The 143,069-nt window shown below is 46.3% G+C and overlaps 2 protein-coding genes and 1 pseudogene across 2 annotated transcripts in view; 2 read left to right on the plus strand and 1 right to left on the minus strand.

Moving 5' to 3' along the window:
* The first annotated feature begins 38,298 nt into the window (after window positions 1-38,298).
* LOC119403643 (ornithine decarboxylase-like) lies at window positions 38,299-117,922 on the plus strand (annotated as a pseudogene).
* On the minus strand, window positions 95,550-98,285 carry LOC125759429 (zinc finger MYM-type protein 1-like). The gene has a single exon (XM_049418191.1). It carries the CDS (start codon window positions 98,179-98,181, stop codon window positions 95,911-95,913), a length of 2,271 nt encoding a protein of 756 aa, XP_049274148.1. The 5' UTR covers window positions 98,182-98,285; the 3' UTR covers window positions 95,550-95,910.
* Window positions 117,923-138,873: 20,951 nt separating the features above from the next.
* LOC119387424 (uncharacterized) overlaps window positions 138,874-143,069 on the plus strand; it is a 5,615-nt gene continuing 1,419 nt past the window's right edge. The window contains exon 1 of the mRNA XM_049412078.1: window positions 138,874-138,999. Within this exon, the coding sequence (XP_049268035.1) occupies window positions 138,960-138,999 (40 nt within the window). The 5' untranslated portion in view covers window positions 138,874-138,959. The remainder of the gene's footprint in view (window positions 139,000-143,069) is intronic.

A 143,069-nucleotide genomic window follows, 5' to 3' on the forward strand; every position in this document is an offset into this window, starting at 1 on the left:
TCAGCGTGAAGCACTTATTCAATGCATGTGCAATGCCATTAAGCAATCTACACGAGCAATATGCCCCGCAATTACGAAGATCCAGCGTGTCCCTGGATAACCAACATTATACTGGAAACATTAAATCAGAAAGACTCTTTTTACCCAAAATGGAAACGCAATGAATTGAATTCATATTACAGGGAGACCTTTAAGTACTCTAAATATCTCACCCAGTATGATCAGAAAATCGAAAAAGCAGTACAGCACGAACCTTACTAAGAACGAAAGTGGTAACACAAAAAAGATATGGGAAATCGCAAAGAAGTTATAGGCCAAATACAGAGCATTCAACCGGTTAAACCGTCGACGCAAGTAGCTAATGATTTTAATTAATATTCTGCTAACATAGGAACAAATTTGGCTAATCAGATCTTATCTTCTAAGCCCGCACCTGCCCTACCTAGGAAAAGTGACACTGACTTTCATTTAAGAAATAATCCACGACGAACTCAAATTAACGATAAATAAAATGACTTTAAAGAAAGCAGCTGGTCATGATGGTATATCCACTAGAATATTAAAAGACAACACTAAGATTATCTGCAGTCCCATATGCCATATATTCAATCTAGCGTTTGCCACCAGCTCGTATCCAGATATATTGAAAACAGCCAAAGTCGTCCCTGTGTTCAAGTCCGGAGATTCCAATCAACCAGAGATTATAGGCCTACATCTGTTCTGAGTGTGATAAACACAGTTTTTGAAAGCTGATTTGCAAAACAAATTGCTTATAGGAATATTTTAGATATTAAAAAGCTTTGATACAGTTTCTCACTCTATGCTATTGCAAAAACTAGAAAGTTAAGGTATCGCAAACAACTTCCTCAAATTTTTTTCCAACTACCTATTCTCACGGAAACACATGGTGGTAATGGGCGATTATTACTCAGCATACAGCACAGTCACTAGCGGAGTCCCACAGGGATCCGTGCTCGGCCCAGTGTTATTCTCATTGTACATTAATGACCTCCCTGCTGCTCTCCATAGCTCGAACGCTCAAATGTATGCAGATGACACAGCCTTATTATTCACACGAGACACACTCTCTGCACTGCAAATAGATGTGATGGCTGAATTAGCAAGAATTTCCTCGTGGCTTGTAAAAAACAAATTAGCTTTGAACAGCAATAAAACAAAATATGTAGTTTTTCGATCGAGGAGAAATAACGTAGACACCAATCAAATAAATATTAGCTTAAATAACAGCCTCGATTAAATATCTGGGCGTCATATTTGACCAACATGTACATTGGGAAGAGCATTGTCAGAACGTGTGAAAGAAGGTCGCGTACGGGTGCTACCACCTCGTAAAAGCAGCACAGTATTTCCCTCCAGAAATAATGAAATCCCTTTACTACGCGTTTTCTCATAGCCATATTGGCTGCTGTTTAGATTCATGGGGCATGACTTACAAGACATACATACAACCTTTACGAAAATTACAGAATAGGACAATGAAAATAATTAGTAAACCAAACAGCAGCAATAATATAGCTCGTGACATTTTCCAAACTCAGCATGTGTTATCGGTAAAGGCTCTACGCAATCACAAAATATCAATTTCAGTTAACATTATGTGTACCAACTTTCCTGTTCCTCGTGATGTCTTTTCTTTTCCAACACGCAGTACGAGACACGCTCTAAAAGGCAATCTGAATGTACCCAAGTGCTATAATGTGTACGGCGAAAGAGTAATTGAATTGAATCGGATAAAAATCTGCAATACCTTACCCCTAGAGGTTAAAACCGCACGCAACTTCAAGCAGTCTAGTAAATATTTTTATTGCGATAGCAATTATATGGACAGTCTCGGCTGGATTTTGCCGTCCCCGTCGCCGCCGTCATGCACCGTATATGTAAAAGAATGCATATATATATATATATATAAGTCCCAACGAAAAATAATTCAGAGAAATGCTTCCGAGGCGCGGAATCGAACCCGCAACCTCTCGCTCCGCAGCGTGTGGCGCTAGCCATTACGCCGCAAAGAGCAGATCCTTCACGTAGCTAACGGCCAGCGTTATATACACACCCTTTACCGCTGGCAGGGACTCAGAGACGGCAGGCGCTTGTAAGCGTTTCTTCATTGCCAGCGAGACGCCGCGAGGAGCGCAACGGGCGTAGGGAGCCTTCAGCGCATCTATCACGGGCCGTTTTCTGCTATAGCATTCACTGCTTCGCCCTTGCAGCGAAACTGTGACTCTTTTATTGAAAACCAGGATATCTAACGAAACTACACTGATAAACTAGGGGTACATTATGAAAAGCTTTGTTTATGAGGATAATATGGTTTGTTTTAATTATGATATGGTTTTGAATACCGTTCTGTTAAACTCTGTAACTGACCTGCCTGATTTTTAACACTGGACCGGAAACTAGCCTTCCTTGGCTGTCGGTCCAGATAATTGTATAAGTGTTTTTGTGTGAAGAAAAATAAAGCACTTCGCTTCACTTCACTTCAAAGACATGAAAACTTATCTGCACATGCCCATGCAATAGGCTACCCTATCAATCCGGCACGCGTGGTGGTCTACATGAGAGATAACTATTCAGACACTTGATTTCTTCTTTGTGCAGGTTAATCGATGGTTGGCTCAAGCATGCGCTACCACTATTATAGACATGTGCGCCGGACCCAAAATTACCGGCGGCGGCGCGTGAACGGCGCGGGTCAATCGGATCGGCGGCGGCGCGGCGCGGGGGGGGGGGGGGGGGTGAGGGGATGGTAGCTTGGAAAGATGTTCGGGAGAGAACTTTGTTCTTTGAATTTTGAAAAAAAAAATCTTTCACCGAAAGGGCGAGGCAGTGAATGCGATAGCAACATGTCGTAATGTTGTAAAAACTGAAGGTTAGCAGGTAACTGTTTTTGATCCCATATCGCGTAACTCTACAAAACGCTGGTGTATGGAAATACGGCCATTCCCGGTAGAGAAGCGGTTTTCGAACAGTTTGTCGTATGAGTAGTCACCGCAGGAAGCGTTGAGATCACAGCGCACACAAGGGCATACGAGCTGTTTGCTGATGTCTGCCAAGAGATCGCGCGCGCCAGCGCCCACGACCGCGCCCTTATATGTATACAGTCAAAGTTCACAGTTGCTGCTCGAGCCACGTAGCAACCCTTGCGCCGGTTGTCTCTTCATGCTTCTTCGTCGAGCGAAAGACGGGCGGGGCGTTTCTTTTCTGGCCGAGGAGCAAGCGACGGCAGGCCTCGCACGCAGGATGATGTTATCGCATGCGCCCTCCGTGCGACGGAGATGGGCAGCTTGTTTCATCTCTGCTTCAGCCGTGTTCCTCACCAGCGCTCGTGAGCTTTTACTCGCGACTACAGCATACGATGCGCGGAGCAATGTTATCAATTTGGACTTAATTCGGAACATGACGGAGACGGTGAAAATATGTCCAGAGTGTCCGTATAATATTTGTCGCAATCAATATAATACTAATATCTGGGTTTAAACATCCCAAAACCACGATATGATTATGAGAGACGCCGTAGTGGAGGGCTCCGGAAATTTAGACCACCTGGGGTTCTTTAACGTGCACCTAAATCGAAGTACACGGGCCTCAAACATTTTCGCCTCCATCGAAAATGCAGCCGCCGCGGCCAAAATTCGATCCCGCGACCTTCGGGTCAGCAGTCGAACGCCATAACCACTAGACCACCGTGGCGGGGGCGCCATCAGTATAGAAAAACCATGAAAGCGGGCTCGCCTTTTTTTTCTGCAGAGCTGCATCGTTTTCGCTGTAAAAAGTTCGTCCGTTGGAAGAATCACATAATCCGGCGCCTTTTCTAGTGGTTTCGTTCTCGCCTTCACTGCCCTTCTTACAGGCGACATCCCCTCGCCACGTTCATATTTCTTCATAAAGCACGCGTACAATGCCAGCGCTAGGCGTTGAGCCTATCATGGTTTCCCACTGTCGGCTACACCCTGTTATCTCCGCTTGCGCAATCGGAAATGCACAAAATGGAGCGAACTCAGTTGATCGCGCTCGACAGTCATGCAAGGCAAGGAAGAAGGGATATGTAACTGCAAGTAAAATCAGGGTGGAAGACAAGTCATATTTCTCGCATATGGACCAATCAAGTATATGTGTCCTTATGATTGCAGGTGAATCACCGCTCTGGCGTCGCGCAGTGTGCCAAAAAGACGACAAACGCCAAGAAAGAATAACGCGCTCGATTTTGTATGTCCAGACGCTATAGAGGGGCCTTTTTTAAACAAATACGGCGTGCAAACACGGACACAAGAGAGTAGTCAAGAAACCACAAACGCCGCTAACAACTGAAAAATTGAACAGCGGCGAAAAAGAAGGCGGAAAAAATAGTTATCTGCGAATCCCCAGGCAAGAGGCGATACCTATCAATCATGTGCGCGCGATGGTCTACGTGAGAGATAACTGTTCCCTCTTTACTCTTGTGTCCGTGTTTGCAAGGGATGTCTTTTTAAAATGAATACCCACCAACTAGCTCAGCTATCTGTTATTCAAAGTTTTTCATTGCGTTTGCTTCCATATTTTGTTATCGATTCACTCGAGTAAAAATGAAAGAAAAAAAAGGTGTACTAAAGCATCGATATGTATTACTTATCTATTTTATTTATCTAGGCGCAGTGTGCTAGGTCCACGGCTCCACGAATATGCTATCCATCGAGTCGGTCGTGGAACCTTAAGGCTGGGAATGTAAATGCGCTGAATGAAGCCACAGACGAGAAACGTAACAAGGGACAGGACTAGTGGTCTTTACGTTTCTCGTCTGGCTTCATTCAGCGCATTTATATTGCTATGCCGTACCAACTAGCCCAAATTGAAGCCTTGCTTTAACGCTGGAGTACGCGGCATCGTTGAGGTCAGGCTACTCGTGAGACTCTGAAGGAGAGAAAGGTGCGACAAGTTTCGGGTAGCTATTCTCGATGTGTCCATCTAAAGATGTCCACACATATCCGCAGAGCGCTTTCAGTTACTCTAAAAAGCGGCCAGCCGGATATCACCTCGCTCTTGACCACGCCGACGCACGAACACGCCCAGCTCGTTCCCAGTGTAAGAAAAATATGAACGAAATGTACAGAAAGAAGAACTTGTCACGTCTGAACTTGCATATGAATGTGTCCCAGATGTTTGAGAACGATGCAGGGAATGCGTACCGACCTTCACAGGTGCGTTAGACGGGCGTGCGCATAAAACCTAATTCGACGGCTAAGGCGATCAGAGTTTATGCACGGGCTCCGAGATGTGCTCCCAAAAGCGGATCTCGGGGGCTGCGTTCGTTGCGTTCAAGCGCATTCCGTCCCTCTCATTCGTATCGAGAGTGGTGAAAGCTTCGTCACGTTAGAGTGTACTAGAACAGGGGAGTGCTCGGAACAAGCTTCGAAAAGTGAAGCCTAAGCAGGGTCAATCCGCTTGTAGCGCTGCGATCGGTAGTCTGCAATGAGTCGTCGTTTAAGAGTGGTGGTGCCAAAGTGGTGCAGGGGTAGAATGCCCGCTTCCCACTCAAAAGGCCCGGATTCGAATCGCAGCTGTAGATAGTGCGTTTTTACTCTTAGTGTCACCTTTTATAGCTGTACTGGTTTTCCTTTGTTTCTTAAAACAACTTCAGTTGCTACGTGTTGGCTTAAAAAGAACGCATAATGTGAAGTAAAATAGAAGAAATTTGACAGTGAGTGCAGTTTTTGCAGCGCCACCGCCCGGGATTGAACAAAAACGTAACGTATGGCCTCCGGGACTTTCGCGAATACGAGACTTGAAACGACATTTCACATTTTACGTTACTTTTTGCAGCAATAGATAGCAACAGAACCTAGTTTTAAGAAACAAAGGAAAACCAACACAGCTATATAAGGTCACACTAAGAATAAAAAACCCACCATCTACAGCTGCGATTCGAACCCGGGCCTTTTGAGTGGGAAGCGGGCATTCTACCCTTGCACTACTTTGGCGGAGCCGCGCGCAACTCTTAAACGAAGACACATTGCAGACTATCGATCGCAGCGCCGCAGGTGGATTGACCCTGTTTGGGCGTCACTTTCTATACATTGGTGCTGCGGCCGTTCTGAGCACTCCCCTGTTCTAGTACACTCTAGTCACGTCAAAATTACGTTGCAGAAGAAGAAACGGAAACAGAGGGCGCGCTGCTCGCCGAGCTCCCGCCGATCAGCGGCGGCTAAAATGAACAGTCCATTACGTGGAAACATCTAGAACGCCCTGTGAAGAGACGCATTTTATGTCCAGATTCCCCGTTCATGTTAAAAGAAAAGACAAACGGCGGCGCGCCGCAATTATTGGGCGGCGGCGGCGGCGTGGCGCGGCGGCGCACATGTCTACACTATTATAGATATGCCAGGCCTAAACCATTAAACGCGTTTCTTCATTCCTGTGCCGGTACAAAATCGTGTATTCATCGAATTTTGGTGTGCACTTACACTCCCGACAATGTAAAGATAGATGGTAAGGTGAGCCTCCGGCTAGCGATCTCTTATGTTCCATTAATCTCTGGTTAACACAGCGACTCGTTAGCCCTACATGAAACCGGTCGCAACTAAACGGAATCTTATACACCACACACGTACGGCAATCAGCAAATTTGTTGGTACGTTTCACGAAAAAAATGTCAGTCCGCTTTTCACCCGCTTATTCTTTCTCTCTACAGCGGCGCGTATCTTACCTAGCTTATTTGCTGCTGTAAAAACAACATTAACGCCGTATCTACCCCCCATTTTTCTTTAGCCTGTGAGATGCACTGTGAATGTAAGGAATACCGACTACGCGCTTTTAAAGACGATAGTCTTTCTTGGGGAACTTAAACGCAGAAATTTTGGTCTCTCTTTCTGTTTGTCGGCACGTCACTCGATTCAGCCACCCGGCAAAAGTTGAACCACTTGCCCAAGGGCCAGCCATCTTGAACGGCTGACATAGGTTCATACTTGTGTACATTGTTGATCAAAAAGCAAACATTACGCATATCTGAGGCGCAACGTCACTAGGTAAGTATTAGGTGGTGTGTTCCTTTAATAGAAAATACATACATACGTAATTCTAGAGACCCTAGTTTCTTAAGCTGCGCTGAAAATGCGACTGCGCTGAAACTGGCCTTCCTCCGTGCCCTCTGCACGAGCTCATTGTTGTGTTTTGGTTTCGGTTCAATATTGCACTGTACGAATGCCATGGGGCGCCACTCTGGCATTCCTGCTTTACCCAGGCGACGTGTAAATAAAAGAGTGTGTGGAGAGTACCCGTTGAGTGCGGACGTTTTCTTCTGCTTCGGCGCTTCGCGCCAAACCGCGTGTTCGGGCTGGCTGGCGTCCCCGCCGGTCGCGTTGGTCACCGCCAGTCTCCGCCTGCTGCTGCGCCGGGACAACCAGCCCGCAACACAGCACTAATTGTTTGCCGACGTATTGCCAGATGGCGTCCATATCTCACGCAGCGCCTCTTCTATCGTCTTTTAGACGACATTTGCGGCGAAGCACGCATATACGCGGCCAATTTTTTTTTATGGCTTTCTGCAACCATGCTCGGACTTAACAAAACGGACTTCTTTAAGCGTTCAGCTACAGTGGCCACTGCCACGCGAGGATAACCTACACCTAAACGACGCGTAGCCTGTGCGTTACAGCTGGCACTCATTTTGTGCTCACACGACTTAGTGAGAGAAGACCTAAGGCATGACATGGCTATACCGTTTTTTTTTTACAATCTTAGAATGTTTCGACGAGAAGTTTAACAGCGGTTTAGAAGATCTAGGAGAATATTGCGAGCAAACGTGGTTTTTCTGAAACCTTAAGGAAATGTCTCAAATTTGTATTCCATCATTCTGAGGCAATTGTTTCGAGGAAGCGATTTTTCGGCCCTTTTACATCTACAATTGTAATGTAGCGTCACCCGATACTAAGGCTTTTATTTGCCACTAAACAGGGCACGGCAGCATTCCGGGGCATGAGGACCAATAATCCTCTGGTCTTTCTCGTGCAGCTGATCGCATCCTCGCTTCTCATACCAGCCAGGTATGGTGGAACACGTCACGAGGCCCAACTTATCTGGCCACACTTAGATATCGACTACGATAGCCATGCGCCAGTTACAATACCCTTCTTGGAACACCACCCACCGGCCACAGCAACATCGAGCGCTTTTGAGTGCCCGAGCTTCACCCAAGCGGCGAAACCGGCACTGAACTGCTCAAAAATAGCTGACGGTTTTCAGTGGGCCAAAGGCCACGGCAGCATTCAGGGCATGCGGACGAATAATCCTCTGGTCTTTCTCACGCAGGTGAGGAAGCGTTTCGACAAATGTTTTCACTCTAACGAGCTGTGCTTCAAAACTTTTTTGCAGTCTAGTTGGTTCATACTTGTAAACTCGACTTGCTGCGCAACCAGCAGGAATGAAGGAGGGAGACAGGAAAGAGCGCTCTTTCCTGTCTCCCTCCTTCATTCCTGCTGGTTGCGCAGCAAGTCGAGTTTACGAGCTGTGCTTAGTTGTGCTGCGTGCCCGAAGCTGCTGTGTTCGATGGTTTGCGACGTTGTATGTATAGTTAAACTATTACTGCTTGCCGCTGACATTGAGAGCAACGCGGGACCCGATATGGCCCAGTTTTCTAAAACGCTACAGCTCACTGTTGACAATATAAAGGAAATAAAAGAGGAATGGTTGTCCGCGATTGATAAAAAACTGGAAAAATGACTGCGCTTGTGGACACTTTGTCGAGCTGTTCAAATGAAGTCACAAAATTGCAAAAGGTTGTGTAGTCGTTCGAACTAAAGGTGGATGACCTGGAAAACCGTTCCACAAGAAGTAACCTGCTTATCTTTGGTGTACAAGAAAATGCTGACGAAACTAGTCAACATCACGAGACATGTGTTAAAGAAGAAATTCTAAGGGACATCCTCAAGATCGAAAATGTTACAATAAAAAGAATCCACAGACTAGGAAAACCTAGTAAAAAGCCAAGGCCAATTATTCTCAAACTGCTAGACTCTCGCGACAAAGCCACATTCTTAAAGAACTGTTTTAAGCTAAAGGGTACGAATTATGGAATCGGTGAAGACTTCTCAGCTCGCGTGCGTGACATTAGAAGTAAACTTTGACACTTCACTAAGGAGCATAGGGCATCTGGAGCAAAGGTTTCTCTAGTTGTTAACAAATTACGACTACATGGGGAGCTTTACCGCTGGGACGATACTAAGAAGGATGCAGTCCCTTTAAAGGAAGGATGCAGTCAGCAGGTAAACCAGCAAAACGCGGCATCGAAGCTGCGCGCGTGACGGCAGAAATAAGCATCAATTTAAACGCTCATAGCATAGTCAAGAAAATGGATGCACTTGAATTGTTGCTTCTGTGCCTCACAATAGACTTCGTTGCACAAACCGAAACGTCGCTTACGAGTGACGTTAGAGATCACGCGGTATCACCGCCAAATCACGCGATAATACGTAAAGAGAGACAATCACGTGAGGGAGGTGTAGCTATTAATATAAATTAGACAATATGCTTTCAGGTGCTTCCTGATGTCATGTGTACGGAAGCAATCTTCTGCAGGCTCCTTTAAGGTGCATGCACTGTCATTGTAGGTTGCGTCTATCCGAGCCCTGCAGCAGATATTGAAGTCGTTAGAATACTCTTTTGATACATCATGCATCGAATAGCAGGCAAATCTTGTTGGCGATTTTAACATACCTGATATAAACTGGCAAATGTTGCACTGTCACTCGGCTTGTTCCGAACTTATCCTAGATGCTATGTTTAACCTTAATTTGTCCCAAATAGTAACTCAACCTACTCGTGCATGCGGGTCTTCCTCTGACATTTTAGGTTTAATATTTCTTAGTGAACACTTCCCATCTGATCAAGCAAAAATCGACGTCATGGATGGCATAGCGGACTACCACCTTACCTTTCGTAGTGTACCTTTCGCGGCGCCATATCATACCTAAATACCCCAACTGCTCACCTTGATTTCTCTAATGCTGACGACACCAGCATACTTCATCACCTCATCAGCGAGTTTTTGTTTTTTTTTTTATTGACATGATGTAAGGAGATGTTGGCGCACAAATAAGGCGCCGGCTACTCCTTAGCTCTTGGAGTACATAGGGTCCATAAAGATAAAGTACATATTGTCCACATTTCTAATCATATACAATATACAACTTAGCGTAACAGTCAAGACATAACAGTCAAAACAACATATTCAACAATCACATACATGTGTACACACGGTGATGTTAAAAAAAAAGAAACAGCAACTGTTGCATAACATATCCAAGACAAAAATAGTCAACACACATAAGTATACACTCTGCCGTTAATACAAAACCAAAGCTTAAATCTGCTAGTAATGGGCCAACACACATAAATATACACTCTGTCGTTAATGCAAAACAAAGCTTAAATGCGCTAGTAATGGCCAAGGATGCCACTCTCTTCAAGAAAAATTTTCAATGCTTTTAAAGCACACTTCTGTAAGCCTCTTGTTGGCCACGGGCCTAGAAGTTTCCTTAAACTTAGTGGTCTGCGGTCTAATGTTTTTAACGATGATTGAAGTCGGCGTCTTGGTACGTCGTGCTGTGGGCATTCTAGAAGGAGGTGATATATGTCTTCATCTACGAATCCACAATCACATTCAGGAGTTTCAGCGCGGCCAATTTTGTGTAAAAAATGCTTGGTGTAGGCAGTTCCTAGCCTTAATCGGTGAATAAGAGTTTCCACACTTCTGTCTAAAGACAACGGAATTTCAAATTCGATAAGTGGATCTACATGATATAAATCGGAGCTTTTAGAATTTTCGTCGAACCACGCATTTCTACACATTTTGAAAGATTGTGTCTTTAAAATGCTTCGCAATTCATTTTTCGATATTGGGATAGAAACGATATCTTTTTTGCGGTGTGCTTGCCGTGCTGCTTCAGCGAGTTTCCTGCCTTTCTTGAGCTATCTAATATCGCAACCTCAGACATTGAACCAATATGGCATAGATTTTAAAAAAATGTATCCTTTTGTTTAAACAATTTTGTACCTACGAAAACAAAGAAGACAAGAAAGCCCAATCCATGGGTTAATCGTGACATCATACATGCTAAACGTAAGGTAAAACGCTTAAGAAAGATTCGGTAGTCCACCACGTAAAAACAATCTACAAGCCTCCTGCGAATCAGATAGCCATTAGAACTAAAGAGGCGGAGAATACCTCCGCGCTATAGCGCGGAGGTATTCTCCGCCTCTTTAGTTCTAATGACTACCACGCAATAGCTGCTGCTTCCGCCGTTGCGGTACAGGTCGTTTTAACCGACTGTGCGACAGTTTTAACGGTATGGGGCAGGGGTTGAACTGCTACTATGATGCAGCCCTGGCTTGATTTGGCGGCATCGGTGTAGACCACCTCCTGACTTTGGCCAAACTGTTTTTGAAGCTGACGAGCTCTAGCTTGTCTTCTCACACCGCGTTACAATTTACTCATGTTTCGTGCAATGGGGCAGACGGTTATGTGTTGTCATGTTTCCCTAGCAGTAGTAGTAATGTTCTCCCCGCAGTATTGTGGTCTAATAGGGTATCCCAAGCGAATGAGGGTTTCTCTGCCTACCTTTGTCAGGCATAGTCGTTCTTTCTGCGAAAGCAGCGTTGCTGCCGCAAGCTCTTCGAAAGTGCTGTACACGACTAGCGCTTCTGCTTTTTGATTTGATGCATTAGGCAGTATACTTAAGGCAGCTTTGTATGCTCCCTGTATGATTAAGTCGATCTCTTTAATTTCCGTTGGCGTGAGCTCCTGACATGGTAGTCCATAGACTAAGGATGAAGGCTTGTACAAAGCGTAGGGGTTCCTCTTCGCTTAGCCCTTTAACCTTCCTTGGTATCCTATGGATCATTCGAGCTATATTTTCATTGTACATTTAAGGATTTTAATTGTGTAACTTGCCCTTTTGTCGCTTTGCAACCACAAGCTTAATATTCTCATCGAACTCACAGGCATACACAGGACGAGCGTGAATTAACAACTGCCACACCTGTTACTTCTCTGTGTTTAAGCAGCGCGCTCCTTTCGCAAACGCGGCCGCTGCAGCGAGCGAAGTGACCTTCGTACGATCCGTAACTTCAACTCAAACTTTGCGGTGAGGTGAAAGCACACGACGTACAAACCGCCCCACCATGAGATGAGCGCGCGCGCACGGGCGACCACGCCCTGTAGGGCACAGTACAGGTGGTAGAGGTAGGAGGCGCGCGCGCATCGCAACGAGCGGGGCGACGACCTTCACAGCGCGCCCTTCGCGCCATCTCGCTGGTGAAAAAGAGAACACGCTGAAGCGCTTCCGAGCTCTGCGTACCAGCTCGCCGTTAGTAGGCTGAAGGAATTACGCTCCGTGGCCGAGCCGTTTAACGCCGCGCTCTGCGGAGCGAGAGGTCGAAGGTTCCAATCCCGGTTGCGCGCTTCGGAAAATATTTTTCTGACTTATTTTTGTGGCTTTTGTATATACACACACACACACACACACACACACATATATATATATATATATATATATATATATATATATATATATATATATATAATATATATATATATATATATATATATATATATATATATATATATATATATATATATATATATTATACGGGACATGACGGGCGACGGGAAAAACCAGCCGAGAGTGTCCATATAGTTGCTATCGCAATAATAATACACGGGTGCGCGTGTGAAAAATCCACGAGGGCAGACCCAGCATGAATTCCTCCTATGTCCGGGCGATACAGGCGACGTAGACGATCACGTGAAGCTGCAAGCTGCAGATATTCAAAGACAGGGTTAACGAATGCAGACAGGGTTAACGAATGCAAACACATATACCAGCAGTCAAAACAAGAAAGTTCCAAGGAGATGATCAGTGCCATCTGTCGCATAAAACATGCAATAACGAAAGCAACCACGTGTTGCTGTGGAAACAAACCACTACCGCCCAGCGCCATGCGATATGTAAAAGTGCTACCGACTGTGGCGTGCAGCCTCGTTAAAATAAAACTAGTGTTGTGACTAGGGCGGCTAATTGTTTTAACGTGATAGCGTTACAGCGCACGTCCGAAGAAAAGCCGTTCGTGCAAAAATTGGAAAGAAATCACCGCATTTTTGCCCATTTATTTCCGAATAGCTTCGTTAAGTCGAGTTCAGGGCCATGAAAGCCTCGTTAATTCGAGTTGATGACAACATTGAACCCTATGGGTACCTGCCGAGGAATGGAAGTTTCTTCGTTAGATCGGGAAGTTCGTAAAACCAGGTTTCGTTAGATCGAGTTTTAACTGCGAATGCAAGTGAGCCCGTGTTTAAGGCAGTAGTGACATAAGCAAATTTACATTCTCGCTGCTGAGGCATCCTGTTTATTCAGAAGTGTGTATTTGCTGCAACAAACATGATACATGCATGAAAAGGTGCATGCATGAAAGGGTAGCATGAAGGGTTTCCCGATGCGCATGTTTTTAATGCAGGTCGTTCTCCGTTTCGCGTCGTCTGCTTCTTTCGGTAAACGATGAAACGATGCATTGCCGCCTTTACACCGCGATGACATGCATTTTGGCACACAACGAAAACCTTTGAACATCGTTTTTTTTTCGGGCTTGTGCGCGGTGGCATGGCAACAGTTGCTAACTACTCAGCAGCTCTCAGCGCGTCGCAATAGAACGCTTCAATGTTGACCCTGGATCTGCTGTCTCCAGGCGCGCCCGCTAGGTTGCGGGCGCTCACTTCGAGTCGCGAATAGCGAAGAGCCACGGGAGAGAAGGCATATAATTCTTTCGAGAGGGAAAGCACCGCCGTCTTCATGACGTCGAATGACAGACGGGTCAGTTGAGCACTGCCTAATTTATTTAAGCAATCGTGGAATACAAATGGAGAAGTTAAAGAAGAAAGTATTGAAATAAGAAGGAAGGAAGGAAGGAAGGAAGGAAGGAAGGAAGAAACAAGCGGAAAGACAGGGAGGTTAGCCAGTTCTTAGACCGGCTGGCTACCCTGTGCTGGGGGATGGGGTAAGGGGGATAAAAGATGATAGACGAGAGATGTTACAAAAAAAGGAGAGCGAGAAAAGGAAAAGGAAAAGAGAGGGGGGGGGAAGGAAACGAGAATATGACACTACTTAGAGTTTGTCTCTAAGACCACTTGTCCGCAAGAAGCGCAATAATGCTTTTAAAGCCTTCTGTGCTGACGATGGACTCGGCCAAGGTCCCAAAATCCTTTGTTCCGACAAAGGGCGATTGTCAAGTTTATCTAGCGCATTGGAAAGTTCTTGTCTTGGCGCACTGAAACGGGGACACTCACACAGAAGATGGGAGATCGTTTCTTCGCAGCTGCAGTAATTGCATGTGGAGTTGTTGGCCATTCCAATCAGACAGGAGTAGGCATTCGGGAAGGCCACGCCAAGCCACAGGCGGCACAGAAGCGTCTCCTCAGCTCGCGATATTCCTGACGGAAGACGGAGCAGGAGATTGGGATCCAAGCTGTGTAGGCGAGCGTTGGTGAATTCAGCCGAGTTCCACTGGGCAAGTGTGAGTTCACGTGCCAGCGAACGAAGTCTTGTAGCTGCGTCGGTTCTGGAGAACGGTATATCTGCGTAGTGGTCACTGTCATGTGCAGATCGGGCTGCCTCATCCGCACGGTCGTTACCGTATATACCACAATGACCCGGCATCCACTGATACGCTATGTTGTGTTGTTTCTCTACTGCGTGGTGGTGGAGGAGCCTTATAGCAGCGACTAACTGCTCATTAGGTCCATAACGAAATGGCGACATAAGACATTGAAAAGCTGCCTTGGAGTCAGAGAAGATGGACCAAGCTTGCGAAGGTTCTTCAATTACAAATTCTAGTGCTGCACGGATGGCGGCGAGTTCTGCGGTCGTTGATGATGTCAAATGCGTTGTTTTGAATTTTATGGTGATTGACTTCGCGGGAATAAATACTGCCCCTGCTGAGCTTGCAGAAGAGACAGAACCGTCCGTGTAAATGTGAAGGCGTCCGCTGTGTTTCTCATGCAGGTACAGTAGTGCGGCTTGTTGTAGGGCTAAATATGACGACTGTTTCTTCTTTTTGATTCCGGGAATGGTGAGTAGGGCTTCGAGTGGGTGTAGGCACCACAATGGTAACGGCGGTCTTTCTGCATGCGTGAAGGTCGAGGGAATCACTGCTCGATGTGATGCTACAGTACCGCTGAACGCAGAGTGCGGCCTAGGTGTAGAAAGTGAGGTGATGTGGTGCGACGGAATCCGAGCGAAATGTGTGATGTGCATTCTCAAAGCATCGACGCGTATGTATGTAGTGACTGGATGGTCACGCGCGATGATGACAGTCGCTGCTGTAGATGTGCATCTTGGAAGGCCAAGGCATATTTTCAGTGCTTGAGCTTGAAGCGACTGGAGGACACGTACGTTCGTTCTTTGGGTTTTTCAAAGCACAGGTAGACTGTAGCGCATGAAACCGAGGAACAGAACCGTGTAAAGTTGAAGCATTGCTCGCACAGATGCACCTCACGATTTTCCAGCAAGAAACTTTAAGACGTGGGTGATCATGGTCAGTTTCTTCTTCATGTAGGCGACGTGAGGGCTCCAGGACAGGTCGCGATCGTTTATGACCCCCAGAAAGCGGTGGGTCTTCTCATAAGTGATAGCATGGCCGTTGATTTTAATTACATACGGGCCCATCGCCTTGCACGTGAAGGCAACAAGTGAGCACTTTTCTGATGACAGCTCCAACCCCCGTCCTTGAAGGTACCTTGTCGTCAGTGTAGCCGCTCTCTGAAGCCTGGCACGTACGTGAAGACGCGTCACCCCCGAAGCCCAGAGGCAAATGTCATCGGCATATATTGATAGATGAACAGACCGTGGAAGTGCGTCAACCAGGCCGAGAAGCGCTAAGTTAAAAAGTGTGGGGCTTAGAACTCCACCTTGAGGCACGCCGCGAACGGTGTAATGGTGCGTAGTTGGACCATCTTCAGTCTGTACAAAGAAGGTCCTGGCCTTCAAATAGCTGTCAATCCATCGGTAAACGCGGCCCCCTAATCCAATACTTCCCAAGACATCAGGGGCGTAGCCAGAAATATTTTTCGGGGGGGGTTCAACCATACTTTATGTATGTTCGTGCGTGCGTTTGTATGTGTGCGTGCCTATATACGCAAGCAAAACTGAAAAATTTCGGGGGGGGTTTGAACCCCCCCAACCCCCCCCCTTGGCTACGCCCCTGCAAGACATCCATAATGGCTTCATGCGATACGTTGTCGTAGGCGCCTTTCACATCCAAGAACATCGCCGCAGTTAATCTTTTTAGGTTCTTTTGCTGTTGCACCGACGAAACCAGGTCGATAACGTTATCGATAGACGACCGTCCACGCCTACAACCGGTCATAGCCTCAGGGTATATCTTATAGTGCTCCAGGTACCACTCTAGGCGAGTCAATACCATACTCTCCATTACTTTTACAAAACAGCTGGCAAGTGCGATGGGGCGATATGAGGTCAAGTCTAGAGGAGATTTACCTGGCTTAAGCAGAGGAACGAGGCGGCTGGATTTCCACGAAGAAGGGACCAGTCCGTTGCACCATGAGTCATTGTACACGGCCAGAAGGGCACGCCGAGCTGCTTGACCGAGGTTGCAAAGTGCCAGATAGGTGACCCCATGAGGTCCAGGTGATGAAGATCGTTTGCATGCAGTCAAGGCTGCCTGAAGTTCCTCTGAAGAGAACAGATTGTCCATTCTTGAATCTTTTGAACCTGGCGCGCTTCCTAGGTAATGCGTGGTGGACGCGGACACCTGACCGGCAACCTTCACGCAGAAATATTCTGCGACTTCAATTTCGCGGCGACCTTGGTGGAGAGCAAGGCACTTGAAGGGGTGATGTTGGTGCGGCGATGTTCGTAGGCCGCGAACAATCCTCCATATTTGCGATAGAGGCTTGTGTGGATCAAGCGACTCGCACAAAGATTTCCACCTGAATGACTGGAGTGAGTTGATTCGACGCTGAACCTTCTTCTGCATACGTCTTGCCTCCCTCAAGTCGTAAATGGATTTTGTGCGCCTATAGCGTCGTTCGGCATGGCGACGGATAGCTCTGAGCCGCTCCAATTCCGCTTCATACTCGCAAAATTTCGATGAAGGTTCAAAATTATAAGTAGCTTCGTGAGCAGCATCTCTGATCATACCCTCCAGATTTTCGAGAGGACTAGCTTCATTTTCCTGACACCGCTCTTCTGTTAGCGACCTGAACTTTGGCCAGTCGATGCGAGGCGAGCGATGAAATTTTGTAATTTGCTCAGGCCCTTGATTTTTAAATAGGTCGAAATGTGGTCACTCCCATGGGTCTCATTATCTGCAAACCACTGCACCTTGTGAGTGAGGCTTCGTGACACAAACGTGAGGTCGAGGCAGCTGCTGTATGTCGATCCCCGTAGAAACGTAGGACTGCCGTCGTTTACGCAGCGCAGCTCTTGATCCGACGCAAAGGAGACAACTTGTCTTCCACGACGATCCATCTTCAAACTTCCCCATAGTGGGTGGTAAGCGTTGAAATCACCGGTAACAATCCACGGTCCAGGAGTCGCTGCTAAAATTGCACTTAGTCTTTCAGAGTCAAAACGGCTTGAAGGTGAAATATATGCACCTACTAGAGTGAAAGTGAAGTCTCTGCGTTTTACTGTCAGGCAGACATACTAGTTGTTATCATCAGGTGTTACTGGGTGTTCGATATAGGTAAGCTCGCATCTGATATAAACGATGACTTTACTGTGCTCGTTGCAGGTAGCCGAGTTGAAGGCTTCGTACCTAGATAACCGTATTGCATTGTGAAGGCGTGGCTCGCAAATGACGATAATGGGGAATTGGTTTTTGAACACAAACGGTCGAATATCAGATATGCGGGGTTTGAGGCCTCGGGCATTCCATTGGAAAATCGATGCTTCTTTGACATATTTACGGAAGGCTTGCAGAGGAGGAGCCATGGTGCTTTTCCAGTCTGGACAGCACCGGGTTCAGTGCATCCAATATTTGAAGTGCACTCTAAGCCGCCGGAGTGTTGATGCTAGTTAGAAGCGCACGAATCGTATTCATGAGGGCCTTTACCATGGCTACGATCTCCTTATCTCGACTATCCCCGCACTCTCGTTCGGAAGTGATTTTAGACGAGCGACGCTGTGGCTCTGTTGGCGGGTCCACCGTCGGCAGCGCTGGCCATGCGTCAGGTGGGCCGATGATGCTCGCGTCTTTCCTGGACTGTTCGTTGCCGGTGTTGCTGGACGCTTGTGGTGATGTATGGACGGTCATTTGGAGAGGTGCGTTCCCAGCTTCGGCAGCAGGCTGAGAAGGCCTCCGGCGACGAGAACGCCGGCGTCGCACCTTGGCAGCAGCCTCTCTGTGGATTGAGCCGTCCCGGACCATTTGCCTCAACACCTGCATCTCCTTTTTCATATTTGGGCAATTCTTTGACGATGCGTCGTGAGGGCCGTGACAATTGCCACACTTGCGGTGTTCTGCATGGCAGGCGTCTGTGCTGTGCGACTCTGAACATCGCGAACACACGGCAGGGTTTGTACAAACAGCGCTCACGTGTCCTATCTTAAGACAGTTCCGGCATTGAAGTGGCCTCGGCACAAAGTGTCGCACTGCGTGTCGAAAATGGCCGACTTTGACTTGCGATGGAAGGCTGTCTCCCTTGAACACCTGTTTAACACAGCGTGAGTTACCCAGACGACGGGCTTGCAGTATGATAAGTCCTTCCGTCACCGGCTTAATGAGAACCGGGAAGTCACTTTCGCTTAAGGAAATGTCGACGTCGTGTATAACACCGGCTGTAGAGTCCCTGCCGTCAGGTATGTAGGAACGCACGTTTATTTCCTCCAACACCTTGACGTTGCTCAATACATCCAGTGTGCTTCGCTGCGTGACGTCTATGGCGAGAACATTTTTACGGCCATTGATCCGCACATCCACGATTTGTCCCGGGGCGATGGCCTCAAGAGACCTAGACGTGGCTTGAAGATTGAGCCGGTTTAGACTATCAGCAGCAGCCACCGGCACAAACAGAATTGTGTGAACCGGTGGCTCTCGCGTCTTCGTAGTATTCTTACTTGATGAAGGAGATGCCATCAGTAGTCTTCTTTTTGCTTTGCGCCTTGTCACAGGCACAAAGTCACCTTCATCTGAGCTTTCGTCACTGGCCGTAGAGTAAATCAGCGTGTCCTCGCTGTCGGCATCACTCGGGTGGCCGGTGCGCTTTCTCGGAGGAGCTGCAGTTGACGTGGATGGTTTGGGCGAAAGCCCGGGTGTATCCACATCCATTTCCGCAGGCACGGGGACGGTGTCTTCCGCAAACACCAAACAAAAACTTGAAAAATTGCAGAGACTGAAATCACACAAGAAATCTACACAAGAAACACTTCGTAAATAGCTTTTCATTATAGCGCTGCGGGTACCTATGTTCGCTGCTGAAACTAAGGAGTGCATTGTATCCTCCTAGAAACATGACGACATTACGAGCCGCGCAGACAACATGATTCCGTATAAGTGAGATACTGCCTTCTGCGGACCTCACGGCTTCCGCATACGATGGACGTCGTAGGTCTGATGACGGCATACTGTCGCTGGAAAGGCGGGCTCGTATCGCTTGCTGAATTTTATTTGCTTTTCAAGAGAAGGCATCAAACCCAGCGTGTCCTTCGGCGGTCCACGGTGCCATTGGAGTTCGTTACGGACAACTGGGCGGACGACGTTGCTAAGAAATTCGATATTATTGCGTTAGCAATTACATGGACACTCTCGGCTGATTTTTGCCGCCGCCATCATGTCCCGGGTATGTATATGCATGCATATATAAATAAAAGCCACAAATAAAAATTCAGAAGAAAAAATTCCGAATCGCTCGACCGGGGTTTCGAACCTGCGACCCCTCGCTACACAGCTCGCTGCCTTAGACAATTACGCCATGCCTCATTTCTCAGGGGGCCCGCCACGGTGGTCTAGTGGTTACGGCGCTCGACTGCTGACCCGAAGGTCGGGGGATCGAATCCCGGCCGCGGCGGCTGCATTTTCGATGGAGGCGAAAATGTTTGCGGCCCGTGTACCTAGATTTAGGAGCACGTTAAAGAACCCCAGGTGGTCGAAATTTCTGGAGCCCTCCACTACGGCGTCTCTCATAATCATATTGTTACGGGGATTATTTATTCGGCAAGAGCTGGCCGAGCTAACACTGCACACAGTGCACAGGAACGCAGGTCAAAAGGCAGCTCCAGACTCTGCCCCACAGCAACAACGTCGTCGTCGTCGTCTTCATCCATCCGGTATCAATGCGGCGCCCGTGCCAGAGTGACCTTTCCATACCCGTGACATTACCCCGGCCGGCAAAGCACCGTCCCGGTGCATCTTATGGTTAGAAGGGCGTGTCACCGTTGTAGGGATTCAGGCGAGAAACATGCACGATGTCAGTTCTGGGTGTAGCAGTCGATGAGTTTGTGGTCGAGGAAATCTCATACGTGACAGGTGTCACCTGGCGCAAGACTCGGTATGGCCCAACGTATCGCGACAGAAGTTTCTCGCAAAGGCCAACACGACGAGATGGGAGCCAGAGTAGAACGAGAGAGCCCGGAGGAAAATCGGCATCCCTATGTCGACTATCATAGAGCGACTTTTGTGCAGTCTGGGATGACGAGAACCGAGCGCGGGCTACTGTACGTGCGATGAGAGCACGGGTGATGGCATCTTGAGCGTATGAAGTGGTAGATGGTGGGTCAGCCGGAAGCAGGGTGTCGAAAGGTAGTAAGGGATCACGGCCAAAGAGTAGATAAAAGGGTGAGTAGCCGGCAGTTTCATGACGCGACGAGTTGTAGGCGAACGTGACGAACGGGAGGGCAATGTCCCAATCGCTGTGGTCGTCAGAAACGTACATGGAAAGCATGTCCGTCAATGTGTGGTTGAGGTGTTCGGTAAGCCCGTTAGTCTGAGGGTGGTAAGAAGTCGTAAAGTTGTGTCGAGTAGCACAAGATCGAAGTAAGTCGTCAACCACACGAGACAGGAAGCAGCGACCACGATCTGTAAGTAAGTGACGAGGAGCGCCATGCTGGAGAATGATGTCGTAAAGAAGGAAATCTGCAACGTCCGTCGCGCAGCTGGTCAGTAGCGCTCGAGTGATTGCATACCGAGTAGCATAATCCGTAGCTACTGCAATCCCCTTATTACCTGTTTTCGAAGTTGGGAAGGGTCCTAGCAAGTCCAACCCCACTCGATAAAACGGCTCGGCTGGGACTTCAATAGGTTGAAGGCGTCCGGCGGGGAGAGTTGTAGGTTTTTTTCGGCGCTGGCACAGGTCACACGCTGCGACGTAGCGGCGAACTGAACGATAAAGGCCCTTCCAGAATACCCGTCGTCGAACACGGTCATAGGTTCTGGATACGCCTAAATGTCCAGACGTTGGGGCGTCGTGAAATTCTTGCAGGACGTCCTTGCGCAGATGACGTGGGACGACGAGTAAAAGTTCCGCGCCATCGGGATGTAAGTTGCGGCGGTACAAAACGTTGTCTTGGATCAAGAACAAGCTCAGTGAAGGGTCGGCATCGCCGGATTGAAGGCGGTCGATGATGGAGAGCAGCGATGGGTCGCGGCGTTGTTCATCCGCCACCTGCAGAAAGTCAGTGATGGCTAAGATGCAGTCATCAGCTTCCACCTCGGTGGAGTTGGGTGGATCAACAGGGTATCGTGATAAGCAGTCGGCATCGCTGTGCAACTTACCAGATTTGTACACTACCGAGAACGTGTACTCCTGCAATCGTAATGCCCAGCGGCCTAGCCTTCCTGTGGGATCCTTAAGTGTTGACAGCCAGCAGAGCGCATGATGGTCTGTGATGACTTGGAACAGGCGTCCGTATAGGTACGGACGGAACTTCGCGATAGCCCAGACGAGAGCTAGGCACTCCCGCTCGGTAATGGAATAATTCCGTTCCGACTGTGACAGAAGGCGGCTAGCGTACGCTATCACATGATTTGTGCCATTCTGTATCTGAGCGAGTATAGCACCAATGCCATGGCCACTTGCGTCGGTGCGAAGCTCTGTTCGAGCGGCTGGGTCAAAATGAGCCAACACAGGTGGTGATGTCAGCGCGGAAATCAGCGACGCAAAGGAATGTTCTTGGTCTTCACCCCAGGAGAAAGCCACGTTCTTTCTGAGGAGATCCGTGAGTGGCCGAGCAATTTCCGCGAAGTTGATGACAAAACGGCGGAAGTACGAGCAGAGCCCCAGAAAGCTGCGGACTTCTTGTGTGGAACGTGGAAACGGGAATTCGCGGATAGCGCGGACTTTGTCGGGGTCGGGTTGGACACCAGCAGCGTCAACATGGTGGCCAAGTAGTCTAATTTGACGGCGTCCAAAGGTGCACTTCGACGCATTAAGCTGGAGGCCAGCACAGCGAAAAACGTCAAGAATGGCCGACAGACGTGGAAGGTGGCTTTCAAAGGTGCTCGAGAAAACAATGACATCGTCGAGACAGCAAAGGCAGGTGACCATTTAAAACCGCGTAGGAGAGAGTCCATCATGCGTTCAAAAGTTGCAGGAGCATTGCACAACCCAAAAGGCATGACCTTAAATTGGTAAAGGCCGTCGGGTGTGATGAATGCTGTCTTCTCGCGGTCGCGGTCATCGACAGAAATTTGCCAGTATCCATATCGAAGGTCAATTGATGAGAAATACTTGGCACCATGGAGGCAGTCGAGCGCATCATCAATTCGAGGTAGAGGGTAGACGTCCTTCTTGGTGATTCGATTGAGATGGCGATAGTCGACGCAGAACCGCCAGCTGTTGTCCTTCTTTTTAACAAGCACCACGGGTGATGCCCAGGGACTCGAGGAAGGCTCTATGACGTCTTTGTCGAGCATTTTCTCTACCTCCTTCTGTATAATTTGGCGCTCCGAGTGAGACACACGGTAAGGGCGTTTGTGAAGGGGACTGGCGTCGCCGGTATCGATACGGTGGGCTACGACGTGTGTGCGGCCCAGGGGACGGTCGTCGATGTCAAAAATGTCGAGGTAAGAAAAGAGAACACTGCGGAGCGCTTCAACTTGAGAAGGTAACAGGTCACTGGCTATCATTTTGTCCAGGAATGCCTTATTGTGCGCGGTTATGACAGGCTCGGCTACGGTCTTGGTGTCAGGGGTGAAAGCTGAAACCGTACATTGCTCCAGAGTTGAGAGTTCTGCTAAGGCAATGCCTTCAGGAAGGACCTGGGTCGACGTAGAGAAGTTTAGAATAGGGAGAAGCGTCCTGTTGTTGGCAACACCCACTACAGTATGCGGAAGTGCGATGTTGCGGGAAAGGGTCAGGTCAATGAGGGGAGCTATAGTCGCCATCAGGAACTGGTGGGAACGGCGACATATGGACGTACATAGCAGCCTGAGGCGGTAGCCGTAGACACTCCACGGACCGTAGCCGTGTGCGATTTGCAGAAGCGACATCAGAACACAAGGGCAACTCGAGCCGTAAAGTGCCGGCGGAACAATCGATGAGGGCCGAATGCGCGGTCAAGAAATCAATGCCAAGAATGACATCGTGTGGGCAAGCGTCGAGAACTGCGAAGAGAACTGAAGTATGGTGGCCGGCAACAGTGACGCGGGCGGTGCACATACCAAGAACTGATGTTCGGCTGCCGTCGGCCACTCGCACTGTAGGAGACAGCGGGTGTGAGAACTTTTTTCAAGGCGGGATCGAAGATGAGAACTCGTGACGGATATGTGGGCGCCAGTGTCGATTAGAGCAGGAACGGTCAGGCCATCGATGAGAACAGTAAGGAAATTTCGTCTGGAATTAGTGGTCGGTAGAGGGTTTTCGGTCCGAGTTGTCAATGCAGCACCACCTCCAGGAGCTGCATGCGCTAGTTTCCCGAGACCTGTGCAGAATAAGCCGGCGATGGAGAGCGGCGGCGTTGAGGGGAGCGTGCCTGGCAGCCCTGAGGCGACGGCGAGCGGCTGGACCAGTGTCTCTGAGCGACGACGTCAGCGTAGGATGGTTCGGAGCGTAGAGATGAACGGCGAGGTGGGGCGTCCTGAAAGTGGTCATCGGCAAAACGTGGTGGAGAATACTGTCCGCGACCTTGAGGACGGGAATACCATTTGTTGCGGCAGTGGCGGGAAATGTGACCAACACGAGAGCAAGTAAAGCAGATTGGCCGATCATCTGGTGTGCGCCACTCTGATGGATTTCGGTAGCGTGGTGGGAAGCGTGGAACCGAAGTGGCAGCAGCAACAAGTGGGGCGGCGCGTTGCTCAGCGTTATGGGCGGGAGTGCACAGGGGCTGGGGTGTGTGGCTGGTGGTTTGGGGAACTAGGACGCCCATGTTGGCAAACTCTTGTCGCACGACGGCTTGAATAAGCGATATGGTTGCCAAGTTGTCTTGCGCAGGGGGCTGATAAGTTGCGGGGGCCATGGCTTCCAGCTCCTGGCGAACAATCCTTGTGATGTTGGTAGGATTCGCGAATGGACGCGGCGTCACAGGATCTTCGCAGGAAGAAGTCGCAGCGGTGTTCGGGAGTCGGTTGAAGCGTTGAGTAATCCTCCTGCTTTTAGCTTGCTCATACCGGCGACATTCAGTGATGATTGAGTCAACGGTGGAACAGTTCCTACAAATTAGTATGTTGAAGGCATCGTCAGCTATGCCCTTCAACACGTTGCTGACCTTGTCAACCTCTGTCATGTCTTTGTCAGTCTTACGGCACAGGGCTAGGACGTCTTGGATGTACGCGACGTAAGACTCCGTGGATGATTGAACTCGCGACGCGAGTTCCTGCCTGGCTGCCAACTGTCGAGCAACTGAGCGGCCGAACAAGTCGCGGAGTTTCTGCTTACACACGTCCCAACTTGTGAGGTCTTCCTCATGCGTCTCGTACCATGCACGCGCTATGCCCCTTAGGTAAAAAATGATGTTGGCCAGCATAAGCGTTTCATCCCACCTGTAGTGCTTGCTTACGCGCTCGTATAAGACGAGCCACTCATCGACGTCAGTTGTGTCCGTGCCGCAAAATGTGCCAGGGTCAAGGAGGTGGGAAGGGATCACGGGCGCCGGAGCTGGCGTGGACGGCGAGGACTGCGCGCCGTCTTCAGGCATCGTGGCTGGATTAAGGTGGCGTCCGCTACGGAGATCCAGAGTCGGGTTCTTGTAAGACCCAGCACCTCCACCAAAAAGATGTTACGGGGATTATTTATTCGGCAAGAGCTGGCCGAGCTAACACTGCACACAGTGCACAGGAACGCAGGTCAAAAGGCAGCTCCAGACTCTGCCCCACAGCAACAACGTCGTCGTCGTCTTCATCCATCCGGTATCAATGCGGCGCCCGTGCCAGAGTGACCTTTCCATACCCGTGACAATATAGTGGTTTTGGGACGTTAAACCCCAGAAAAAAAATTTTTAGGGGCGAAGCTCCTCTTAGTCTAACCTTGTCCGGCGTAAGGCGTAAGGCGTCCGGCGTAAGGCGTAACCGGCAGTATACTACGACCCATTACCGATCCTTTGCAAACTGCCCACTACTTCGTCTTTGCAAACATCCCACTACGACCCATCACCGATCCATCACTTCACCGACCTTAAAGCCGTTATAATGAAGGGGGAACGGAACCCACGTCTAGCAACCACTTACGATGAATAAAATATCTTGTAAATATATACAGTGTTTGTCACGTCTTTGGTGATGTACTGGGCTATCGCTTTGATTACTGCTGGGCGAAACCACTGAAGATTTCACGGTGTAACCATTATTGCTTCAGGAGCTTCGCCCAAGCTCTTCATCATTCACCCGTGGATATTCTGTTAATTTTTTTTTCTTTATTACCATGTCGCCATGCCTCATTCGTTCTCCAGGATACTAACGGCAGAATAAAAACGCACGCGGCGTTGGGTGAAACGTACGAGACGCCACACGTGGCGGAATTAAAATTATGTTAGACGCGGGAGATGTCCCATCGTTGCTCGCGCTGTGTTTGCGTCGTATTGGTGGCGACCCACGCTATAGTTTTCCATTTTCGGGTTGTAGCGCCACGCCACTCGTGGCCAGTCGGCCAGGGAAAAAGAAGAGCGTCCAGTGGCTCGTGCTGGCGCGAGCTAGGCGAACGCTTTGGCTCTTGTAGGCTTGTGCCACGGGAGGGAAGAAACGAGACGGCTAAACCAGAATCACAGTATATATGTTACACCACGACCAGAATCCTGAGGCTAAATAATTGGGGGGCCCTTAAGCTTCGCCTTTAAGAATTGAACGGGATAGCGAAACCGGCCCATAGTGCGCACTTCAACCACTAAGTGCGTACTTATTAATGTGTGTTGTTAGACACACACGCACGCACAGACACACACACGCGCGCGCGCGATGAATCTACAGTAATGGTACAGGTTTTCGATCTAAAGCACTTCCCTGTGCTAGAACGGCGGGACCATACAGGCTCTGCTGTAGCCGAGACATGTGTTCCACAATGTCTCACAGATGGCAGCACATCATCTAATGTTTGCTGTTTGCTTGATATGTTTTCCGCTTGATGGACATAGTTGTCCATTTTTGGAGCTGTTTGCAAGTTTGTGTGTGTTTGTTTTTACCGGCGATGGGTGCACTATCCCGGCTTTTTTCGAAGCATGGTGTCGCGCAAAAAAACGTAGTTTGATGGCCACGCCAATGCGCCTACAAATCACCGAATGGGCTCATTTTCGTCGTGACATCTGCAGAACAAAATGCGTTAAGGAGACTCCTTCCACTACATGGCATTTATGTAGTGTTTTTTTTTTCGAAGCAGTTGCAAGAAACTTCGTGGCTTTGTGGTAGGACACCTGCTTGCCATGCAAACGGCCCGGTTTCGATCCTCAATGGGACCGAAGATTTTTATTGTTTATTTTATTTGCATATTTCGCGATTTTTCGGACACGGACGATTTTTCGCTCACAAACGACGCCGTCACCGACGCCGACGGCGGAATTTCTGCGAAACGAGCTCTCTAATGCTATCGCGTTCAAATTACAGCGCAAACGCACAAGACACCCACGAAGAAAAGAAACGTACGACACAAGCGCTGACTAACGACTGCTTTATTCTTTCATACGCCAATCCATATATAAGCCCAAGGCAAACTTACCGCACGTGCGCACGCAACAATAGCTCCAAACAAAAACGTGTAACAAGTATGACAGTGTATTAGATACGCGAACACATGAAATTATATTCTGGTAGGTGCAGGGACAAAGAAGTAAAGAAGTAAGAAGGACAAAGAAGTGCGTTTGCGCTGTAATTTTAGCCTCAGGAATTTGTGCGAACTAAATCCAAATGAAGTTTTATCTTAGTGACCAGAATCGACGCCCGCAGGGAACGCGAGCCGTGGCTTCACGTGCCACTGCCAAGCGCCGTCTTTATTTTCTCCTCTTGAAGTCGTGCGCTCTGCGGTTTTGTTTGCCGCCCAAAAGAAGGCGCTGCAGCGTGTTGGGACTAGTGTGCCTCGATGTGTGCGCCCCCCTTAGGGTGTTGCCATTCTTTGAAGGGGCTGATGCCGCCACGACGCCATTTTTTGCCCCGCGTCTCGTGCCTCTCAGCGCAGCTGCCGTAGAGGGGTGAGACGCCGGTAAGAAGCCGTGGGCTAAAATATGGCAGCCGCGCCGCAGTAGACGCCGCAGATGTCCTCACCCTGGACAAAACGCGCAACAAAACGCGCATCAAGGCACCCTATTGGGACAACGCGAGCGCAAGAGTCCGAGAGTGGCTTGCGTTCTGCGCATGCGTCCTGGCGGCTCGCAAGTTTCTTGGGTCCCCAATTCTAAAATTGTCTAGTGTTTCGCCGGAGTTGGGATGTGCGCCTTCGACTTCTACTTTAACATACAGGGCGTGGTCGACGACCGTGCTCGCACAATTATCTCTTGAGGGGGAATTTTCTACGTCTTCTGATTTCATTGCAAAGTTTGCGTTGAAGCTATAGACCACACGAACGTCACTTTTCTCGCTTTAGCGGCCGCGTTTGCGAAAGGAGTGATCTGCTAGCTAGAAGAGCCAAAGTAGGGGTTAGTTGAAGTAACGACTGTGACAGTTCGCGCTCGTCCTATGTATACCTGTGCGTTCTTTTCGTGCCTCCTTCTTTGTGTTTGAGCAGTACGCTGCAAGTGTCGAGCTGTTACAGCTGTTAGTTCGCACTCACTTTGTGTGTTTTCTTTTCCCGCGACCTTTGCGCTTGAGCAGCGCGCAGCAAGTTTCTAGCTCCTTGCCGTTCTTCCTGTGACATTCCAATTTCTTGCTATCGCATTCATTGCTTCGCCCTTGAGGCGAAACTGTGACATTTTTTTTTTTTAATGAAGACCAGGTCCCGTCAGAAGAGCATTGTTTGCTGACATGTTGTACCTGGCTTAGCGCTGCTGCAGTACCTACTTTCTTTATCGTACACCGCTTCGGTCAACAATCTAGCCACCGATTGCCTTCGAGGAACTTCGAGCAATGCCAGCGTATTTCTTCTGGTATGTTTGGGCCCGCTCTACAAGAAAGGAACATCACGTCCGCAACATACGTGGTTACGCTCTCATTCGGCAGCTGAATGGAATGCGTGAGTGGTAATGTATGAAGTGCACGTTTCCAGAAAACGATGGAGGTCGAACACCATTTAATCAGCCTTTTCTATATTATCGTACCAAGTATGAGCACCGTCCTCCAAATTGAAGCTGACGTTTCTCAGTTTGGCATCGTCGTCCCACTGGCAAAACTCAGTGATACGCTCGATCTGATTCATCCAGTAGTCCGCTGCTTCGCAGATGTTTTCGTGGAACACGTTCGGCATAGAATAACAGAGAGCTGAGCTAGTTGGTAAGTATTCATTCTAAAAAGACAGGGCGTGCAAACACGGACACAAGAAAGAAGTCAGGACACCACAAACGTTCGGCACTCATGTATCCTGGAGCATGGACTGAGTTTATTTTTTGCCCCTGCCTACCCTACCGACATTGCTTCAGAAAGAAAGCCAAGCTCTAGCTGTGAACAACCCTCGCAATCACCGGCTGCCGCGGTGTAGAGGTGTGTTCAATAGTGTAGGACTGGTGTTCCTGCTGCCAGGAAGGATTTGTGGAATCTGAAAAACCGTACCCCGCACCTCCACCAGTTTGTAACAAATTATAATGATAAAAAAGCACAGTTTCGGTGGACCAGCAAGATTTCGCGGCGAAGTCGTATACGTGAGCTGCTGGGGGCATAAAACCAATAACGGCGAAAAGTTGGCAAGATTTCTCTAAATTTTCTTATACTGTTTTTTTTTTTTTGGGGGGGGGGTCTGAGGAGCGTGAGGAAAATTCACGGCACAATTCGCTAGGGGCATTGCAGGTACTAGTGGCTGTTGATTGTATTACTTTCAGCATATGCTGCTGTAATGAGAAACCCTTTCAAAAGCGTCAATGCGATTATCCCATCAATGTTAGCGTTCAAAGTTAATAATAAATGGTGAATACATCTACCAACACAGATCAGATTCGTGCTTCTCCTTTCGCCCTTCACTTGCGTGTTATTCATTTAATTTGTTTATTTGTTGTTCCTGTTTCATAAAGTATACATACTCAGCACGCAAACAAACAAAAAATGTTGGGCCTATAGCCGAAGCTAGTGTAGACGGAGCAACCAAGTACATTTTGATGCAGTCAAACGAACAAAGGCATTGAAGGTTACAAGCTATAACACAAGTAATTAAACGTTGCAAGAGCTGCAACAGCGTGAAATAAAGACAATAATTTTGACGTACAAGGTGAACATAGCTCAAAAACTTATGCAGTACATACATGAAACAAAGAACTACAATGAGCAGAACGATACGATAAGCATAGAACACATACGAAATGCTCAAGAAATATTATATTCTGCCCCTGTAAAATATAGTCATACCTCATTTAATATTTAAGAAATAAATGTTTTAATGGAAAATGCAAAATTGTTAGCAATTTTTATTTTCTACTGGCATCAAGTTCGACATTTTCGCTCCGCGGTATTAAGGTAATAAGCGTTTGCCGTATATTCTTTCTGGTTGGTAAACTAATGTCGACATTTGTTGCGTTCTAGTGTTCTCGTTTGGAAATATGAATAAGTTTATCAAATACTGGAGATTGTTTGGGATAATGTTGTTGAGTGCGATGCATATTTTAATTTCAAAGACGAGCATAAACGGTAATGTATGAAGTTGCACGAACAATCATGGAAATGGTGAATTCGCACACTGAAGTGCTATTGTTCGCACAACTCTTTCTTGAAGGCATGTAACGGCGTCTAAATATGGCTTAAAAACGGACACGCATGGTTCGCAGCAGTATGCCAAGCGACAAATAAAAACAAATTACTTTTACTTCAGAAATTTTAAAAGATGTCCTCGTTCGTACCCTTGCGAAACAGGCTGATGAAAGCATACAGGGTATCTTTGTTATGCATGGTTTTCAGTTTTAACGACAATCTAGTGTAAGAACCAGATACTTTATAGACTCAACACGTTCAAATTCGCCTCCACTTAAGCGTAACTATGGTTGGATCAACATATCTGTAACTAGATCAAAAAACTGTATATTCTGTCTGCTCACCGTTTAACATCAATTTGTTTCTTTCAAACCACCAGGTGATGCGCACTAATTCTCATTCTACAGGTCTTTGTATGCTCAAATGCGAGCTTGTCCTAAAACTTAAGGCACATATCATCCGCACAAGCAACAGTTATTATGGACGAGTTTAGGTAGGTCGGAGAGACATTAAAATAGGTCGAGAAGATAATATACCACAAATGATTGATCCTTGAGGAACTCCTGCTGGTACAGGTAAAGGGGAAGAATTAATATATCCTAAGCAGATGCATTGTTTACGGTTAAACTTGAAAAAAAAAAGCTCCAAGTCGATCCAGTAAGAGTATATTCTTTTAATTTTTTTCATAAAACGGAATGACATACGGTATCAATGCATTCTTCAAACCCAGAAACAGAGGCTTTCTATATTATGAAACCCCAGATATTATTATTAGGCTTTCTAAATTACAAAACAAAAGAGCTGCAGTAAACGCAGTCATTCAGCCCACCGATGTAATGGCACATTCATCGCGAGCTATTTCCATTCTTTTTATTGCACAGCCGAATTAAATTCAGAACTACGAACTCAGCGACCTTCACCTTTTAGTATAGTGATGATTTAGTAATAATAATAACTCACAGTGGTGAGGCTAAGTAGTATCATCATCGCGCAGATCGCCGAGAAACTTGTAGAATGTTTGTTTTCCATTCACGTGAAATGCGTGGATTCCAGAAAAATGGACTGCGGATGTTGAAAGTGCCTTACTGGTGATATCCCTCGCAGGGTTGCCAGGTCTAAAAGACAAAAAGGAGCCAAAAATTAGGAGAACTAGCCAAAAAGTAGCCAACTCAAGCCACGGGCAGTAAAAGTAACCAAAAGAAGCCACGCGTGTGTGAAAACGATTGCGAAGTTTTCATTTAAATAGCTAAATTTAAAAGCCTTTTGACGAAAATACAAATAGGTATGATCCGAACACTTCAAAATCGGAATTGTTGAGATTTAAGCATTAAGTGTTCACTTTAACAATCACTTCGTTCAGCATGATAAACTGTCTTCCACTGTTGCAAAAGTGGCATTCTCTTTGCGCGTTTTGCTGGAGTTTTCTGAAAAGTACTGGCAGTAACAGCCTTTTGGTGACAATAAAAGTAACTACAGCATGAGTGTGCTAAAAATCAGCTACTGTGGTTCATTCATAAATTGTAGTAGTATTGGTTTCATGGGAACCACGCGAACCGGCTATCTGGATGGACGCCGCCACTCGCTTTGGCCAATAGCTGCTGGCCCAACCCCTGGACATCGTTTCCCGGCTTCGCTTTCATCTTTCGGGGTAGCCACGGAATCAGTCCCCGGGGCAGCGCGCTAGCTACCCACCACTACGCTCACCGCCACTGCGCAGCACGCGTGCTATCTCGAGATAGCCGACGCGTTGTTCCCACAGTTAACTTTCACCATCACTTCTTGCGTTATGACGAAATCCAAGCATTTAGTATTCCGGAGTCTCGGTCCTTATCTAATTCAAAGAAATGACACAAGTACTTAGTCGGACATCCGATTTCTAAAGTTATGTGCAGAGCACCCTCGATGCGGAATACGGAGCGACTCTGATTGACATATCCACTTCCAACTTCAATTTAAAGTCGCATTGAACAATAGGTGTTGTGAAACAGTGTTCCCTGCAGCCACGCATCAGAAAGCCTTTGCTTTTGTATACTGCAGGCGCCAAATTCCATCGTGGGAGCACCTCGGCCAGCATGTTTTGACGCCAGGTACTCGAGTGACAGTACTGCGGCGTCGCCAGATATTCATAATTTGTTTCCAGTCGAGGAAAGATAAAAGTAGCCAAAAGGTAAGCCAAGATTTTTTTTTCGGCCGCCACCGGCTTAGAAAAGTAGCCAAATTGGCGCAACGTAGCCAGACCTGACAACCCTGATTACTCGCTGTTCAGGGTTGCCCTCGTTGTTCAGGGTTGTGCTTATAACATCCGCCAGCTGCGGTAGTGCAAGATAATTTCGCCGACACTCGTACGCACATTCAGTCCGAAGTTCGTTGCCGCTCTACCATCTGTGGCATGTCGCGTCATTCGACAGGGTCAGCGCGCAAGTGTTTGTGCGTGTGCATACGCTGTGGTGTGTTTGTGTGCACACGCACGTCCCGTGGGCTTCGGGAAATGACGGGTGCGGTAATTTCGCTTTGTACGGCATGGCGTACGCAGGTATATAAATCCCCGTACGCAGGTTTTGCAAGCACACAAAGGCCCGCAACGACGTCCCACGCACGTAAGTGTGTCAACAGTTTTTTACGTTTTGTTCCGTCACGCTGAACAAGCCCAATTAGGCGATTGCATGTACGCGTTTTACGCATGCTATGTCAGTAAACAACGATGCGTAAACAGAATCGCGAAAGCAAACATGTGTCCACTGCTTGCATTCGCTTTCATCTCTTGGACTTCGCAGTCTCATCAAAGAGGCAATGTGAGCGCGCACTTTTTCTCTTTTACGTATACCGAATTTACATGGAAGTGGTGTACATTAACGTCATGAGCACTGTTAACATTGAAAAATGTTGTTGTTGTTGTTGTTGTTGTTGTTGTTGTTGTTGTTGTTGTTGTTGTTGTTGTTGTTGTTGTTGTTGTTGTTGTTGTTGTTGTGTTGTTGTTGTTGTTGTTGTTGTTGTTGTGTTGTTGTATAAATGTAATGATGTGATTGGGAGACGAACTCTACTGTGCTACTCCGAATTAATTTTAACTGCTCGAATTCCGGGAGCGTTTTTGCACTTCGCCCCATATCGAAATATGGCTACCATGACGAGGATAGCATTCGGGACCTTGAACTTAGCAGTTCATGCCGAAGCCACTAAGCTGCTGTGGTGGGTTCTCACTCGTGAGCGATGTGTAACCATTAAGTACAACCAGGGCTGGGCAAAGATACTTTGAAATTGTATCGCGATACAATACAAGATACTCAGGCAAGAAGTATTGGAGATACAGATACAAGATACTGCCGCAATAATTGTATCCGATACGATACTTGGCAATTGTATCTTAAGATACTTCGATACATTCTCTAATTTGTTATTATAGATCCATATAATGTAGCAGCGAACGCCTACGCACGAAAATGTCTTCTTGAAAATTTGCTAACTGTGACCTATTTTGTTTCACTTTAATGAAATGTCTGTCAATATCTAAAAGTTTTGCCCTTCTTGCTCAAAGTACATTAGTTTCCTTCCAAAACAATTTATTGCGATTTGCTTTAGCTTCTTCACAGGACAACTCTTTATACAGTTCGCTGACAGCGATTCTTGCTTGTCACTTTTGCAATTAATGGGAGTCGCTGCTCAGCTTGCCGACCAGCTACCGGGTTGCCATATAATCACAATAACTTCTGTAAGAAGCCTTCGCACAATGGCGCAAATACCGGTGTGGACTTTTGCCTTGTCCGTAAAAGACAGTTTGCACAATACCGTATATCCGGACAGGTGTACAGCAGCAACAGCGCTGGTAGCGACTTTTTTTTTGGGGGGGGGGGGGGACTCATAGTGTATGATAGGGGTTTGAGACCTTTCGCTAGCGGCCCCACCCGTACACATGACCATCTTCGTCCCATTTGTTTTTATTTTCTAGATAAGTATGTTCATGAGCTACACAGACATGACTGGTCTCAAGCTTTTCTTTCGTAAGGAACATGTGGTCACCATGTGCTGAAACATAACCGTGGAACAAAAACACTATATTTCAGAATCCGCCTCCACATATCAGTCATTCTGTACATCGGTATCGATGTTTCTCGAATTCTGACTCCAAGTCCCCTTCAGAAATGACCTATATATGAGATATGAGAAAGGCTCCCTTTCGAATGGCAACGTCATTTTGTTCAAACTGTCTCCCACCATCTTCACTGTCCCGGCGCTTCGAACTAAATTTCGTGACTGTGGCCCGCTGGCTATAAGCTGAGTTTGAGACCCCTGGGGTATACGTAGATGACGTAAAAGAGCAATGAATTTTCATATTCTACTTATCTGCTGGCGTAAATGATTCTTTGTTGATATCTCACTAACGTGTAATCTTTTAGCAATTTTTCTTCAACGAGAAAACATGTGCAGCACAGAGACGTCTCAGATGTATTGTATAGTTGCACAAAGCGTCGGAGGACACCGCCGTTATTTGCGCTATTGCCGCTTATAGATCCCATTAGGTGGCGATTAGTAATACGAAAAATATTTAAGAAGGCCTAAAACAGGAAAACTAATATAAGTATAATAGAGAGGTGGTTCTGTATCAAACATTCACATTGAATGAGTACAGAAACACAATACAGACGGCGCCCTTAATAGCAATGAGCATGAAGTATCGTCAACTTACCTATTAAGACAATAGAAAATTCAGTGCCTATGGAAAATTGCCTGAAACGGCTCGTTGGGACGCTCATGAGTAAAACGGAGCATTCAGTAAAACAACGTTTCTCGAATCCCCTTCCTAACATCTTTTAAGATAGCTCCTAATGATTTCTATTATTATAATGCAAATTCAGTTTCGCTATTTTCCTAAGCGATAAGTAGAATGCTTTGTACTGTAACTCAAGGGACTCCGACATAATTATATATTTGTTTTCAAAAATCACCTTGGCAACGTATAAATGGGTAAACAGTAGTAGAAATATAAAGCAGACAGTTAGAAGAATAAAGCAGAGATCATATTTTGGGAATGCGTTACAAAAGACATACTGCACTTACCAGACCAGAAAAACAGTACAGAGACGTAGGTAATGTATTGGATGCAAAATGACAGCAATAAAGCACGTGTGCTAATCATCAAGTTATGATTTCATAAATTCTTTGAATAACTGTAGCAGGAAGTGAAAAATACGGTACGCCAAGATATTTTCCGTTAGGTAAACGCTTGATCTATTAGATCTAGCATCAGTACTAGTGGTGCTATAGTTGTTTGCATATCTTATTTACATATAAGTTAATTCATTGCATGTACGTCAAGCTTTACATCCATGAGATCCTTCAAATCGCTGATATGTAAAATCCACGAGACACAAAGCGACCCCGTTCTTGCACGCATCACATTTCGTTACGGAGGAAGACGCAAGAGAATCTTCAATAAAGACACTGTAGCAACATCAGAATTTGCGCGATAGACGCTGCACGCAGTGGAGTACGCGGCGCAGGACAGTGGCTAAGAGCAAGTGTCACGGCACTGGCGCAGCTAAAAAGAAAAGAAGTCGAAAAACAAAAGAAGTCGACAAAACAAAAGATACGTGGGCTGGACGTAGACGTCCGCGTGCTTGTCTTCCTCATCTTCTGCCCTCACTGGAGGACTCTGACGGAAGAATAAAATTGCCTCACAGCCCTTAGACTTGTTCAGATGGCTTAGTGGCACCATTGCCAGCTTGAGAAGCGGAGCTTGGCCAGTGATTATTGTTTCGCACGGTTGTGTTGCGATAGAAGTATCTTGTATCTTAAGATACACGATACATTATCGAATGTATCGGAAATACAGATACAGATACTCATCTTTCGAGACGTATCGCGATACAGATACAAGATACCCATAGAGTATCTAAGATAGTATCTAAGATACATGTATCTTCGATACTGCCCAGCACTGAGTACAACCAACAAATGCATGCAGCACGAATAAGGGCAACGACAAGATATATAGCCCTAAACTAACACCCCATGTCAATCTTTTTTCTTGACAGCGTTAGGTAGCGCCTTTAATTGGAGCAGGGACATTATTGAACTCTCAGTAATGATACATGAATTACAACTTGATACAAAATTTTCCAAAATAAGAGGGACAGATGTCAGCGGCTTCTTTACCTAAGCTATCAGGCAGACATGTCTAGCTAAAGAGCCAATGCATTCTTATGCTTCACCCGTGTTTGTGGAAAGCAATCTGCGTATAGTGGCTCTTTTTTATTTATATATGAAAAAAGGGAAGGTAGGCTACGTTGGAGCCGGTCATCCCTTCAACATGATATTATAGTCTTGAACAAACACACAAAAGAAGAAAAACTAAAAAGAATAAAAAAGTCACAGTTTCACCGCAAGGGCGAATCAATGAATGCGATAGCAACAAACTGAAGTGTTATATGAGGTGAGGCTGGTAGCTAACTGTTTTGTATCCAATCTCGCGTAACTACAAAACGCTGGTGTAAGAGAATACGGTCGCTCCAGGGAGAGATGCTCTCCGCATAGTCACTTCGCGTTGAGAGCGCAGCACGCAGAAGGGTATACGAGCCGCTCGCTGTGATGGCTGCCGAGATAGTGTGCGCGCCAGCTATCGCGACCGCGCCCTTAGGTTCAAAGTTCAAAGTGAGTGCTCGCGCGACACCCACTCCCCCCTCTCGCGTCTTTTCATCGTCGTTAAAGACAGGCGGGGCATTTGCTGTCTGCTTTGACGGTAGGCCTCCCGAGCGGGGTAATGTTATCATATGCACCCTCCGAGCGACGGAAACGGGCCGGCTTGTTTGATCTCTGCTTCGGCTGCGTTCATCGCCCCAGCTCGCGCGCTTTTACCCGCGGTAGAACATACGATGAGCGGGGAAATCTTAACAATTTGGACTTCATACGGGAGGGAAATGACGGCGACGGCGTCGGCAAAAACCCGTCCAGACTGTCCATATAATTGCTATCGCAATAAAAATAACACTGTTTAATGCGAAGCTTACCATGTAATGGTCGTGTGTCTTCTGTGTGTCCAGTGGGGATGTTGAACAAGGTACCCTCTATATTACTAAAAATCTTATATACGGGCTAAGAAGTAGACAGGCCTCAATGTTTTTAGTGCAAGTGGTATAGCGTTCCAGAGAGCATACCGTATTTCGGAAAGAAGCATTTCATCTCGGGCTCGGATTCCATCCAGTTTGTCTGTGATATGGTGAATAATGAATCATATGTGTATGTTGGCACTGGGAAATGAACTGAGAGTTGCACGACATTTGCTTTTACAAGGTGTTCAACCCCACCCATTCTGTCGGTAATACATGTATGCGTTGTGATTCGCTCTATGACCACGACTGATTTCGTGTTTACACAAATTTCCTGTTCCACAGGAGCTCAGCGTTTCACGTATTTGAAAAGTGCCACACCTCGACTCGAATTCTGAACGCATATTTACTTCTGTAAGGAAGCTTTTTATTGTGGTTAGAACGCTTTACACCAATTTTCGGAGCCGCTCTACTGAGGCGCCTCTCAGTGAAACATTTTTTTATGCTCACCTTCCATGGCTGCGAGTGCAAGCGGGCAAAGAAACGCGAGGCTGGCGTATAAAGAAAAGAACTCATGTTATCCAAGACAAAGCTGCTTAATAAAGCGCAAAAGAACCTTGTACAATCGTTTAACTACTTGCACACATTTGACCATCGGCTGTGAGTGCACGCGGGCAAAGAAAGGCGAAGCTCGCTTATAAAGGATTGAATGGGTGTTATTCAAAACAAAACTGCTTAATAAAGCGCAAGAGAACCTTGTACAATCCTTTAACTGCTTGCACACGTGTGACCATCTGCTGCGAGTGCACGCAGGCAAAGAAACTCGAGGCTGACGTATAAAGGAAAGAACGGGTGTTATCCAAAACTAAACTGCTTAATAAAGCCCAAATTTTTGTGTCAGCGTGCGAAGCATCTGTAACGGTGCGGTACGGTATGGTGTACCACGGCATTGGAAAGTAGCGCTAACAAACTCTCACTGTTCTAGCCAGTTAGATCTAGTGGCGAGGGCAAGAAGGGTAGCCAATAATGCCACAAGGCTCCTGAACTAAGGAGAGCCCCGCAGGTGGAACGCAAGAGCACGACACTATTCCGACTAAAGCTTTGCCATCTGAGGTAACGATGGAGGAGGATTGATATCGCTATTCGAAAAGCCATAAATTGATTATCATGCCCTCCGCAGAAATTATTAATATTTATGGCGTGGTCACAATGGCAATATGTATATATCTCGTTTGCCCTGCTAGCCGTCACCTGTTTTCATGCATCAGTATATCTAATCACTAACGTGCCTGCAAAGCTTAATAGCTGCTTTCAAAGATTCGTGTAATTTGTTCTATACTTTCTTAGGCAATGGTGCTTAGTATTGTGTGTATGTTTCGCTTCATTTGCGATTGATGGTCTCTATACAGGTCCAGAGATGATGTCTGACTCATCATACACCAGCATCTACGTCGACGACAGCGTGGTTAACGTTGCTAGGGACGTCATCCAACAACAGGTAAACGAAAACAAATCAATTGTAGTAGGGTACCTATTTGGGCTGGTTGGTTCATGATTACGAGTGAAAAATAGTGCTAAAAACACGGGACAAAGAAGGACACGAGAGCAAAGCGCTGCGGTGTCGTGTCGTTCCTTGTCCCGTCTTTTTAGTGCTGTTTTTCACTCGAAAATAAATCCATTGCACAGTACCTAAACAGCGCAAACGACGAGGACAAGAGGTACACATTCGGTAGGACCGGAGCTGAACTTCCAACTAGCCTTTATTTGAAAATAATAATCATATGTGCCCTGCGCATAAAGTTTGTACTGTCGGCCGCAAAAGTTTGCGGGATCTGCAGCGCGTGGCGGAGCGACGGAAAACAGCATTGCTGCGTCACCTACCGTGATGCTGCGGGTGTTGAGGCTATCGGCCGCGGCCTCCGCGATTAGATCTGGCAACGGCACGTTGTCTAAACCACGGAGTAGTCTAAACGCGCCGTCGCTAATCGCCGAGGCCGATAGCCTCAATACCCGCCGCGTCACGGTAGGTGACGCAGCAATGCAGTTTTCCGTCGCTCGACCACGCGCTGCAGATCCCGCAAACTTTTGCGGCCGACAGTACATATGCACACATCACGATACAACAGATTGTAAAAGTCGTCCGCTGAAACGTTCGACGATGCAGTCAAAGCATTCATGCGTCGAAATACCTCGACAGAAATGCCACTTCTTTTTCTTGTAATGTCAAAGACGAACAACAGCATGGCAGTGTCGGCAGACGCCAGGGCCATGATGGTGGCGGTAGCATGCGGGGGTGACGGCTGTGTAAATCGGGCCTATCGATCCTATGTGTTTTGCCCGTACATGCATTGCGCAATTAGTTGTGTTCCTTGGTCTTGCGTTGCTCATGTTTGTGGTGTAGTGCAGGCGCGAAGTTGCAATCTACTGTGTGACCGTTTTGTTTCAGTTTGTTCTCGTGCATTCGGCGGGCGTGTAGCACATTTTTCCTTGTTCGGTTAGTGCTGCGTTACAGCAAAAACACGCCCGACCGGTGGTTGCGTAGATTATCCGGCTGCGAAAAATCTGTGCTTCGTTAGAACTGACTTTGATAGGTGCGATAATACCGAGCTTTAGGGTTGCGTACGTAGCGTCTGTGATGGCGTTGCGTACGTAACAACGCAGTATTTCTTACAGAGCGCACGAACAGAAGTTCTCCGCACGCGCTCTCTACGAAACGTAGTGTTCATACGTACGCAACGCCCTTACGGACGCTACGTACGCAGCACTAAAACTCGCTAATAAAGCAGCGATACCGTGACGTTGTTTCACGTTCGTTGCACCTTCCTTTTTCTTTACATGCTTAAAGGATTTTGGCACGCACGTGAATCTCGGGAAGGGAGCGCAAAGGATGTTGACGAATGGCTTTGCGCTCAGCCGGCAGGTTCATGTTGCTCTGCTAAAAACTAAAGCAAATATTCACTTTTTTTTACAATAACGCGCGGACTTTCTGAAAAAATATGTATCATACAGATTGTTTCAAGTGTGATCAGAGGGCGAAGCTCCGCACGCGGATGTAAGTGCACCAGCGCCTAATGAACTTCTTGCGACTTCTTTTCAAAATAAGTAAAGTGCCATGTGATACGGCCAAATATCCAACGGGATAAAACTCCTTTACGGAGTTTTACATTTGCTTAGTTCAAAGGAGTTCACGGTTACCCGAGTTATAGGGGCATAACTATTCACGCTAAGCAATACTGATACGGTCCTAATTTCATTCTCCTAGTATAGTGCGTGGGCGTATTTCAATCCTTCTAATCAATTAACTACTACACGCTGAAGTTTTGGACGCACGGTAACACGTTTCTAAACAGCGGAAGAGAAGCGCAGGCATGGCAGTTATGGATTCCAACTTCCATTCTAACACTTCGCTCTCGCAGACACCTCGCTCAACCAACAAAGAAGAGAATGGTCTTGAAAAAGGAGCCTCTAGTGTGCACTCGTACTTCCACAGCGCACGACGCCAAGCTCGTGCACGAAAGCTTCGCAACCACGGCACTGATCCTGACGTGTTCTATACGAATGCCTGCCCCTCCGGCACCACTCCAAGTGGGTCCTGCACGTTCACGGCAGTGGCAAATATTAGAGGACAACTGGTGACAGCACTGACGATACGCACATCGTCTGTGGCAACAGCGGCGGCCACTGCAATCACCCTGGCCATCACAGATGCGGACAAACTCCACCATCCTCACAGATTCACAAACAGCATGTCGACTCTACATGTATGGCACACTAGCATTAACTGTTCTAAGAATCCTAGGCCCGCACATCGCATCTGACCACAGCATCATTTGGTGCCCGGCACATGCGGGTGTTCCCGGTAATGAACGGGCCGACCGACGTCGCTCGCGCAAGTGCATACCGAGCGATGGACGCGCCTGTCGACGAAACCATAGTCCCTGACGACGACGAGCGACCAAGCGGTCGAGCAGACATCCTCGAAGGTCAACGGCTGGATCGACGCTCTTGAACTGGTATAGCGCATTACGGGGAAGAAGGAAACGGCCGAGCAGACCGACACAAGAGGACAGAGCGCTACTATGGTGCCACCTCATCCGAAACTGAACAGAGAGCAATGTAGAGACCTGGCGCCGACTGCAGCCGAACACGTACCCCAACCTACACACACTTTCTAAGATACACCCCTCCGAATATCGCGATGAGTGCCCCTGGTGCGGAGGGATACCAACACTGACACTCATTACATACAGCTGTCCTTCGCGTCCTATTGCGCCAAACTACGCGCTCATAAAAAAGTCACAGTTTCACCGCAAGGGCGAAGCAATGAATGCGATAGCAACAAATTGTGGTGTTACACGAAGTGAGGCTGGCAGCTAACTGTTTTGCATCCGATCTCGCGTAACTGCAAAACGCTGGTGTAAGTACGGCCGCTCCAGGGAGAGACGCTCTCCGCAAAGTCACTTCGCGTTGAGAGCGCAGCACGTAGAAAAGTATACTAGCCGCCCGCTGTGATGACTTTCGAGATAGCGCGCGCGCCAGCGATCGCCACCGCACCCTTAAGGCCCGAACACACGTACGCGTTGCAGCGCGTCAACGCGTGACTTTTTGACGCGGCGTCGCACCCTCTCCCTGTGGAGAGGGAGGGCGCGCAGCTTCGCGTAGCCACGCGCCCTCTCTCCTCATAGGGAGAGGGCGAGACGCCGTGTCAAAAAGTCACGCGTTGACGCGCTGCAACGCGTACGTGTGTTCGGGCCTTTAGATTCAAAGTTCAAAGTTGCTCCTCGGGCGACACGACACCCCCCCCCCTCGCGTCTTCGCGTCCTTTAAGGCTCGTTAAAAACGGACGGGGCGTTTCCTGTTTGCTTCGACGGCAGGCCTTCCGAGCGGGGTGATGTTATCGTATGCACCCTCCGACCGATGGGCCGTCTTGTTTGAACTCTGCTTCGGCCGCGTTCGCCGCCCCCGCTCGCGCGCTTTTACGCGCGGTAGAACATACAATGCGCGGGGGAATCTTATCAATTTGGACTTCATACTGGAAGGACATGACGGCGACGGCGACGGCAACGGCGACGGCAAAAACCTGTCGAGACTGTCCATATAATTGCTATCGCAATAAAACACACACATTAATACACTGGTCGTGGGAGGCGCGACTCTCGGATCAGGCCTTCGGAAGCCAACTGGCAACCCTCGACCATGCAGGCCCAGCGAGCCGCTATAGCCAGTGGAGCACTGGACGAAGGGCCCCACCCATTTTAGTTGCTAATAGGAATTGCTAATAAACGTTTACTCTGTCTCTCTCTATCTCTCTCTAGTGTTAAAAAAAGCCAAAGGTTTTCAACTGAACGCCTTTTTTTATAATAAAAACCCATAAAGAAGGAATGCCGTTTAGAACTATAGTTTCTGCAGAAAGGCTCATGGCCGTTCTTTTGTCTCAGTTTCTTCAGAAATGCTTAAAGAGCCTAAAAGTTCAGGCATCGGTTCATGGTGTCTTATTCAGAGCAGGTTGTGGATTACTTAACAAATTGCAAACCCGCAAGATACAGCCTCTTTATTGTTGATGCCGAAGATTTCTATTATTCAATACAGCAGGGGAATTGATAAATATGGGCAAAGGCGCATTGATTGGTACAATGATGAATTTGCGTTTGTTAACAAGTGCTGCACTTCTGTTAGTTCCCTCCTGGAAACATTAACGTGTTATTTAAGATCCACTGCTACAGTGTTTCGAGATAAGTTGTACTTGCAAAAAGAAGGTATTTGTACTGGGTCGAGGATTGCCCTTGTTCTGAGCAATATTTTTGTAGGTTGTATTGATGAAGCAATTAAACAGGAAGCTTGTTGGTTTCGGTGTTCGAATTTTTCGGTACATGGAAGACTATCTTAGTAAAATTAGAAGAGAGCGGAAATTCACGACCTTTCGAATGATACCCTTTGGGTTTTCAAAAAAGCTGCTAAGGGCCCCAGATTAAGTTTTGAGGTTCCTCGGCAGAACAGACTGAGATTTCTTGATTGATGTTGTTTGTCGCTCTCGAGCACATTTCTTGGGAGTTTTTGCCACGCTAAAGAAAAGGATCTCAGCTACTCCTCTGTAGCCCTCGAAAGTTGTAAAAGATGGCATTGATGTTTCTTGCTTACATCCGGCTATCAACGAGAAGTGCCTTCCCAGAATGAGCGAGAGTGTTTGTCAAGACAGGTTGGCAGAATAGAAAGTGCGGGGTTCCCAGATCATGTTTTGACCAGCGCATATGAAAAGTAAATTCCAGCAATAAAACCAGGCAAGAGGAGGGAAAATAAAACAGAACTTCTTGAAAAGGAAAGAAACCAAAAGCTGCGGTTGTACCATATGTTCACGCTTTGTCGCATGAACTGAAAAATGTAGCCGGTAGATACGAGGTGAAGTGTTTTGTGTACGAAACAAATTAGGAGGAATTAGCGAGCGTGTAAGCAGACAAGCAGAGGCAAAGCAAAGCAAAAAAGAAGACGGTGTAAATTGTGGCGCGAAGCCCAGAGTTCAAGCGGTCAACTGCGCCGCGGGTGTGATGCACAATAATATTCTGTTGTCTTGCAGCTCTGGCTATATAGGCCAGACTGGAAGATGCAAAAATGTGAGATTAAGGGAGCATGAGGCTGGCTTACGTTGCGATGATCTATCGCACATTGCTGAGCACTGTGAGAAGTGAGGCTGCACGCCCCAGTTCAACCTAACTAGTATCTTTACTCAACATCATGACAAGGCAACTCCGGAGCTAATCGATAATAATAATATGTGGTGTTTTAGGTCCCAAAACCACAATATGATTATTAGAGAGGCCGTAGTGGAGGGCTCCGGAAATTTCGACCATCTGGTGTTCTTTAACAGGCACTCACATCGCACAGTACACGGCCTCTAGTATTTCGCCTCCATCGAACCCGCGACCTTCGGGTCAGCAGCCGAGAACCATAACCACTGCTCCACCGCGGCGGACGGGAGCTAATCGAGGCATGGCATATTCAGGATAGAAAAGATTCATGTATCCTTTTTCCATCGGTCGCATTGCAGCACAAATAAACCTTATATCTTAATGAGTAATGTTCCTTTTTGGCTGATTTTGCTTTAATGTGTGTAGCCACGTGCATTTGTACATTTGTTCTGCGCTTTTGAATAAATATCCAGTTAGTCGGCGCTGGTGTTCGCGTGGTTCCAGTCTTTTCGTCTACTTCCGTCGCGCCGTTTTCCTATGTGCATCCGGACCGACTCACCCAACTGTCAGTCCAACGAACCATTATTTTTCGAGCAAAGAGAAATTATTCCTGTGATTTGTTGTTCAAGAAAGCCGACGATAACACATCCTTGTCGTTTGATGACGCTTAGAAATATTCAGTTTAGTATCCAATGCCCTTCCCGAGTGCTACACCAGAGCATCTGTCAACCACGTGGGTCGATATTGAGGTGATCACAGCAGCTGCTTCTTTTAAAGCAAGTTTTTTTACATTGCAGCTGTTTTTTGTGGTGCTTTCGCAGGGAGCACTACGTACATACCTGCGTGCGTGTTTCGTACACGATTTTTACCGAGGTGACATTCTCGTGCCAGAGATCAACGAGAGCGCTACGGAAAGAGACGGTGATTTGTTGATCCCGGGAGCAAGCCAGACACGTGCGCACTTCTTGTTTGCCACATTGCTCGGATCTGTTCAGCTTTGTCGAACATTGGCGACATATTGGAGGGGAATTGCGCTACAGTTAACTGAGACTTAACAAAGCTAGAGGACGGACGAACGTAATGAACACGACAAGCGCAAACTATCAACTGAATTTATTGAAGAGAACGTTGAAGGGCAAAAATTCTATGAAAGGGGACAACAGTCAATCTACGAAGGGAGAGGGCGTTACAATCTTCTGAACAGGTATCTTGCGCCACACGTGCCTGGTGTGGGTGACGTGAATGATGCTTGTTTCTTCTGATGAAGTCGATTTCTTGTGGGGTTAGTAGAATGGAACATGAACTGACGCATACGCTTGGCTGGTTAGTTATATGGTATGCCTCCCCAGGGTTGCCAATGGTGGCTACTTTTCGCCAAATTGGCGAATTGGAGAGGCCCGTGGCGACCTAAAATTATGAATGGCGACATGGCGAATTTTTGGCGATTTTCAGCTTAGGTCTCCACTGAGTTATGCATCCTAAGCTCAGTGCCTTCCCAACGAATGAGCGGCACTATTCTCTGTATTTTTCTGCGTTTTGAGGTGCACATTGCGCTCCGTTCTGTATGTCCGTCCTCTAACTCGTGTGTATCTCTTCAATTCATCTAGATGCTTCTAACTCAATCCATCTAGATTCATCTAGATGCTTCAGAGCTTCGCTAAAGTTTCGCTTCTGAAGGGGCTAGATAACGGGTTGGTCGTGTGTTCCGGCCATTTGTTCCGCCAAAGCTCCAACTATTCTGAATAGCTTGGCGACCTATTCACCGCTGCAGTATCCCATAATCGAGCTCGTATAGCGAAGATGGGTGGATACGCGGGTGTTCTTGCAATAAAAAATTATTTATTCAGGCATTTTCTACTGTTCTCGATGAGCGTGTGCAATGAAAACAATTGCTATATAACATTTTACAATGTCTACCTGTTCAATTATAACGCACTGTATTGACGCGGGTAGATATAAGTGATTATATATGAAAGGGACAGTGGCGTCCGGTATCATATTAGTTCACACTGAAAGGTATAAGACTCACTAATGAACGATACCTGTAAGAATTCTGTCTTACTACTTTCAATAAACCTGTTAATCCTTTTTTTCATATAAGGGGATGTTAACCTGTCTACAAACAACGCCTTCGCGGTTTTCGCCCAAGGTTTACCACACTTTTACCTTTGAAACAAGCGGACCGGGATGGAAGGATATCATGAGCGTTTTATCCTTTCATATTTGCGCCGCCGCGCACATCTTGCGGCTAGTCGGAGAACCAGGTGCACCAAGCACTCCCATGGTGAAGGGGAGATGCGCCTGGCATTGAGAAATGTCAATATACTTTAAGGGCTTTGAATGGCATTGTATTCTACGGGGCTATACATCAGTGGAAGTTCTTATTACTAGGATATGCCGCACATATCTAGAATGGCGACTTTTTTGACGAAATTTGTCAAAAAATGGCGACTTTTGGCGACTTTCTGCTCGTCGTTTGGCGACATTTACTCAAAAGTCAGTGGCAACCCTGCTCTACAACATCATAACAAAAAAAAGAGGATGACCTTATTTTTAGATCTGGCGGTCCCATGCCTCCAATTTCCCACAGGGCGGGTGTCCTCCCAAGCGACTGTGTACTTCGTTCTGCCGAGTACCAGGCCGGAAGTGTGCTTGTACCTATTTTACCGGTAGGTACCCGGCGGCAGCAATTCTCTGCCTCCCGTAGCAGCGGCGAACGCTCAGCTATTTCATCAAGGCTGCGGTGCGCTTAGGTACGCCCAGGGGCCTTTACAGAACCCGGGGCCACCTTTCAAGATGAGCACCCAGAAACAACCGAGCGCCAGGTTGGTGTACTCCACTACCCATTAGGAAGAAGCGGTGGGTTTCCGGTCGGCAGTGGGAATCGAACCCGGTACCTACCGCATTGAAAGCGGACGCTCATTCACGAAGCCACTGCTGCGGTACACCATTGCGCAGTACATCTATACCCTTGGCAAGTTCCTTGTTATAGTTCGCATCATGGAAACAACAAGGCAGCAAATGGTATATTAATAATGATGGTTGTTGGTTCTACATCCCAAAACCACGATATAATTATGAGACACACTGTAGCGGAGGGCTCCGGAAATTGCGGCCACCAGAGGTTCTTTAACATGCGCCTAAATCTAGGTAAACGGGCCTCTGACATTTTGCCTCTATCAAAATGTGGCCGCCGCAGCCGGGATTTGATCCCGCGACCTTTGGGTCAGCAGTCAAGCACCATAATCACGAGACCACCGCCGCGGATGGCAGAAAATGGTGCTGCAGCACTAAAGACAGACCGAAACCACGAAGGTGCAAATGAAACTGACCTGCGTAAACATTATACACGTATGTGAAGCCAAAATGAGGGGCACCACGGAATACTTCGTCTCATGAAGTCGATACTGGGAGATTTCAGGTGAGGATGCGATGACGTCGCAGACGATAGAATATGCTGTAGATTGCACATCCTGCCACTTCACTCGGAAACGTGTGCCAATTCACTGTATCAGATAAACCTGCATGGACAGCAGACTTGTGTGATGCACGTCGCAAGTCTTCCACGACTGTTGCGATGATCTCTGACCCTTGCGACGTACAGGATGAACAGCTTGGTGAGGCACACTTCTGATCCAATATCCGCCGTCTACCCACTGACCACTTCGGCCCGTTTATTCTCACAGATGCAGGCGTCAAAGCGGCGATATAGGGTGGCGGAATTTGCGTGAGCGAGATGGCTGACAACGAAACAGCGCCGAGCGGTACTGCATGATGTCCGCGCGTGAATTGGGAACGACGGCATGGCGTGCACAGAGGAAGCGTCGTAACTTGTAGCACAGTCCTTCGACACTTCATAACTGGTCACGAAACTTCACCGTCACACTACGGGAGGGCATCATATGCTGGCACTTGCGTTGGACTGCGCGGATAGCATCATATGCTGGACCGTGCGATGACGCCACCAGTGCCAAAGAGACACTGTTCAAACGACGATGCATGCAGCTTGGCAGAATATTGCCACGCGCGCTTCTATTTGTCATTTTTATGTAACTAGTCCGTTGCACGCGTAGCCGCCGCCTTGCGTAGGCTGCGTCCTAATGTCTGGGAACCTTCCAGATTATCTTACAATCTTGCTTGAGCGCGCAAACGCGAACAGTTGAGATTATTCTCGAGCTAAAGCCGTGTTCAGACTACGTGCGCAACGTACGGATCGTCGGTAAGGATCGTGACCATAAACGCAATCAACGTAATGAGCTTGTTCAGACGTTGTTGTATTTAGCGTAAATACGTAACGTTTGGGGGCGTAAGTGTTGGTGGGCCCGCGACTTTTACGACAACTACTGATGCGACCGTTACGTACGAGCAATGGGCAAAGTAGTTTCGGTTTTCACTTTCTGTTCACAGGGCTTCCGTCCTCCCCAGATTCCGCATCTTCATGCGCGTCTTGAAACCATGCAGTACCGTGCAAGGTCGATTCAAATAGGTCGCGATGCTTCGGGCGAAAAACGGTTCCGAACCTATTGCTAACTACACCAGCAAGGGGAGTTATGGGTGCTGCGATTGAAGCGCGACTATGTTTGGAGGGAACAAACACTAATAGCGAAAAACCAAGTTTTATTCAAACGTAAAGCAATCTTTATATTTTACAAATTACATTTATTTCCCGAACAATATTATGTAGCTGCAATGTGCCAAAAATGTATGGCAGTGTTTAATTCTTACGAAAAACCTTTTTTTAGCGCCCCCTGAAGAGAGGCGCACGTCATTGTTATTCAGTGCAGCCCTTGCGGTGCATGGAAAGGCGCGCTCGTCAGTTCGTCTGCGGCGACACGCCCCCTCAGGTGTTCTGCTGTTTCGCACTTGCATGCGTTCTGTGAATTATTGTGGTGAGAATCTGATTTTGGTGTGCGCGAAGTTGCGAGGTGCGTTTCATCGTTGGTGAACGTGTTGGCTACGGTGTTCAACGGACAACGGCACGAGGCAGCTAACATTTCACGCCGAGCGCTTTCCTCGGTACTCGCGGCAACGATGTGGTGTTCCAAGGATGCAATAATAACACGCGTACGCCTGGCGAGCCCCCTCTTCTAGATAAGACACCGGGTCAACGGTTCGGAGTGGTGTGCTTGCTGGATTTTCATGGATCAGTATTCCTGCTGCCCGGTTTCCTTCGTGAACACGCAGTGCCTACCTTATTTCCTGCTATCGGTGAGCAGATCGTTATCTGTCGCGCTACAATTCGCATGTCTTGATACGTTACACGTAAGGTTAATTTATCGGAACAAAAGGCAAAACATAGTGCACGTAGTGTACGCACTTTTCGTACTTATTACGACATTTGTTGCTCATTGTGTAGGGTGTGTTAAATTGCATTACTGTGACCATTGAATAAAACTGAAATATCATTATTTTGGCGTGACCAGGCGTCATTTCTTCTCCTTAGAACTGAAGCACACATGCAATGCACTCTTTAAGTCCCCTGCGCATGAGCGAAGCAAATAAGCAACGCTGCAAACATGAGAGGTTACGCTGCTGCCTACTTTATTCACGCTGTGGAAGATGACACGAACGTAGAATAAAAGCTCAAAGAATAAAGTTTCCTCGGTAAAACCAAGGCGAATTGCACGACGGTACACTTAAACACCGCTGTTTAGCCACATACGGGTCGATATTAGTGTAGTTAGCGCTGGCTTCAAGCGCATTCGCCAAGGGCTTGCCGGCTTGCCGTAGCGCGAGTCCGTAGCGATCAGGGGCCTAAGAAAAATATTTTGAGGTAAAATTTCGCGCTAGTGTCAACAAAATGACGTCACTTTTTTACCGGATATTGCGTCACATCCGCTTTATTTTTTGTTCCACCGGAAGTGTTCCCTCCTTCACACAGATGGCGCTAAAACCCATGACGAGCTAGAGTCACTAGAAAAAATTCAGAGTATCGCATCTGTTTTCCGCGCGCCGCCGCCGACGCGATTTGGCTTACTCGCATCACGAGACCTCTCGCCGCCATATCCCTTCCAAGCGCTTGGGTGCAGGCGCGTTGAATGCAGAGCGCGCCGGACATTTAGCAGTACCACGGTCCCTAGAAGGTACTTCGTCGCTTTTTAACGCGTCATGCAGATGCAGAGAGTAGCTCACCAGTAACCGAACGTTGCTGTGAGCTACTCCGGGAATTCGTATATTTTGAATTCCGTGTGGGAAACATTAACGTCAAAGATCGTCGTTTTACGTGGCTGCATAGTTGGCGGCGGAAATGATTCGCCCCCCTCGCAGAACACTCCTTTCTGCAGGTGACTACACAACTTTGCTGGAAAAAGATGTCAAGTGCAAACAGGATACTTCACCTTTACGGTTCGCTATGTTCGCGATATTGAAAACTATATACTACACACCTTTCTATTTGCTTGGCTGTTTATATCTCGATCTGTGAACAGATTGTGCATGCATTTCGAGTTATAAGTGTGTCACGCACGAGAGCGAAATCGAAGACTTATTAAAATAATAACTGTTTCCTGTATACCTTGAAGGCAATTGTCGCGTGATCATTTGCCACTGCGCAAAACTGAAGCGTGTAACTCTGTTGATAAACTTGATATAAGGCAATGTTATTAAGCGTATTTTATTTTTTTTTAATGTTGCTAATGCTACATTGCGCCGAGCGCACCCTTACATACTGTTTAGTGGGTGAGAAATGGTCACAGCAAAAAAGAAAAAAAAAAACGGCTTAGCCTCCCACACATTGAGGGAATCGATTCATGCGAGCCCTAGCTCGTATACACATACTGTGTTGCAGTAGCATGCGCGTTAAAAATTTTCGGGATGTGCTATTTCCGATCAAAATAATATAAAGCACTGCGCGAGGAAGTTTTAACAAGAGTGCATTACGAAAAAAAAGTTGAAGTTAATAGTAGTGCAGAAACCGAACCCTAGCTGTTTACGCGCTGGCAACGCCAAAAAAAAAAAAACTTTGTCGGAACACAGCAAACTATTTGCAAATGCACTGTAACGTTGGGAATATTAAGGAGACAAAAATAGGAAATGAAACAACTGAGTAGTGACGTCAATCATTTTTGATGGCCTAATTCCTACGTATCTGTTAGGAAATGACAATGTATTCGCAAAATAAAATGCACCTTACCCACCGCACGCCCATTCGCCCGTGCGTTCGGCTGCTGGCGTTCCGAACTGAGACAAATACTTCACGCACAACTTCCACTTACCGTACACACACCACTAATATTACAGATAACACGCAGCTGAACAGCAAGCATGGTGCGCAAGTAAGGTATGCGTCAGCGACCAGTCGAAGGACGCAATGCTGAATGTTCTCGATGTTCGATAATGTTCTCGAATGCGCTATGAAGTGAACCTGAACACCGACTGCAAAGCTAGCGCAAACAGTCAACGTTCACCAAGTGTCGAAATAAAGGACATCTCGTACGGTCATTACGCTAATGCAACTATACAGCTCCGGACCTTGCGAACACACCCGGCCGTGAAACGAAAAGAGACCGATGAAGCCACGAAGAGAGTTCGCGAGCACATGGCAACATTCGCCGCACGTTTCATTAGCTACACCGCTTACCGCGCAGTCGATTCATGACTGTCGATGACTCGAAATCACTTCTGATATCCTTTTGAAGAAACACACACACACATATTGCAGTTACGCCGAGCGTAACACGGCATCGAAGCGAAAAGATCGGTCACTTCTCAACACACGCTACCAACGCGCCGGACGGTCCGGAAGGGATATGGCCGCCGCCGCCCAATGTTGCCCGCGTGCAGCCTACCTTTGCGGTACTCTGAAATTTTCCAGTGACTCTATGACGAGCTGATGAGCAGCCATTTTCTGAACGTCTGGGCTTCTATGGAAGCTTCGCTACCATTTACATTTACCTTGTACCGTGTCTGTGCAGTTGGTTTGCCGGTGTTTATTGCGTTGTGTGCCCGTGGGCAGTAACCATGACCCGTGCGGAAGCGTCTTCGCTGTGCAGTGATGAAATACTAGTAGAAGAAATTCGACAGAGGCCCGCACTCTACGACCAGCGTCTGAAATCGTACCGCGACACGGAGCTGCAGAACGACGCCTCGCTGGAATTTGGAGAGAGGTTCGAATTTTGCAGTGGAACGATTGCTGACAATGCACGAGCTGCAAAACCTTCAAGCCAAATACTTGCTGCAGCATATAGTGTCTGCCGCGGTGCGCGTATTGGTTGCTGAAGACGCCGCTATAACTTAGTAGGATACCTTTGTAGCGTTTATTGGTTGTCGTTCAGTTCAGAATTTTTTTTTTTTTGCAATCGTATAGCGATGTTCTAAGTTGCGTCATGAAGGCAGAAAAGGCGTTCATAGAAGCTAAACTGGCCGCCGTAGCCACACATCGGCCGGACTAGAGGGCAGACGCGACATGCGTTAATGAGAGCGCATGTCACGTATCCCCTCTGGCCCAGCCAGCCCAGCCATGGCCAAACACGCGAACCTTGCTAGGCTGCAAGAATTGTAGCGAGGACGCAACGCACTTTCAGAACGGTGATTGGCGTGTCGTAAAAAACGTACCTTACCGAAAAGCTCAATGTGAACATACTAGGCCGTTAGCAACGCAAACGGACGATGCACCTGTGACGCGATACGACGCTTGTGACAAATGCGACTGTAGTCTGAACTCGGCTTAACGCGGCCACCAGCGATAAGGCTCGAATCTTCGATGCCGCATGTATAAATGCCGACGCGCCTTACCGCAGAGCAGATTATCGACGACCGACGCTCTGTTCGCTCTATCAGTATACTGCGTGCCTTGCTTGCAGTTTGACTTTCCTTTTACCGCCCACAAGTTCGGCAAAATAGTTACGTATTTCCGAGCTCTGCTGGAGTCTTCTTCGCCGTCACGACCACGTGGCAATATATTGTCGTGCTGTTCTGGCTGTAGATGTATACGTACGCGCTATTTTTACTTTTTATCGTGTCAAGAGGAGCTGGATTAGTCATCAGCAACTTGAAGAACGATGCAGAAGATTTGTGTGCCGCACTGTCGCTGCGGTTACAGAGGTCGGGAGAAAAATTGTCGCTGTTCGCTTTGCCCAGCGACGCCTAAATGCTTGGGTAGTCGGTGGGGAGATACGACGAACTTCAGTTTCACCTCTCCGAATACTCTAAGCAATCGCTCGGACACATTGTGCGCGGTAACGACGACGTTCTATAGCACCCACCTGTAAAGGTAGCTTGAGAGCTCTTGTATTCCGCTTCAAAGCTCGAGGAAGAGGGTTCAATTCCCCACCACGGCGACACTTTGCGTTACATTGCGTCAAACAACGCCAGGTGGTCAGAGTTAATCCGGAATCTCCCCTTGCGGCGTGCCTGATAATCATATCGCGCTTTTGGCTAGTAGAACCGTGGAAATCAAATTTTATTTCGGCAGCACTTACCTCTATCAAGTGCTCAGCCTGCGAAACTACTTTCAAGTCTTTAGCGTGCTCACAAGTATTGTGTTACTCTGTTGCGAGCTCCTTTTCAAAGTTGCTTTAAGTGTAAACCATCCGTAATCTAGCCACGGGCGCGTAATTGTTCAAAAAGAAAAACCTACTAGAGATGCCTGGCTGACCGCGGCAAAAGTGCTCAAGTTTATAGGATACCTCCAGTAGTAAATTATCAGCAATCCGGAAATAAATCGCGAGGGCATTGCAAAGGCCCTGCAGTTGTTCCCAATGGTTTCTATAAACAAGTTGTTGCTATACTCTAAGCCTCGGTATGATGTTCTTCTGCTGCACATTTTGTCGGTTTCGGAATGTTCCACTTGCAGGCTCTCTGGTATTTGGTATAGGCAACGCTGACGAACCGCGCTTCGGTACTAAAATATAAAACTTTATTGCACAAAATTCCGCTACGGCGGCTTTATTAAACTCATTCGCCTGATGGCGTTCGTTATGAAACGACCTCGGTGTAACATTCCATAGCTCAAACAGCTGGTTCCGACGCCAGGAAGTAATTGGCTTGTGTGACCCCATCAGAAGCATCACTGTAATGTCTCCTTTCAGGGTTCGTGCCCCCCCCCCCAGTTTACAAGCGGTATTCCGGAACAAATGACCCTTCCCCCTCCGCTCGACGTTGCGGTCATCCCGAAACGTTATATCCCCCACAAGAGTACATTAAGTTTGCAATTTTAGTAGCCAATCGCTACGAGGGATAGGGTGAGATTGGTGACCTCTAGTGGATGCATAAAGATAGACATGCGTAAATTTCATGTCATTGCTTTTGTAGCGTTAGCTACACTTGCCTAGCCGGAGCCGATTTCGCGTGGATCCTCATGAGCCGTGCTGCGCATGCGCGAGGATCAGTGATGTCACACAGCTGGCTCACCGGAGCCGGCATCTCACGCGCTCTCCGACACCGCCGCGGGCGGCTCGCCGCTGCTGGTCTGTGCGTTCGGGCGGAGTGGCGTTGTAGGCGCGGAAGACATGCTGGCGCCGGCGCGCGCGCCGACTCCGCCACCGCCGCTGTTCTGCGCCGAATTCGAGAGGAGTGACGTCGTAGACAAAGTGGCGCCGGCACGCGCGCAACTATTCGCCTTCGCTGTGCAGCCGCCGTCTGACATTGCGCTGGGGCCGCTTGATAGCGCCTCTGACTGGCGTTTGCAGGTGGGTAACGCCATGGAGAAGGAGAGCGCAAATGCTGCTCAACGGCGCAGAAGAGCCGAGAAGCTTGTCTCATCGGATCCCGAAGTAGTTGCCTGGCAATTAGCGGTTCAGCGTACGAAGAATGAACAGAAGAAGGCTAATAATCCTAGACAATCTGGAAAGCTAAGAATAATCAGCTGAACCTTTGCTAACGCTACGTACATCCTGACATAGCCGAGCTAAGCCACTGAAATTTTTTTAAAGAACGCCAGGTGTTTCGAGTTAACATATTTGAAAATTTGAGCATGAAGAGACAAGGACGAAGACAAGAAAAGAAAGGACGAGCGCCTACTCACAACTAAACTTTTATTGACGTGAACGAAACATACATAACGGTTCATTCGACTGGTCGTTTTCGAGCGCTCCAAAGCCCTCTGGAGACGCGCGTCACGTTCGCCTGGTCCAAATCGAGTACCCTGAATACGTTCGGCAGGTTCTTTCAGAGCACCATGATCCAACTCGGAGCGCTCTGAGGCGCATTCACTTTGACCTCGGAGTGCGACCGGCATCTCATCACGTGACTCCCGCACGGTAGTCACGTGATGATACTGCATTCCTATTCTATACACTCCGTTCCATAGACCCACCGTGGTAGCCTAGCACGTAGGGTGTCGTGTTGCTAAGCTCGAGGGCGCGGGTTCGATTACCGGCCACGGCGGCCGCATTTCGATGGGGGCGAAATGCAAAGAACGCCCGTGTACTTAGATTTAGGTCTCGTTAAAGGACCCCAGGTGGTTGAAATCTCCGGAGCTCCCCACCACGGCGTCCCTCATAACCATACCGTCGCTTTGGGACATAAAACCCCAACAATTATTATTATTATTACCTTACTCCATACACTCAGTTCCCTACACTCCATTCCAGACACAGCAGTCAACGCTGTGAAGGCTACGCAAGAGGTTCGGTCAGAAAAATGTATAGTTCCGCGCGTCTCATAGCCACGTTTCGTAGTTGTAAGTGCAGCGGCACGTACAACTAAGCAGAGAAAGGGCACGCGCGTCAAGCGCCGCGAAGCTTCAAATGAAAAACAAAGAAACGAAGAGAACGAAACGCTACGCGATTCATAACAACATGTTCACAGCAGTATAACAGAGTTGTTTATCTCTAAGCCACAAAAACGTCTCATTTATTGCTCCGCATAAAACTGAAAGAAATCACATTGTGGGTGCGAAACAAGAAAACTATTGCCTGGTACGAACACATCTACTGCAAGAAGTATCGCTATAGCCGTTGAGCAGCGTTGAGTGCTATGCATGGAACCGTGTATATTTGCAACAGAAGACGTGGTAAAGTGTTTCCTCTTACTACCTCTGATTGCTCTGGCAAGCGGCTGCATGTACTTACGGCTCGGATCAAGAACGGGCTCCTCATTGTTGCAACCTGAGTCAGAGTGCGGTGGCACCCAGCCGAATGTACCATAAATGATTGCAAAAAGAAAATAAAAGAACATGTATGCTGACAAATATCAGTCTAAAATATCTGTAAAAAACATATAAAGATAAGCATACCAGGAGAGGCCAAGAACTCCAAAAAAAAAAACGAGATGAGCTACATGGCATGGACACACCTGCTGAGGAAGTAACCATATTCTCCGTCAAACAGGAAAATTGATGGCTGACTGACGCAAGCCTCTCCCATTTTTTTAATGTGGAAGGCCTCAATAATTTCATGCGTCTTTTGGCATTTGTGTCTTGAAAGGGTTTTAGTATCAACAAACAAAATTGAACAGCCGCAGTTGACACAACGCGACGCTAGATGCGACGCATTCGAATTTTTAAGAGAGTGATTATGTTCTTTTAGTATAAACTTGATGCATCTGCCGGCATGTCCAATATAAGAATTTCCACGTGTGAGTGGAATTTGATACAGGATGCCAGAGCAACAGGCGACGAATGAACTCGCATGGATAACTCCACAATAGTTTTTTTTTTTCTACTGAATCCCGGCTCAAGTTTCTTTTTTATGATGGGACACATCTTTGACAGTTTGAAGGGTGCCGAGGACACTGTATTGACCCGATACCTACCGACCACATTCCGTAACCCATGTGACAACCTGTGCGCACGCGGCAATACAGCAAAACATATTTCCTCCTGTTTTTCTTGTATGGTTGTTTCAGACCGGTTGTTTCAGTCATAAAGAAACTATGACGAATATGAACCATGTATTTGACGCTGTTTCACTTGCAATATCAATGATCATCAACATGAATAACCACGACTACTAGAAAGGGCGCTTTGAGCATGTGAGCTCTCACCACCGCGTATAAAATAAACTTATTACATCTTCTGTTTCAGTTTGACTAAATACAAACTAAGGTTTGTACACTGGTTGTATTTGATAGTGAGTACGGAGCAGTGTTTTTTTTTATAATTCGAAATATGCTAAACAAACCCTTCTTGGGCAAGCTCAAGAAGTTCCAACTTGAACTTCGGTTAAATTGGTTCGTAAAAACAGAGAGACGGATAAATTAAATGCGAAAAGCCGAAAGTTTAACCGGAAGATAAATGTCCCAGTTTCTACCCTGCAGGGGTAAGAGAAGGAGGCAAAATAAAGAAAACCACACGCGGAAAGAGTTAAAGAAATATGAAGGGGGCGTTATTGGCGTTATGGCGCAGGCAGACACGTTGGTTAGCTTCCGGAGTTGGTTAGCACGTCCGGAGCAGCATTAGACACCTTTCAGCGTTACATGTTACTTGTGTATTCTTACTCCCACCGTCTTCTCGCATATGCAGGCGACCACCGATGCCTTCTTCGTCTGCGACGTGAGGGACTGGAGTATAAAGTGCACTTATGGAGAAGCGAAATGCCGAATGTGACGCCGTTCTACGGTAAGTGTTCGTATAAGAAAGCAGCAATTTGCACATACGCGTTAGATTACGAGGCTTAACTACTAATAATCTCCACGTACACAAACTGTAGCTTTTTCAGCGCCATACATTGGTCTTCAGATGACTATGATTGATGTGTACACAGCCCTTCTCCAGACATGGCCTCTTCGCAAGGTGGCGGTAGAGACATCGCAGTGAAGTTTCAGAGAACCGGTCTATTGAGTAGCAGGGAGAAACCACTTTAAATTGCTGGGGAACGCAGGTCCGCCGCGAAGTTAGTGAAAGGCATTTGACTCATAGGGGAGAGGGCGAAAGGTACGATGGGCGGTCGTTACACGGCTTTGAAACAAACGTCAAGCGCGGAAAACAATCAGCCCCCGAGTCATCGCGCGAGCCTGAAGAGACAAGTTCAACCGCACGTGTCGTTTATGTGTGTGTCTGGACACCGCGTCGCAACACTGGGTAAGCCCTACGTGGCCCAGGCAATGTTTCTTCCTGACAACTATAGTACGTGTGCCTTGTGGCCCGAAAGTCACGGGTTCGATCCCGTCCGTGGCGGTCGCATTTCGATAGAGGCAAAATGCTTGAGGACCGTTTATTTAGATTTAGATGCACGTTAAGAACTCCAGGTGTTCGAAATTTCCGGAGCCCTCCACTACGGCGTGCCTCATAATCATACCGTGACATTGCATGCAAAACCCCGGATATTATTATTAGTAATATGTGTGCCTTAGCGCAAAGAAACATAGTTTATCCTTCGCACTCATCACCAGCTGAAGCCGAAATCCTCATCAAGTCGCTGACACTGTGAAAGGGTTGCAATTTTCTGAAGAGGACATGCGGTCAGTGCGGCCTCGAAATATAAGGGCTCAGCACACTCTGAAGAGACCTGCAACAGACTTTCCAAGTAGTAATCGAATGACCTCATTAAAGGAGTTTATTGCCTCGGAATCGACCGCCGTCAAAAATTTTTAGAATCCGTCAAGTACGAGCGGAGTTACATGGATTTGCAGCAGCGCTTCAAGCGCTTTCTCTCTCCTTTCGTGCCAGCGAACGAGCTGAAAGATACGCAGACGGGGGATGAAGAGGAGGCAAGAAGCTATGTCCGTTTGTCAGAACGCGTCATGGCCTTGAACACTTTCTTTTCTTTTTTTTTTTTCTTCAAACCCGCGGCTATACTTTCAGTGCGATCGCGAGCGAGCACATGGCGGCATCTTGCGGCGACCGCGGAAACTATGCTCACGATGCTCAAATCAGCCAATGGTCGTGGACTTTGGGTTTGTGGCATCATGTGTCGAGAGAAGAGGGAGCGATTTCTAGCTGACTTTGACAGTTAACTGCAAATTCCGGGCCGCGTGCTGTGCTATAGACCTTATGCAAAATCTGCTGCCATCTAGCGGCCGCCGTGTGCATTTCCGCCATGTTGAAGGCTAAGCACGCTCCGCATGTGCAGACACGAAGCGTACGTATCAACTTGTGGCGGCTGATAGGAACGGCAATGCCGACATATTTTCGTGTGCTGTGTTGCTCAGATTGAGGAAATTGGGATGCTGGACAAAGGTTTGCAGGAAACTAACCTCCATGTTATTATATTCCCTAGCGGCCGACGAGAAGCAGCAGATCGTTCCCTTGTTCCGGCTACGTGCTCACGACTAACGCCGTGTTTACCTTCGCCGTTCTTAACAGATGCGGTGTGTGACAGCATCGGTGTGCATCAGAGAACATTCTTTCGTGTCATGCTGGAACGAGACAGTTTGCGCGCCGTGTGCTTGCAGGCGCAGACAAATCGGCCTCGTGTACAATCTTCAAAGCTGCATCTCGGCTAATGGCGCCTGCCTGCACTGCTATTGACGTTATTACTTTGCTAACTACATTGCGACAATTACATGTTAGACTGGTAGCTCGTGCGCGCCATCGATTCTCAACGAACGGACCGATTGTACTGATGCGTGTAGTCTGTAGTTTGTTTTCGATAGCGGAGTTTAACAAGGTACCGTTTCATGGAATGCTTTGCGCGCGTATTGCTTCACTGTGCGTATTTTTCAAGCATTTCGTGTGCTACCACTGCCAAATTCAGGGGAGCGGCCCGGATGTCCTGACCGCCCCCCTTAATTTTCTTTGTTGTATACCCCAAGAAGAAGACATATCAGGTTCTCCCAAAAGCTGATCTCCCTTCGGAAAAATCCTGTATCCACCCCTGTGTGCTAAAACGTTAGCAGATTATGTAAGTGCGTGGCACTTTTCGTATGAAACTGAAAATAATACTGTTCCGGGAAATAGGTTACATTTGACCGTCGGTGCGCTAACGTTGATTACGCGCAGAGGTGCTTTCGCAAGCGTTCAGTCGGCGAAGCAAAACTGTTTTGCAGTGGGTGAAACGGGGTCTCCTGCAGTATAGGCCCCGAAAGCGACGATGTGTACGCGAATACTATTGGCGTATCGTGTTATTTACGAGCACATATCGGACGGATATTGCATAAAATACCAACTAATTGAGACCTACTCTTTGGAGCAACTAACACTTCTCATGTTCACTTTTCACGTGCGTGAGATGCGTAACCCTATACGTAACTTACGTCGATGACTACAGCGCCAAAATGTTTTATTGCGATAGCAATTATATGGACAGTCTCGACGGGTTTTTGCCGTCGCCGTTGCCGTCGCCGTCATGTCTTTCCGGTATGAAGTCCGAACTGATAAGATACCCCGCGAATTGTATGTTCTACCGCGGATAAAAGCGTGCGAGCGGCGACGACGAACGCGGCCGAAGCAGAGTTCAAACGAGCCGGCCAGGGTGCATGCGATAACATCACCCCGCTCGGGAGGCCTGTCGTCGAAGCAGACAGGAAACGGCCCGCCCGTTTTTAACGAGCCTTAAAAGACGCGACGACGCGAGGGGGGGGGGGGGAGTGTCGCGCGAGGAGCAACTTTGAACTTTGAATCTAAGGGCGCGGTCGCGATCGCTGGCGCGTGCGCTATCTCGAAAGCCATAAGAGCGGGGCTGCGCACTCAACGCGAAGTGACTATGCGGAGAGCATCGCTCCCTGGAGCGGCCGTATTTTCTTACACCATCGTTTTGTAGTTACGCAAGATCGGATACAAAACAGATAGCTGCCAGCCTCACTTCGTGTAACACTACAATTTGTTGCTCTCGCATTCATTGCTTCGCCCTTGCGGTGAAACTGTGACTTTTTTAAAAAAAAAAAGAAGAGGACAATGTTTCATTTTCAATTAGATGCACAATAGATCAGGACGTAGGCTGTCTCTTATGAAATACGCTTTGGAATGGGTCAACAGCACTTTCTTACTTACCGTCATCGCTGCGCCGGCCTAGTTGTGTCGCGCGCTAAAGCCTCTTCCCTACCATCCTACACTACACGCAGGATATTCAGATACCTAACCATGCTTTATTCGCTACACTGAAAACAGAATTTATAACCTATCGCATAGCTTCATTCTCAACGAAGGCAGGCCCACATGTTCTCATTGTGAGGCAGTTCTTTACATGTAATAACTGTACATGCAGTGCCTAAGAAATGCCGGTAACGTGTGAAGGTCCTTACAAACTCGTCCGACAATTTTATGCCCCAATTGATTACTACTTCCAAAGCAGATACAAGCAAGAAGTTATAGCAGCGGCAGCAATACGATTCGGACACAAGCCTCCAACATGGCGCCGAATTCGTAGCTTCGTCAAACCTCCGACAGATAGCAGCAATTTTGCATAAGGTCTATAATGTTTGGCAACCGTATTCTCGGGAGAATCGACTATTGATCGGCAGCGTTTTTTGACTATGCTCAAAAAGTGTTGCAGGGTCCCTTTAAGGATGCACAAGAACCAATTTAAGGGGCCATCGTATATTTTGCCTCTGACTCCGACCTTTTCATAATGCGGGAGCATTACATGCCCCATGAAGCGAAAATTTCGTCGTAGGTCCGTCGATCGGCGTTACCATCCCATGGCAAGAAAGCTACCGTGACCGAATGACGAGGTCATGATGAAGACATGCAAGAAGGGATGACGCTATAATGTCGTCATATGATAGTGTCGCGTGATATGGACGTCTGTATATTCGTCACAGCTAGACACGCCGTATTTTTGCATTCAATGCAAGTAAGGAGATTTAGGTGCCTCTGTTCTTTTGCTCTTGACCCAATTCTGCTGAGACGCGCCTTCATTCAAATTTCGTCACTTCTTCGTAGCGGGAGCTTCCGGTGTGATGTGGCCTAGCGGACACTTTTCTTCGTTCCCGGCACGCTCGGTTTCAATATCGCCTCGGCCTTCAGTTTCCATAATTAATGTCTAAAATTACGTCCGATGTTGTTTTATTTCTAATATATGGGTATGTTACAAATTGGGACACCTTGCAAGTTTTCCGTGTAAGCAACTCACTGGCCTCAAGTTGATAATAAAAAGTTGATTAACAACCTTTTGTTAAGTAGTGTTTTCAACGTAACTTTAGCTGCAGCATATTTAGCTTCAGCTGTATTTCCGCCTCGGCCTAGAGTTCGGTCTGTGAAGACGACAGGTGTCTGACTCTCGTATAATCTTGATAAGAAGTTTGTATTTTCTAAAAAAAAACACCCTGTATAATTATATAACGTATGTAATTGAAAAAAGAATTATGAAACCCCCCACGGTGGTCTAGTGGTTATGGTGCTCGACAACTGACCCGAAGGGCGCGGGGTCGAATCCCGGCCGTAACGGCCGCATTTCGACGGAAGTGAAATGCTTGAGGCCCGTGTACTTAGATTTAGGTGCATGTTGAAGAACACCACATGGTCAAAATTTGCGGAGCCCTCTACTGTCACGTCCCTCATAACCATATTGTGGTTTTTAAGACCCCAACAATTATTGTTATGAAAAATTACGAATGCGGACGATGTTTGTGTTCACCTATTATTTTTCGTCTTGAATGATGAGCTTGACATTTCCTCTTGATAGGATGTTTTTTTATTATTATTTAAATACGAAAAAAAAAACATAGGGAGGTAGGCTACGTTAGAGCCGGATATCCCATCAACATGATAGTAGTACTGAAGAAGCACAGGATCGTCATGCACCAGCTTTACATATCTGCTCTTTGGTATCGCAATGGTTTACTGTTTACCCAGTGGTTTACTGACCCGTGAAACTAAATAACCATATTGTTGCTATGAAAAGGCTCAACAGTACGTCCTCACCAGCGGTCACACACAGAAATGACAAGTAAGCATTTCAAACCTCCACAGAAGCTTAATTCAAGGGCGGCCTTAATCGTAGCATACAGTTTGCAATGTGCATGATATGCAAGATCCAACACATCTTTCCTTGCGGCCTAGTACTCGAGCTGGCGTTTACATTAAATTACCGACTCCTTGTTGTAAACCGGCGCGCCGAGAAGAGATGCAGACGCACAAAATCTATCCTTATTCTCACGGACGCCAGACGTAAAAAAAAGCACGTCGCAGCATTAAAAAAAATAGAAAATTAACGATCGAAGTCATACAATAACTCCTTCGACACCGAAAACTGTTCGCTCGAATACGAACTCTCCTTGGCATTCGCTCTTCTCCTCCTCTGCAAGGCTAGCTTTTATTACGCTAAATTGCACAGAAAAGGCAATCGATAAATGCAGGTTGCAGACGGTCTTCTGTGAGATCGTTTCAGACCACATAATGTCACTCTGTGGATTTAGGCGAAACCTAACTCCACATTATGTGATCAGCATGTGAAATACTACAATGGACGGACCTTTCTTCATGAAGGAAATGGAGGTGGGTCTGGAAATTTGCAGGCGTTCACCTTCAACCTCACCCAACAATATAACGCCTTACGCTACGCTGACACACGTAGATCCTGATACACGTCCCATATCCTGCTACAAGTGCCATACAGCGTACGGCTTTCCGCCCTTCGAATGGAAGCGCAGCTGTCTTGTCCCAATCTGGAAGCAATGTATCCACTTCAACTAACATCACATCAGCATGCTGCTCTCGCTATAGTTGTGTGTGCACGCTTATGGAATGGACGATCTACACGTTGCATGTGTGGTTTCTTGTGTTTATCGAAACGCGATGAGACGTTTTCGACGTGACCACTCGTCGGTCGACGATGTCGTCGAACACGAATCTTCGATTTAGCAGCAAAAATCAGCCAAGCGACTTTCCGTAGCAGGGTTACCAGGTTTGGCTACCTTTTGAGGCCGGTGGCGACAGATAAAACGTGCTTGCCACTTGGTTTTTTTTTTTTTACTACTTTCTTGTTCCCTCGATTTTAATCAAATCGTAACCATGTTGTCAATATCTGGTGACGTTGCAGCCTCTAGCGTTCGAGTATGCGGTGTCATAACATGGCGGCTAAGGCGTATTTCCAACTCCTAAAATTGAATTTGGAACTAGTATTAGACGAAAGAAAATGCTTTTGAATACGTGGCTGGGACTCGGGAAAACTGTTGCATGGGGACTGAATTTGCAGACCACATATTTCTGAACGCAACTTTATACTGTATCTGGAAGTGAACAGAACAATGAAAGTGCTCCGAACCCAGGGCGCGCCAACCTGGTCTAGTAACGTTGGGGCGCGCTTTACTCATCGACATAGGTTGCCAGGTCGAAAAGAGCAAAAATAGCCAGAAAATGAGAAAATCTAGCCAAAAAGTAGCCAACTTGAGCCAAGGGCATTAAAAGTAGCCAAAAGTAGCCACGCGTGTATGAAAACAGCTTCAACATCTTTATTTAAATGGCTAAGTTCAATAGCCTTCTGCCAAATATGTAAAAAAGTACAGCATGAACACTTCAAAATCGGAATTGTCCAAATTCAAGCATACGTTGTTGACTTTAGCAGTCACATCATGCGAGATGACGAAGTTTGTTGTACTGCTGGAAAAATTACGTTCTTCACTCGTCTTGTGTGACTTTTCTTTAGACGACTAGAAGAAACAGCCTTGTGGCAACACTAAAAAGGAGTCCGGCATGAGTGTGCTCAAATCCATAGTTGCTCGGATCGAAGCATAAGTTGTAGTCACTTTCGCTATCATTTCTTGCTTGACGACGAAGTCTGAGCAGTTAATATACCCAAGTCGAGTCCGTACATAACCGTAAGAAATGACACAAGCAGTTGGTCGGATACTCGATTTCTAATGTCAAAGAATGCAGAGCGCCATGGGTGCCGAGTGCTTTCGTTTGTTCTGTTCCCTTACAATTACGGTTTAAACTGGCGTTCAGCAATGGGTGGTCTGCAGAATGACGCCTTATGCGACTCTTTTCCCCGAGTCCCAGCCACGTATCCAAAAGTCTTATGTAATACAAGTGCCAAAGTCAATTTTGTTAGATGGAACACGCCTTGGCCAGTATGTTTAGACACCACAAGAAAGTAGCCAAAAAGTAGCCAAGTAGCCAACACATTTTTTCTGCCGCCACCGGCATACAAAAGTAGCCAGATTGACGCAAAGTAGCCAAACCTAGCAACCCTGCTCATCGACATTAGAAATCGGCTCTTCAATGAACTAGTACTCTGTGTCGTTTCTTAGGATCAGGTGCAATCTACGACCCAGAAATATTAACTTCTCACACGTCTTCGTTACACAAGAAATTATTGCGAAAGTGAGTACTACAATTTATGCTTGAACACCAACAACTGTGATTTTGAGCACGTTCATGCCGTACTCATTTTTATTGTTGCCACAACGCTGGCACTTCTAGTCCTTTTAAGAGAAGTCACGCAGGGCGCGTGAAGGTAGCGTCATTTTTGAAAGCGCAAGAAACTTTGTCATCCCGTACGAAATGATTACGAAAGGAAATGAGTACGACACAATTACGATTACAAAATGAGTACGAAACAATTTATGCTTCAATCTCAGCAATTCTTTTGAACGGTTCATGCTGTAACTATTCGCATTTTCGCCAAAAGGCGTTTGCAGTTAGTCAGTCATATAAAAACACCGCACTTATTTTCACACACGCATGGCCACTTTTGGCTACTTTTAGTGCCCTTGGTTCAAGCTGGCTATTCTTTGGCTAGTTTTTCGAAATTTCTTGCTATTTTCTGTCTTTTCGACCTACCAGCCCTGTTCCTTAGCGTTAAATTTATGCGTGAATGTATACCTTACAATAAGCAATCCCTGCCGCGGTCATAGCTGCTGACGCACCGGGTGAAGCTCTCAAAGGATGCTAATTGCATTAACCGAACGAGTCATAACTACTCAGCTTGCTAAGGTAGGATGGCACGTACTGTTTGGAATTTCAGCCGTCAAGTGCTGCACGGACCTGGTAGTGCTGCGGACGCTAAACTCCCTCGGAGTGAACTTTGACTGCTCCAACAAGGCAAGTACTGCAATTGCACACAATCTGCTCTTTAATACAGTGCGCGGCTCACTGATGAAACTAATACCATGTACATAATCAAAACTCACTCGCCTTCGGCTTCTGGAAAGAAACGAAGCCTCAAATCGACAACCGACAAAGACTAAGAAGAAAACGAAGAAAAAAAGAAACTCGGTATAAGTGCAGATACAGAAGATGGAGTTTTTCTTTCGACGAAGCATGCGTTAGTTTCTTCACTTCTCAATATCTGTTCCCTTCAATCGCTGAAATTTCTTTACAGCCTATACATTATTATTATTATTATTATATTATTATTATTATTATTATTATTATTATTATTATTATTATTATTATTATTATTATTATTATTAGGGATTGAGTGTTTGAAGCCTGCTTCACCTCCCCCTCGGGCCGGCCCGGTATTGCCCGAACTCTGGGATCGACTCACGCTCACTTCCCTTTCTTTTTTTTAAGCGAGAACGGCGGTAGGAAAGTAAGTAAATATTAACTAGAACAGCGCCTCACTTTGTCATTCGTTTCTATGGTCGCAAGTATCTTGCGTGACCTTTTCTCGCTCGCGAAGTTTCCGTATAAGTGTGTTTAGCGTCCTGGAGTGCACCGATATCATATCGCGCTTTGACGTAATCAGTCTTGCCAGGCGTGTTCCCCTATCTTTTTCTGTCCGAATTTCCGACGTAAGCTGATAAAGCAGCCGAATTGAAGGCGATGACACCTGCCAGTTCGAGCGACGGCTGCACAATTTTCTGCCTCAAGCGCAGCATTATGACAGCGGTGCCGAATTCATAAGGAATCTTTTTATTAGTAAATACTCCATTTGCTGTTAGTAGGGCGTCTTCACTAAACATGTCCTACGCTTGGCTTGCGTATATAGTCTTAAAAACATTCCGGCGCTAGGAGCCTTTTTTTTATGATTACGGGCTGCATCTGCATTTTTTTTATATGGGTGAGACAAGAATTTCTGCACGATTGCCTTCGCTCGTTTAGTTCGTGTCCAAACGTGTCTTTACTAGCTGTCGAAAAATAAAGGATATATATATATACCGGGTGTCCCACCTATCTTTAGTCAATGGTTAAAAAATACAATATTAGAGGCAGGCGAGCGAAATCAGTTGCAAATTGCTGACAGTCACCATGTGCACTACAGACAATTTTTTGTTTGGTAATTATTTATTTTGTTAATTAAGATTATTTAACTAAATTGCTAATTATTGACTTTAAGCAAGAAATGCGACTTGCAAACTTCGAGAGCGCCTTCAGAAACGCCAATTGCATTATTTGCGATAAAGAAAGTCTCACGTATACCATTCTTTCCGAGCTGCAAAAAAAGCCCGCGAAATACAAAAAGAACCACGTGACTAGCGCATTCGCGCGCAGCGAAAATGCCGTTCTCAGCCGTGGTTTGAGCGAACGAAATCAGCTGCAGCCGGGACTCGCCGGATCCGTTGAAGTGGTAGGTCGATAAGTTGGCGGTGGTTTCTTGGCCAGCGTCAGCCAGTTGGCGCGCGTGACTGTGCAAGTTGGAGCGAGCACGGGCTAAGAACCCACCGTCAACCTATCGGCCTACCGCTGCAACGGAGCCGGCGAGGCCCGGCCGTAGCTCATTTCGTTCGTTCAAACCACGGCTGAGAGCAGTATCTTCGCTGCGCGGCGAATGCGCTAATTACGTGGTTCTTTTTGTATTTCGCGGGCTTTCTTTGCAGCTTAGAAAAAATGGTATACTTGAGACTTTCTTTCTCGAAAATAATGCAATGGGGGTTTCTGAAGACGCTCTCGAACTTTGCAAGTCGTATTTCTTGCTCAAAGTCAATATTTAGCAATTTAGTTAAATACTCCTAATTAACAATTTATTAATTACCAAACAAAAAATTGTCTGTAGTGCGCAAGACTGTCAGCAATTTGCAATTGATTTCGCTCGCCTGCCTCTAGTATTGTATTTTTAACCATAGGCTAAAGATGCTGGGACACCCGGTATAATCCACAGTTACAGCTGCAACGGCAGAGTACAGAAAGTAGAGGCCTTCAGGAAAAGATGGTCCTATGTCATCTCATAAGCAGTGCGAAACAATATCTATGAAATGGGAAGCATTTCATTAGGTCATTTTATGTATAACTAATCATTGTTATTCACTCTGCAACAACTCCCCGAAAGTCATCAGTATCGTCAAATAAATTAATTAATATTTACTTTTCCAATAACGTTTCCTGTATAGTTGCCTCTGCCTCCATCGTCCAATTTCCCTGCTTCGATACACCTTCAAGATAAAGCAACTCACCCAAATCAAGTTGCTCTTTTTTCCAGTCCCGCTTCAGTCACTACCTGCTTATTGACGTTCTCTGATAATTGGTTCTCGACCATCTTTCGTCTCAACCTTCGCGACCTATGTGAATGCAGCTTTCTTATGCTATGAGTTTTCGAATTTAGTAAGCGTGGCACATAATGGTCAACATTTCTTAACTTCAAAGTGTTCATCTGAAATGTTCATTTCGAACATTTATACTCTGAAGGCAAACTGTGTGTGTGCCTTCTTGTTATGCTGCCTTCAGTCATACAGAGTTAATTTTCTAAAGTGCAGTACCGACTAACTCGAACCACTGCGTGTCTATTCCTGAAGCAATAGTGTTCAAAAGCTATCAATGTCCGGGCTTTCCAATTTGTTGCTAGGAATTAGTTAGTTCGAGCAGTGACCCAAGAACAACCGTCTTTCCAGACCGAACAAAACGAATCTAGTCTGTAAGTCAGCACATTTTGCCAAAACGGTCTATTTGTGGCATGTCGCACGCTTGGCAAATTGTTTTGGGCAGCGCCTTCAACGACGGTAACGCATTAAAGCCCTATTCATTTGGTAAAAGTGAGAAAATAATGGCATTACTGATGACGCGCACGCAGGCCGAGATCGAGACCGTCATGCAGCTGGGCGTGCCTCCAGAGCGTATTATATTGGCCAATCCCATCAAGAGTGTGGCGCACCTTGACTACGCCAAGCGGCACAACGTCACTCTCATGACGTTCGACTGCGCCGACGAACTCGACAAAATCAGGGACAAGAATACAAGGTATACATAGAAGTGTGCTTAAAATGGAACTGAACGCTTCCTACGGTGGCCAGTAGTAACTTTACGCGACAGGCGTGCGCACAGGGGGGCCAGGAGGGGCAAGCGGGGCGCCCCCCTCCCCCTTATTTTCTAAAGGAGGTCACGAATTCTACACCATACCTTTACTCAGTCGGACCTGCCACCTCGTTGTTTAATTGCAGGGTCATGACCACGCATGTGTTTCGGCAATAAGGGCGGCTGAGGACACCCAGTGTTGTATTCCAAAAGCTGTTTGCACCTTTACTGCACCTTTAACCCCAGAAAGCCTGTAACCAATGGCAGGCCGTTGTGAAAAGCACGCCACCGCTTCATTTCGTTATTGCATTCATTCCAGACCATGCTTTCAACGGGGGGGGGGGGGGGAAGGGGGGACTTGCCCCCTGCCGCCCCCTCCCAGGGGAGAACCCTGCTAACACCTATGGCGACTGCTGATCTTAGGTTAAGATCAGCAGGTTAAGCACTAACGTTAAGCAAAAGGTTAAGCACTAACGTGAAACGTTCACAGTACTGCCTCGTACTGCGCATAGATCGAGCACACGATTTATGCTTAGCGTGGAAATTGAAATAGATCATGAAATTGATTTATGCTTATCGTAGATATGATTTTCCTTATCGAATTGGTCCGGCTCTTCACGAGAGTCGAGGCCTGGTGTGACCTGTTCACCCCGTCTGTGATCTTATTCGGCTCTTGTCGGTTAAAATAAGGCACAATAAATTAGAAAGTGCTTCCACGAAAACACTTTCGTGTTGCAACCCATTCAACTAGGAAAATGGAAAGAAAAAGTATTCCTGCAAGCCGCCGGGACACTTCCGACGAGCGGCATTGCTATTGGTTGCTGTCTGAGTACTTTCGCAAGAAAGTTTACAGTGTCCAAGCGCTGAAAAAGTGCACGTACGAAGGGGCCGACTGCACATATGCTGCGCCATGTGAAACTGCAAACAAAACAGCAAAACAACACCATGTGAAAGATATAGCGGATAGTTCTCCACGTCACAATATCTGCACTCGTCAAACGACCCACTGCGTAAGGTGAAACTTGCAAGTGCAAAGCCGTGCTCAATTGACATGACGAACGATGTGCGTCCGCTAAAATTCCAGATGAAAAACTTAATCACCTGTTCTGGGGCTGAATTGCATTTTCATCTCGTTTACATTGCAGGGGTCGCAGGTAAAAATCACCAACATTTGCTCCAATTGCAGGTTACTACTCCGCATCCAAGGCAACAGCGTGGGCTGCGGCATCACAATGAACAATAAATTCGGCTGCAGCCTCGCGGACGCTGGCAAGGTGCTCAGGAAAGCTCGATGCCGCAATCTGAACATCGCCGGAGTGTCGTAAGCTTACTATTGTGCTTTATAAGAAAAGCATTCATTCTCCGGAAGCTACTCCATAAGAATCCTGTTTTTCTGTGGGACACATGCACACGGAATTGCATGTGTACAGTTTGTTTATCCCAGTTTGCCCAGTTTTTTTATCCTTCCTGGGACTAAGGAAAAAAAAAAGCGAAGTGTTCATAAGCGCATCGCCTACATTTGCAGCCTGCAGTTGATGCGTGTCCGCGATTGATTCGTGGAAATAATTTTTTTCTTTCTCTTATTAATGCGCATACCGACGTCTCTAGTAAATTCGTTTGCGTGAGAACTTTCGCATGCACTGTTGAAAAGTGCGCCGCAGATGGAATTGCTAAAAAATTTTAAAGTACGCGACATCGGCATGTGACCAGAAGACATCTGTGAGTGTCTATGGAAAACGTGAAGCACCTACAGGTGGCGCAACAGTCCACTGCACCAATGCGCCGCCAGCGCCACGAGTGGCCACTTGCGGCCACTTCAGTTCCCACTGGCGTGCTACGAATAGCCGTCCCGCTGTGTGCTACACCCGTGTTGTATGCAAGCGCGTGAGCACGATGGCGACATGGTTGATAAAACGGGTCGGCCCTTCAGAAAGTTAGCAGTGCAGGATTCTTTTAGGGCCTCAAACGAAGAGAAAGGACATGAATTATAAGGAATTCATCATGTTCTCGATGTGACAGAAAGGACGGACGTACTAGACAGTGCTTTGAAAGGGCGATTCGTGCGGCCTGCCAGCGTAAACCTGGAAGCATAGGCCGCACCCATCGATGTTTGTATGCATTCAATCTTGCCATTTTGCCTGCTTATTGTTGAGTAAACGATGGCATTTGTGCCTGACATGTGATATACAACCCCTTCCGTTGGGCGTAAGTAAAACGTACGATCACCGAACTGCACGTGTTGCATTTAGTAATGTGTGGCAGTTAAGCGAAGTTTTCTGTACTCTAGTTCAGCTCGGTTGTAGGCGTTGCTCGGGCTGCATGTGTGTGTGTGTGTGTGTGTGTGTGTGTGTGTGTGTGTGTGTGTGCGTGTGCGTGTGCGTGTGTGTGTGTGTGTGTGTGTGTGTGTGTGTGTGTGTGTGTGTGTGTGTGTGTGTGTGTGTGTGTGTGTGTAATGAAGAGTATGAAGTAGCAGGTGACTATAAAGCAATCGGAAGTGAATTACCTTTTCATTCCTTTGTCTGCGTGGCATTCTTATTTTGCAAGCTCAATGTCGCGAAAGCATCCTACATTACCTATAAGACCAATATGTAGGGGTACCAAGTGAAAAATATGAAATGAAATTGCTATTGATGAATTCCTTGACGAATATCAATGACTGCTAGTACAACCTGCTGGTAGGCAGCACACGACACAGCAGCACACGACACAGTAATCCGACTGGACGAGAGCCCGCTGCGGGGAGAGCATCCTCAGTTTACGAATGCCTACTTTAATGGTGCCACTCGCGAAAGTGTCCGGTGCGACCAACTCGCGATCAGAACTGCCGGATCACACAGGTCTAATGGAGAGACTCCAATAAACGGCTGCGCCGTGCATTCGTGTATTGGATATATATATATATATATATATATATATATATATATATATATATATATATATATATATATATATATATATATATATATATATATATATATATATATATATATATATGGATCATTCCATGCCAAGTGTCCCAGACGTGGCGCTCGCACATCGCAGATTTCGCTGATAAAATTTGTGCCTTTTTCCTGTGCCACATAGAGTATTGTGGCAAAACATTTTTGCTCGAAAAAACTTTTGACGATCATGGCGCCCCCTCGAATTTCGCTTGTATTTGTTAAACCGTGCCTTATAGAAAAATGTGTATAAAATCCATTTTTTTGTGTGTTGAGCTTCAAAACCACGCTTGCGCCATCGCAGAGGTTCTGTTTAGTTGTCCTATTCATTAATTCCGAAATTTTTGTCTTTCACTACGAGCTACGTATCTTCAAAAACTACGAAAATCTTCAAAGTTTGTGATTTTTCTCGAGCTATCTAGAACTCTCCCTAACCAATATAAATAATAGTATGATTTTCAGAAAAGTGCATTTTAGTACAAAAATGTTTACGGGTAAAATAGGCTTCAAATCTTCCCGAAAAAAAAATTGTGAAATTAGAGAAAATATGCAATTTGTCGCATGTTTGACCGTATTTTTCATACTGATGCGGTCCAAGTAAAAATCCTCGTCATGCGGCGTTTGATAGTAGACTACATCGTTAAGTAATGAAGAAAGTCTAATGAAATCATTTTTTGTTTTAAGGAAGAATATAATTTTTGAATTTGGCCCTCCGAACGCGTCCTGCATTTCTTTTTGTTGGTGCTTCGCCGCAAAGCACGTGGTCGCCCTTGCAGCTGACACTCGTCACAGGCAGAGACAAGATGCGAGATGTATGTCAGTGGCTTGTGAATGGTCGAAAGTCTTCTCGCGTTGATGTCAGGGCGACGAGTAATGAATTCGCGTTACATTGGGAGCTTGCTTGGCGGGCCCAATGTTAAGTATGGACGCCCGAGAGCAGCCTATGGCGCCGTTTCCACAATGTGCTGAGGGCCGTCTGCACACCACGTATACCAAGACAAACAAGTGTATACAATGTGCATTATTTCATTCAGTATGCGCATGCTAATTGTGCAGACTGGATATAATTGTGCTGGATATATATATATATATATATATATATATATATATATATATATATATATATATATATATATATATATATATATATATATATATATATATATATATATCCAGGCATAATGGGATAATGGGGTACACTGAACGGCGACGTTGAAGATCGACAGTGTTAATTGTGGATAGTATCCGGTGTCCTTTGTATGCATCCGCAAAAAATTCGTTAACGGTCACTTCTCCAATGCCCTTCAAGTGGGCCTTGAATGCAAGAAAAAAAAAAAGGCTCCACTTCTTCACACGACACCAGTGAAGCGAAATCATGCTGCTTTGCCCAAGATGTCTCCAAGTGGCACAGGAAGCCAATAAAAATGAGCTGTATAATGTAAACTTACGTTCAGTTATGGGACAAAAGAAACGGGAAACATCGCGAGCGCTTTTAACGTCGCCACGAGAGAATGCTCCGCTCCGCTGACCATACGCAACACAGCGTGCAAAATGCCTGCACTCATTTGTCGCTTCAACTTCGATTCCGTTTTGTTATACATATTCCTGCTATTTTACTCCGACATCCGGAAAATTTTCGGCACCGTGCCCCGAAACACAGCGTTCGCGCATCTCGTTCGCGATGCCCCGCTATCCAGCGAACCGAACTGTGTGGGTGTCACATCTCTCACTCTGCATCACCAACATTGCGAACGCTTGGTATGCTCACGATGCACGCGCTTCAAGTCCGAAGCACTAAATACTTATACTCTCAAGTCTTGTTTCCAGCCACATTCGAACGATGCCTCTGTCCTTTTTGGTGAGGTCGCATTGAAAAATGGCGGCTTACTTCGGTTTCATCTCTCCATTAAAACAGCACTCGATCCTGCGAAAGCGCAAGCTTGTGGTTTGTTTGTTTGTTTGTTTGTTTGTTTGTTTGTTTGTTTGTTTGTTTGTTTGTTTGTTTGTTTGTTTGTTTGTTTGTTTGTTTGTTTGTTTGTTGTCCAACGTCGGAAGCCATAGAAACTTTTGGCGATGCAGCGTTCGTCGCGTCCTGCCCAAGGCAAGCACCCGTCTTGATATGTTTGGTGCGTCCCGTCGCAAATAAAGCCTCGTCGTCTTTCTGTTTCATTTATGTTTGTTTGTTTGTTTTTGTAACTCTCCAGGAAAATAGTGTAAGAGATTAATGGGAGGCTCACTTCCCCTATTTTATGGAAAAGAGGAACAGATGGACTGAAAATAAAAACCTGCGTTATCATCGTCATATACAAAGCCTTTCTTTTCTTTTTTTTTCTTGCGCAGCTATTCGTTGAATATATTTCTCCTTCCCTCTTAAACCGAGAGAAGATGTACACTGCATATCTTGAGGTCTCGTTCCGCGAATTTCCACTCGGATGGGAAAGCATGAACATTAAGGGAAAACTTTGATAACATTCCAATTCACAGCAGTCCTTTGTTGTCTCGATAACACCGTTACTACCGTCATCACGGTTATCATCCTATCATCGTCCATTGCGGCATGAAAAAAATCCTCCCACCGATCTTCATTTACTCGGTAAAAATACAGCGCAATAAACGGGGCAAAAAAAGTTGAGACAGACAGGACAGACAGCACTTCGTCCTGTCCGTCTGAACGTTTTTGTCCCGTTTATTGCGCTGTATTTTTACCAAGTATGCATCACCAATTGACCCAAACTTCCTACTCTTCTAAAGTTCGTTTACTCTTGACGTGCTTTAGTCAACAACCACCTATGACGTCCAGTTTTTTTAATCTGACGAGTCCACGCAATTACCTGCTGTAAAACAATGCCCGACCGCATTTAGCTTCCCTGGAACTGAATGCTGATACTCTAACTAAACAACAATTAACTGCTCTGCGCGTTACGCGACCTGCCCAACTTCACCAATAATTCGTAATCTGAAATGCTAGAAGTAATGGCTCTTCACAAAAAAAAAACAAAAAAAACACCGCTGAAATTGATTGAACGAGCGAGTGCCGGTCTCACACGGTTCCGTGGACACATAAGAGTGTCGGAACTCATCCGTCAACGCTTCAGCTGAACGTTGAAATGTTGCGCAAGCAAGGCGTGTATGCTCAATGCGTGCACTAGTGAAGTTCCATATACTTCTCGACGCAGTAATTTAATGTCAAGAAGAACTTGCTCTATTGCCTCCGAAACTTCAGTGCACACATCTGTGAACTTGCATGCATTTGTGCATAGTATTCTTGCAGGGTTGGACTTCTGTCGTGCAAGAGGCTTCAGAAAAGATTAAACAAGCTAGCTCGAACTGAATGTATAGCTTGGCGAGAGATTTTGCGGAACTGCCCATCTCGCAGGCATGTATGACGCACAGGTAGCTTCGCATAGCAAGCCTCACCAAACAGGGCGGACACTAAGTATGTATTTAGTGTATATATTTGCGAAATAAAGTTATCTAACTTTCGTTCGCAATTCACCATGGTCTATATAGACCCGTTTGCCCAACAATTCAAGCTGCTTCTTCGTTTTATGACGTCGCACTATCCACTTTTCGTTCTATCGCCCCTTCTTCAAAGACTAAATGTAACGTTGCAAAATGTGGGCCTTAGAATGATTTGCAATTTTGTTGCTTTTCTTTTTTTTTTCTTGTCGTTCTGAGTGTGTTCATTTCCGTGGCGCAAGTTCTTCGGTTGTGTCAATGTTCTACGGGGGCCATCAAGGCTCACTTCTGGCACCTTTGCTACTTTTATTTCAAGTCAGCCATTTGCCCCTTAACGTTTCTTTTGGCACTTGTCGTTACCTCGATGGCCGAGTTTTAAATTGTAAGTAATTTTACAAGTGTTTATCAATATTTTCATACCTCCTTCCAAAACTAGTCGTAGGCTGCGCACATTGACACAACGCGTACGAACATGCGACGTGTTTTGCCTAATGTCCCGCAACAAAGGGACGCACATACTGAGATGCAAGAAACTTCGAACACAGAAGTCTTGCGCAGAGCACAACTGCACCGTAAATGCTTCGTGGACGACACTGCCGCTATGATCAACGCCCTTGCACTCTCAGAACCATGGTGGGAAGCTGCGTATAGATGGGCACCTTTGAATTCAAGTCCAACGTCAATCCTACCATGTCGAAAAAAAGACAAGTAGCGCAGAAATACTCGGTGCTAAGGCTGCCTGTCGACACCATCCAAGGCTTGTCAAACGCCGACTGCGAGGCGATGCATCATTACTGACGAAGCTGTGCGACCGATCTTCCAGAGACTGACACTCGAGCGTGATAGGAGGCAAGTAGATATGAGACTAGGAGCGTAGCCAGAAAATTTTTTTTCGGGAGGGGCTCAACCACAGTTTATATTCGTGCATGTGTTTGTATATACATATATATATATATATATATATATATATATATATATATATATATATATATATATATATATGCGAAATTGAAAATTTTCAGGGGGTTTGCACCCCATCACCCCCCCCCTCCCCGGTTACGCCAATGGATGACACGTTCCGCAACGACGGTATTCAGCCGCCAAGAGCCGCTAGCAGTCGTCTTCGGGAAGAAAAACAACGGTATTATATCAACGATTTAAAATCGCGGCAAAGAAGGACATTTGTCATCGTTTAGGGATCGTCGAAAACCCGCCGTGTAAGCTTAGTTGCCTTAGCGGCTAAGTTGCTGCGCTGCTGACAGCGGTAGGAACCTCCACGCTGGCGGAAAAAACATCCACGGTATGGCGCAGGAGGCGGAAATCGTGTGGCGAAAACAGACGAGCGTCAACTTTTTCCTGCTGCGGAGCGATGGCAGACCAATGAGGAGCAGCCGATACAGTCATATGTGGGCAAATGCCAGGGAAAACAGTATCACCCAACTCTCAGCATCGCTTCTACAGACGCAGCTACTGATTACGGATGCATGAAACCGCCGATCGACCGAACCACCTGTCTGCCGCGGCTGCAAAGACGCAAGCGAATATGCATGCATAGCCATACAAATGCTGGCGTGTTCTGCCGCGCGCGTTTCGTTGCGCTAGTGTGCAAGCGTTTTTTAATTTTGCAGACGTTGGTAATCGGATAAAGAAATTAACGTAAGGCATTGTGTCCGATTCTGGGCATGGAATGGGGCGAATATTCGTGTATGAGCACCCTTTGTGCTCCTCCCTCCTGAACCGGCCCTGTAAATGTTTGTTTTTTGGTCATCATACGCCTAAACGTGTGTGTGTGTGTGTGTGTGTGTGTGTGTGTGTGTGTGTGTGTGTGTGTGTGTGTGTGTGTGTGTGTGTGTGTGTGTGTGTGTGTGTGTGTGTGTGTGTGTGTGTGTGTGTGTGTGTGTGTGTGTGTGTGTGTGTGTGTGTGTGTGTGTGTGTGTGTGTGTGTGTGTGTGTGTGTGTGTGTGTGTGTGTGTGTGTGTGTGTGTGTGTGTGTGTGTGTGTGTGTGTGTGTGTGTGTGTGTGTGTGTGTGTGTGTGTGTGTGTGTGTCCCTTAGCACTAGCCATACGCTGCTCACTCATTCAACGCATATATTCCTTACATGCCCCCTCTCCCTGAATTCCATAGAGCGCGGCAAGAAACCGCCCGGGCACGACAATCTTTCCCACGCATTCTCTTATTTTACAATGTAGGATTGTGCACGAAGTCGCATCTTTGCACTCTGCTCCAAGTAATCAAGTTCGTTGCTTGAACATTCTCTTCGCACAGGTTCCACATCGGAGCAGCGTTTAAGCACCCGACCGTGTTCCAGCGTACCATCGAGGACGCAAAGGCAGTGTTTGACGTTGGCCGCGAGTTAGGCTTCCAGATGGACACGCTCGATATTGGCGGCGGCTTCCCTGGAGGGGCAAGAAAGCTAGAGTCCTTTGTCGAGGTATTTCCTTCCTCCTTGACCTTACTGCGCGCCTATTTCTGCCACACTAAAACATAGCGGATATGCAAAATTTACATCAAGAAAACAAACAGGGATTGTGGAGGGGCCTTGCCTTGGCTTACTTTGCACGTAAATGGACACACGCTCACATTATTATCCTCCTTTTCGTTGTACATGTATCTTTAACATAATTTGTAGTGTGTAGATGATTTGTTGGGTTTTGCGTCAATTTGTAGTGTGTGAATCGGTATGTAGTTAACATAAACAGTGCACAGAACTAAACAAGACTGCAATCACAAAGGATTTGAAGATGGATCTCCACACGTCGAGTCTTGTTGCGTTCATGAACTCTAGGCCTTGTAGTTGTATGGCATCTAATCAGAGCAAATTAATACAGAGCACGATATGTGCCGCTTTCCAGGCAGGTATTAATGAAAAATGGAGCTCTTGCAGAGAAATTTTTCAACTCTTTTACCTTTGCCGTTTGCCTGTGAACGAAAAGAAAGAAACGTGACACATTGTTTGTCATTAGCTATTGCTTTTTACTCACTTTTTTGTATGGGTATTTCAGCTTCGATTACTTTTCATGACATTATTTCCCACCTTGCCATCTCCTACATATGTATACATAATTGTACTCCTTGTTGAACGATTATGACATTCTGTGTGTGTGTGTTTCTGCTTCCCTCCCTCCTTATCCCATTCCTCTGTTCCTTACTTTTCTGTCTCCCCTTACCCCTTCCCCAGTGCAGAGTAGCAAACGGGATATTTATTTCCCGCTTAACCCCCCTGCCTTTCCTCATTACATTTCTATCTATCTCTACTCATGTATTTCGCACCCTCGATCCTGTTTCTTTTTTTGTATATTATAACAAGAGCTCCCATTACTAAGGGGCCTCTTTTCGTATGACTCTCTATAATGCAACCCGCACATGTGTACGTCAAATAAACTCAAACTCAAAGCGAAACACAGGACAAATTATACTATAAGATGACTCTTGAAAAGTTTGGTGACTCTTCAACCAATACCATGGAAAAGGCTGTATGAAGCATTAAAAAAAAACGAAGCGAAAACAGATAACTTTACCATAATTCAAGGGGAAGTGGCACTGTAATGTTTGGAGCAAGATAAATATGTCGAGAACGTAGTCCTTAAGCATAAAGTTCGCCGGTGGCGAGTGTAAATACAGAACGGATATCAGAGCCGTAAGTTTATTTCGCGTTCGATAGTTTCTTTACACGAACCATGGCTTTTAACGCGGAAAGTTGGTGGGTGTGGAACTTGTGCATCTTGGCAGCGCAGTGGGACGAACACAAGAGAAAGGAACACGTAGACAGGACGGGCGCTAGACATCAACTGAGAATTTATTAACACGAAAACGATGAAATTGTACAGACATGCGCACAACCTTCAAAAAGGTGCAGACGGCGTGAAGGTCAGGTATGCTGGAGATACCATCCGAGAACCAAAAAACCAGTCCTCAGCTACGATTCGGCCCATTCTAAGATAGTAAAAAGGGGTATAGCGAAAAACAGCATGCGCGCTGCTCTCAGGAAGTCTTGCGATCACGAGGTCAATTGCAGCCTTCAGCTCTAGGTGCTCCGCCTACGCAGGGCTGGCTTCCCCGTTGAATTGTTGGCTTCCATTGCCGGAAGCTTGATTAAGGAACTGTACAACGGGATACAAACTGGCCCCAGTCGGCAGGATGCCAAAACGCTGCGCCCCATGGTTGTGCCGTACGTGCATAACCTCTCCCATCGCCTCAAGAAGGTGGCCGGAAAGTGCGGCATTTCAGTTGTTTTTTCGGCACCTGGCAAGCTAGCACGCATGTGCAGTCGTGTGAATGGGGCTGAGAAGGCTGGCTGCACAAAAAAGCACGCCACAAAATTCGTTGATTGCCGTGTGGGTGTGGTGTATAGGATCCCACTCACCTGTGGAATGTGCTATGTAGGCCAAACTGGCCGATGCATTAATGAAAGGCTGAGAGAGCATCGCGCAGCTGTCAGTGCATTGGCGGGGGGTGGACATTTGGCAGATCACTGCCGTAGGTGTTCCTGCACGCTTGGCTTTGAGGGCACCCGTATCTTGCGTAGCTTTGCTGCTCAGCAAGCGCGCGAAATCTACGAAGCATACTGTATAAGTTTAGAAGCTGACAAGTGCGTGAGTACGCCGTCACTGGCGTTGCATGCAAAAGAGATAGAGCATCTGAAGCGACATTGCAGATATCAATGTTAGTAACGCCGTCTGCACCTTTTTTAATGTTGTGCGCATGTCTGTACAATTTCATCGTTTTTGTGTTAATAAATTCTCAGTTGATGTCTAGCGCCCGTCCTGTCTACGTGTTCCTTTCTCTTGTGTTCGTTCCACTGCGCTGCCAACATGCACAGGTTCCATGGCTTTTAAGCCGATAATAAAAAGGGCGAAGGAAAGGTTACAGTAGAAGTCTTGGTGGCACCTACCGCATTCCTGTATCATGTGGTGTGTAATATCCACCCATCCAAGTACATCCAACCAAAATGTCGCATGGTCCCTCACCTCCTAACACCTCATCAACACCCAGTAGCCTTGGGAAGGAATTCTGGCAACTGCAAGCGAAACATTCCCGCTCTCCTTATCGCTCCTGAAAAATGTGCAGTAGGCGATATTAGAGAGACATCAAACGTAATGTCGAAGTTCATTCTAATGAGCAGGCAGTAATTAAAACTCGCATGCTGCGCGCAACAGCGTACCACGCCGCTGAATACATGCGACCTCGGTGAACGGTTCAGTGTTTGGTGAATGCTTCAGTGCGACCTAATAGTGCTTGAAAATACTTTTCTGCTGGTCGCGAAAACAAGGAGTGCGATCGTGGCGACTGAGTTTGCCATATGGTATCAGGAACTGTCGCACAAAAAAAAATACTTTCAGCGTAAGTGAGGGTTATAGCGCGAAAAAGAAGCGACACAGACAGGGACAAGTGCTACGAGGGGGGCTTAATTGTCCCTCTCTGCCCACGTGGTATGCCTTCATCCTTGTCGCTTATTCGTCGTGCTTTAAACCCTACGTATAATTAGTTTCACATCTAAAGATAGTTATTTTTGTCATCAGTCATCCTTTATTTGTTTATATAATACCCGTAATATTAGCGTATCATTTTGCAACAAGATGTATCGCCACATTTCACGACGCCGACAAATACCTTCACTTTGATTTTTGACGCAAGCTGAATGATTATGAGAAAAGTTCATTGCGGCGAATGGCTCACGCACCTAGAGTAGTGTATAGCTTGGGAAAGGCAACTCACGTGTGTGTTTATCGTATCAGCAGTGTTTCCCTACTTTTAAATGCGAAGCCTTTCTTAGCGAACCTTTGGCACTCTAAGCGTTTCTATCTACGTATCTATCTATCTATTTATCTAGCCGCCTAGGTCTGGGTGCTCTCATGATCGCCTCCTTAACTTGGTGTAGACCAAAATTGGCATGGGAGGGTAAGAGGATTTGAAGAATATGACTGTACGGTCATGACATGCATAACGTGAAAATCCTGTCGCGTACGTCGCCAAACCCTTTCCTCCAGACACGTGTAGCACATACTCATTTACCACGCGCAGCGGTGTACGGGTATGCGCCACAGGTGATTGACAGTTTTTATCTACCCAGGAACGGAGAGAACAGACATTGTTAATGAGCACTAACAGACAATAATGCCAAGGAAGCATATGGGATGTTATTAGTAGCAAATGTAAGGTAAATGTGAAGAAAGAAAAGTGGACGAAAAGACAGCTTGCCGCGGGCAGGGACCGAACCTGCGACCTTCGAATAACGCGTTCGATGCTCTACCAACTGAGCCACCGTGGCGGCCATCCCCCCGTCCACTTTATGGGGTATATATGTACGTACATTAAACGTGGGAGCGTAAGTCAGCGCCGCCAGTAGCCATGACGGCGAGTGTGGAACACTCTTTTTCTGCCTGTTGGCGTCACGTAGCACGTGAACTTATTACGAGCTGGCAGCTGACCAATAATCCCTCGCATACCACCTGAAAGCATCAAGTCTGCCAGAACGAGACCCTCGCTATGAATGAAGGAATGAAGTGTTAATTTTAAGGGCTCGTTTTTCTTTGTTATACACAATATTAATGAGCACTAACAGACAATAATGCCAAGGAAGCGTAGGGAATGTCATTAGTAGTAAATGTAAGGTAAATGTGAAGAAAGAAAAGTGGACGAAAAGATAGCTTGCCGCAGGCAGGGACCGAACCTGCGACTTTCGAACAGAACAGACATTGGTAACTTAAACGCGAGAGCGTTAAGAAACACCGACATCGGCAGCCTTGACCCGACGAGTGGAAAGGATGAAAACTATAGATCCCAGCAGGAATCGAACCCAAGAATTCTGCGTGGCAATCAGGTATTCTACCACAGAGCCACGCCAGGTATATAATCTGGTTTGTAAAAACAGCCTATGCAGGCGTAATGTCGGTCCAACGTCAATCGTGGTTGTGGTGCTTGCTATCTAATTTTACAAGAAAGCAATAAATACTACATGATACTCCTACGATGTGCACTCCTACGATACAGGCGTCATATCAGATTACCGTTTGTGCTTCCAGTGTTGGCTCTGCTTTTATAGCAGTCTAATAAACATTACATTTGTAATCTTTTGATTCAACAAGCTATATTAAAGCATTGCCCGACCCCGGAGGAATGTTACTTATGATATTTACATCATTGCACCGTAAATTGCACTTAGTCCGCCAGAACGACGCAGTGTCCTCTTCTTTCTTACGAGGCTGGGCGATGGCCTCACGCTGACCGAGGATGATGCCAGATTGATTGACAGCCTCTTTGTAGACTAGACTACGTAGGCCACATACGCCCAGGTAGTCTACGAATACGACAAGCGCCATTCACTGATGTTGGCCTACGTAGCACTATCCAGGCCTACCAGCCTCGATGGCCTATACCTCACCAACGCGAAAGGTGATTTCGGGTTCCGAAATATCGGCGGCTCTATCGACAGACAATTTGTCGACGAAATGATCGAGGCATCCATGATTTCCAACAGCTGTACTATGCCTCATACTTCACTACATATGGACCCCTCGTCACCGCGATCACTACCGGATCCGATAAGTCATAACCAGGTGCTCACTGATCACGGTCATGATGACCTTATTCAAGAACTGTCAAGAACTTCTTCCACACATGCACATGGTTTCGTGAAACGTGCATGCGTTTTCCATCATAAGGGACAAGTATAAGCACTACATATCAGCTTACCGCTTCTGGTGTTGGTAATACCCACGCTACCGTTCGCAGCGTTACCCAACTGTAAACAACCGGTTATATAACACATATGCGGTTCTTCAACATATATTTGTGCGTATAAAATTTATACAAATCTTTAGCGTCATTTTGTAACGTTTTGCTCAGTAAAAAAATTACGCCACTTTCACCTTCTCGCCGCATGCTTCGCATAACATCGACTCCCACGGTACGTGGGATCTGCCGAGTTTTTTTCATTATGTTATTTGTGATTAAGACTTGACCCCTTCGCCTCCAGCATTCTAAGACGTAAAACGCTTCTAGACTGCGTATTTGCGTTAAAGCTTTATTTTTTCTCTACTGTCTTCAACTCTTTTTAGCACCTCTGACCGCATGGATCCTCTGAAATAGATGAAGCAGTGCTAATGAAACTAAGCTGCACGCAGTTTCTTATATAAGTAAACCTAACTCATCCATAGTAGTTGGATTATTTATATTGTGGTTAAAAATATAGGTTACAAAATGTATCGTAGACTCAACTTGCAAAACATGTATACTCTTCTAAATGCGAAGCATTTCTTAGCGAACCAAAGCACTTTGAGAATATCTATCTATCTATCTATCTATCTATCTATCTATCTATCTATCTATCTGTCACGGATCTCCGGATAACAGTCGGCTAGAATGAACGAACGAGACGAGAGCGTTACACACGCCTATTTTACAATATTATTGAGAACTAACAGACAATAATGCCAAGGAAAGTATAGGGGATGTTTTTAGTAATAAATGTAAGGTAATTGTGAAGAAAGAAAAGTGGACGAAAAGATAGCTTGCCGCGGGCAGGGACCGAACCTGCGACCTTCGAATAACGCGTCCGATGCTCTACCAACTGAGCTACCGCGGCGGCCATCCCCCCGTCCACTTTGTAGGGTATATGTGTGCATTTAAACGTGGGAGCGTCAGTCAGCGCCGCCAGTAGCCATGACGGCGAGTGTGGAACACTCTTTTTATGTCTGTTGGCGTCACGTAGCACGTGAACTTATCACGAGCTGGCAGCTGACCAATAATCCCTCGCATACTACCTGAAAGCATCAAGTCTGCCAGAACGAGACCCTCGCTATGAATGAAGGAAAGAAGTGTTAATTTCAAGGGCTCGTTTTTCTTTGTTATACACAAATATTATTGAGAACTAACAGACAATAATGCCAAGGAAGTATAGGGGATGTTTTTAGTAATAATGTAAGGTAATTGGTGAGAAAGAAAGTGGACGAAAAGATAGCTTGCCGCGGGCAGGGACCGAACCTGCGACCTTCGAATAAACGCGTCCGATGCTCTAACCAACTGAGCTACCGCGGCGGCCATCCCCCCGTCCACTTTGTAGGGTATATGTGTGCATTTAAAACGTGGGAGCGTCAGTCAGCGCCGCCAGTAGCCATGACGGCGAGTGTGGAACACTCTTTTATGTCTGTTGGCGTCACGTAGCACGTGAACTTATCACGAGCTGGCAGCTGACCAATAATCCCTCGCATACTACCTGAAAGCATCAAGTCTGCCAGAACGAGACCCTCGCTATGAATGAAGGAAAGAAGTGTTAATTTCAAGGGCTCGTTTTCTTTGTTATACACAATATTATTGAGAACTAACAGACAATAATGCCAAGGAAAGTATAGGGGATGTTTTTAGTAATAAATGTAAGGTAATTGTGAAGAAAGAAAAGTGGACGAAAAGATAGCTTGCCGCGGGCAGGGACCGAACCTGCGACCTTCGAATAACGCGTCCGATGCTCTACCAACTGAGCTACCGCGGCGGCCATCCCCCCGTCCACTTTGTAGGGTATATGTGTGCATTTAAACGTGGGAGCGTCAGTCAGCGCCGCCAGTAGCCATGACGGCGAGTGTGGAACACTCTTTTTATGTCTGTTGGCGTCACGTAGCACGTGAACTTATCACGAGCTGGCAGCTGACCAATAATCCCTCGCATACTACCTGAAAGCATCAAGTCTGCCAGAACGAGACCCTCGCTATGAATGAAGGAAAGAAGTGTTAATTTCAAGGGCTCGTTTTCTTTGTTATACACAATATTATTGAGAACTAACAGACAATAATGCCAAGGAAAGATAGGGGATGTTTTTAGTAATAAATGTAAGGTAATTGTGAAGAAAGAAAAGTGGACGAAAAGATAGCTTGCCGCGGGCAGGGACCGAACCTGCGACCTTCGAATAACGCGTCCGATGCTCTACCAACTGAGCTACCGCGGCGGCCATCCCCCCGTCCACTTTGTAGGGTATATGTGTGCATTTAAACGTGGGAGCGTCAGTCAGCGCCGCCAGTAGCCATGACGGCGAGTGTGGAACACTCTTTTTATGTCTGTTGGCGTCACGTAGCACGTGAACTTATCACGAGCTGGCAGCTGACCAATAATCCCTCGCATACTACCTGAAAGCATCAAGTCTGCCAGAACGAGACCCTCGCTATGAATGAAGGAAAGAAGTGTTAATTTCAAGGGCTCGTTTTCTTTGTTCTACACATATTATTGAGAACTAACAGACAATAATGCCAAGGAAAGTATAGGGGATGTTTTTAGTAATAAATGTAAGGTAATTGTGAAGAAAGAAAAGTGGACGAAAGATAGCTTGCCGCGGGCAGGGACCGAACCTGCGACCTTCGAATAACGCGTCCGATGCTCTACCAACTGAGCTACCGCGGCGGCCATCCCCCCGTCCACTTTGTAGGTATATGTGTGCATTTAAACGTGGGAGCGTCAGTCAGCGCCGCCAGTAGCCATGACGGCGAGTGTGGAACACTCTTTTATGTCTGTTGGCGTCACGTAGCACGTGAACTTATCACGAGCTGGCAGCTGACCAATAATCCCTCGCATACTACCTGAAAGCATCAAGTCTGCCAGAACGAGACCCTCGCTATGTGAGAACTAACAGACAATAATGCCAAGGAAAGTATAGGGGATGTTTTTAGTAATAAATGTAAGGTAATTGTGAAGAAAGAAAAGTGGACGAAAAGATAGCTTGCCGCGGGCAGGGACCGAACCTGCGACCTTCGAATAACGCGTCCGATGCTCTACCAACTGAGCTACCGCGGCGGCCATCCCCCCGTCCACTTTGTAGGGTATATGTGTGCATTTAAACGTAGCGAGGGTCTCGTTCTGGCAGACTTGATGCTTTCAGGTAGTATGCGAGGGATTATTGGTCAGCTGCCAGCTCGTGATAAGTTCACGTGCTACGTGACGCCAACAGACATAAAAAGAGTGTTCCACACTCGCCGTCATGGCTACTGGCGGCGCTGACTGACGCTCCCACGTTTAAATGCACACATATACCCTACAAAGTGGACGGGGGGATGGCCGCCGCGGTAGCTCAGTTGGTAGAGCATCGGACGCGTTATTCGAAGGTCGCAGGTTCGGTCCCTGCCCGCGGCAAGCTATCTTTTCGTCCACTTTTCTTTCTTCACAATTACCTTACATTTATTACTAAAAACATCCCCTATACTTTCCTTGGCATTATTGTCTGTTAGTTCTCACATAGCGAGGGTCTCGTTCTGGCAGACTTGATGCTTTCAGGTAGTATGCGAGGGATTATTGGTCAGCTGCCAGCTCGTGATAAGTTCACGTGCTACGTGACGCCAACAGACATAAAAAGAGTGTTCCACACTCGCCGTCATGGCTACTGGCGGCGCTGACTGACGCTCCCACGTTTAAATGCACACATATACCCTACAAAGTGGACGGGGGGATGGCCGCCGCGGTAGCTCAGTTGGTAGAGCATCGGACGCGTTATTCGAAGGTCGCAGGTTCGGTCCCTGCCCGCGGCAAGCTATCTTTTCGTCCACTTTTCTTTCTTCACAATTACCTTACATTTATTACTAAAAACATCCCCTATACTTTCCTTGGCATTATTGTCTGTTAGTTCTCAATAATATTGTGTATAACAAAGAAAACGAGCCCTTGAAATTAACACTTCTTTCCTTCATTCATAGCGAGGGTCTCGTTCTGGCAGACTTGATGCTTTCAGGTAGTATGCGAGGGATTATTGGTCAGCTGCCAGCTCGTGATAAGTTCACGTGCTACGTGACGCCAACAGACATAAAAAGAGTGTTCCACACTCGCCGTCATGGCTACTGGCGGCGCTGACTGACGCTCCCACGTTTAATGCACACATATACCCTACAAAGTGGACGGGGGGATGGCCGCCGCGGTAGCTCAGTTGGTAGAGCATCGGACGCGTTATTCGAAGGTCGCAGGTTCGGTCCCTGCCCGCGGCAAGCTATCTTTTCGTCCACTTTTCTTTCTTCACAATTACCTTACATTTATTACTAAAAACATCCCCTATACTTTCCTTGGCATTATTGTCTGTTAGTTCTCAATAATATTGTGTATAACAAAGAAAACGAGCCCTTGAAATTAACACTTCTTTCCTTCATTCATAGCGAGGGTCTCGTTCTGGCAGACTGATGCTTTCAGGTAGTATGCGAGGGATTATTGGTCAGCTGCCAGCTCGTGATAAGTTCACGTGCTACGTGACGCCAACAGACATAAAAAGAGTGTTCCACACTCGCCGTCATGGCTACTGGCGGCGCTGACTGACGCTCCCACGTTTAAATGCACACATATACCCTACAAAGTGGACGGGGGGATGGCCGCCGCGGTAGCTCAGTTGGTAGAGCATCGGACGCGTTATTCGAAGGTCGCAGGTTCGGTCCCTGCCCGCGGCAAGCTATCTTTTCGTCCACTTTTCTTTCTTCACAATTACCTTACATTTATTACTAAAAACATCCCCTATACTTTCCTTGGCATTATTGTCTGTTAGTTCTCAATAATATTGTGTATAACAAAGAAAACGAGCCCTTGAAATTAACACTTCTTTCCTTCATTCATAGCGAGGGTCTCGTTCTGGCAGACTTGATGCTTTCAGGTAGTATGCGAGGGATTATTGGTCAGCTGCCAGCTCGTGATAAGTTCACGTGCTACGTGACGCCAACAGACATAAAAAGAGTGTTCCACACTCGCCGTCATGGCTACTGGCGGCGCTGACTGACGCTCCCACGTTTAAATGCACACATATACCCTACAAAGTGGACGGGGGGATGGCCGCCGCGGTAGCTCAGTTGGTAGAGCATCGGACGCGTTATTCGAAGGTCGCAGGTTCGGTCCCTGCCCGCGGCAAGCTATCTTTTCGTCCACTTTTCTTTCTTCACAATTACCTTACATTTATTACTAAAAACATCCCCTATACTTTCCTTGGCATTATTGTCTGTTAGTTCTCAATAATATTGTGTATAACAAAGAAAACGAGCCCTTGAAATTAACACTTCTTTCCTTCATTCATAGCGAGGGTCTCGTTCTGGCAGACTTGATGCTTCAGGTAGTATGCGAGGGATTATTGGTCAGCTGCCAGCTCGTGATAAGTTCACGTGCTACGTGACGCCAACAGACATAAAAAGAGTGTTCCACACTCGCCGTCATGGCTACTGGCGGCGCTGACTGACGCTCCCACGTTTAAATGCACACATATACCCTACAAAGTGGACGGGGGGATGGCCGCCGCGGTAGCTCAGTTGGTAGAGCATCGGACGCGTTATTCGAAGGTCGCAGGTTCGGTCCCTGCCCGCGGCAAGCTATCTTTTCGTCCACTTTTCTTTCTTCACAATTACCTTACATTTATTACTAAAAACATCCCCTATACTTTCCTTGGCATTATTGTCTGTTAGTTCTCAATAATATTGTGTATAACAAAGAAAACGAGCCCTTGAAATTAACACTTCTTTCCTTTACACGCCTATTTTAGTTACATACAAAAAGAAAAACACACATTTTTACCCCAAAACCACTGCAAACATATAAAAAATATACCGGCACTAAAATAAGCTATGACAAAAAGAACAAGTCAAGGAAACAAACGTCTATACAGTACGGAGCGTTCCTCGCTCAAACAACTCACGGCGTTCTGTGCCGATGCATGATGAGGCGAGGCGTTGTCGGGGACACTTGCTTAACGTCGGCGTTCGAGTCGATGCGTCGATGCCACAGGCTTGGCCGTTGCAGAACGCGAGCTGGCGTCGTGGCTGAAGCTGGGAGGCTCGGAGTCAATGACCTCAGCGTCGACTTGCGCTGGTCAGCATTTCCCGGGAACAGGACTGGCTCAGGCGAGGCCTACGGAGCGGTGCCGTAGGACGAAGCGCTCGGAACACAAGCCGATGACGCTCCCTGGCCGCTGCAGGTGTTCGTGACGGCCATTCAGTTCCTAGGACGTGTCCTTGAACGGCCGGTGACTACGGTGCGATGCCGTAGAGCGATGGAGCACGAGCCTACGGTGCGATGCCGTAGAACAAAGGGAGCCGGAGCGCCCGGAACACAGGCCGGCGACGCTCGTGCCCGCCTCACGCGCTCCCGATCGAACACCCAGGGCCCCGATGCCCACGTCATCTTCTCTTTTATATCTTCTCCTTCATTTTTCTCTTCTCGTCGTGCGGTTATACGTCAGGCTACGCTTGACGTCTTCCTCTTCTTCTATCACATTTTCTTTGTCACCTCTTATATGTGACAATGGCCCTCTTCTTAAAGTGTTTTCTCCGGAAGAAAACTGCTTCAAACCTCCGGTATCTTGGCACGAGTAACAATCCGATCTTTTCCACGATCTGTCTTGAGCTAAATCTAGAACACCACCACATTCGTCCTCCAGTGTCATCATTGCCTTGAATGTACTCAAAGCACCTCACTGAGCACCATCAAGACTCGCAGAACGCTCACCGCAACACAGTTTCGGGAACACTACACCAAGACACTGGAATCACTCAGAGTTCGCATTCTTCATAATAACTTTGTATGACACACCTTGATAAGTGAACACCGAACTAGATTTGCTCTATACGCTACGCATTTTAGTTAATCAAATCTCTTTTCTAGCGCATGACAACCAATATAAGCGTTCAAAGCTTAAGTCTTCTCTTTCGCGCCTTGTGCGCCTTACGCGACTTTCTTCGGCGTTCTCTTACTGCGCGCCATTGCGAACGCTCAGTACCATCCTTGCTCTTATTCCTTCTCTCAATGATCGAACGCCTCATCCACACCACTCTTCTATGATCTCTCCTAACTACACGTCCCCGGCTGAACATTTGCGCATGTCTTTTGTCATTCGGGTATCTACGGTTAAGCTTCGGGCCGGTTTTCTTTCTACGATGCTTTGACTGCGCAGCAACGTGAGTATCAGCCAAGCCAATGAATCTCACGCTCCCCAGCACAACTATATCTTGCGTATACCCTGTTCTTTTCTCTTGAAGATGCGTTCCTTTCAGCGAACTGCTAATCTCGATGTCTGCGACGCGAGTCAAAGCAGCGACAGTTACCTGAGGTCCCTGATCATTAACTTCGGCGCGCCGTTCACTAACAACCTCATTACAGGAACTACAAGCCACATCTGAGTCCACTTCTCTGGTATTGCTAATTACTAGTCCCTTTCCTTTCATACAGCTCCCATGCTCGCTAGTCATTTCTTCTACCGAATCACAGCTGTGAACATCAGGCTCTCCGCATTCCCGCAGTAAATCCACCTTTGGAATTTCTATGTTATCATCTGTGGCCTTTGCCAACCTCATTTTGTGCTCCCCACCTTGACCTAAGGCTGTCCGCTCACACCGATGCAAGTAAAACATCCAGGTTTTCTCGTCTGTCGTCTAAAGGAGCCATCACTTTTCTGGGACAGACTCCCGTCGATCTTGGAGGTTCTGCCTCTGCTATGGAGCCCCTATCATCTGTGCTCATCTCCCTACTTCTCTCTAAAGTCCGTCGTTTCCCCAAAATAAACTCCTTCTCGAGCTCAATCCTCCTGATTTCACGTTCCTCCTCTTCGCGCCTCTCTTTACGCCTCTGCTCGCGCATCTCCGCTCGCTCATCCCTCAGCCTCTTTTCCTCGCGATCATATAGCCTTATCGCTTCTTCGCCCGACAAACCAAGCTTTACTGCTAACTCTAAAATCTTCGTCAAGTCCATCCTCCCTGCCGAATAGAAATCCGTGAGATCCACAACAAAAAATAAGAAAAAGGATCCTGGCAGGCTCGCCACTTATTTTTGTCACGGATCTCCGGATAACAGTCGGCTAGAATGAACGGACGAGACGAGAGCGTTACACACGCCTATTTTAATTACACACAAAAAGAAAAACACACATTTTTTACCCCAAAACCACTGCAAACATATAAAAAATATACGGGCACTAAAATAAGCTATGACAAAAAGAACAAGTCAAGGAAACAAACGTCTACACAGTAAGGAGCGTTCCTCGCTCAAACAACTCACGGCGTTCTGTGCCGATGCATGATGAGGCGAGGCGTTGTCGGGGACACTTGCTTAACGTCGGCGTTCGAGTCGATGCGTCGATGCCACAGGCTTGGCCGGTTGCAGAACGCGAGCTGGCGTCGTGGTTGAAGCTGGGAGGCTCGGAGTCAATGACCTCAGCGTCGACTTGCGCTGGTCAGCATTTCCCGGGAACAGGACTGGCTCAGGCGAGGCCTACGGAGCGGTGCCGTAGGACGAAGCGCTCGGAACACAAGCCGATGACGCTCCCTGGCCGCTGCAGGTGTTCGTGACGGCCATTCAGTTCCTAGGACGTGTCCTTGAACGGCCGGTGACTACGGTGCGATGCCGTAGAGCGATGGAGCACGACAGGGGCGTGGCCAGAAATTTTTTTCGGGGGGGTTCAACCATACATTATGTATGTTTGTGCGTGTGTTTGTATGTGTGCGTGTATATATACGCAAGCAAAATTGAAAAATATCGGGGGGGGTTTGAACCCCCCCCTACCCCCCCCCCACCCCTGGCTACGCCCCTGGAGCACGAGCCTACGGTGCGATGCCGTAGAACAAAGGGAGCCGGAGCGCCCGGAACGCAGGCCGGCGACGCTCGTGCCCGCCTCACGCGCTCCCGATCGAACACCCAGGGCCCCGATGCCCACGTCATCTTCTCTTTTATATATTCTCCTTCATTTTTCTCTTCTCGTCGTGCGGTTATACGTCAGGCTACGCTTGACGTCTTCCTCTTCTTCTATCACATTTTCTTTGTCACCTCTTATATGTGGCACTGTCTGTCTGTCTGTCTGTCTGTCTGTCTGTCTGTCTGTCTGTCTGTCTGTCTGTCTGTCTGTCTGTCTGTCTGTCTGTCTGTCTGTCTGTCTGTTATGACATGACTGTATTACGAACATAAATGACAGCTCGTAACATTAAAATTATGTCACTCATGTTATGTATGTCATGATTTACATGACACGGTATTGGTGCTCTAGCAGCCGTGATTCCCACAGCTAGTGGGATGTGTTGAATTTTTTACCTCTCATTTCTACACTTCTTTAAGCTGCCGTTCCTTACTATGTTATTCTTGTGTGTTCTTTTTCTTTAGCTGTGTCGTGTCATCAGAGACGCCATTGATGCTAACTTCCCGCCATCCAGTTGCGTAAACGTCATCGCTGAACCCGGACAGTTCTTCGTTATGTCTGCGTACACACTGATTACCAATATTGTTGGCACCAGAAAGAAATCTGTGACTGTGGAAGGTAAAAAAATCATCTACTTTTTACTAATAATTCGGTGCATTAAAATGCGCCCAAAAGCACCAGCAACAAAGTAGAGCTGCTGAAAAAATTTTATATGTACGAGTGCTTCCATTAGGCCGATACATTACATTCAGCATTGCAGAACAAGCGATATGAGATGGCACAGTTAAAATACGTGGATGCCAGCGTACGCTCGTATCACGGCCACATTGAGAAAAGAGACATGTTTTGACCCCTTTGTGGACGCATAAAGCATATATAGACGGTACGTGCGGTAAACACAACCTATATTTCCTATTTAAGCGATCTTATGGAGGTGTTCCGGCCAGGGCGTCGGAACGGAACGAAAACCAAAACGAAAAACGAAAAAAAAAAAAACACGATAGTTTTGACCGGAACGAAAATGTAACCGAAACGTTACCTATTATTTCGTTCCGGAGTGAAACCGAAATTTTTTCAATCGTTTTTCGGTTCAAGAGGAAACTTGGCAATCCGGAACAACTGAGGTCATGCAACGTGAGCAATTATGCATATCTCAGGGTACAGTATTCGCGCGTACCTCAGGCAAGAATTCCAAAGCAATGTTCAAATTGTGCGGAAAACGAGAACAGTGGCAACCAGAGATGTTTATATTAACGCAAGTGGACTTTTGCGCACCTGTCACGCAGGCCAGCGTGGAGAGGGCATTGTCGGCGCTGAAGTTTGTTACAGCGAAAGCTGCTATCAGATCGCAACAGCCGATTTTGGCGCCATAGTTGCCCGCCGCCGCCGCCGCCGCCGGTGTCCGTAACCGCTATCACGCGAAATAAGAAATTTAAATGAGAAACAAATTTCTAGGATCGGATAGGATCATAACCCGCGCTCTCTGCCTGGCAGTCGAGTATTCCACCACAGTGACACGCTTGTGCTTGTAACTCCTTCGCAAAAATACTCTATACAAGCGTCATTTGTCGGGCAAGGACTCGTGTTAACATATGTAATATAGCGTAGAAGAAGAGTAAAATAACAACCTGGCGTCACACAATGCGAATTGCGCAACGTGTCTGTTGTTGTATGCTTCCAACCCGTTACAAAGGTCTCAGCCATAATTCTTCATCGTCATCAGTCACAGCACAAAGTGCACATAACGCCTTACAGATGTGTAGCGTGTACCACGATTCTCCGAAGAATTACGAAAAATGGCATTGTGGGTGCTTCGCTACTTAAGAAAAATTACGATGATTTATGGCGTAGTGGGTACCTTGCATATGTGCTTGTATTAGTTGCCCCAAGAGAGTCTACAACGGGCCATAGGTCGGAAAACTCGCTTATGAGTCGACTCACTTAGACTCACTCGGACTCAGATGAGGCTGTGAGTCTGAGTTTGAGTGAGTCCGGATGAATAATATTTTAGTGAGTCTGAGTCCGAGTGAGTCCAGTTGAGGAAAATATTGGTGAGACTGAGTCCGAGTGAGCTCTAAGCGCAAAATATACTTTTTGAGTGAGTCCGAGTGAGCTCCACCTCTTGTTGCTGACTTATGGCCCTATCTACTCATGTTCATCATTACTATAAGCCTTATATCGGCTTACGTTTATACTCAAGTCTATTCGCACATATCTCAGTAGACTAGCATTCATGCCCTACCTCAATATTCATTGATCAAAGCAGGGGTGGCGCCAGGATTTTTTTACTGGGGGGGAGGCAGCCACGAAAAGCGAATTCCTTCGGGGGGGGGGGGGGGGGGGGGGGGCAGGGAGGTGGGGAACTTATGCGCTGTGTTTTCACTATGTTTTACTCCCTTCCTCTTTCCTCTCCTGTTTTATAAACGCCTCACTTATTAGATTGGAATGTCCGAGATATAAATCTTGTTAGATGGCACATACGCTTCCTTCAGTCGCTCAAGGCTCCAATAAACATACACGGTGTTCTGCTTAGGTAAGTGCAACGTAATAGATATCGAGGCCGCGCATGATCAATAGATGCCAGTCATTGCTCAGCCCCAACGGTTCTGTTCATTGCAATTTCTCCCATCAGTCATCCAGACAGCGGCTGCCTCGATGATTTACATGTAAGCTTCCATCATCTGATGACTTGAGGAGCTGGCTTACAGCGAGATAAAATATTATCTGCAAGTTTTTTTCTCGATCTAAGTCAACTCTTACAAGATAAATCATCGAGGCACCCGCCAAATTACGTACGGGTTAGAATTGCAATAGATGCCTGTCACTGTAGCCTTGTGTGAAAAGAGCTGAGCTTCCTTGATAATACGCCAGGGCGATAGCGACTTGAGAAGATGTGCGCAGCTACGATAACTTCTTTTGTGAATTGTTCAGTATAAACAGCTGTGCACAAGCGAAATATCCATTTTGTTGAAAGTCAGTGCTGCGTTTGTCTTGTGCCTGTTAGCCGTCGGTACCTGCGCTGTTCCCCTTCACTGTGCTTTGCGTCAGCTACCAATCAAAGGATGTGAAAAGCAAAAGCTAACATTTATTTATGTACATTCACTACAATCTTCGAGAACACAATAGGATACAATTGCTCGGTGGCTGAAATGTTAACAACAGTTTGACTGGGCTGAAGGCCCACGTTCTAAACACGTCAGTGTAAATAAGATATTCGAGCAACGCAGTAAGATAAAAATTAATATTTAGCATGTTTGCACAGCAGTGATTCTGCTAATATAATGAAAATTTATATATTGCATCGAACAGCGCATACACAAAAAGCAGTACCAAATAAAGAAAATAAAGCAGGTAACCAGCAGCAATAAAATAACACCAGTTAACCTTACATCACAATATAGTTTCTAAAGAGTAATCTCACAGCATCAGAGATAACTAACACCACTAAGTAAGGTTCATATCAATTCCAAGTTTCCTAAGTACGCGCTAGATAACAAAAAAACGTTAAAACACCCTTCTTGCGCCGCTTGGTCGTGCAAAGCGTTGGAAATGGGAAAAGAATAACAAAAAGCTATGTAGCAAAAGAATAACAAAAATAAAGAGAGGATATATTTACAAAACTAGATCACCATAGGCATGTCAGTCATTTCACATCTGGCTATACAGTACACCAGCTTTCGCAAACGCAAATGTCAGCTCTCCGACTATACACTGTTCATCAGACAAGCTAGGCCATCGAAGCGGCCTCGGACAGCACCCTTTGCAGTTTGTTTCAAAGCGGGGACAAATACCAAGAAAGTCCTCGAAGATTTCGTCGCTACCACAGGTGCCAATGCCTGCGCTGTGACAGCACACCACAAACCACGGCGGGGATTATTCTATGGTGAAGCGGGTGTTCTGATACCGGTATAGGTTTCACTCCTATGTGCTCGTGCCCGAACAATTTTCCCATGAATGCACCGCAAAGGTACAATAGGGTTTCATTATGCCAGCATATTAGTGTAGACGTATACGTCGATTACTGTGCGCAGCATCGAACATGTCAACAACACGCTGAAGATCTATCTTATTGGAAAGAGATCGCTCGACCGCAAGCACAGCTAGGTCGCTCAGACGGTTGTTGGTCATCCTGCTGCGAAGATAAGTCTTCAGTCTTCGAAGGCATGAAAATGTGCGCTCGCAAGATGATGACGATGCCGGTATCGTCACAGCGATAACACCTAGCTTGTGCAGTTCGTGGAAGGCTAGCTTATACTCTCCCAAGACAGTCACCAATTGCATCAATGTTTCTATCTTGCACTTCCTTTCGGCTTCGATGCGCTGAAGAAGTTTTATTACCAACTTGCACTCAACTTCAACGCTGTCGATGTCGCATGCATAGTGCTCAGCGAAAGGCTTGAGTAAGGAGATGTCCATAAAATTCTCACTCTGGGGGTGGAGGGCGCTGACTCCGCAGAGTACATCATTATTCTCCGTGAACCGCCTAGTCAGTTCCGCAATGAGGTGGTCCAAAACGGGTAGAAAAACTTTGACTCTGAATGTTTCCTTTGAATCTGGAGACTCTTCTTCAACGGGCCGTCCTTCACTCAATACAAACTGCTCCAAATGGAGCGGAAGACGCTTCGTTCTCTGCTTTTCCCTTTGGGGCACCCCGTTCTCCTCAGAAATACTGCAGGTTTGCGCCCACACAGTGTCAAATGCGCTCTGCGAATTTCTCATTTCGGAGAACTCGTCAATGACTGTGCGTGCCATGATGCATGCCTGACTAAGATTGCAGTCTCTACTTTGCAATAGGTCCGAAAGAACCTTAAGGCGGCTAAGTACCTTGGTAAATAGGCTTAAATGGAAGAGAAACGAGAAGTTCATTTGCTCAAGCAGACCCCTAGCTTCCGTTGCCCGCCTGCTGTTTGTAGCGATGACTTCGGCGAGACATACAAGGATTGCAGGAAAGCTTTTCATTGCAGCTCTGCAAGCCGCTATCTGGCAGGCCCATCGTGTATCGCTGAGACGCTGCAGCTCTGTCACTGACAAAGACAACCTTTTTTGCACATCTACGTACATGGAGTGAACGGCAGATCCACTTAGGAAGACATAGAGGCATTCCAAAAGAGAGAAAAAATCCCTCACCGGTTTTATCGCCTTGCAGACATCCACGATGACAAGATTGAGGCGGTGGTTCATGCAATGTACGTACACTGCCTGCGGCACTTCCTGCCTAAACAGCGCCTGGACGCCCCTTGAGGTACCGCTCATGACACTCGCACCATCATATGTTTGAGCAATGCAAAGCTGAGCATCAATGCCGCAGCGATTCAACGTTTCCTTTACGTAGCTCAGGAGCGACCTTGCATCCAATTGCTCAGCGTTGCGGAATCCAAGGAACCGCTCAAAGACAGTTCCACTGACGTAGTACCTTACTACAACTGATACCTGTTCCGTCTTGCTTAGGTCCTTGGTTTCATCGACGATAAGTGCGAAGCACTGGGAGCTTTTTATCTCTTCCTTTATACTTGTTAATGTGATGTGGCTGAGAATTTCGAGAATCTGGTCTTGTATCGAATGATGAACATACTTCGCGTTCGCTGCTCCACCCTTCAATTTCTTTGCTACAATTTCGTCATATTTAGCAAACAAGTTCAAGAGCTCAACGAAGTTTCCCTTGTTTTCACTTGTGGCACCTTCATCGTGGCCCCTCTGAGCGATTCCTTGAACGGCAGTAAATCGCAATATATCTGCAACTCTTGCTATATAGAGGCGATTTTCCTGCACCTCCCTGGAGTACGCGTCGCTGAGATGTGATGCAACTGACTTGCTTTGCCCTCCCGACTTCATCTGCGTGTAGGAAACCCACGATGCCTGGCAAGTCTTATGCGCGAGTGAGTTTTCGTGCTTTCTGAAACCAGCGTCTTTTTCTAGGGCTTTTTTCCAATTACTGTATCCACCATTGACAAATGCAGATTTCTCATTGGCGCCAGTTGAAAACATTCTGCAAGGGTAACAGAAAGCTGCGTCAGCCCGCGCGCTGTACTCCAACCAAGGAAATAGGCGATACCAGTCCGAGTTGAAGCTCCTGCTCAATTTGCCGTACTTCTTAGATGGAAATGGGTTCAGTATTGGCTGTGTGGGTTGCTCTGCCTTGAATTTCGAAATGTCCAACTGGCCTGCGTGGTCGGCATCTACAGAGGCGGTGAATTCGGTCGCAGAATCAGGTTCATCCCTTGCTGCCCACGATGCGGAAAGCTCGTCACATTCGCTGTCCATATGCATCGGCGAGGACGGGCAAGCGTCGTCAGAAGCGGTGCTACACACAGTCTCTTCAAGTGGAATCGAAACGGAGCACTGAGCAGAATTTTCTTGTTCTTGGAGCGTCCGCGATTCTTCGGTTGTTGAAGCAGAAAGCTCGGGGGGACGCCTTTTTGCTTGGCCCGCTTGCTCGAAGTCGAAAAAAAGTCGGCAATGGACCTTTTCTGCGACATACTGAGGCAATGAACCCAATGTCCTGTAGGGTAGACCGCACGTTGGCGTGGCGGCAAGACGGGCTGGCGTTTCCTCCTGCGTCACAAGCACTGCTTGCTAGCGATCGAGTACGGTGTAAGAAAAAGACTCCCACGGTGTAAGAAAAAGCGAGCAAACGAATCTAACACCGCGGCAGTTTGTCCGCTTTGTTTATTGGGCGTGCCGCATTGGCGCCGCCGAAAGACGACACGCGCATCCCGCTTGCCGTGTTCTGGCTTCGGTTATACTGCTTTTCAGGGATGCGCCTGGGATCTCCGCATGGCCAAGGTTCAACTCTGCCCAGTTGCCGAGCGGAGTTCGCATGGAAAGGCATTGGAATCGGCTCCGTATATGAACATCTAAGGTTTCAAGCCCACGCTGTTTGCTTCGCCTGTGTTCTGGTCCGCTTATGGACGACACGTGTATCCGTGGTATATGCGTGCTGTCTTGGGTTGCCCAGCGCTCGCGGTTATGCGAGCCTAGCAGGGCGAAGCTTATTCTCTGCAGAAGCGGTATGTGAGGGGAAGGCGCCTCAAAAAGAGGCTCTCGCATCCGAGGCACGAACTTGCTGGTTCACGCAAGCAGACCGGACTGCAAAGTGTAGACCCTTTCTAAATCTATATCAGTCGGAGCATTTTTTTTTTTTGCGCCTGTTCGCACTGTATTTCAAGCGCCTGTTTATCACAGGCGAGTGGGCAATCGCTTGTGAGAAGAAATTTCCTACAATAAACTGTCATGCCTAAACAAGATGGTCCTTTGGATAAGCAGCGCTGCTGTCATGCACCTGCCTTCAAATTATGACAGAAATTTGACATTTTGTTTCATACCGCCTACCTTGGGTGAGCTTTTCGGCAATCTTGGGGGGGCAAAGGGGGGGCAGGCGAGAATTCTTGGGGGGGGGGGGCTCCAGCCCCCCCATGCCCCCCACTGGCGCCGCCCCTGGATCAGAGGTGTGAGTTAGGGGAAGGGGTGCCATGACATCCCCCTGCCAACTCTCATGGGAAGTTCTTGATAAAAATATCTGGTGTGAGTCGCGTATTTCATAAAAATGTCCTTACTTGACCAATATATGATAATTAAGATATATAATTTATGATGACAACTCGTATTTGAAATGGCATATTGTAGAGCACTGATTATGTAAGATACTTGCGTTTAAGAGGATTGACACCATGATCGGAAAAGCTAATTTTATTCCAGCGGACTCATGAGTCCGACTCCCTTAGGCTCACTCAGACTCAGGTGAAGCCGTGAGTCTGAGTGAGTCCGTCTGAGTATTATGTTGGTGAGTTTGAGTCTGAGTGAGTCCGGCTGAGAAAAATGTTAATGAGTCTGAGTCCGAGTGAGTCCGGTTGAGGAAAGTTTTGGTGAGTCTGAGTCCGAGTGAGCACTCAGAGCAAAATATATTTCTTGAGTGAGTCTGAGCGAGCTCCAGTTTTTTTGCCGGCCTATGCAACGGGCTCTAGAAAGGCCACTCATCCAGCTTTTGCTGTGACTGTGCTGCCTGTTCCGCGCCGGCCTGGCGATTTTGTATCAGAACAGCAGTCTCGCACATCATGGAGTGCACTCAATGACGTGCTGCTTCTGAGATCGTGCTCATTCTCTTGACGCAAAGCATTGAGCCCGCTAAAAAAAATCGTAATTGACTTTTGAGAAAATAAATACTCTGACTTTGAAGGATATAGTGGTTTGTGCTAGTTGGTAGAAATCGGTGGTACAGTTACTTCCGCTCTTCTGAAGAACGTGGGAAGAATGTGTTTTACCCCTGTCCCACTTTCTTGAGAGGAGGGCAAGTAACTAAGTCCAATGTTTTTTATGATTACCTTAACTTCAAATTTTTGCATAAAAAAACGTTACGAACCGTTACGGAACTTTTTTTTTTCGTTCCGGAACAGAAACGGAACGGAACTTCTTGCGGTGGAACGAAACTAAAACCGAAACGAAAAACATTTCGTTCCGACACCCTGGTTCCGGCAAACAACTACCAAGAACGCATTTTTTCTGTCATATTAATTGTGTGTCAAACTATAAAAGAAGAATAAATAAAGATAAGAAAAAATGTAATGACATGACATTGTTCTGAAGTCCACGTAAACACGAACACTGCCGGATGTTCAGAAAGCACAGCTGTTCTGTAAAACAGCTGCGAATAACTTTACTTTCAGACAGCCATATTATTAACCCTTGGCTCGCAGATGCCATCTGCAAGCCCCAACCCAAGGATCAGTTCGGGTTCCTGAAATATTTTACATAGTTCATCGTATGCAAAAGCTCGCAGTCTTAGTTACTTGTCATATGGAACATGTTCTTTATTGTTTTGTTTTGTTTACTGATTGATTTACGTGTGCTTCCTCTCAACAATGTACCTGTTTTTGTATTGATTTATACACCCATCCCCCTTGTAACCTCCCCACTGTAGTGCCAGACACGCACTGTGAGCACCCTAAGGCATACTTAATTAATTAGCTAATTATTCTGCCTATGACCGGAACACAGCGAAGCATTCCGGTTGTCGAAAGAAGTGTCGGTACGAAGGAAATGTTCCATCGCTCGCCACTTGGTAATCGCGAGCACGAGACACGGCGTTTCAAAAACTCGACGTCCACCGTAGCCGACTCAGTAATATTCGTGCACAAATAGAGAGTTTGGCTGGTAGCCGGGGTATCAAGTACGGGTCGATGAAAGAGCACGAACTAGATTCGGTAAATTCATGCTAGTTCCCCTTTTGCAACCGATGTCCGCGTCCGTTCTTGATAACGGCATCTCATTATGCCATGATAAGGAGGGGGATCAAGAGATCGCTCGGACTAACAAACTATACACACACACTGATCGACTCTTGCAGTTGGGTATTCATAATACCCTGGAAGAAATTGCAGAAGCGCAAGCAAGGGCACAGATTATCAGACTCTCCGGCACCAGTGTGGGCAGACGACTCCTAACAGAGGTGGGCGTCCCGCTGGCCAAGGTCGAAGACGCCGACCAGGGCCTTCCGAAAGATCAGAAAGACAACATCATCATGTCACCTGCCCCGCGGAATATTCATCCCCAGCGCAACGTGGAAAGAAGGAAGGCCAGGGTGGTGGCACTCCTACGCCGAGCAATAGAACTCCATGGCGGCAGCTGCTTCTTCGACGCGACCCAATATGGCAAAAGCAATAGTTTTGCAGTAGTGTCGATCAACCACAGGGATGCGACCGTTAACGCCGCTTCGGTACGAAGTTCGTCGTCGTGTGCGGCCGAGCGAGTGGCCATTGCTTTGGCCCTCCTGGACGACAAACATGCAAAGATCCTCAGCGACTCCAGGGCAGCCATCCGTGCCTTCAGCGTTGGCGCCGCGTGTAAAGAAGCGTGTCGCATCCTCGACGACAAAAGTATCGCCACCCACACTCTCACGTGATTCCCCGCTCACATGGGATTCATCAAGGGAGGCCCCACAAACCAGAACGAGCTGGCCCGCTCCAAGGCGCGACGTCTCGCTTTCCGCGACCGTGGATAACTCCCCCGTCGGCCCGCAATTGTGGAGAACAGAGATCAACCAACCACATATAACGAAATTACGCAGCATTTTTATCTCGGCAGAGGAGACTTTCCCCTTGCTCACAAGAAGTTAAATAGAGCGCAGGCATCGACTCTCAGATCATTGCAGACAGGTTCGTATCCCAGCCCGGCTTTATTAAATAAAATTTGTCCCGACACTGATCCCAGTAGGTCTTGCAGGCACTGCAACGAATTCGCTAGCCTAGACCACATGCTCTGGCGTTGCCCCTCGTTACGAGGCACCGACCACATCAACGAAGACAAGTGGTTATCCGCAATCAAAAGCCCCGATACCGGGGCTCAACTATGGGCTGTCCAGAGGGCCCACGATGAGGCGGTCGGGCTTGGCCTGACTGTCCCAACGTGCGAGCAGCCCGCTGCGCGCTGAGTCGTGCACCTCAGGACTTTCAATAAGTTTTGCATCCATCCATCCACTAGTCTTTCTGAAGGGCAAGCGTGTTGCAACATTGAAAACGTTTTATATGTCATATACTTTCTACTACTAACACAATATCCGTGCTGTAGGCTATTTCTTGACATTAATAAGAGAGGGGATAGAGCGTCCGAAAGCGCTGTCAGTGCTAAATATCTTAGATAACTGAAAGAGCGCAAATCGGTGCACTCGCAACCACACACACACAGACACTCTAGATAGTCCACCACACACAGCACTCACTTCCAACTGTTATAGTGCTCGTATTCAAGATCACATCATTATAGAAAGCATGCGCGACTGGTATCACGTCACTGAAGCCGCTATCAGGAAGCCATATGTTAGTCACAGCCTTAAATCTAAAAAAAAAAAAAATTGGGGCAGCTACGCACCAATAGTGCGAAGACTAAGGAAGTGGCGGAGCTCGTGGCGTTGCACTCCTCTTTTCCCTCCTCCTCACCCTCAATTCCCTTTCCCACTCCTTGCTATACTATACTACAGATGGCTTGCACTGACTTCACTGACACAGCCATGTTGGAGCACAAACATGATGGGACGCGAACTTTGTGATGTCACGTTAGAGTTATCAGTACATCGCATGCTGGTTCTTTCACTATTCATGCACAGAGGCTCAATAACGTTCCAGCGACGTCGTTATCACACTGAAGCGTGTAATCGCAGCGTGTTTATACTGCCTTGAAGTCATCTAAGCCGCCATGTTGGAGTTATGTTGTGCGTCCATGACTTCACGTGCAAGCTATCAATACAAGACAGCTCCACTAACGTGAAACCTGGGGAGGTGCGAAGCACCAGTGTTTCCTATAGGCATAGGCGTGCGCACAGGACGGGCAGGGGGGAGGGGGCGCCCCCCCCCCATACACCTAAGAGGGGGGAGCGCAAAGTCAGCCCCACACACTGACATAATAGAGAGGGGGGGGCGCTGCGACTCGGGGGGGGGGGGGCGCAATCTCAGCGCTATAACTGACATAACTGGGGGGGGGGGGCGCTGCGACTAACCTTCGCCCCCTCTGAAGAGGAACCCTGCGCACGCCTATGCCTATAGGGACACGTCATTAGCGATGAGAGGACAGCATCCTCTCATTATTACAGACAGCGTCGCAGACATCGTCCAGCGCCCATCGCAGAAACAGAAATGTTCCTGAGGCAACGCGCCGTCTTATATGCCACTCGGAGAAGCGCATGTGGCGCTGTCTCGCGCGGGAGAGCTAGCGTTCTCGCGAGTTTTTCCTGAGCGAACGCGCCGTCTTGTTCGCCACTTGCTTTACCGTGACGGGCGACGAAAGGAGACACCGTGACGGGCTACGACGACAGAAGACAGCGGCAGCCCGAGCGCATAAGGTGCTTCGCACCTAAAACGACACTTCCGCAGCAACGCACTTCTGCTCGTTCTTTCGAATGTAAAAGGCTTCTAGGGCAATACGTGCCGTCCTTGCGCTTTTGCCAAGAGGCTGCGCGTCATGAAACCGTGGCTGACAGCCACACGTAGGTGAGCGCGGGGGGGGGGGGGGGGCTATTGACCTAATAGGGGTGGTGCAAAGTCAGCCCCCACACATTGACCTAATAGGGAGGGGGGCGCTGGACTCTGGGGGAGGGGGGAACGCGATGTCAACGCCATACATTGACATAATTGGGAGGGGGGCGCTGCAAGGAACCTTCGCCCCCCATGAAGGGGAACCCTGCGCACGCCTATGCAGCCACAAGATGCGACATACTCAGCTAAGTGCGCGTACAGGTCATCATCATCAGCATCAGGCTGACTACGCCCACTGCAGGGCTAAGGCCTCTCCCATGTTCCGCCAATCAACCCGGTCCTGCGCTTTCTGCTGCCCCGTTATACCAGCAAACATCTTAATCGCATCTGCCCACCTAACTTTCTGTCTCCTCCTCACGCCTTTGCCTTCTCTTGGAATCCAGTCTGTTACTCTTAATGACCAGCAGTTATCTTGCCAAGTACAAGTATCTTCTTCTTTACTTTGTGTGCGTGCTCTCGCAATCGATCGTTTAAACCCGCAATCGATCGCTTTAGAAGGGAGTTGCTTACTCTATATTCCTCGGCAAACCAAGCGATGTCTAAACGATTGATTACGAGAGCACGCACTAACAATTCCTAGCCCTTCCTCTATGTGAAGATGGAAGTCCAGCGAAGCTGTTTGTTTTGTTTAATCACATTTAAAGTTTTCTTTCTTGACATAGCCATTCCCCTAGCAACGTCATCAGTTGCCCCTTGAAACCTATACTGGCCAGTAACAGACGCCAAGCGCGCCAAGTGCCGCCAGTATAACGGACGCCAGCATGAAGTGGCAGTCGCCAGTTCATGCACATGGACGGAAGGCGCGGCGACACCATATCTTTCCTCGACGACATTTACTTTTGGGAGGTGCTCCGGTACGGTAGGCTACACGCAGCCGTTGGTGATGGCAAACCGGGGCACATCTCCTTTAAAAAACGAGTCGCGATACGTCCCGCACACCGCCACTTGCTCGGAACAGTCCGATGACATACTGCCGGACTTTCGCCATTGCACAGTCACGGTGCAGTTGGTCACACACGCCGGAGATTGTGAAAATGAGTCCGGTGAAGCACAGACGATCTCGCATGCCGCACCACCGGCATAGGTCGGCAAACTCACTCATGAGTCGACTCACTCAGACTCACTCAGACTTAGATTGGGCCGTAAGTCTGAGTCTGAGTGAGTCCGCGTGAGTAAAGTTTTGGTGAGTTTGAGTCCGAGTGAGTCCGGCTGAGGAAAATTTTAGTGAGTCTAAGTCCGAGTGAGTTCTAAGCACAAAATATATTTCTTGGGTAAATATGAGTGAGCTCCCCTCCACCTTTTATTGCCGAGCTAAGGTCATATCTACTCATCTTCAGCGTTACTGTAAGCCTTATATCGGCTTACGCTTATACTCAAGTCTATTCACACATATGTCAACGCACGAGCGTTCATGCGCCACCTCGATATTTATTGATTTAAGGCCTGAGTTGTGTGTGTGTGTGTGTGTGGGAGGGGGGGGGGGGGAGTGCCATGACCTTCTCCCGCAAACTCTTTCACGGGAAGTTCTTGATGAAAATGTCTCGTGTGAGTCACGTATTTCATAAAATTGTCTTCACTGGATTGAAACCACTGATAACTCGAATTTGAAGGTATAAGATCAAAAGGCGTATCGTAAAGCACCGATTATGTGAGATATTAGCGTTAAAGAGAATTGGCGCGATGATCGAAAAGGCTCATTTTACGCTAACGGACTCATGAGTCGACTCACTCATGCTCACTCAGACTCAGGTCAAGCCGCGAGTTTGAGTCCGAGTGAGTCCGGTTTAGAAAAAGTTTAGTGAGTCTGAGGAACTTTAGCGCGGATGATGTGTTTTCATCAACATCTTGGGCACACTTTTTTACAGCGGAGCTGTTAAGCTTTTCGTTATTCCGTGTGGCGTCATCAGAAAACTCATCTCAGCTTGCAATAGCCTAGGTAAGCCAAGAAAGCTAATTAAGCCTAGTTACGCCAAGGTGATCTTAGCCCAGATTTATTAAGCTTAGTCAAGCCAGCCAATACAAATCGATAACCAATCAAAAGTCGAGGTAAGCCAAGCTAAAGCTAATTAAGCCTAGTTATGCCAAGGTGGTGTTAGCCCAGCCTAGGGCGTAGTCTTGTACATGTTCTGTGATATAACGTTCTGTCGCGCCGTACGGGATTGCTAGAGGCTTGTGTGATGGTCGGAATAGAGAACAGCAACCACTAAAGGCAGTGCTGTCAATCATTTTGTTGTCTGCTAGGCAAAGAACGGACACAGAACGGACGAAGACACCGTTCCGTCCGATAACGGTCTCCGGAGGACTTGGGATTGGATCGAAACGCAAGCGCTCGGGCCGGAGAATCAAATAGCCTGCTTAGTGGCTGGCTTAATCCAGCCTCGTGTTGATACTGGGTGCTATTCTGGACACTGTCGAATTCCGCCATATTGTCAAAATTTGTAACGGCGGCATTTTAAGCCAATCAGAGAGGCCGTAGCAGCCATCTGGGCCAATCATAGTTGACCCAGATGCATGGAGGAAAATTCTCGTGAAACGTCTCATGAAATTGACACCACCTAGCGCCAAATCAAGACATTAACACAAATAAATTGTTAAAGTCGTCGCGCTCTTCAATTTCAAGATTAGAAGAGCAATGGCTCCCAATATTTATGTTCGATTATAATAATTCTATGTTTCGTCATGCGTAGAAAACATTTCGGAATTCCCTGAGCTCGCCTATTGGTTTTTTCCTCCCTCTCGTTCTCTCGAGACGTTGCGTTCCGTTCTGTCACATAATGTGTACAAGATTGGGCCCCTAATTAAACTCAGTCACGCCAATCAATACCGATCGATAGCAAATCCATAGTTAATAAATACTGGTCAATAATCAATCAATACCCAATAAATCAAAAATGGCGCGAAATTCACGGCTATGCTCGCTTGAGCTTGGATACACGCTTAATACCGATCGATAGCTAATCTATAGCCAATCAATACTGATCGATAACCTATCAATACACTAAATTTTATGGAAATACCGACAAACGCATAGCCATGCTCACCTGAGCTTGGATACACATGTAGGACTGATCGATAGCCAATCGATAACCAATCACTACTGATCGATAACTAACCGATGCCGAGTACGACCTCGACGAACCCAGACGAGCATCACTTGGCCAATTTGGACTTCATCGGGCCAATCCATACCGATCCATAACCAATCAATACTGATCGATATGCAAAACTAATGGAACACGATATTGACTCCGGCTAGGCATGACCGTAACACATGCGAGCAAGGACTGGGAAAGGGAAGCGAGGGTGAGAATTAGGGAAAGGAGGAGGGCAACGACACCAGCTCCGCTGCTTCCTCAGTCTTCGCGCCACTAGTGCGTAGAGCTACCCCCCTTTTTTTCTTCCTTTTTTTTGCCATATCCTAGTCACAGACAGCTTCGCTGTAAAGGCTCGTTCGCACCTGCGACTAGCAATGGTCGCACGACCAAGTTTGTCTCAAAGCGACTGGTCGTTAATGGCTGCTGTGGTCGCAAAGCGACTGCTTTGGCTCAGTCGTGGAACTGCAGTCGCAAACCTCTGAACCAGTCAAATGTGCAGGAACAGGACGTCTGCTTATTTTACGGGACAATGGCAATGCGATCATATGTGAATTCTGTGTACCGACGCGTATAGATCGCACGCAGGTGTGAACATCGGTCGCGTAGAGTCGCTTTTTGATCGCCAGTCGCAAATGGTCGCGCCACCGGTGTTAGTCGCAGGTATGAATGAGCCTTTAAGTTGTTCTCTGCGGAAGTGTAGTTTTTTAAATTCAAGGCTGTGACCTACATATCCTGGCTTTCTGATAGCGGCTTCACTGACGTGACTCCAATCGCGCATGCGTAACTTTCTATAATGATGTGATCTTGCATACGAGTGCTTTGTGTGATGTACTATCTATAGTCGGATACAACTTAAGAAGTCCGGAGCCCAGAAGACCGATGTGCGGCAGCCGATTGCCTCCACGACTAAAGGAATAGTCCCGCCAGGGCTGGGCAAAGATACATTGAAATTGTATCGCGATACGATACAAGATACTCTGGCAAGAAGTATTTGAGATACAGATACAAGATACTCCCCGAAAAAATGTATCCGATACGATACTTCCCAATTGTATCTTAAGATACTTCGATACATTTGCAAATTTGCTATTATAGATCTCTATAATGAAGCAGCAAAGGCGTATGTACAAAAGCGTTGACTTGAAAATTTCGTAACTGCGACCAACTTTGTTTAATTGTAATGCAATATCTGACTGCATCCCGAAAGTTCTGTCATTCTTGTTCAAAGCCACTTCTTACACCCTGCTCAAAGCATACCAGTTTCATTCAGAAACAACTTATTGGGATTTGTTTGGCTGCCTAACCGACAGCTCCTTATACGCGGCGAGGTCAGCTTTTTTCGCTTGACACTTTCGTAATTTCGTAAAGCGAACATACCTGAGTCAAATAGCAAGGTGGTTCCGTATTAAACAACCACAGTCATCACGTATGCAGTGTGTTTCACGTAAGTAGAACCAAATATTTATAAGACAAGTGGTTAACTGCGACTGAATGAAACCAATGACATATGGTTTACCGTAATATGGCACTCGTTATGGCATTTTTTATATTGCGCCTAAATCGTTGATTAAAAAAGCTCAGTCATGGAACATTTTTAATATTCATTTTTGGGCCGAGTGCGTTTCGTCACGAATACAGCGCATTTAAAAACGACCAATCGATTTTTTATTTGCGTTGTACACAGTGAGTGGTGAATATTTTCCGGCTTTTTAAATGGAGCCCTCGAACTTGTGAAATAAAATCGCGTGACTATGCTCATGCGCTACCGTACTGCAGCGCTCAGAAACGTGCTTCGAGCGAAACAACCGGCGCGCGGACCGTCATGCTATCGCTTCTCATGGACGGTGGCGTTTGCTATGCCGTGTGCGGCCTTAAGAAATGTTGACGCACTGTGAAGCCGATACCTAAAGAAGCGGCCGCTCATTTCACCACGGTCCACGCGCCGGTTTGGTCGTTTTTGAATGCCCTCTACAACCTAACAAAGTGCACTTGGCCCTAAACTGAATATCTGAAGTGTTGCATATTTCATCTTAGTGAATTAAGGAACTAAGCGCAATATAAAAATACGCTAACGAGAGCCACATGACGCTAAACCATGTAGTTGGTTTTATTCGGTAGAGGTTAACCACTTCTTTGTAAATATTCGGTTCCAGTTACGCGAAACACCCTGTATAAACACGATACAGGTGGCACCTCTAGAAGCTATGACAATAGAGCATGATGTACCGTTCACTTAGATGTTACGGTCAGACAGTAGAAAACTGATTGCCTCAACTTAGATGTTAAGGACATAAAATTGAAAAAAAAAAACGTTCCGATGGAATGTAGTATAAAGGGGCTCGTGGGGACGCTCATGAGAAAAACGGAGTACTTTGCACTATATTCTCAAACCCCCTTCCTAATATTTTTTAAAGATTTCTTATGTTTTGCATTATTGTAATGCAAACTCAATTTCGCTATTTTACTAAATCGTATAAAGCAGAATTTTTGTTACTGCATACTCTACGCACGCTCAGATTATTTAACGTCCTTTCACTCAGACAGTTAAAAAAATACGACTAAAGCAAAGAACGTATTTTAGCGGCTGGTTACAAAAGGCGTATAACAGCAGGGTTGCCAATGGTGGCTACTTTTCGCCAAATTGGCGAATTGGAGAGGCCCGTGGCGACCTAAAATTATGAATGGCGACATGGCGAATTTTTGGCGATTTTCAGCTTAGGTCTCCACTGAGTTATGCATCCTAAGCTCAGTGCCTTCCCAACGAATGAGCGGCACTATTCTCTGTATTTTTCTGCGTTTTGAGGTGCACATTGCGCTCCGTTCTGCATGTCCGTCCTCTAACTCGTGTGTATCTCCTCAATTCATCTAGATGCTTCTAATTCAATCCATCTAGATTCATCTGGATGCTTCAGAGCTTCGCTAAAGTTTCGCTTTTGAAGGGGCTAGATGACGGGTTGGTCGTGTGTTCCGGCCATTTGTTCCGCCAAAGCTCCAACTATTCTGAATAGCTTGGCGACCTATTCACCGCTGCAGTATCCCCTAATCGAGCTCGTATAGTGAAGATGGGCGGATACGCGGGTGTTCGTGCAATAAAAAATTATTTATTCAGGCATTTTCTACTGTTCTCGGTGAGCGTGTGCAATGAAAACAATTGCTATATAACATTTTACAATGTCTACCTGTTCAATTATAACGCACTGGATTGACGCGGGTAGATATAAGTGATTATATATGAAAGGGACAGTGGCATCCGGTATCATATTAGTTCACACTGAAAGGTATAAGACTCACTAATGAACGATACCTGTAAGAATTCTGTCTTACTACTTTCAATAAACCTGTTAATCCTTTTTTTCATATAAGGGGATGTTAAGCTGTCTACAAACAACGCCTTCGCGGTTTTCGCCCAAGGTTTACCACACTTTTACCTTTGAAACAAGCGGACAGGGATGGAAGGATATCATGAGCGTTTTATCCTTTCATATTTGCGCCGCCGCGCACATCTTGCGGCTAGTCGGAGAACCAGGTGCACCAAGCACTCCCATGGTGAAGGGGCGATGCGCCTGGCATTGAGAAATGTCAATATACTTTAAGGGCTTTGAATGGCATTGTATTCTACGGGGCTATACATCAGTGGAAGTTCTTATTACTAGGATATGCCGCACATATCTAGAATGGCGACTTTTTTGGCGAAATTTGTAAAAAAATGGCGACTTTTGGCGACTTTCTGCTCGTCGTTTGGCGACATTTACTCGAAAGTCAGTGGCGACCCTGTATAACAGTAAACAGATGGGCAAGAACTATACCGAGGCCTACGTAATGCATGTAATGCTAACGGAGTACAGCAAAGAGAGCAATTGTGCTATAAATCAAATTATCATTAAAATAACTCCTTCAATAATTTAGCAGGAAGAACAATGATACAGTACGCCAATATATCTACTGTTACGTAAATGCTTGTTCTACTGCATCTAGCATCGGCACCGGTGGTGTCATGGTTGTTAGAATCTCATTTGCATATAAATCAACCTCATCATCAAGCTTACATCCACGAAATCTTTCAAATCGCTGATGTGTGATAGCCGCGAGACGTAAATCAACCCCAATCTTGCATTATTGAGACTTCGCAATAAAGCACCACGCAAGACAAACTTCGATAACGACACTTTAGCGGCATCAGAATTTGAGCGAAAGACGCCGCACGCATTGGAGTACTCAGCACAGTACAGTGGCTACGAACAAATGTCATGGCACCGACACAATTAAAAAGAAAGAAAACATCGAGAGAAAAACGCCGGCTGCGTGTAGACGTTCGCGCGCCTGTTCTTGTCGAGGTGGCTCGAGTGCCATCACGTGAGTCTGCTCCACGAACAGCGACGCGTAGACCTAATCGCCTGTGCTCGCTGGAGCACTCTAGCAGAAAGACCAAAGAATGTCACTGTCGTTATTCTAAAAAGACAGGGCGTGCAAACACGGACACAAGAAAGAAGTCTGGACAAAGAAAGAAGTCTGGACACCACGGCGTTTGTGGTGTCCAGACTTCTTTCTTGTGTGCGTGTTTGCACGCCCTGTCTTTTTAGAATGAATACTTACCAACTAGCTCAGCTCTCTGTTACTCTAAGCGTCACTGTCGTTAGTTTTACCTTATTCTGGTGGCATAGTGGCAGCAGTATGACCTTGAGAAGCGGAGTTCAGCCAACGTTTATTGTTTCGCACGGTCAGTATTTTGTATCTTTAGATACACGATACATTATTGAATGTATCGGAATACAGATACAGATACTCGTTTTGTAAGACGTATCGCGATACAGATACAAGATACCCAAAGAGTATCTAAGATACATGTATCTTCGATACTGCCCAGCACTGAGTCCCGCTCATGCACTCAGAAATGTTCTCCGAAGACGGGGTCACCGGCCGTCCGGCTCATGACGTCAATCTGGAGTGCGCGGTAATTGGGTGCAGTCTTGTACGCATCCGCCTTTGAGGAGCATATGCCGCGGACTTCTAAAGTTGTATCCGACTACAGTGTGTCTGTGTGTGGGTGTGTGCGTGGCTGTGAATGTGCCAAATTGCGCTGTTTTAATTATCTAATATGTGTTACCAACTAGCCCAACAGTAAGTTTCCTTTTTTTTTTAATGCCAAGTATTGCCGGGGGAAGCCCATCGTTTTGTTTTTTGACCGTGAGGGCGTACAACAATGCACACATTATGCCGTCAACATTATTCTGAAGCCTACTCCTTGCAAAGTGTATACAACGTCAATCACGCAAAGCGGAATAGTTACACAGGTTTGGCTTCGTTGTGTTGATTTCAACGGCGCCCCCACTTTATTGGCACAGGCAATGAAGCTGCTGACAGTCTTATACTGACTATGCAATTGAACTTGACACCAGGCTCCGAAGCGCTCGTAAAAAAGTAGTCAGTGTTTTTCACTCTTTCTGGTCTATACACCGATGAACTCTTTGTAGTGCCTTACAGAAATGAAACGTTCTTACTAAATTTTAAAAAATGTTTTTTACTGGATCAGGTTTAGTGCATGCTGAGGGGGAACTCTGAAACACGGTGCAAGTTATAGAATGTTTTCCATCCTTACTGTACGCGTAGCATCAGATACTGCTTGCTTAGATGTCCCACGGTTTCACTACAGAGCGCAGGGCTATCATTTCGAGATTCAATAGAAAATGCGCCGCGCACTTACACAGCTGATTCGTCATGCCTCTGAAGGCCAGAGTTTAAAAAAAAATGGGGGTCCTTGTCTGTACAGTGTCTGGTGCCCCAATATACCAGATAGAATCTCGAGAAACTTTTAAAAGCGGCACCGCGCCAGCAGTATACGCTGTCTTTTAATTCCATCATGGGAGATTGTACTTGCCACGTAAGGCACGCCGACGCATTGTTTAGGCACCTGATTTTTTTTTATACTTCACCTCAGCAAATGGCATCTACAAAAGTTCGATAAGTAACGTTAGCACCGAACCGTTTCCCAAGAGCGAGGACTGTGGCTATAGCTCCATTAGTCCCTTACTCGGTCAAGCACTGTTAGACAGTATATATATACCAAACAATTTAGAGGTTAATGTCTCGTCTCATCCTAGCGCTCACGAGTAACCCAGATTCAATAAGCAAGTGACAACGCTCATCAACACCATTTGAAAGCTTCGTACAGAGGTGTGCGATTCGTGGAAGCGGCGCTTAAGTTCTCAGTCTGCTCCCTTTCAGCACGAGGGTTATTCAAAAGGTAAGGGCCGTTTGGTACCCCCCCCCCCCCAAAAAAAAATAATAAGTATTCGTTAGTAAAAATTTTTATTGGCTGGTTTAGTTTAGCACAAAACTACTTCACTTTTCTGTATAATCACCGTTAAATTCTAAGCATTTTTGTACCGCAGCACCAGTTTCTTTAGCCCCTCTGCATATAGATGCTTGCCGCCTGGGAATTCTTTGCTGTTTGAATTGGTCGGTAAGCATTTTTAGTACCCACCTTGCACACACTCTGTGATATATGCGCTTTCAGTTACAATCATGCAAATTGTAATGCGGCTGACAGAGGAAAATCATCCGACAGCCGACTAACTGTCAGTCGTCGATCTAATCGCAATTCCCGGTCCACTTGTTGAACAGTGTCATTGGTCTGGATTCTGGCCCTTCCACTCCGCTCTTCGTCATGCATATTTGTCGGGCATTTGTGAAGTCTCGACACCATTTTTATTACCTTTACTCCACTCATCACTTCATGTCCATAAACTAGGCACAACTCCGCATAAATTTGAGAAGCTGATGATCTTTTTGCAAGCAAAAATCAAATTACAGCTCGCACTTCACAACAGGCGCGAGCAACGATTTTCGCAGACATTGTCGTTTGCATTACCCGACAAGCAGACGGCTACTGACTAAAAACCAGACCCGTAGCTAGGAATTTTTTCCGGTGGGGTGGGGGGGGGGGGGGGGGGCACTTGCTGAAAGCCTTGAAAAACACCTGTTTTTATTATTTTTTCGGTAAAACACCCCTCTCCATCAGAATTCCGGGGGGGGGGGTCTCCTTGCCCCCTCCCCCCCCCCCCCTGGCTACGGGCCTGGTCAGAACAATATCTTCAGTACCTTCTCGAAGAATTAACAGATGGCGCTGCACAAATGAATCTTCATTCTGACGTGTAAATATTTAAATATTAGCGAACGGCCCTTACTTTTTTAATAGCCCTCGTATTTGTTTCACTTGTTCGTATGCGCTTCTCGAACGTTGCACTCCCGCCAATTGCTCGCCTAGCGTACTGATTCGTTTAATTATTAGCAGACAATTTATTTTGCAGCGTGACGCTCGTAAGAAAGTGCCGCTCACTTTTACACGCTATCCGTGCGCCCGCAACCCACATAATTTTCATCCTTCTTCTGTGATTAAAAAAAAATGCGAAATAGCCTTCACGGCGCTGTTTTTTTTTTTTAATACAAGTGAGCCAATACCAGCAAGCACTTACATGCTGGTGTCTTTTGTGTGCCAAAAGGTGAACATGAAATATCGCGATGTGTCACCGTAAGTGCCTATGAGCAAGCAGTTATATGCTGATGGCTATGCCCATGTTTCAGGAAAATTCAGCGAGCATTGCGACATCTTCATCAACGAAAGCAAGTGCAACACTATCAACCGAGACCTGTTTGAGCTCATGGACATCCACATAAGCCCTCTGGAGGTGAATGCGTTTAACATCATATGGCATCTGAAGCCGCAATTCATAAGTGCATTTTCTATTTGCTAAAACAAGAAACGTAAAGCGTGTGAGAAATGCTTGCAAGTGAAATGCAGAAATCGGAGAATGTCATTCGCAACAATATTCTTACAGAAATTCTTATTATTATTTGCAACAACGCTGAGCTGAACTGAATTAGTGGCTCGATAATATACAAGCAGCTGCATGGTGCAAGAGTACGATATGGCGTCACGATCTGTAGAACACCACGCACATTACAAATCAGTTCTGTGGAATCCCGCAAGCCGGCGGAAGGGTTAAGAAAGGAAAATCGACAACCGCCCATTTGTAGCACGAAGCCACATGGAAATCCAAGAAACCGAGCGTGGGCCACGCAGTAATGTTGAATGCGCTATTGTGGAACCAGCACAGTGCACATATTTTATGACAACAACCTGTCGTTCGCCTTATGCGCGCAACGAATAATAGAGATTTTTAGCAAGTGACGGAAATACCGTACGCAAATACGGTAAGGCATTACGGTAGCGTTCCTCCTTTCCCGCTGGTTGTGCTTTTGCCGCTCCCCGTTCCAGTGACAATGCGTACCCCAAACGACAGGTGTCTCGTTAACAACGCGTAGGCTGACGGGCATCAATGAGGCGTGACAACCCCACAGCAATTTTTGAAAAAGCTTTTGTGGTGTTGGATTGCCTTCACCCAACGTTGCCTTCACCGGCGGAAGGTCGACGACCTGGAAAGGAGGACCGGTAACGTCATACGGTAGTGTATTTGCGTACCGCATTTCCGTATCTGGCTAAAAACCTCTATTAAGTTAACAGCGGTCACGGACGCGCACAACAAGCAAACCGCAGTTTTAGGGTCATTGCAAAAGTATAGCGCGAATCAATGCCGTAAGCTGGTTTAATTACATATACATACCCGTCAAAAGAAAAAAGTGCAGTCTTTCACATTTTACTTTATCTTGTCATTTCATCTGACCACTGATAATGTGGCAAGATTGATGTCTTATAACCTCAGACTGAAACGACGCGCGCCACTCATTACACAACTTGCTCGTTTTACGGTGACCAGGCTTTCATCGTTAATTAGAACTAACAGACAGGAAAGAATATAAAAGGGAGAAGGCAGGGAGGTTAACCAGGCAGAGGCCGGTTGGCTACTCCACGCTGGGGGAAAGGGAAGGGGAGTGGAAAGGAAGGTATAGGGGACGTTATTTGTAGTAATTATGATGTAAATGTGAAGAAGATAAAGAGGAAGAAAAGAAAAGTTTATCTTTTCGTCCACAAACTTTCTTCATACTTACATCATAATTACTACAAATAACGTCCTCTGTACTTTCCTAGGCTTTCTTGTCTTTTAGTTCTAATTAATGTTGTGTCTAGCAAAGAAAAAAAGAGCCCTTAAAATCCCATTTTTTCCTTCAGGCTTGCATCGTGTGGCATATGCGTATCTATAAAAAGGTTGGGGGGTGGGGGGTCCGAAACCTGCTTCCGAGAAATTGTTCAGTTTGTATGCGTACATGTACATGCGAACATACAAAATACACACACGCACTTACTTGTAAAATGGTCGAACCCCCCCCCCCCTTCAAATTATATCTCCAGGCACATGCCCATTCGAGTGGCCCACTCTTCCACTATTTGCTTGTACGCTTAATAATCATTTTAAGCCGTTACACATAGCCATAGCTTGATATGACCGTTACATCCAGAAGGCATGGGCCAATTGCCGCTAACCACTGAGGTGCCTCGACGGCTGCCCATAGCGAACAGCTGACTCAATGTTAACCCCAACGTCACGAGGCAACTCGGTGGCAGGGCGTCCCGTACGTTTCCGCCTAACTCGACAGACGTCACGAAGGACTGTACGATGTTATTCCTAAAACGCACAATGACTGCGTAGCGCACACCCACGCTGGGGCCGCAAGCGTCGCATTCGCTCAGCGTAGTGAAACAAGGCGTCCTTTCTCGCACGCCGAGTGCAAAATAAGTGCCGAACACGAGGCTAAATGCTAAGTTTACCAGTACATGTCTCGAGCAATTTCATAATTCATAGAGGGGGCACATAAAATTGAGAACCCCGACAAAAGAGTTCATCGTTGTGGGTTAAGCGTAGATGAATACGAGAGTTCCGAGTGGTGCAAATACGTATCATTCAAAAGCACCTGTGGCCTATTCTTCATGGATATATAAAGATTACCTGTCCGCGATATAATCAGCCCGTTTCTATTCACAGTATACCGCAAGTTGTCTATAGTGTCGAATTAGCTTCTTTAAAATAAACATTGAACGATACACGCTCCTTGTGCGTCCTTGTGTGCTCGAGCATGCGTTGTTTAAGCTGTAGTTTTATCCTTTTTTTTACATATCGGCACCCCATGATGTCCAGCCTCCGTTCAACCGACCTCGGGACGTCCTGACGACAATATGGGGCGCCACGTGCCACCCCTGGGACATCATCGTGGCGCGCTCACACTTCTTTGCCGTCTCCGACGGCGAGTGGCTCGTGTTTGACAACATGGGCGCCTACACGCTCGTCAGTGCCTCGGGTTTCAACGGCTTTGGCTTCCCGCGTGTCCACTACATCACCTCGGCTGCATGCTTGCGGCTCGTGGAGTTCACGGTTGATACGACACGAGTGCGAAGTGGCTACGGACACCTCGAACGAACGCTCGAGCAGCGTCCACTATAAGGTTCCGGCATGCCGTGCACAAAAAACACCCGTACCCTGAATTAGTCACCGCAATGCGCTGCGGGTCTTCGCCCAACGCTGGTGACCTTTCATACCAATTTCGTACTAAGAAACAAAGTGATGCGAAGGGCTGAAGTGAGTGAAACAAAGAATAGCACGCTTCGTTTTTTCAGTCGCAAGTGGCGGCGTTCGTTACATCCATCTCAAGCACAACCAGAGGCAACAGCAACGGCAGTCTATGCATATAAACTTGCTCAAACTCAACCACGGTGTCTGGCCCCATTGCATGCTGCAGCGACGCTCTGCTTCGCCTATGAGAAATACGGACTGTTTCGGTCTGATGCAAGGTGTTCTGTCTATTTTAAGTCATCCTCGTACCTCTATTTGTGTCTCAGCATATATGTTCCATAACACTTGTGGGCGATATAGAGGGCATTTTTTGGACAATGCGTTTTTTTATAAGTATGCTTTGAGAGTAAAAGAAAAAGATTGATCAAAATTGGATCTGGGCGGGTTACGTAATGCGAAGCACAGATAGCAGATGGTCAGCGACGGAATGGATACCAAGGGATGGGAAACGCCGTGAAGGACGGCAGAGGATCACGTGTAGGGATGACATTAGGAAACTTGCAGGCACAAAATGGAATCAGCTCGTGCAGGACAGGGGGAGACTATTGAGAGAGGTCCTGCAGTGGGAATGAGGGGAAATGCATCTGCCGTCTTTGCAGACGAATTCTCTGTCGAGGCGGAAACGCAGTGCCGTTGCTAAAACTATTTTGAACAAACTAACCAACAATAATTTGTTAACTTCAAAATTACCAAATTTAGGGCAGTTGTTTATAATGAAAAGTTCTAGGGCATCACGTTATATGGCGTACCCTATTTTTAGAAATTGAAAAAGTTTCACATAATTTCAGATATTCATCATCAAATTTCAAGGCTCCGAGTGCGCCAGGAGAGCGAAAAGGCGGCTGCTTTGTTATGTCAGAGTGGATTGCACTGTGACACTACGTAATGAAATTTAGATGAAGGCGCCTCCCGGCCGTATCTTGTCGGGGAAAGGGGCAAGTCATCTCACTTGCAACAGCGGACCGCTCTACCCCTAACTGAGTGTGATGTTTGGTGCTCATCTATTTCTAAACCGCAATTTTCACATTTCCTTTCACTGTACAGCGTAAAACTCATGGGCACCCATCGCGGCGTTTCTTCTTGCAGGCAATGCAACAGGCGAAAGATTCAGAAATAATCGGAGAAGTACCACACACAACAAGCAAAGAATAAGCGGGGCGCATGTCTAATTTAGACGGCTTGCCGTATTTCCGCGACGCCCATTCATTCAAATTTCGTCACTTGTCCGTCATGGGGCGTTTCCGTCTGGCTTACCAGAGCGGCCGCCATTTTTGCGCTCCCGGCGCGCTCAGTTTTGAAGCTCGGCTTTTTAAAATAACTAGTACAAGCCAACAAAAAACTTGAGGCTTCAGGCCAGCTCAACAGGTAAGGTTGGAACGTGCTGAAACTGCGACCTGCCCTCGCTTCGCATTCATCCACGCGCCATATCCGCTTGCAGTGCACACCTTTGTTCTCTTACCACAAAGGCCCACTTTTTTTAAAACGTCTCAAAATTCCTCAAATTACTAAAAAATTACTCAAAAGCCAGTTTGTATATTTACATTACGAATGCTTTTTTTAAATGTTACATTCAAACTTTGAAAGTGGCGGGTTTTATCCCGGCTGTGGCGGCCGCATTTCGATGGAGGCGAAATGCTAGAGGACCTGTACTTCGATCAGGCGCACGTTAAAGAACCCCAGGTGGTCGAAATTTTCGGAACCTTCCAGAGCTACAGCAGGCCTCATAATCATATCGTAGTTTTGGCACGTAAAAACCCCAGATATTATTACTTTGAACCCTCAAGTTTTAAGCTCTAGCGTAATGTACTCGGACGTGTGGATAAAGCTAATAATAATTTCTGGTGTTTTATGTGCCAAAACCACGATATGATTATAAACAGTGTGGGCGGTAATGCGTTACAAGTAACGGCGTTACCGGTAACGAGTTACTTCTTTCAGTAACTTTACTAACGTACTCGTTAATATTTGTCAACTGTAACGGGTAACGTCTACCATTTCTCGGTAACGCTGGGTGTCGCTTTACTCGTTACATTTTATTCCGATTATCCCGGGAGTATTACGCAAAATTCATTCGCCTTGTAGGAGCCGCTTTACCAGAGCTCGCCCCGACGTTATAGCGGCGGACTGCTGTCGGCCCGCCAAACGTCGACAAAGCGACCCCGCGTGGGGTCCTTTGTTGTGCGGGGGAAATTGCAATGGGGAGCAAACTGCCGAAATTTCTTGAATGAATCTTCTATACTTTCGGCTACCTTCCTATCGAGGTTCAAGTTGTCGTTGACTGTCGATGAAGTGAAGCGAAATGCAGTCCTCGTAACTGTCAAAAGCGAGCTGTCGAGATTTGCTTGGCTGGTGAACATCAAGACTCGGTGTGAGCTCCAACACAACGGAGGATGACTTCTCCGGAAATTCCTTCTCGACATCATCGCCAACTAAAGATGAGAGACTGCCTTCTTACCTTTGGTGCCGCATGACATTGCAATGACGGGCCCAAGAAAAACTTTCCGCGCGTTCATCAGCTCTTCCTGAAAGTGAATACACGAGTACCCATAGCGCATCCGTCGAGCTCCTATTTACCGCATATATATGTGCGGACGTATTCGCTAAGAAGCGAGTCAAGCTGTTCGATGACAGCTTTGAAATGCAGCTGTTGCTTACATTTAGCAATCTGTAGTTAGATTAGGAAGCTGTCCCTGCAATACTCTAGCACTGTTAATAAACTTAGTATTCAAAATGAGTTTTCATTCTTGCTATCTGCAACTGCGACTGCGTTTCTCGTTATTGAATTTCTGAGCGAGCGAGGCTAACCATGAACCTACACGTACGCAGTTGCAATATTTGCGGTAATTATGCAGGTTAAATCGAAAAAAAAATTTCATGCTCGTACATACCTTTTCCTCAGATTTATGCCCTTTAAGCGATTCTTTATTGCTACAGTATTTGCGCATTTATTTTGTAAACAGAAGCACGCCGTCATAATTACTGAAAATTTGTCCAGTGATGTTTTCTTTGCTGAGAGCGTCGATGATGAAATCGACCACTTTTTGTGTAATGTCCGACTGCGAAATATGGCTTTCCCATGTGGCACAGAGTCAAAAGTCATCTCATATAACTGTACAGGCAACCTTAGGCCACTATAGTACTGTCAAGGAACAGCGCATTTGTGCAAATTATTCTCGTTAAATCAGTACGCCGGGTAAAATTGTTGTTTGGGCTAGAACTTTTATGCGAAATATGAATATGAGGTTTATAAAGTTGCTATTGTAGGTTCCTGCTGCGAAAATGCACTCATTAGGATTTCTGACTACGGAGTAACGGCAGAAGTAACGTCCACTGTTTTTTTCGGTAACGCGTACAACACTGATAATGAGGCACGACGTAGCTGAGAGCTCCCGGAATTTCGACCACCTGGAGTTCTTTAACGTGCACCTAAATCGAAGCACATGGGCCCCTAGCATTTCCGCCACCATCGAAAATGCGACCGCTGCGGCCGGAATCGAATACGCTACCTTCGGCGTCAGCAGCCGAGCACCGTAACTCTACCCCTACGGCGGCATCGATAAAGCTGGTGAATCGCAGAGATTAATAATGGCCTATAGTTACTCGAGTCAAAACGCTATATAAGCGCCCGTTTTTAAGCGTATCACTATGGCTACATCAGGATGTACGTACATGCGTTAGCACACGTTTACCTGAGGAAGAGCGTTAACGCACATTCATCCGAGTATACATGTAGTTTTTATCGGAAACCACCTGCATTCGGTAGTGCATAACTTAATAATATATTCTGGTCAATTCTGTGAAAACGGAACATTATTTACGGTCTGGCGGTGCATCAGTTTCCATGGGAGCAGAAAGCCCGTCGGAGCATGCCGATTGGTGCGTTGCATCCTTTAAAATCAGCGTACGAACAAATGGTACGCGCTCGTAGTAATGTTTAAAAAAAAAAAAACACTAAACTCTATAGCGTCTGCACTTGCTCAGCGTGGTCTAACGGTAAAACGACTGAGGGACCTATAGCGACCAGTAAAAGGTGGCTGCTGCATCAAAGAAGCGGTATACTTATATTTGTGCGCAATGTCAGCAAGACACAATGGCCCACATTTTCCTTCAGCCACTGAAAACTAGCTTTGTTCTTCTTAAAAGAGTGAATAATGTGATTATCGGGAGCACGATTTGGAAGCTAATGCGACTGGTAGCTTCCAGCATCACCAAAACTATAACATCGCTGACAGGGATTTGAAGGAATGCATTGTAGTCTCGAAGAACAGCCACGCCTATATCCTTACTAGATACATTTTACTCTGATACAATTGTTATGTACTTTGCCCATACTGAAGTCAATCCACAAAGAATCGAACATGAGCCACTAAACTGTAAATGTTCCTTTGATTCAATTGTCAATTCTGTTCTTTTGTTATTATTTACAGCTAACGACCCGGTAATACCAATAAAGTAACAAAGGCGGAGCGCAGCTATAGGACTATTTACTTACGACGCTTGGAAACTGATACGGGGTGTTTCGGATAAAAGGCACCAAAAAAAAAATTGGCCGCGTATCTGCGTGCTTCGCTGCAAATGTCGTGTAAAGACGATAGAAGAGGCGCTGTGTGAGATATGGACGCCATCTGGCAATACGTCGGGAAACATGAGTGCTGTGTTGCGTGCTGGTAGTCCCGGCGCAGCAGCAGGCGAAGACCGGCGGTGACCAACGCGACCGGCGGGGACGCCAGCCAGCCCGAAAACGCGGTTTGGCGCGAAGCGCTGAAGCAGAGAAACGTCCGCACTCAACGAGTACTCTCCACACACACTTTTATTTATACGTCGCCTGGGTAAAACAGGAACGCCAGAGCGGCGCCCACAACCGGCAGCCTGAAGGCCGCCCACAACGCTGCTTTTTCATTTTTGAAATATTTTTTTTCACCTCCTTGGCCTTCTCAAAACTAAAGTTTTTCAACACCAACCCATGGCATTCGTACAGTGCAATACAGAACCGAAACCGAAACACAACAATGAGCTCGTGCGAAGGGCACGGAGGAAGGCAAATTTCAGCGCAGTCGCAATTTCAGCTTTGTTGAAACAGCGCTCACTAGACGACGACAAAGTAAAAGAAGGCACAGGACAGGCGCTGCCTGTCCTGTGCCTTCTTTTACTTCGTCGTCGTCTAGTGAGCGCTGTTTCAACAAAGATGAACGCATACCAACTCGCTCAAGCTTCCATTCTTATGCATTTTCGGGAAACTAGGGTCCTTAAAATTACGTATGTATGCATTTTCTATTAAAGGAACACGCCACCTAATACTTACCTAGTGATGTTGCACCTCAGATATGCATGATATTTACTTTTTGATCGACAACGTTCACAAGTATGAACAGCCGTACCAGTTCAAGACGGCTGGCCCTTGGGCAAGTGGTTCAACTTTGGCCGAGTGGCTGAATCGAGGGACGTGCCGACAAACAGAAAGACAGACAGACAGACAGACAGAAAGACAGACCAAAATTTCTGCGTTTAAGTTCCCCAAGAAAGACTATCGTCTTTAATAAGCATAGGCGCTACTCGTCTCCACTTAGCGCAATATTGTTCTAAGCCATATAGTGCACGTCAGAATATTTATTCCAATCCGCAAAACTCGGCAATTAACAAATATTGCTTAATGAACTTTTTAAGTATTAACTATAGAAGAAAATCTTCAATACAAAATTTGTAGCGCTTGTTCAGAAACATCGAATTTTGCGATCTATGGTAAGATAACTCTCCTGCTTAATTTTTTTTTTTTTCTGGACTTTCTTTAAAGCTCGCGCATTTTAAAAAATACCACGTGGCTTCCGCCTAACGCGCGGCGCTTTTAGTGGCCTCAAGCATAAGTTGAACGGATTATCAAAGGCTGATTCACGCACGGACATCGATTGAGCAGGGCTATCGGTGACTGCGATGTACAGGCGCTCTCAGAATAATTCGGAACGCCGGACACGCAGCAGCGCGCCGGCGGAGTATGCGCGCAGAAAAGTAGTACTATGGTCTGCGCGTGCGCGGTCTCCCTAGCAAGCAAACGTTGCTCCGTATTGCACCTAGATTCGCGTTGTGTTGCTACAAAACGGTGCCCTGTGTGTCCCTTAGCGTTTTGATAAAGGGCGCTTGGTGGGTGGTGTCTGTGAGAAGCCGCGTGTGCGCATGCACGCGCGATGGAGCAGAGCCGTCGTGCGTGTTCGTGTGCTTGGATGACACTTTTCTTTTACTACTTTGCTTCATATTTATTATTTGATCAGATTATTTCCGGGAGGCGACTGTGACTAGCGCTCGCAAAGGACGGTGGTTTCATCTGATGCAACCGTGAACATATCGGTGGCCAGATTGATAAGGAGATACGAATATATTTGGAACACGGTGTAAGAATATTCAGGTGTTGACACTGCGCGCGCCTAAGCGGCCAGAAAACGTTCGGTCGTCGGTCCGTTGAGCGGTGCGCCTTCTAATGGCTTGAGGCGGAGAGCGCCCGCGAGTAGCCGAATCACGGTGGTGCTGCGTCATCGCCGCCGCGCTCGCCTTGTGATAATGCTAAAGAGCACCTAGCGCTACCATTTTGGTACAAGACAACGCCAGTCTAGATGCACTAAGGAGCGAAACTAGCTCGCTAGGGAGGCCGCGCATGCGCACACCGTGCGTGCATTTATCCGCCGGTGCGCTCCGCCGGCGAGCGGCTGCATGCTCGGCGTTCCGAATTATTCTGGGAGCACCTGTACGTTAAGCGGCAAAAGGAGCATACCATTTCAAGAACAAAAAAAATTCTTCAGCGAAAAAGCGGCAGCCACAGAGCAAATGCCATACGAGACCGTAGGCAGCATCGGATGCAGTGTAGGCATTTTTTCTTTTCTTTTCGCACCAATGAAGAAATACATTGGAAAGCGCGAGGGTGACAGCGTGATCAAGGACCGAGATAAGAGATTGACTCACACGTGACGGCCTCTCATTCGTAGATTTTTTTTTTTTTTAGACGGTACGCCCCTACCATCATTTCGCGTCCATCGCAGTCACCGATAGCCTGCTCAATCGACCTTCGTGCGCGGAGCAGCATTTGATAATTCGTTCAACTTACTTTTGAGGACACTAAAAGCGCCGCGCGTTAGGCGGCAGTCATGTGGTATTTTTATTAATTTGTGCGCTTCAAAGAAAGGCCGGAAAAAAATTAAGCAGGGGAGTTATCATAGATTGAAAAATTCGATGTTTCTGAACAAGCGCTAAACTTCTGTATTCAAGATTTTTCTCTATACTTACTATTTTTTTGTTTGTTTTGTTTGTTTATTAATACTGTTAACCCTAGAAGGGTCATTACAGGACTGGATCAACAATCAGATACAGTTCAATAAAAAAATATACACGCGACGTAAATGTGAACATGATTTCAAGGGCACTGCAGCATGCTTGCTTCAGAGATATGCAAAAAAGAGAAAAGGAAGAAAAGAAATAAAACAAAAAAACAACACAAATGTACTCGTCGAGACCACATCGTAACGTTAATGATTAGTGCTTGTAAATGCCGAATGACCCGAATAGGCGAGAGTATGAAGCTCGTTTAAGAATGCAGAAATGGAGGAAGAGGAAACCAGTGAGTCGGGCAGCATGTTCCATTCATTAATTACTCGTGGAAAGTAGCTATACTTAAAGGAGTCGATTCGCGTCAATGGAGGTTCAATATACATACTATGCCTGTGCCTGAAACGTGGATTCGGTGATAATCTGAAAAAGTCGGGCCCATTAATCTTAAGCTTGTTATGGACAATTAAGAACATGAATTTTAATCTTTCCACTGCTGTCCTTAATTCTAAAGCAGGAAGATTTGCATTTCGGCACAGTTCAGTAGGGGAGTAACAGCGACGATATTTGTTAAAGATAAATCTAGCTGCTAGACGTTGGACTCGATCTAATTTGTGTCGATTCATTGCCGTGTGAGGGTCCCATACTATTTTTGCATATTCTATAATGGGTCTTATTAAGGTTGTATATGCTAAGCTTTTAATTAGAGGAGTTCCACTACGTAGCTTGCGTCTTAGACGCAAGCTACGTAGTTCATTACGCAATCTTTGTTAATTGCCGAGCTTTGCCGATTGAAAAAATATATCCTGACGTGCTCTATATCGCTTAAAACAATACTGCGCTAATTGGAGACGCATAGCGCTTATGCTTCATGTTTTAATACTTGGTGCTTTTTAGCTGAAACACCCTGTATATCTGCTACATTACCTCGGCTCTGTGTATACCTAAGGGTGACCAGTTCATACGGGACATCCTGGTTTTAAGCGTGGGAAACGCCACAAGCCCTTCAATCATGGGACGGTCCAGTTCTTAGCGCGCTTCTCTCATTTGCTTGGCCCGAGAACGTCGCCAGCTGCTCCTATACTCCTAAGATATGACTGTACGAAGCATATGACAACGGCAGAAGGGCCGGTCTTGCTGCAGTATATAGCCGTTCGCGCGCCGATTAACTTAAACCGTCGGTGGCGTCAGTTGTTGCTCTAGCGATGTTCGGCTCCAGGAGCGACTGCAACTGCGGGACAACAGCGACATGGGCTCGATAACGGTGCTTGCCTCTCACGAGTTCTGGAACGTAGCCATGCACGCATCCTATGGAAATAGGCGTCGAGCTTACGATAGTGTTTCATCGACGACTGTCTCTCATTATTTAAAAATAAAGCGAAGAATTCGATACTAAATGACAGCATTGAGCATTGTTCATTGTTTTATAGAGCAATGAGTGCATTTGACCAAGTGTTCCTTCTAGAGGTCATTGCAAATTTTTGGTAACCGCAATTCGCATATTATTAATGCGATAGCGTTAAAGAGCTCATTTTGCAGAAATTCCGGTGTCGGCGTTGGTGTCGGCTCGTTGGTTGTAAGCGAAAAATTATCATCTTGTTAATAACCGAAAAATTGAGAAAGATCCAAATAAAATAAATAATAAAAAATCGGCAGATCCCACGCCTTGTGGGAATCGATTTCATGCGAAGCAGGCAGCGAGTAGTTTTATATGCTGAATTTGTTGGCTTTGAGCCAAGCGTTACGAGGTGGGTCGACGTGTCTTTATAAGTGTAGTAGCTGTGTGCACATCGTGGGCTTACCAGGCATGTCGACTACACTGGCGTTTAAAGGGTAACTTATAGTCTGACGTAACGTCAGCACTCACGTTAGAGCACAGACGCCGGTATTATCGAAACGAAGTGCACTTTACGGTGCGATGATGTGAATATCATATGTAATTCATCCGGGGTCGGGCAACGCTTGAATATAATGTGATGAATCATAAGGATACAAATGTAATGTTTATTAGACTGCTATAAAAGCGAAGCCAACACTGGAACCACAGAAGTTAATCTGATATGACGCCTGTATCGTAGGAGTACACATCGTAGGAGTATCATGTAGTGTTTATTGCTTTCTTGCAAAATTAGATAGCCATCATCATAACCACAACTGACGTTGCACCGACATTACGTCCGCATAGGCTGTTTTTCCAAACCAGTTTACAGACCTGGCGTGGCTCTGTGGTAGAATACCTGATTGCCAGGCAGAATGCTTGGGCTCGATTCCTGCTGGGATTTAAATTTTCATTCTTTCCGTTCGTCGGGTCAACGCTGCCGATGTCAGTTTTTCTTAACGCACTCGCATTTAAGTTACCAATGTCGGTTTTCGCCGTTCCTGGGTAGATATAAACTGTCAATCACCTGTGGCGCATACCCGTACACCGCGGCCCGTGGTAAACGGGTATGTGCCACACGTGTCTGGAGGAAAAGGTTTGACGACGTACGCGATAGGATTGTCATGTTATTCATGTCATGACCAGACAGTCTTATTCGTCAAACCCTCTTACCCTCCCACGCCAGTTTTTGCCTACATCAAATTAAGGAGGTTATCACGAGAGCACCCAGACGTAGGCTGCTACATAGATAGATACGTAGATAAAAGCGCTCAAAGTGCTTATAGGGTTCGCTAAGAAATGCTTCGCATTTAAAAGTCTTCGGTTCTAGTGAGAATCGAACGCAGGCCGTCTGCGTGGCAAGCAGGTGTTCTACCACAAAGCCGCGTTATTGCTTTTTTTTCTTTATTACAGGGAAGGAAACCACTGCACTTAGACTGACGTTTCATAAATTAATAATCAGGCATGTTTAAACACAAATCAAACACAGGAAACCAGTCTAGAGCGTCACTAGAACGTTCATATATCCCGCGTATTTGAATTACTTGTTCCTGGAAGATTTTTGTTTATCGCGGAGGTTCAGCATTTCTGTCAATCAGTCTTGCTATCCAGAGGCTATGCAGGGCAATAAGAAAGATTGGGTCATAGGGTATTGTCCTGTCATTTGACACATTAAGGTACCTAATGTTTATAGGGTTGATTTCAAAGTATTTTTTTACAGTGTTCGCTGCAGTACATCCCAAAAGAACACTGCATCACAATAATCAATAAAACAATGATCAAAAGACTCAGGCTTTTTGCACAATCTGCAATTTACGTTCTAGGGAACAAAACGTCTTTTAGTCCTTTGCCATGTCTTCACAGGAAGAGTACCTGCGTGCATCTTAAAAAAAGAAACTCTTTGTTCCCGGAGACACGCACATTTTTTTTTCTTTTTTAACTCGAGTTAATACATCAGAGAGCTGACGATTTCCAAACTTGCCCCGATAGAGTGGCATTGGAAAGCACACATTAATAACATTCTTCACCAACTCCTTTAGACTAATGATAATAGTCGAAAGGAGTTCGACTAATAAATAGGTTATTGAAAATCTTCTTTGCAGAAATAGTATGGCATCAACAATTTCTTTTTGAAACCCATAGAGCGAATAATTTTCCACAAATTATGAAACAATAAGAGATGGTAAATGAAGTATCTCTTCGTTCGGGTGGCGCGGGGTCTCCCCTGCGTCTTCTCTGGACCCCAATAAAGTTTGCATCATCATCATCATCATCATCATCATGGTAAATGAAGTGAAAGACGGCGTTGAATCACCTCTCGCAGAAATGGATGTGTCACATCGTTAAAGTAAATAAAACGTGCAACTAATTGCCATACGACCAAATGCGCAAGGCCAACACCACCCCTTTCGTGCAGAAGAAACAAGTTATCTCGCCTCATTGGTTCCCAAGTAGCGCTCCAGACGAAGCGGGCAAATATCCTGAGAAATAATTGAATACTTTTTCTGGCACAATGAAGGACTTGAAGTGCATAAATTAGTTTGGCAGTTAAAAGAAAAAACATTGCAGGCCTTTGCCCTTGCAAAGATCGACAGTTGTCTTCCACCCCAAGCCTCAGATGCATGGCGAAGTTTTAAACGAGAGGTAAAAAGGCTTGCAATAGAAGAATCATCTCGCTTAGCTTTCGAACGAAAGTGGCAGCAAAAAGCAAACTTAGATGAACTTGTGGAACTACACCGCCTGGAATCGGAACACCCTGGACTATAGAAAGAGGCCATACGTTCTGTCAAAGCGAAATTGCGATGTTTCGACACGGAACGTTATAGAGGAACGATTCTCGCGTGAGCAACCTTCAAAACGCAGTTTTGACGATGAAAGAAGACACACACTTTCTAAGGAAATCAATGAAATAGAAAGACAGTTTAAACTAACTTGTGATACACCTTCAATTTTAAAATAATTCGAGGGGTATTATACTTCACTTTTTGATACACCGATAGTCACTGGACATCGTGATGCAGTTTCAAAACTTATAAAGCTTTTGCCTAGATTAAAAGAGGAGGATAAATCAACGTTAGAAGCAGATATCACCCTTGAAGAAATTGATTCGGCAGTGAAAAATCTACAAGAACAAAAAAACCACCTCTTCCGGATGGTCTCACAGCTGAGTTTTATAAGGAGTTTCAAGAAAAGTTATGCCTGATTCTTTCGGAGGTTTTAAACTTTGCTTTTGAAGTTGACATGTTACCACCCACTTTTTACCATGGTCATAATATATACTCATTCCGAAAGGTGAGTCAGTGGATGTCAAAAGACAGATTGCCGGATACCGACCGATATATTTATGTAATATTGACTATAAGATTTTCTCTAAAATTGTAGCAAATAGACTGCAATCTGCCAATGGTGATCTAGTCAGAGGGCTTATCAGACATGTGGAATCGGATGGCGCTGCAAACAGACGAATATACACATCGCCCGTTCAATTATTGAGTGCGTGTCAGACAGCTATCGCCAGATTGCTCTCAGTCAACTAGATTTGTCTAAAGCTTTTGATAAAGTGAGCCACGATTTCCTTTTCGAACTTCTTAGTCATAGCAATATCGGGCATATTCGGCTCAATGGAATTAGGATGTGCTACAATAGTGGAACAACTAAGCTAATCGCAAACGGTTCCCTCTCAGCTCCCATTCATATTCGATCCTCTGTGAGGCAAGGATGTCCCCTTTCACCGCTACTTGTTGCTCTCTATTTCGAACCGTTGTGCCTCAGTGTCATTACATAGGATACGGTCACAGGTTTCAGTTATGGCACATCATCCGTAAAAGTCCTTGCTTATGCCGATGACGTTGCATTTATATGTTCAGATAAGAAAAGTTTAAAGGAAGTAATGTGTTTAACGCAATCATTTTGTGAAGTTAATGGTGCATCCGTTAATTTTGATAAGTCCCGAGGATTTTGGTTTGGTCAGTGGGCAGTCACTTCATCGCAGTATGCCTGTATTCGTTGGGACACGGGTACTTTACGTTATCTTGGCGTTCCCCTTGATCAGTTCTGCAACAGTAACGCATATTGGTCTGACTGTGGCGTAGAGCAACGCTATTGCTTGAAATCGCTTCAAAAAAAAAAAAACACTATATGAATGTCATGTAGTGGAAGGATTCTCCTTAACGCATGTAATATTACGTGGCAGAAGGGTAGAATCGTGCCAGGCGCCACGCATGTGAATTGCGCAACGAGTGGGTGTTTTAAAGGCCCACCCATTACAAAGCGCTCAGACATATTTAATCATCATCAGCTGCAAAAGCATCAACTATCCTAGCATGCAGTAGGCGTGATAGGATAGCTTGAAACTGCCAATGTTGCGCGCACAGTCGTTCGTTTCCTTACGGCACGGTTGAGGCATACACCGAGAACCGAAGCTAGGCTAGCATTTGAGAAGGCGACGCGAACGGGGCCCGATTGCGCTATCGCGTTCTACTCTTGAAGGCGAAGCTCAAGCGTCCTCTAAGTTCTTTCGCAAACTTTGTGCTAGAGATAACTTTAGAAGTTGAAAATACGATATAAAAGTGTTTCAATGAAAGCAAAACTAAAACTAGGTTAATGAGCTAATTAGTAACTCCCCTACGGTATTTTATGACGTCAAGAGTGTAAAAGACCTAAACTCTGCCCCCTCATACAGCGTATACATATAGGTCAACAAGTGTTCGGCCGCACATATCACCTAATGTAGCATAACGTAACCTACGTAAGTTTAGCTATTCTGAAGTAATTAGTAAATCTCCTACATTGTTGATGTCAATCAATATATGATAATAATAAAACTTCTAAAACTTAAAAAAACACGCACAATCTCCTTTGAAAGTTTTCTAAGCGCGGAGTTGTTGTTGTTTTTTTTTTGTTTTGTTTTTTTGTGGGATGCGGCCGTCCCTACAACGCTGTTTGCGGGCGGCATCGGCATGGCGTCTTTCATATTTTTTCCAGCGTTCGTCATGGTCTGGAACGACCCCCTCAGAAGGCTCATCCCGTGACCATCGAAACACGAGCTTGGCATTAAAGTTTCGCGAAGTCTAAATTTTGCTAATGTGTACAATCCTCCGCTTTGCACGTTGTCCTATAGAGAGGGCTTTTATTCCACCAACACGAAATTCAAGGAAAGTCTTCACAGAAAGTGTTCTCTTTTCACATTTGCTTTGCACCGCGGGTACAACGCATTCGCATGGTTCAGATATATTCACACTCTGCAAGCGTGGGTGTGTAACCCAGTGGGTAAGAAACTCGCCAGCGGAGCATCGGGGCCTGGGTTCAAACTCCAAATCAATCCCCGTCAGGAAAGTTTATCCTGTTTTGTTCGTTCATTTCTTTACGTCGATGATCATCTTACGTAACAGTGGGACGCACGGACAGTTTTCTTGTGGAGTCGGCACAGAAATGCTCACGCATTTAATAACGGACGAGATGATAAATTGTAACACGGACGTAACAGAAGGCTGATTCTCCTCGCCCATACATGCGTCCGAACATGTGTTCACCACGCATATATCGCTATTGGTCTGACGTCAGAATGGCACGCAAGTCCGAGCTTAATTTATATCCATCTTGTTTTTGTTTTTTCACATACATGTTAATTACTTGATTGGTCTCATAGTGCTATTAATGCTTCGATGCTGTCTTAATGCTATCTTAGTATACAATATATGTATACGTTATCGAAGTGAAGATTTCTGTTTTGTTTTTGTTTTTCATTTCCACTGGAAACAGCAGGAGTGCGCAAAAGACAAATCTCGCATCGGTCATTTAGAAGCCAACTCGTATATCCGTTTTCAGTTACCCCCGTTCGCCGGCAACGCCAACTGGAAGTTTATATATAGTTATAGTGCCAAACTCACAACAAGTGAGTATTTGAGTAGGATGAGAAGCCCTTGCTCATTTAAAGCAGGTTGGCACAAAGAGTTCACCCGCCGCGGTAGTCTAGAGGTTATGGTGTTCGACTGCTGACCCGAAGGTCGCAGGATCGAATCCCGGCCGTGGCGGCCGCATTTCGATGGAGGCTAAATGCTTGAGGCCCGTGTACTTATATTTAGGCGCACGTTAAATAACACTAGATGGTCAAGATTTCCGGAGCTTACGGTGACCCTCATAATCATATCGTGGTTTTTGGAATTAAAATCCCAACAATTATTATTATTAGGCACAAAGAGTTCCGCCCTCGTTCGTGCGAAATCAAATCGTAATGCGTCAGAAGCGAGCGTAACCGCGCCTTTACGTCACGTGACGTGATGACGCGGGTGACGTGTGCCACCTCGTAACGCACCAACCGGAGCGTCCCGCTTACGCACGCGACCTAGAGTGCCTGTCACGCGAAAACGAAATAAACGAACATGCATTGACGCTGGCCGATTAACGGCAGCTGTTTCATGGCTGCAAAACAGCAGCGGCCTATTTCCCTCCAATAGCATGCAACCACCGCAAGGTTTTCTCCACTCTTCGAGTGGGTATACGCGTGCTCCTGACGCTCTCAGTTTATCGGTCTCGCTCATAAATGGGCCGGAACATATGTTGATAACACGACGCCATACGGGCCTTTTATCCTCTACTGAGACTGATTTATTGCCACCTCGATCGTCAGTGATTACAAACGTCCGGCTGGCGTTGGTGAACTCGCTGACAATTAAATGTTACTTTGCACTCCTTTGAATTAGGCGACTTTTGTCTGCCGCTGTTGTGAACCCTATAGACAGCGAAAAATATCGCTTCTTTGAGTTCTCTGTTTCGAAGGGGACGATACAGTCATCGATAAAACACACGGAACATTACTCATAGTTTGATGCGCATTTGTTTCGCGCGTCAAATTAGTCAGAATTGTTTGGTACAGCTGCTATCCGTATCCGTTCTCGTCATTCAAAATCAGTTGCCGTAGAGGCTGGGGATATTTCTAACTCTCAGCGGACCACCCGAATGTTGCGCATTCGACGTAGCTAAACGTAAGTCACAGGGGCGTCGCCAGAATTTTTTTTTATTTAGGGGAGGGGGTTAACTATCCTTTATGTATGTTCGTGCGTGTGTTTGTATGTACAGGTGTATATCTGTCCTTTCTTTTCTATTCTCTTTTGTAACCTTGCACCACGTCTTTCAAGTGCATACTATATACACGTGCAAAATTTACAAATTTCGGGGGTTACGGAGTTGAACCTCCCCTGCCCTTGATACGCCAATGGTGGGTCACTTTTTCTTTCTTTTTGTTCTAGAACGACGGTAATACCCGGAATGGCTTTTATAAGATCACCCTTGTATCTTGATTACTTTTATGTTAATTGTCGCGCCTTTTTCATGTAGGTGGAGGTACGGCTTCTGACATACACAGTGACACTTACAAGGAAAAAAGAAGGTTTTTCGCGGACGTCAGATACAAGTCATTATTAAGGTAAGATCCGACATGAAAGTAGAATATCACCATGGGTCACCTTCAGGTCTTGGGCGCAGTCGGTATAAAAACACGTAAAAATGAAGCAGGGCGCTGTCGGCATACTTGCGCCATTATAGAGAATACGAGCCTTCATGGAAAAGCCGAGCAGGAACAAGCGCAGTCCTGTGTGTTAGTGATACAACTAACACGTCCTTTCCGTACACTTATATGATGAAGCCGAATCGTCGCCATTGATCCGCCGATGACAAATACCGGGGCAAGAGACAAATATTACCGCAGTCGCAAGTATTTATACTGTCCGATTATGTCTGATCTTATACACTACATAAATAACAGACACGCTGGAGTATTTCAACATACAATCACAACGTAAGTCATACTTGCTTAAGTCATACATATTTAAGGAGACAGTACGAAAGAAAGTATTATGCTGGATAGATAGTTTACTCCATACTGACCACTGGTACGCCATGACTATAGAAGCTTTCTGTAGTCAGGGCTAGCCTGAAACCCAAACCCGAGAGCGACGACAGCGCCTGTTCGGTGTTAACAATCCAGCATAACTTCTATACGACGATTTTAGAAACTTTCCCTCCAATGAAGCGGTCTAAATGCGTCGAAATATGGTGAACTCCGTGACGTCACATAGGTATACGGTTGTGTTGGAGGCTGTGTGCTCGTGATTCACCAAGGTAAATTTCACCTCCACTTTTACCGCTGATAACGTTTCTCGGTCGAAGAAATTAAAATGTTTGAAACAATATTTTATCAATCCAAACTTCCTCAGTCAGCTTCAGTTGGGTTTGCCAATAACTGACAATGTTTCCTGTTCAAAAGTGCATCCTGTGCACCAATACCCATAGTTGGCACACTTTAGCGGACAAGTAAAGTGACAAGTCGGTTGAAGACGAAGACTACACCTTATAAGACGAACTTCTTTCTCTTACGTCCGAATAAGAAGTAAAGGTTTAAGCAGCGAAGACTTACAGATATTGCAGAGCGCCAGCTTGTCGCAACTAGATCTAGGGAGAAAAAAAAGGACGCGTTGTAGAACACGTTCGCGACGCGTACCCTATTCGCATGTCACTACCGCGCGCGGTAAGTGTCAAGCGATCTGTATAATGAAAATCGTTTCTGCGACCTTAAGGAATGCCAAATAGGAATGGCTGAGATTGCATATGAACTGTATAGGAAGCGAGTCTGGGAGCAGCTTTGGTTCCGCGTCGGTATTCCAGCAAAATAACTATAGACTTACTGAAACGTTAGTGACAGTCTCGACTTCTATTTATTAACTCATGTAGTTGCCGCATGCTTATGTTACACCCTTCAAGCACAGCTACAGCAGCGAGGCAAACTCCTTCGGGCGGTGCAAGCAAAGCGCGGTCTGCGTGCTTCCGGCACTCCAACAGAAATCCGCATTGAAAAGACCCATATGAAATTCCACAGCACGCCAATGCAGGGTGCAGCTCTTACAACGGCGCACGCTGCAGGTGTCGCCAGGAGAGGAAGTCCGGACATCGACAACATCGGCCTTTCAGGCACGTGCGAAGCGGCACGAACACTGGGCGTCTCATAGCGCGGCTCAGCTCTGGTTACGGCGCGCCGCAGCTTGTATGGCGTTATAACGGCGTTCAATCACGGTGCTGCTTTTGCTGCTGCCGCTTCGCGAGATCTCGTACATGACATGAGAGCGGCCAGGAAAGCAACGTATACAAGGGAGGAGAAATGGGGATGCGAGCATGTATACGAACTCCTTTCGGCTTGCTCCCCCAAGCCGCCTTTTCGACCCAAAAACACATCACAGAGAACACTGCGCAGCAGTGCATGCTTCGGCAGCTTCGTTGGCCACATCACCGTGTGGCAGTTGTAGCTAGATAACAAAATGAAATTGATGCCACAGAACTATAAAATGAAAGCGCAGCTTCTTTACTCCTGAACTTTATATATAAGTATAGGGATTGGAACACCGCCCATTGAAGACCAGCGGAAGTGTTGTCATCTACTACACATAAGTCATACAGTGTGCGCGCGTTGCCAGAATGCTGCGAACGTCATCACTGCTTGTTATCACCCTTCTTTCAATTTCAGTGAACGAATTTTGTCTGTCCTAGCGCCACTGAAATGTGCGCACCATCTAAGTTTCGTCATTTATGCCAGACGACTGAAGGAAAATTAGACCTGAAACTCACTGCTGACCTGTGTAAATATCCTTGACAGTGAAACGAAGTACGAGCTTTTCTGGGTCAAACACAAATGGTGCATAAGTGGTTCTGCTACCACCGGCCGCCCATGACTTACTGTGAACTAAAAGCAGGCGAATCCTTACCCGAAGACTAAATAAAACAGATTGAATAAAGAAGGTCGACACACAAGAGCAATCGTGCCGACCTTCTCTCTCCCCTTCCTCGTTGCACTTTGTTACGAGCAAAATAAAACGCTCAGGTGTCACACAGCAATTATCTCACCTATTTCCTTGTTCTGTGTCTGAGTCGTAAAGGTGCATTCACATGACGGGCTAAATTTTTTGCAACGAGCATGACGCAGCTGAATTGAGCCGTAACGAATTGCGTCGCAACCAGCTTATCCGCTCCATTCTTTTGCGTGGCGCGATTGATTGTTACGAAGCCACGCAGTGCTCGTCCGTGAAATTCGGCCCATTGTGCGAACCCAGCTTAAAGCACCATACGAATACCTGCCAGCGTTTGACCACCCGCAAGCGGAACTCTTCAAGTACAACCGCCCAAATCTTTAACTATATATCTTGCACGAGCGGCGACTTTGCTGCGTGTAAACGCCATATAACGGTGCCAAGTTGCAAACAGGGCGAAGGTATACGCGCATGCCCACAAAGCGCGCTCAGCTGGGTTCATCGTCTGCTAGGCTGTTGAACAGGCAGCTCGAGTAGGTGAATGGTTTTTCTCGTACTTTGTATTCCGAAGGTGTGCATTACGGCAAGCAGTCGAGGAAATAAAATTGTAGACAGGCCACAAGCCAGGGGTGTAGGCAAAATTTTTTTCGGAGGGGGTGGGGGGGCACTTCCTTGATCTGAAGTGGGGGCGGGGCAGGCAGATGTGGTCGAGTGTCATTTTGTGCTCTGTATGCCATGGCAAAAAAAAATTCGAGGCGGGGGGGGGGGGTTGGGGAGGGGTCACGGGCCCGGTGTGTCACCCCCTGGCTACGCCACTGCCACGCGCCCCCACTCATGAGATAAGCTGAAAACGTGGTTCGTCTGAAGTGCGCCACTATGGGGTGACGTCCTCAAGAAGGAACTGCCTAGCACGGGTGTCTCAAACATGATGCGAAACAAACGAGCGCTAAGAAACGGGGACTTAAGATACACACAGGACAGGCGCGTATCGGACAGGTGTGTATCTTGTATAAGTCCTCGTTTCTTAGCGCTCGTTTGTTTCGCATCAAGCGTGAACCAACTTGCCCAAACACATGTCTTGCCAAGTTTCAAACACGCGGCCGCGGCTTCACGAGGAATAAACTTTTGTGACTTCGCTAAATGGCATTCGCATTATTTTCTCGCCTATTGCGATTAATAACACTTTGTTCGGGGGAGCTACACAGACGGGACTGGTCTCAAGCATTTTTTTTTCCTGAGGCACCCCATGCGTTCACTGTGTTGAAACATCACCTTAGAACAAAAACTGTTTCATCCCGGCCGCGGCGGCTGCATTTTCGATGGAGGCGAAAATGTTTGAGGCCCGTGTACTTAGATTTAAGTGCCCGTTAAAGAACCCCAGGTATTCGAAATTTCCGGAGCCCTCCACTAGGGCGTCTCTCATAATCATGTCGTGGTTTTCGGACGTTAAACCCCAGATATTATTATTATTATTATTATTATTATTATTATTATTATTATTATTATTATTATTATTATTATTATTATTATTATTATTATTAAAAGCCTCTGTTTCGGAATTTTAGTCATTCTGAAGATCGGTATCGATATCTTTCTCGAAGCCTACCTCAAATCCCCTTCGGATATGACCCATATATATGAGATATGGGAAAGGCGTTCTTTCATACGGCAACATTAAGTGACATCCCCCCTTCTCCGACTTTCCTCACTGTCCCAGCCCTTGTTGGAGTAAATTTCGGTACTGCGGCCCGCTAGATGAGATGAGTTTGAGACCCCTAGCCTAGCAGGTGATGAGCCCAGCTGAGCGCCCTTTGTGGGAATGCGCTTACCCTCGCCCTGTTTGCAATCTGGCACCGTGATACGGCGCTTACGCACAGAAAAGTTGCCGCTCACGCACGCTACTCACTGATCTGAGTGGCTGTACTGTCAGCAAACATCTGTATAGCACGATAAATGAAAGAGATAGCACTAGAATACCGTTATTATACTGACAGCATGGACAGAACATGGAATGCGAAGCACTTTCGACCTTGCGGAAATGCTACCTGGCTTTCTCTGTATACTGCAAAAGTGTCACAGCTGCACGAAACGCCCACCGTCAACCTTAATTCTCAGGGATAGCGAAGCCTGTGTATATATTTACATTTTACAGCGACAAGCGCTGAAGAGTCGTTTTGATTCTATTCTGTAGCCTTATTATCATGTTCAAAGTGCATTGTACGTTTTTCAAATGCTCTGATGGCTAAAATCCAGACTGTAGGGCCCATATCAACAAAAAGCTCTTACGCTAGAATTGTTCGTATACTTCGTAAACTTTTAGCCAATACTGACTCTCGACATATTCTTAGAGAAGGCGGCTGTCCAATAAATATCATATAGCACGTTTATGAACGATAAGCTTTGTGAATTAGGCTCCAGCTCAAGTTCCGTTATAATGAGAAATGTGGTGACGCTTATGACGCTACTGCTACGCTCCCAGGTTACGGGAAGTGCAGTGCAAGGTAAATTCAGGGCGAAGATGATATCGGTCAAATCTTGTCCGTGCATGCGCTGCTGTGTCCTACGATGGCAAGTTTCCTGACAAACGGCACATGTGCATATCACCTGTTCCATTTCCTTCTCCCTATCTCTTCGCGCGGCCATCGGTTACCTCTGGGATGAAATTATTTGCTTCTTTTTTCTCACTGATATACATCTGGTTTTTCCCAGGATTATATGGTCCCATGCCTCTTGCGCACTTATGGCGGATGTAATCGTCATAGATACGATAGCCAGAATATGGTCTATTTCCCAAGAGATAAGTCGTGTCTATCCTTAGCGCTGACACATATTGAGAAGCACGGCACATCCATCACCGGCATTGAAGCAGGCACATCAGTGGCGGGCACACAGAGAACTCTTGCTGCTGTTCGCTACTCAGCACGAGCATGATCGCAATTGCCTGCATTTTTGGGGCGTCCCTGCTTGGTAAGTCTGCTCGGTGCGACGTTTTTACCTATTGTTTCTTTTTCACCATTGCTAACTTACTAATACGTGGATTCCAGTAACCGCAGAAAGCCGAAGCGCGCCTGCCTTCTGTCCCACTTATAAGTCATAACTTTTGGATTTCAGGACGTTCTTATTGAAGAAAGTGTTATTATATCTGTACTCGATGCGCCTTCTAAGGAAGGGTTATGACATCACTTTTGCGCACTTCGAAATATGTGTATTATTCACGGCCCGGCCCAACAGTAACAGGCACAACTACAGTGCCGGAAAAATGAAACTCGCGACCACATATAACGGATATACAAAAGCTTTAGAAAAGGGATATGCTAAGAAAATAAATTGTATATGCAGTATTCATACATTCATTAGTGCTTTTAAGAGAGCGAAGGTACAAAGTAAAGCGAGAAATTAAAAAAAAAACCGTGGCGCATAAGAACTGCCTACGAAACAGACGCACAACGTGTAAAGTCGAGGGACCCCGCATCTGAACTTATATCGAAATATTTAAAGAGGGGCATGTGTAACGGAAAAAGCCCACCTAAAAAAAATATGTGGACCAAGCAGTTTGATGCAACACCAAATGACGGCAGCTTTAAGAACAAGCGCCGACTATAGGAAAGGAGAACACACTTAGCGACGCTTCACAGCGTATTTTACACCAAGAGAGCAAACATTTACGGAACGCTGCGATACCGTGTTTAGCATGCTTTAAATAAGTGCGTATGCAATGAGTTCGCGCACTGAATAAGGAATTATAAAACGAAATATGCATAAAACATATTATGTATTAACATATGTTTACTGCATATTCACGAAATGAAGCAATTGCACGTCATATCTATGTCGCAATGTACATCCCAAGTATTTAATGTCTATTACACGAGATACTCGAGTACAGCGATTGCTTCGGAGCGGAGCGCCCAGTCTTAAATCTCCTACAGTCGTGATTGACATCAAGACTGTATAGATTAACTAGTTACTTCAGAATTGCTAAAATTACGTAGGTTACGTTATGCTACATTAGGTGATACGTGCGGCCGAACAATTGTTCACATGTATACGCTATATGAGGGGGCAGAGTTTAGGGCTTTTACGTTCTTGACGACATAAAAGACCGTAGGGGAGTTACTAACTAGCTCATTAACTTAGTTTTAGCTTTGCTTTCATCGACACACTTTTATCTCGTATTTTCCACTTCTAAAGTTATCTCTAGCGCAAAGTTCGCGAAAGAACTTGGAGGACGCTTGAGCTTGGCCTTTAATAGTAGAACGCGATAGCGCAACCGGGCCCCGTGCGCACCGCCTTCCCAATTGCTAGCCTGCCTTCGGTTCTCGGTGGAAGCCTCAACCATGCCTTAAGGAAAGGAGCGTCTGTACGCGTAACATTGGCCTTTTCAAACTATCCTAGAATACTTGCTTGCTCGCTTGCTTGCCCTTCATTATTGGCTCTTACCCACTATACGGGGGATTGGCCATGAAACCGGCAGTTAATATAAGTCGGGAAATTTAGAATTTAGACGAAGGAAAATGAACTAATCGGCCGTGTAGGGTATATAGAAAAATTGAAGAATTATTAGTTTATGTACTAATAAAAATAGGAATGTGCCAATCATATGGAATACAGTGAATTAGCCCGAGAAAGTCGGATGTACCAAATTTTGAGAAAAATTAACAAGGAATTCTTCTTGTGTCCCTAAGAAATTCGCATGCGGCTAAAAAAGTTCCTTTTGCTGTGTCCCAGAGAAGATGCACCAAGGGACAGAATGTTTTCAGAGTTAGCAGTAATTCTTAATTTTCTGAATAACATTTCGAAATGTTTTTTCCTGAGGTTAGTGAAACGACGGCAAGTAAGTAAGAAGTGACCGATGTTTTCAGGTTCTTGGCAGTGAAAGCATAGAGGAGATGGCACCAGATCAGACCTGTATAAATAAAAATTAAGAGGAGGTATACGGCATCGAAATTTTGTAAAAGATACTTCGAATTTGCGCGTGGGACACCATTTATTATCCCAAGCAAAAGAAAGATGACCATATTATTGAACTGGTAATTTAGTTTTCATGGAATCTTGAAGTAAACAGTATTAGCGGAATCTAGATTCAGTAATAAAAGCTGTATCAAGCACAACGGTCATCACAGGACCACCTAGAGACCACCGTGCGAGAGTATCAGCCATCTCGTTTAAAAATGTGCCACGATGACCTGGTACCCATATCAAGCGCACAGTACAGAAGTTTTTAGGGATTAATGAAGTGAAGGCATTCAGAATAGAAGACTCGGAAGGAGAAGCCGAATGGAGAGATCTGCATACGGACAGCGAATCAGTAATTACTGCAACTGCCGAATCATTTACTGAAAGTTTTCGAAGGGCTAAAATAATTGCTAGGAGCTCAGCTTCGAATATTGGGTATAATCCGGGAGACGCAATGAGAATGACCAAGATAAGGCCTCTGAGAAAATGCCTACTCCCGCTTTCTCTTCACACATGGATGCATCAGTAGCATTGACATTATCAATTCCCAACTGAAGTAAATGGTCTTCTAATAAACCTATGAAATATCTATAGAAGGTAGAAATTTGGAATTAGACGGGAATATATCATCAAATTCAATTTTCGCTGAGGCTAATGATTTATTTGAAATTATGTAGCGTATGTCAACATATAAAGGTTCCAGCTAGTCTTGGACAAACAAAATTTGAGGTTTATATACCCGAAACCGAGGCTCATTAAAAAATGCTCTCGATTCAGAAATGAATACAAACTGCAATCGGCTTAGAGAAGATGTGCAAAATTTTAAATGTGTTTTCACGGTAAGAATGCGGAATCTGCAAGCTAAAGTGGGGATTCCGGCTTCTTGATATAAAACACTGTTTGCAGTAAATTTCGGTACCCCTGGACAACAACGAATAGCATCTCGCTCTAAAAGAACCAAGGGAAAAATTGTATATGCAGGACCCCCGGAGAATAAAATGCAACCAAATTTTAAAATCGGACGAACGTACATACTGTAAATCATAGTTAGATTGTCCCTACGTAGGCCAGAGTGGTGTCGACCAAGTTTACGAATCATTCCAAGAGCGCGTGTTGCCTTAGATTTAACATGCTCAATGTGATTTCGCCAGCTTAGTTTTTCATCATAAAGTACACCTAAATATTTAACGCAGTCATTTTGGGGAATTATTTCTTGACGATACTGTAGTGAAATGCTAATAGGAGCATTCAAAGGAAAAACAATCACCTAACATTTGCTAACATTCATGGTCATTTGAATCTCTTCAAACAATAACCCTAAAGTTTCTTAATATGATTGTAATGTTGCATGCAATGCATGAATATCAGATGCAGAAGAGAAGAACGCTATGTCATCTGCGTATACATAAACTTGAACGTTATTGTGCAACGGAACTGAGCTTAATAACACATTAAATAAAACAGGAGGGAGAACGGAACCTTGAGGCATTCCTCTGGACTGATTATATTTTGGGTAAGATAAGCCGCGCTGAGAACAATAAAATTTTCTATCCTTTAGAAACTGGCACACATTGGCACGCACTACAACTTTGTAATGTAAACACCTGCCCTGAAGTGAATTAAAAAGTCAATTAACGAGCTTTGTTAATTAGTCCAACCAGTGTCATTTTAACTGCGGCAAAGTATTTCCGCCTGGACGTGGAGTCAGTGTGCGAAAACGACAGGAGCCTTACTGTCATAGGAATTTTATAAAAAATCTGTATTTTTTATTTAAAAAGACACCCTGTATATGATACCTGGGAAATCTGGTAGCATCAATGCTTTCGAAATAACCAATTTGGTTTTTAGAACAAATAAGTGTAGAAGATGAAGAATTCTCATCTAGAACGTGTTTCATTTCCATCATATCATGGATACAATGATGGATATGATGGTGCGAGTGCATACAACGGTCTTTTCTCAAATTCCGCTAATCGAAGTTGAAGGTCTGATGCCAGCCTTAAGATGTCGCAGTCAAAATTTTCACAACTTTCGACGTCGCTTTCTAGATCTTCAAGAGGATATAGTGTCATGAATCTGGC

Source organism: Rhipicephalus sanguineus, chromosome 1, assembly GCF_013339695.2.
Source record: "Rhipicephalus sanguineus isolate Rsan-2018 chromosome 1, BIME_Rsan_1.4, whole genome shotgun sequence".
Classification (NCBI taxonomy): domain Eukaryota; kingdom Metazoa; phylum Arthropoda; class Arachnida; order Ixodida; family Ixodidae; genus Rhipicephalus; species Rhipicephalus sanguineus.

Bases quoted from the DNA above. Each gene is read 5' to 3' on its own strand.
- LOC125759429 (XM_049418191.1), bottom strand. From the start codon at position 98,181: ATGCATATGGACAGCGAATGTGACGAGCTTTCCGCATCGTGGGCAGCA.